General features: G+C 44.4%; 3 protein-coding genes and 1 long non-coding RNA gene across 5 annotated transcripts; 2 read left to right on the top strand and 2 right to left on the bottom strand.

The window, feature by feature from the left end:
* Positions 1–28,867: 28,867 nt before the first annotated feature.
* LOC128782083 (uncharacterized) lies at positions 28,868–31,324 on the bottom strand. Its single transcript, XR_008428644.1, has 5 exons — positions 31,082–31,324; positions 30,683–30,722; positions 30,411–30,564; positions 29,523–29,587; positions 28,868–29,007 (listed from the first exon to the last, which is right to left on the bottom strand). It is a non-coding gene; the product is annotated as an uncharacterized LOC128782083 (long non-coding RNA).
* Positions 31,325–34,513: 3,189 nt separating this feature from the next.
* ATG10 (autophagy related 10) lies at positions 34,514–94,299 on the top strand. Of its 2 annotated transcripts, none has more exons than XM_053932156.1 (8): positions 34,514–34,579; positions 36,562–36,687; positions 40,809–40,928; positions 72,352–72,478; positions 78,960–79,057; positions 92,160–92,257; positions 92,532–92,651; positions 93,027–94,299. In XM_053932156.1, exons 2-8 carry the CDS (start codon positions 36,574–36,576, stop codon positions 93,037–93,039), a joined length of 690 nt encoding a protein of 229 aa, XP_053788131.1. In that variant the 5' UTR covers positions 34,514–34,579; positions 36,562–36,573; the 3' UTR covers positions 93,040–94,299. The 2 variants fall into 2 exon arrangements, with proteins under 2 accessions (XP_053788131.1, XP_053788130.1); XM_053932155.1 differs by lacking the exon at positions 34,514–34,579 and adding an exon at positions 36,113–36,175.
* Positions 94,300–100,090: 5,791 nt separating this feature from the next.
* Positions 100,091–101,905, bottom strand: RPS23 (ribosomal protein S23). The gene is made up of 4 exons (XM_053931789.1): positions 101,806–101,905; positions 101,409–101,568; positions 100,460–100,580; positions 100,091–100,287 (listed from the first exon to the last, which is right to left on the bottom strand). The coding sequence occupies exons 1-4, from the start codon at positions 101,807–101,809 to the stop codon at positions 100,141–100,143; spliced, it is 432 nt and encodes a 143-aa protein (XP_053787764.1). The 5' UTR covers positions 101,810–101,905; the 3' UTR covers positions 100,091–100,140.
* A 9,953-nt stretch (positions 101,906–111,858) lies between these two features.
* Positions 111,859–128,205, top strand: LOC128781988 (V-type proton ATPase subunit S1-like protein). Its single transcript, XM_053932039.1, has 7 exons — positions 111,859–111,990; positions 117,948–117,988; positions 118,788–118,849; positions 120,947–121,194; positions 124,369–124,419; positions 125,733–125,976; positions 127,569–128,205. Exons 1-7 carry the CDS (start codon positions 111,902–111,904, stop codon positions 127,869–127,871), a joined length of 1,038 nt encoding a protein of 345 aa, XP_053788014.1. The 5' UTR covers positions 111,859–111,901; the 3' UTR covers positions 127,872–128,205.
* The last annotated feature ends 14,367 nt before the right edge of the window (positions 128,206–142,572 follow it).

The following is a 142,572-nucleotide window of genomic DNA, read 5'->3' as shown; positions in this document are numbered from 1 at the left end:
GTTACATAACGTGGAATGATCTGGAAAGGCATGTGTTCACTGAGAGCTTTGGTTTGAACTTGAAGTTTTAATTAATGTGTTTCATTAGTGCTTCAGTGTAAGAGGGCATAGTTTACAAGCCCATCCTGTACAACCAGTGCAGACCACTGGTTTCAGCAGAATTCTCCCACCAGAACAGCCCATGGAAGCAGCCTGTCCTCTGAGCTGCAGCCAACTTGTTTTTCTGTTCCTTAAACAGTCCTGCAGCACTTGCCAGGAAATGCAAGAAAATAAAATGACTCACTGAAACAGTAGTTGTTTCCATTGGAAATTATTAAAACAAATGGTAATGTTATCATATATTAACTTTAATATTAACATTCTGCAGCACGATTGTTTCTGACGGCGAGTGGCAGCATCTCAACAAGGACCGTTTTGTCTTAAAAATAATATTAATGTGAGCTGCTGCAAAGTGGTGAGGTTGCCTAATGCAGTAGTGCTGACACAAGACATGGAATGACAGCCTGTGGACCATGGAAAAAAAACACTGTCTGCTGAGCCAAGCTCACATCTTCAACCTGCACAGCAGCAAATCCTTGAGGTAATTGTGAGGCTCTTTGCTCACAGGCAGCATTAATTCCATATACCACCGCTGTTAATTGTGTTTGCGTTACAGATGCACAGGCAGGATTGTTGTTTTTTTTTTCTTTCCCCCCCCCCCCCCAAAATGTGAGGGGAGTGGCTCTGAAAGACAAAATTCTAGATAAGATTCCAAGGGCTGCAAGAGGGAATCTGCACGTAAGGGATCGCACCGGGCAGGCTAACAATGAAATTGTTACAGGTTTTTCCTCTGTCGCCACCCGAGCCCAAATTTCCCCTGCTTCCTTTGAGAACTGTGCGACACCTATTTCCTTGCACCGTTTGGTCTGCTCAGCAATGTCACAACGCTTCCCAGCGGCTGGAATACAAAACCTTGGGAGCAGCTCACGCACAGGGCAGCATCCCAAGGAGCGGAAGGACCTGCGTGTTTTTGCACCGGTGGAAATGCTTAATACCTGGAATTGCTGGGAGTGACGGGGCCAGATTTGTGGTGCCCCTCTGAGCTGTTGCTGTTTAACCAGGAGCTGGTGGCTCCTAACTAAACATAAACCCAGGTGTGCATAGACACCCCTCCTGACGTCAGGATTGCGTAATGAAACACACATAAAACCCAGCAAGGCTTGTAATTAGGGCTCCAGTGGGAGCATTTGCGTCTGACAGCCTGAAATATATGTGAAATTTCTGAATTATTTGCTTAAATTGTGCAGTTTCTGTAAACAATCCCAACAGCAAACCTATTAGCTGAAATATTCACACAGAGTAAACAAGAGGAGCACAAGTGTAGCCAAGTCAAATTCAGCTTTCTGTCTCAGTAAACACTTGTGGGAGCGTTTTTAGAAGCACATTTCTAGCCGTGCCTCGGTTTTCCAGAACTTCTAAGTACTGTTTTTTGCAGAATTGATAAAAGTAATTAATTAAAGTAAACATTAAAGTATGTAAAAGTGTATAAAAGTATATAAAAGAACAAAGAACAGCAGAAGGAAACTTCTACAAAAATGAGAAGACTCAAAGCAACGAAGTCAAGCACGAGTCTTGCCCTTTGTACCTGGACCCAAACTGTCAGGTTTTCAACCCCAGCCCCTTTTTGGCTGCTTTCTCCCCCAGAGATGCCCGCAGCAGAGAGGTGCACAAATACTCCTTGCGCAGGTTACCTGAGCTGGTCTGCTCCCGGGTGTGCCCGGAAACACATCCGAGGGAGCTGAGGGAGCCCCACAGCCTGAACTTCACCTCACCCCTGTACTGTGCGCGTCAGAAATTGGAATTACCGGGTAAATGTACGGCTGGAGCGTCGGGGAGGAGCTTTTCATCACCGGTTTGCCACTTTATGGCGGTGCGTGGGAGCGGTGGGTGGGAGGGCACGCGAAGGACACACCTTTTGGTGCCAAAAATCTCGATTTTCCCCGGCTCTGGCGTGTGTGTGTGAGGGAGGACACCTCCAATGGCAGGTTGCCTCCTAGTGCCACGCTCAGGAAATGACTGAGAGGCCAGAAACCACCAACACCAGGGCAGGTATTTATTTCATCGTGGTCCCACACCTCAGTGACATTTAATGCCTGCCTTTGTGCGCGGATCGTAATTTTCAAATGGAGAGTAAAATTATCTTAAGTCCACTTAAAGAAAAAAAATCCTAAAAAGGTGGTTTTTTTTTTTTTTTCTTTAATCCACCACAAAAAATGTTGTTTCTGGTTTCTGTGGTGGGTTAAACACCTGTTTTATGAAGTTTGTACCAGGGACAATCTGCATGTTTTTTCCTTACTTCAAAATCTAGTTTAGCTCAGTCAACCATCTGTTTTAGTTTTTGGTGCAACAAACCATTACCTCCTGCATCGCACATAGGATGAGAAAAGAAATATTTGTCCTAGTTCCTTTCCTTTTTCTCCCGAGGATGTCTTTTGGAACCACAACTCCTCCATCCTCGTCCCAGAGATGAGAATCCATGGTCTTTGCTTATCCTTGCTCTCTTGGCAGAAGCAAACCCTTTTTTTTTTTTTTTTTTTTTTTTTTTTTTAAATCTCCCACCCATTCCAAATCTTCCAGTGCGAGCAGTCGAGCGAATTTCACACCTCACACCACTGCAAAGGCATTTCGGGCACGCTGACAACGCCCTCCTCAGTGCATTTTTGGGGAGGAGCAGAAGGTACAAGGGTGTCGCGCGCGCCGCTGGGAGCAGCTCAAGGGAGCGTTTTTTTGCTCGTTCCATTTCCAGCGGGCACTCGAAGGAAACAGCGGAGGACGATGCCCGGGGTCTGCAGCAGCCCCGGGCAGGGGGTGGGGGGGCCTGGGGCAGGGCTGGGGGGGCTGTGAGGGGGTGGGCGCGGGTCAAAGGGGGCACGACCAAGGCTTCACCCACCCGAGACCTCCCGGGCGGCCACGGGAGCTGCCTCACCTGCAGCATCCTCACTTGGGGCATCCTCATCTGGAGCAGCCTCACCTGTGGAAGCCTCACCTGGAGCAGCCTCACCTGGAGCATCCTCACCTGGAGCAGCCTCACCTGGAGCATCCTCACCTGGAGCAGCCTCACCTGGAGCAGCCCCACCTGGAGCAGCCCCACCTGCAGCATCCTCACTTGGGGCATCCTCATCTGGAGCAGCCTCACCTGTGGAAGCCTCACCTGGAGCATCCTATCCCGGAGAAGCCTCACTTGTAGCATCCTCACCTGGAGCATCCTCACCTGCAGCAGCCTCACTTGGAGCATCCTATCCCAGAGCATCCTCACCTGGAGCATCCTCACCTGGAGCAGCCTCACTTGTAGCATCCTATCCTGGAGCATCCTCACCTGCAGCATCCTCACCTGGAGCATCCTCACTTGGAGCAGCCTCACCTGCAGCAGCCCCACCTGGAGCATCCTCACCTGCAGCATCCTCACCTGGAGCATCCTCACCTGGAGCATCCTCACCTGGAGCATCCCCACCTGGAGCATCCTCACCTGGAGCATCCTCACCTGGAGCATCCCCACCTGGAGCAGCCTCACCTGGAGCAGCCCCACCTGGAGCAGCCCCACCTGCAGCAGCCCCACTCCCAGGCGGGGCCGCTCTGCTGCGGCACCCCGGGAGCGGCGCCTCCTTCCCCGGGCAGGGCGAGGAGGAGGAGGAGGAGGCAGCCCCGAGGGGAAAGGCCAGCAGGAGGGCTCCGTGTGAAAAACCCTGACCGAGCCGACCTGCAGCAATCGCTGGGACAGCTCCTCGCCTTCTGGGCAGAGGCGCTTCCTCCAAAAACACAGCACCAGCAATAAAGTGCATTTTTACCAATATCTGTTGGCTCTGGGCAGACCCTGAGGAGGTCAAACCCCTCTGGCTGCGAAGCCTGACCCAACACAAGGAGCAAAGGGAGCCTCGAGTACCCGCAGGAATTCTTGTTTATCCTCGGAAGGTCAAAACCTACCCCAGTTTCTGTTTTCAGCTGAACGTGGGGAGGGAGCTGCTAAGGTTGAGCTCTTAAAAAAACCTGTAATAATAAAATTGTCTGGAAGAAGAGGTTTGACTCTCTCCTGCAGGATTCATTACTTCCCCAATAAATGCAACATGGCACTTCAACATGTTTGTATTGTGACTTCACTAGCTTTTGTTATGTATTTGAAATATAATAATATTCGATAATGGTTCATGGCAGAGTTATTTTTAAAATGTATAATAGTGACAGCATTCAGACATATTACAGACTTCATTTGAATGAGAAAAAGTTTATGATTCACTTGCCTTACAGAAATTGTATTTTACTGTCATTATCAAAATTACATTATTTAAGTACTGCACGATTTTCATACCAAATTATCTTTTCACAGGGAAAAAAAAAATCACTGTGGTAAATTACAGTGTATTAAAATTCTGAACACCATTTTCATATTACATTACAAACATTCTTTGTGCATTGTTTCTTCGCTGTAGATTCGCTCTTTCATCAGATATAACCCAACATGAGATGCACAAAACTGGACTGAATGGGGAAGAATATACAGGAGATGCTGGTGCTGGGCTATGCTATGCTAAATGTGAATGTAAATTATCTGTGTTCCATTATGCTTATCTTCCCGAGGATTTTTGGCTGATTTTCCAGGTCCAGGATATCACCAGTGGTTTTTATTTTTTTTTGGTACGCATGGATTAGGTTATTGTGTAAAGGGTTGGAATGGCTGAGAGAGTGAGACCAAAGAAATGCAGTAAAAAATCTGCTGGTTGTGGAGTTGTGAACAGTTTCCAGCAGAAACGTCTCTGCCCACTCTGCTCAGCCCCAGAGCCTGGGGAAGGGGGTTGGCTTGATTGCTTGAACTCGGGTAGCTCTTACTGCTCCAGGTCGGTGATTAACGAGGGAAACGAGGCTAATGGCAAGAGGAGGTGCTGGCAGCCCAGCATTTATTCTGTGGAACCGTGCAATATCAGATAAAAGCAGTACTCACGTCACACTGGCTGCAAAACCGGCGCTTTTTCAAACACGCCTGAACCTAACCAGGCTTTCTTGGTGTTTTCATCGCAGAAGACTGTGGCTGGAATGAATAGTAGGTTGTCACCCAACGGTTAACGCGACAGTCGTAATGAATGATTAATAAACTGATTAATTTAGAGATGACTCGGCAGCTGAACAAGCCGCCTCTGCCCTCCTCACACGGGACATCCCAGCCCCAGGAGGGAATTCCACCCCCCCACTCTGGTTTTGGTTTGTTTTTTTTTTTTTTTTGGTTCTGTGGCAAGCCCCACTCCTTAAATGCCGATTATTTGTCTAATCTGTTTCGCTGGAAAAGCTGCACCATCGGTCAGAGAAAGACCAGGTGAAATACCCGCGGGTTGATGTGGAAAAGACGCAGCCAAAAGGGGCAGCACAGGACTGGTGTGTGAGGCAGGGGCCTGAAATTGTGACCCCCCCCGTGAGAGCAGCGCAGGGAGGGCCGAGGTCCGCGCTGAATTTTGCGGGGCTTCACTCAGAAACAAACCCAAATCTGGTCCCACGCAGGGAATGCTGTACTGGAGCAGGCTGGATGGGCTCTCGGGCTGCCGAATACACTGAATTTCACAGCAGCAATTGCGTAGCTGCGCAAAGAGCAGAGCGTTCCTGGTCTCTCCCGTCGGTGGGGAAGCTCTGGAGTCGCTGGAGAGGCAGAGCCGCGCGTGCCACGAGCCAGCACAACACCGGTGTGGGGCAGGGCACGCCAGGCGTGGGCACGGAGCAGCAACGACCTCCCCCTGCATTTTTAATCCTAATGTACGTGGTGTCCGGGCGGGTACCGAGGAATGGGTGTGACTTGGTAGCAAGGGGAACGCGCAGGTAAACCTGCCAGGGCTGATCATTGAGCAGTCCTGAAAAAATGGCGAAATCCAGCGTTTAGACGGGGGGAGGGGAAAAAAAAAAGGTGGTTTGCCATCAGGGACAGGCCTAACAGGAAAAAATCACGTCCTCGCTAGGGAGGCCCACGTGTTCTCCGTGCTGGAGGAATTAACTCCATTTCTTCAGAACAGAGAGGGCAAGCACATAATGTTTGGGATGGGAATATATTTTGGATTATTCTATACACACTGCGTAGCGTCCACACACTCTTCCTTTTACCTGGTGTAATTTTCTTACTGTAAATACTAGAAATTAAATAAATTATATATATATATATATATATCCTCATCACCATTGAAAACCAACTTCACATCACCAGTCCTGTGAAACCACAGATAAAAACAGGACTCTTGTCCCAACAGCATGGGAGACATGTTATGTCTTGACTCTAAATAAAACCCAAGCTTTCATACAATTCTATAGGAAATACAATTTTTTTTGCATGCATAAAAGAGAATTTAACTTCTGGTAATTTAGGATGCATTCCAATCCAGCCATCCAGAAAGGCCAAATGATACATAATAAATGATTGTTGAGGAAGAGGTATCACGTTATCTGCCTTGTCCACAGCAAATTATAAACCTATTCTAAACCACAAACGCTGACTCCTTAATCAAAGAAAACTACTTCCAATAATTTAGCTGCAGGTTTTTATATATCTGCGAAGACGTACGTCAGTCGGAAAGATGATAAAATGTTTTTAGAAGATCAAATGTTATTTAAAAATTCATATTGCTTTATGCCTTGGAACTGTACTGCCAGGCCTTTTCATTTCCCTTCAGCGTGGCCATAGGCTCTTTGGTCTTTGCAGCCAGAAATAAAAACACGGAAATGTGGGTTTTTTTGGTTTTTTTGTTTTTTTTTTTTTTACCTGAACGATGACATCACGGGGGGCGTAGCAGCAGCCTCTGAATAGCCAAGGTGGCAGCGAGATCCTGCCTCCTTCATCCCAGCCAAGGCAAGGCTGGCTCGGGGAAAGGGGGCTCGGATTGGGTCCCTGGAAACAGGAGATAACGAGCCACAAGTAAGGGGATAATGGGGTGATCAGAAGACGTGGAGAACGTCAGGCTGAATATCATTAAAATCTCCCTGGCAGCGAGCGCTGTTGTGCCGGGGAATGACCTCGGCGGCTTCGACGGGAGCTCCGCCAGGGCAAGGTCTCAGGAGCAGCCCCGGTGCTGACCCCGAGCCCACGGGGCTCGGAGGGGGACATTCCCTCGCCCTTCAGAGGGGTCCGGGCCCGGCCCCGGGGCGAGCACCGCGGGCGAAAGACACAATTCCCAGGGATTTTCCCCCAGAACTGCTGTGAGCGGGTGTGAGGAGCCTCCCCAGCGCACGGCGCTCCGGAACGCCACGGGGCTCGGGAGGCACCTTCCGCCTGGGCCACACCCTGAAACAGCTGCAAAAAAACCTCCAGCTGTGGCTGGGCAGCCAGGTGGTTTCACCAGGGGTGCGGAACAAGGCCACACCCGGGTGCTCCTGCAGCCCGGGGATGGTGCAGGCGGCACCCAGAAATCCCTGATTTCTGTTTTCCTGACGTGGGCAGAAACTCAGGGGAGCTGCGAGCCAGGAAGCGCCAGGCACAGCATCACACACTTGGAGCAAGTGAGGAAACAGTATTTTTTTTTTTTTTTTTTTGGTGTTTTTTGGGTTTTTTTTTTTTGTTTTTTTGTTTTTTTTGTTTTTTTTTTTTTTTTTTTTGGTTGGTTGGGGTTTTATTTTGGGTTTTTTGGGGTTTTTTTGTGGGTTTTTTTTTTGTTTTGTTTTTTTTGTGTTTTTTTTTTTTTTCTGTTTTGTTTTGTTTTTTGTTGTTTTTTGTTGGGTTTTTTTGTGGGTTTTTTGGTTTTTTTTTTTTTTTGGGTTTTTTTTTTGTTTGGTTGTTTTTTTTTTTTTTTTTTTTTTTTTTTGTTTTGTTCTTTTTTTTTGTTTTTCCCCATGCACCTCGTGTGTAGTACCCTTGTTAAATAAACTGGATCACGGGGGGGGCTGACAGCCCCTGCGCCTGCTCTCTCCTGACAGACACAACCTGCAGGATTATGAACTTTAGCTGCTGCCTGGCTCCAGAAAGGCAGCAAGACTAAATATTTGTGGGAAGTGCCTCTGCACAAAGAATCTCACTCGTACGTTGCTGGGTAGGCACCAGTGATCAAATGCATTTTAATGCTGTAACTCAGTGAAGTGCCATAAATGCCAAATATTAAAAATCACATTTTCCCAACAGCAAACATGCTGCTTGTGTGAATCCCCTGCACATGGGTTTTGTTTTTTTTTTTTTTTTTTTCAGCACCTGGTCCAGCCCCCCAGCCTGTCCATCGTGTCTTATGCTCTGGCAGATGCTGATGTGAAAGTTTCTGTCTCCCAGTGAAGTTTCTGTCGCTCACTGGTTGAGCTGCTGGTGGGAGAGAGGAATTTTTATTCATTGCTACATGGACCGCAGTCAATGAGACGTAGAGGCCTGCAGCACTCATCTGAGGCTAATAAAACCAGATTAAATAAAGTTCCTGTGTTGTTTCTTTTTTTTTTTTTTAATGTAAATTTATTAAAACCTCAGGATCTGTGTGTGGGGAAAAATAACTAGACACCTCCTCATTTTTTAACCTGCAGCACTTGCTGGTCTGTTGGAGAGAGCTTATCCAGTTACTCCAGCACTTTGTGATTATATTAGTTTAACCCAACGCAGAATGACACAGTGAAAGGAGTTTCACAGCTCTTTTTTTGGCATTTGAGCTCCTGTGTTGTGATTCTCTACATCGTTTCCCCTGCATCCCTGAATGGTGTCCACCTCTTCTTGCAGCACTCTGATGTGTTGGTTCACTTTGGGTTTTGTTTCACTTTGGGTTTCCACAGCTCCAGCACAAAGTCTGCCCCCACCCTGTGTACTTCCTCGTGTAATTTTGAGTTTACTAATTGAATTTCAACCGGATTTTCAGGGTTTTTCCTCATTTCCAACAAAAGTTTGAATTATCACCCTGCCCTTGACCATGACCTCCACTTGCTGTTATCTTCAGAGGAGAGAAACTTCTTGTATTCTATTAACTAAGCCGTTGCTAAAAACTGCTGTTCGGTACTGGACTAGAGAAGAACCCCCCCGGTGTGAAGTCCCATTTGATAATCTGTTTCTAGTTGGATGACGTGACACCTGTGCTCTCCAAACGCAATTTTCAGGAGGCTGATTAGTGATTTCATGTTCCCCTGCCTTGCACACGAGAGCTCCGTGGCACAGTGGCACGAAACTCACTGAGGCCAAAGCTGTGCCACGTCCACAGCTCCCTCCTGATGCCTGTGACCCTGTCACAGAACAAAGTCAGCTTGGTTTTGACCATGACCTGCTCTTGACAAACTCATCTTGGCTGCTGCTTGCCTCTTTGTTGTCTTTTAGAAGACTACAAGTATTTTAATTAATTAATCCACGACTTTCTCACTTGATTTTGGTCTTCATGCTACGATGCCTTTGAAATGCCCAGTTGTATTGAATATATATATAATTTTTGTCCTGGCTTACCCTTTTTTTTTTTTTTTTTTTTTTTTTTTTTTTCCAGTTTGACCTAGTTTCCAACTTCCTGTACTCTCTTCTTGTGTTTTAAGCCATTGAAACATGCCTGATTTAGCTACATTCATTTCTAGCCTGCTTCTGCATTGGCAGAGTTCGTGGTTCTGCCTTTAATATAGTTTTTTAAAGGAGCTGTCAAATCTATTGGATATCTCAGACCTGTTCCCCAGAAAATCTTTCCATTTCTGTGTATTTATTGAACAACCACTTCCTGACGACCATTTGTTTTGTTTTGCTTCAAACTTCAAGCTGATTTTCCTCCTGTTTTCCTGCTTCCCTACCTCACCTCTGGAGCAGTTGAATTTCTGCTCCAGGGTTCCAGTGTTTTCACACAATTCCATCAGTTTACAAAAGCATCATTCACTTCAGCAGTGCACAAAAACTTTGATTTTTTCCCTGTTACTTTCACCCACCAGCTGATGACCCACCCAACTTCTTTCCCACCCAGGCCTTGGGACAATCCCTGCATCATCTTGACATTTAAGAAAACGCTCTCTGCTGCCCTCCCCACCCTTCCAGGGAAACTTATACCCTCACAAATTAATATTCCAGTCATGTAAATTACTTGAACAAGTGCCTGCTATGCCTATGAACTTGCAGTTTTGATCGTGCACCAGGACTTTCAGCCCTTCCTGTTGATTCACCCGCTTTTTGCTGCGCAAAACTTTAAGATACTGAGTAGGTGGCTTCATCTTCCTGCTTGTTCCTCCACTAACCACAAATATCGTAATGTTTGGTATTTATAAATAGCGTAAATATCCCCAGATATTCCACGTGTAGCTCTTTGGGCAGAACTTCCCCCGTGTCACTGTTCTGATGTGCCACAACTACTGCCAAGAGTGTGAAAAATCCTAAATTCTGGCATTGCCTTTTTTCCTTTCACATTTTTGAAGATGGACGTTGCTTTTTTTCTTTTTTTTTTCTTTTTTTTTTTTGGTTTTTTTTTTGGTAAATGCAAAAGGAAATAATGACAAAGACTCCTGCAAAATAGTGTGATGTTAGCAGAAGTCTTCAAGAACTCTACTGAAAAAACTAAACTAGAGGCGAAATTCAAAGGTGGTTTTCTAAATGCTTTTTAAAATAAACCCCAGTTTTGATGAAGTTATGCAAAATGTGAAATTTTCTGCTATTTAATAATATTAAAATTCCCTGGGTAATACTGAAGCTCCGGAGATACTTAGAGGAGCTATTAGGGAAAATTTGGCGGGATTTAGGAGAGTCTTTCAGCATCTTGTGAAAGCACATTTTCTACCAGATGTTTGTAAAGAAAGGGGAAAAAAAGCATATTTTGATTCCATTGAATATTCAGCTGCATGAGAATCTTTGTCTTCTGAAAGCCCCTTAAGCACTTTCTCTGTATCAAATATTAAGAGAAACTTTCATTAATTAATACCTTTTTTTTTTTTTTTTTTGCAGTAGATGACAGAGATTGGAACTTCCTCAGGAAATTTTCTGACGATCTGGAAGACAGGTTCTTATTTTCTGTTGGTTTTTTTTTTTTTTTTTTTTTTTTAGTTTTTCCAGAACATTACTAGCTGGAGAGTGGTGGAGCTCTCAACATCAGCAGAAGACGCTGTTTGTAACGCAGAGCCCTTCCCGTCACAAAATTACGTGGGAAAAAAAAAAAAAAAATCTAAAAATAATCTATTTTAACGCCACCGATAATCACCACCACTTAATAAAAGCGGAAGCACGTCGCATTCCTGTGGAGGGATTCGCTCTCTCTCTCTCTCTCTGCTCAGGCTCCAAACTCTCCGGGACGCTCGCACGCCTAATTGCTGCCGCCGGTTTTCCACACCTCCGGTTCATTCCACCTTCCCGAGGAAAACCCCAGCACCTGAGCGAGGCGATGTTCACCCCCAGCGGCCGAGCAGCCTGGGAGGCTGCAGCCGCCCCAACCTCCAGCAGACACGGCCGGGCGGGTGGGCGCCCCGGGGGTGCTCCGCTGAGCGGCACCAGCGCCGCTCCAGGTGTTTTGGTGGCCACCGCGGCCGCCCAGCTGTGCCGGAGCGGCGCGGCGGGCGGCTGGGCAGCCAGCGGTGGGCAGGGGATGCTCCGAGCGCCGGAGGGAGGGCTCGGGCGTGCTGCGGAGCAGCGCGGGGGGCTCCGCGGGCGCTGTGGAAATGCCTCGCTTCGCTCACTCGCCCCCTTCTGCCCCGTCCCTTCCTCCCGGGGCAGCGCCGGGGGGAGCGCGGCGGAGCGGCGCAGCAGCCAGCCGCGGTTTAATTAGCTCAGCTGAGGGTTAATTGCAGTCCAAGGCGCCGGGTGAAGCCGCAGGACCGAGGCCAGTGGGAGACAAGCCTCCCGCGGTGTGCCGGATCCAGCTGGGACAACAGGGAATTGCCTCCCCAGCGGCTGCCGTGGGGCTGTGCCGAGCGCGGGGCTGATAACTCAGAGATGTTTTTTGCCATCGCTGGGCTCACCCAGAGCCGAGGCCTCGTCCTGCCCCCTCGTGCAGCCGCGCTGGGAGGCTGGAGGGGACCCAAACTGACCCCAAGGGATGTCCCAGCCCGTTTGGCACCGTGCTGAGGGAGGGAGGTGGAGGGCAGAGGGAGGAAGGGGATGTCGGCAGCCGTGGTGTTTGTCATCCCAGTCACCGTCACAGGTGAGGGGCCCTGCCTTCTGGGAGGTGCTGAAGGAGAGGCAGGGAATGAATTCCTTCTCTTGCTTTGCCTGTGTGCGTGGCTTTTGCCTCCCTTGCCTTCCCTTGCCTTCTTTATTTCAACCCACGAGTTCTCTGTGTTTTACCCACCCTGTTCTTCCCCGCCAAGTCCCACTGGGAGTGTCCATGAGGGGCTTGGCTGCTGGCTGGGGTGACACCACGACTCACAGACACCAGTGTCACTTCTGAGCTGGTGGAAACCCAGAAACTGCAGCAAATCCACAGCCCAGCTCAGCCCACAGCCACTTGTCCACATCTTACCCACGGATGTGTCCCCAGAGGGAGCCAGCCTGCTGCTGTCCCAAAACAGCAGAATGACCCCTCCCAGCCAGCAAAGTGACAGCCAGCTTCATAAGACAGGGGTCTGCTGCACAGCTGGATCTTCTGGTGGACGTACAGAGGGCTAAATCCAGTGTCCCGGCCCGAGAAACCCAAAGGCACCAACAAAAAATGCACCCACAAATGTAATTTCAGAAGTGTGCCTCCACTGTGGGCATTCCCCAGCTGAGGAATGTCACCCCGCAGCCTGGAGCAGCTCATTAATTTGCACATTCTCCTCAGTACAAAACAAGCATAGGTGTATCATTCAGGGCTGGGATCTCCTGCTCTCCCCGGTGTTCCATCTGTTTCGGTAGCTGCTGGAATCAGATGTTTCCAATAAAAGTTCAAGGAGCCCTCAGTGAAGACGTGCAGTGATCTGCCCAGTGTCTGTCCGTATCTGACTTGTTTGTTCTAAGATTGAGGGAAGATTTGGAACCTAAGGTTTTATATCTCCCTCTGTACATGTTTGCTTTAGTTTATCTGCTCTGATTTCGAATGTTCTTGCCGCTCATAAAAAAGTCTGCTTTCTTTTGTAGCTTGGAAGCTGCTTGACCTCAGTTATCTGCTGTGGCAACGTGTTCTCTCATCTGAAGTCATGTGGTTTGATAAAATGTTTTCTTTCACTGGTGGTGAGTTTGTAAATACTGATGTTCCACTCTCCCTTTGTACGAAACAGTGGGAGCAGAAGCTGTCAATATTTTTTTTATTCTGCATCAAGCCATGAAATCAGCATTGGCATGGCGAGTCAGATCTGCAGAGAGATCCTTCTGCAGACACACTGCCCAAAATGCCCTGCCAGTGCATCAAACAAGATCATGAATTTTAGGGAAACAGTACCTTCAAAGTATTGATTTTTAGTTAGGATTAACTTTTAGAGGCTCAGGAGGAAAAAAAAACCCTCTAGGATATGGACCTGGAAAGGGCCCTATGCTTAGAAGTGAATGATTTCTTCTCATGACCTTCACGACCTTTGGAAATTATGGAGAGATCCTTGGAGTTTCTGAACCAAAACTCTTCCATATCTGAACTCCACGCAGTTTTTCCAAGTTTCGTGTTGTTTGTGCATGAGAAAACTTTGGACACAAGGTGGCAAATGCCTGAAGCTGCTTTGAGTGGAAAAAAGGAGAAGATGGCTGAAAAAGACAAGGAGCTGATTCTTGTGAGCTGCAACCTGAAGCAAGTTTTCTAAGCAGCAAGACCAAGCATGTTAATTCTCCTGAGGCTGTAGAAAAACTTGAAAAGATAAACATAATTCAGTCTTTTATAGGTCGCAGTAGCAAGGGTTTGGCTCAGAAAAAAAAAAAACCTCAAACAGAATATGCATATAGGTGTTTCATTGGAACTACAGGATTTAACAGGGACTCTGAATTAGGGTGATGGTGGATCTGAAGTAGGAAGTCTGAATTGGGGCAATCTGTTTGATGAACCTGGGTTAGAGGTATTGGCTCTGGGCACCACACGTGAAACCCCCCCCACACATGAACACTGAGTCAATCCTTCAGCACCTGGGGTTGAAGTCACTTACCCTTCAGAAGCAGAAGAGTTAATGTTCATGTGTGTGCCTGTGTGTCTAATCAAAGTGCTATCTTTTTTAGACGGCAAAAAAAATCAGGCATTAATTAGCAGGAAGTAGCGGAGTTGGGCCGAGAGCCGTGTGGAGAATACAGCTGAAGGAGCGGAGCGGGCCAACCTGGAAAAAAGCAGGAGGCAGAGCAGAGTCCACTGAGTGATGTAAAGCAACAGACTGGAATGGTGAACCATCCTGAGCAGGGAATTAAGCAGGGAATGGGACGGGCCAGCCAGCCAGGAGGCAGCAGGGGCTTACTGGACAGCTCTGCTTTTAATGAGCCTCTCGCAAAGCCACACTTGCAGGATGTCAATGGTGCTCCTGCTGCATCTATTTCACTTATGAGCAGATGGATTCTCTGCGGCAACGGCGGAGGCTGAAATACCCCAAAGGCACCACACTGCCCCCGCAGCCCCTGCACTCGATGGAGCCGTGTCACGACATGGTGGGACATGTCACGACAGGTCCTGAGGCGGTGATGGATACGGAGATGTTGCAGTTCCCGGCAAAGGTAGCTCTGCCGATGGCAGGGATGAGCCCACGTGCACCGAACGTGAGCTGAGGGGCAGCCTTGCTTGTAGCGGGAAAAAACAAGAGCGACGCGTCCAATTGCAACCCTCCGAAAAAATGAAATACCGCCCAACTTCCTAAAAAACCGGCGCTCCCAGGGAGGTCCTTCCTCCATCCCGGGAAAGAGACAAGCAGCTGTGCCAGCGGGAATTCTGGGAACCAGGCACTCTTTGAGGCAGAAACATGCCTCTGAGCATGTACCCAGGGGGAAGCGTTTTTGGAACCCAAAAGAGCGCCGCGTGTCCGAGGAGGGCCGGCGGAGCACGGGAGGCTGTGCCGGCCCCACCGCGACCGGACCCAGCTCAGCGGGGAGAGGCTGGGCCGGGCTCCCGGCTCCGGGGTGGCGGCAGGGCTGGGGCCGGCTCGCTGCTGCGGGGTCCCGGGCAGAGCCCCGCGGGGACCCTGCGAGCCCGGGCGGGACACGCACCGGGCACCGGCCCCGTCCCCGCGCCCGCCCGGCCGCCGGCAGGGGGCCAGGGGGACCCGGACCCCGCTTTCGGGACATCGCTGCCCCCCCCCGGCCCGTCCGGCATCCCCCGGGCCGAGCCCGAGCATCGCTCCCGCTCCCACTTCGCCTTGGCCGGGCACCGCCATCAGCCGGAGTGGGAGGAAGAAACATTAACTCCAGCAGCTGTTTCTTGACCCCGGCTGTCAGCCCTGCCCCAGAACGGGGCGCGCTCGGGTCCTGCTCTTGCTTTTTTTTTTTTTTTTTTTTTTTTTTTTTTTTCTTTATTGTTACCTCTAAAAATTTTTTTCTCCAAAAAAAAAAAAAAAAAAAAAAAAATTAAAAAATATTAAGAAATTAAAAAAAAAAAAAAAAAATATAGATATCTCCAGATTCGGAGAGCCCAGCCATGGCCACACACACACGCACGCACGCACACGAGCGGAGGCACGGCGAGGAGTTTTTCGGGTTCAGTGCGCGACGTTGCGCCCCCCCCCCCCAACAACAACACCCCCCCCTCCGCCCTCCCGCCCCCCCGCGCCCCCCTCTCCTCCCGCGGGGGCGCGCGCGGCTCCCGCACCGCCGTGCGCGCCCCCGCGGTCCCGCACCCGGCGCGGCCGCGCGGAGCCGGCGCTGGGCGCCCGCAGCTCCGGCAATTCCCCAGCATGGGCGGCTTGAAACTGCTGGGGCTGAATAGCATTTGCTGTTCCGTGCCCGCACCGCCTCCCGCCGCCGCCGCCCGGCGCCTGGCGCGGCTTCTGCTCCCGCCCGAGTTGTGCTGACACAGGCGCTGCCGCCGGCTGCGCCCCCGCCGGCGCTGCCCCCCGCGCCCCGCGACCCCCGCGGGGGTCCCGTCCCCCCAACCCCGCCCGGCCGTGCCCCGGGTGGGGGGACGTGCGGTGCCCGCGGCTCCCGGCGCCGCTTTGCCCCGTTGGTTGTTGTGGGGGGGGTGGGGGGGGGGTGGTTGGTTCAGTCTTTTTTATTTTATTTTATTTTTAAATTTTATTTTATTTTTAATTTTATTTTATTTTTAATTATTTAATTATTTTAATTTTTAATTTTTTTAATTTTTAATTTTTTTATTTTTATTTTTTATTTGTAATTTTTTTATTTAAATTTTTTTATTTTTAATTTTTATTTGTAATTTTTTAATTTTTAATTTTTTAATTTTTAATTTTTTATTTTTTAATTTTTATTTGTAATTTTTTATTTTCATGTTTTTATTTTTACTTTTTATTTTTAATTTTTATATTTCTATTTTTATTTTAATTTTTATATTTTTAATTTTTATTTCAATTTTTATATTTTAAATTTTTATTTTAATTTTTATTTTAATTTTTTATTTTTATTTTTTTATTTTTATTTTTTTATTTTATTTTTTTATTTTTAATTTTTTTTTAATTTGAATTTTTTCTTTAATTTGATTTTTTTTTTAAATTTAAATTTTTTTTTTTTTTTTTTGGGGGGGGGCGGCGGGGGGGGTTGTGTTTCAGCACACGTGCGGAAAGGGAGCGGCGTCGCTCGGGGTGGGGTTTCACTGGAGGCTTCCTGGCGAGGAAGAGAGGTGCCAAAAATGCCCGTGCTTGTCCCCCCCGCGGGAGGCGGGCAGGGCGGGCAGGTGTGCCCGCACCTGCAGCGCCGGGCCGGCCGGAGCCGCGCTCCCCGCGCCCCCCGCGCTCGCTCCTCGAAGTTGCTTCCGCGCCGCCCGAAAGGGGTTTGGGAGGTTTCGGGGGGGGGGCCGCCGGTTTGGGTGGTTTCCTGTTGGCTTCGTGTCCTCCGCGCCCTCGGAGGGCTCCGTGGAAGGAGCGTTTAACTCTTTGCGGGGCTCGGCACGCACGCCCCGCGGGCGCTGGACGGACAGCGGGACCCTCCGGCCACGGCCGGACGCAAACCCGGGGTCACGGCCGAGGGAGGAAGGGGAGGAAGAAAGGCAGGGTCGCCCCTCGCTGGGGTCCGCGGGGCGTTTGGGAGGCACGCAGGAAGGAATCCCAGCTCCCGCTGCCCGCGGCGGCCGCTCCGTCCTCCCGAGCAGGGAAAAAGCAGCTCTGAGGAGAGCCTCTGCCTGCAATGAGCCTGAAGTCAGAGAGCCTGAAGTGGGAACAGTTCAACTGCTAGAGAAGGAAGTCTCTGGGAAGACCAGTTGTAGCTGAAGGAAAATGTCAGTGAATTGTGAGCACACTGCAGAAGGTCTGCATGACATAGATGCCTGCAAGAGCAAGAGAAGAGCCCCAGAGGCCAAGGAGGTCATTCAACTTTATGTTCCCACAGCCTGACTCTGACTGGAGCTGTTGTCTCCCACCTTGCAGAGCCTATCCCAGCCACTTCACACAGCCTACAATTCCAGCAGAAAGGATACACACGGAAGCCACGTTATAAACACCTGCAGAGTAAGGACTTTGAGAAGCAGATGGCTGCCAAAGACATCCAGTTCATCTACAAAGAGGCTGGAAACCAACCCAGCCCCTACCTGCTCTAAGTGTTCCTTCAGAGACAAGATGCTCTGGCAAAATTCTGGCCACTCCTTCTGCCAAACCAAGCCTGAACCACCCTCTGCATTGTCTCCCCCACTTTTAATGTCCAATCTTGTGTGAGGAGATGGGCGCTGGGGCGAGGATGCCCTTGTGGGTGGGTGTGTGTGCGCGGCGGGGGACAGGGTGTGAGGAGGAGGAGGAGGAGGAGGAGGAGGAGGAGGAGGAGGAGGAGGAGGGCTCTGAGGGCTGGGGTGATCAGCCCCTCGCTCACTGCGGACAGCGGGAGACTCAGCCTGACCAACTTGGTGGGTGAAACAGTAGTTGTACGCCGTGTACCAGGAAAAAAAACAAAAAAAAAAAATCTTGAGCGCAGTTGTTGTGGATCGATCGAAGGATGTTTACCTTAAACTAGCAGGGATTATTCTTTTCCCTTCAAGGTAGAGTGGGAGAACCTCTGTGACTCCTCAGGTCCCTACAAACCTCCTTGTTTTGAGGTGGTCAGTCATATTTTGAGTTCCTCTGAGCTTGATTTGATTGCAGCTGGTGAAGAACTTGTGTCATGGGTTTTTAAAATAAAAAAAAAAACCCCATGACTGTACCAGTGAAAGCTCACTGATGTGTCTTGGAATGTCGAGCTGCCTGAGCACAAAGCAGGAATCTCTCACTGCCCTTACAAGAGAAATCTTCTAAACTTTCTGGAAGATACTGTGCTAGTGCATAAGTTGTGTTTCTTTTTTTTTTTTTCCTGTCTGTCCTTCTTCTTCTTTTTGTTGTTGTTGTCGTCTTTATGTTTAGTCCAACTGTGTTTTGGGGAAAAGTAGTTGGAATTCCAGTAATAATTTGCTGAACATTTGCCTCTTTGCCAGCTGTGGGTGCAGGTGAGACATCAGCAACCACACTGGAGGACAAGTGTCCAGATACAGAACCAAGCAATACATATTATATATAAATCTATATTGCATATAAATTATATTACATATGGCTGTAATGTATAATGTCAAATATTACATGTGTAAGTGCGTCCTGCAGGGTTGTTTAACGCAAGTTTAATAACAATGCCAGTGTAGAGAACATGTTGCACTGACCCTAAAGATAAATCCAGTGCAGCAGGAGTGTTTTCCTAAATCCAGTCAGAACTGTAACGTGTTCCACATCTTACACAAAGATTACTGTCATTTTAACTTCATTCTAAGTGCATCTTGTGCACGTTCTTAATCCAGATGCAGCGTTTGCCACTCATGAAGAGGGTGGTATCTGGGCAAAACTGTAATAATCAGAGTGTGTAAGCATGAGGCTCCTTTGCAGGACCCTTCAGCTGCTTCCACAGAAGTTGGTGATGGAGATCTCATGGGTACAGGATTAGTTTTCTAAAAATATTATGCTGCTACAAACAATAATAATAACAATAATAATAACAACAATAACAATAATAATAACACTAATAATAATAATAATAATAATAATAATAATAAATGAGAAGAGTAAGCACTTGGGAAAGCAAACCCTTTCATGGCCAATGCAGACGAAATTCACGTTTTTCTGAAGTTTTCATGGTAAGTTTTTTGCTCCTCCACAGTGCAGTTGATAACCATCTCTGTGATATTCCGTGCAGGAGCAATTTCACGTTGGTGCTGATGCCAGTTTTAACCCAAGAATGCCTTGCCTGCAGTTGGAATCTGGTCTGTGGTGTCTCCGTCGTGTTTTCACATGCTTAGCAGCAGAGTGCTAATGAAGGCATGGTGCAGAGAGGGTGTGCTGGTTTTATGGTTAGCTGAAACATAGATTTAGGTTTGAAAATGAAGGTGCTAAAAACTGGATAAATGAGGTCTGCATAAGCAGTTAAACAGCGCCTAATGGATTAAACTACAATAAATACTCGATGTGTACTTCTTTTTCTGCAAAAAGTCACATTGTGTTGTCCAATTATTAGAGAAATTTCTTAGGCTAGAAGGAACAATTGCTGATTTTTTTTTTTTTTTTTACCCCCATCATTTATGGTTATTATCTTTTGAATTACTTTGGGTTCGGGCAGCAGTTTATTTATTGGTACAGTGGCTACCAGTCTTCTTGTCATGAGTCATGACACAGTATTTCAGTTATTTAAGATTTTGTGGACAAAATCTTAAATCTTCCCTTCTTGCGGCAAAATTTACAATATTAGGAAATGACTTAAATAGTAGGCCAAACACCCATTCACACGTGGCTTAATTCCTCAGTAGGTGCAGTTCAGAACGCACAGGCATGTGAAACGTGGATTTAACATTTCAGTGGCTCTCCAAAACGTGAACATGGCCAGCAGAGGAGCTCGGTGTCAAACTCAACTTTGAATTTATACCCCACCAGTTGTGCAGACCCCAGCTGCAAAGCACATACTGACTGCGCAGTCCTGGAGCAGACAGTCCTTGTTACTGTAAGTGTAACCTTTTCAGTTGAAAGTGCCCCAAAATTAAGAGCTTTCTGCTTGCTGACGAGAAAGATTAAATCTGGAGCCACAGGGTTGAGTTTGGTAAGAGAAGAATAGGGATCTTGGCTAACAAACAAGTTTATTTTTGTGGGTTTCCTACAAAAATTCTCCCTACAGTTTCCAACGCCCAGGTCCTGTTTTGTGTGCCCTTTATGTTTTCTGTTTTGGGGGGAAAGGGGTTGCTGCAAGTTACACTTGAAAGTCTTGGTACCAGTGCCTTTGGGTGTAACACCGCCAGGCTTGCGTTAGTCTTTGAAAACATTCTAAAAATGTACCTTTGTAACCTGGAATAATGGGAGCACGGGAGCCTGCAGCCAGGGTGAGAGCAGCAGGTTGCTTGGCTGCGCAGCTGTATTTCCCTGTAAAGAAATTAACTGGGCAGGGTATAATGAGCACTGGCTGGTTCCTGCGAGTTGAGGGGGAAGGAGTGAAACCAGAGCAGAGCTCGTTGCTGCTGTGCTTTAAAGCAGGGTGTGAGAGGAATTTGGAGCAAGGAAAATGTTTGGGCAACCTTTTCCTTTTGTCTGAAGAAAGAAATAAAGAAGAGGGGAAAAAAAAAAAAAAAAAAAAGAATAAATCAGTGCATTTGAGATTTTTTTTTTTTTTTTTTTTTTTTTTTTTTTTGGTCCTTTTTAAAGGGGATAGTTAGAATGATCCTTTTCCTGCCAGGAAAACAATCCTCATGATGTGTTAGGAAGTTTTTCCTTGCACGTGGAGGAGGAGGAGGAGGAGAGCAATAAGACAGGGGCTTCCACCACGGCAACAAGCCCATTGTTTTTTTTTTTTTTGTTTGTTTTTTTGTTTTGTTTTTTTTTTTTGTTGTTTTGTTTTGGTTTTTTTTTGTTTGTTTGGGTTTTTTTGTTTTTGTTTTTGTTTTTTTGTTTTGTTTTGTTTTTGGTTTTTTTTTGGTTTTTTTTTGGTTTTTTTTTTTTTTTTTTTTTGGGGGGGGGGTGTTTTTTTTTTTTTCTTTTTTTGTGCCAGCACCAGAGAAGCGAGTCTCTGATGCTGGTAGATCCTGCAGCTGAAGCCTTGGGTTTACAGGAATCAGGAGGGGATAGCCAGTGGGGAAATCAGAGAGGCTGGGGAGGACAGAGAAACTCCCAAAAGTGACGCTGGAAACCCTCCCTCCATCCCTGTGAGGGAGCCCGGGTCCTGGCACCACGCTTGCCCACAGTGAAGGCTCCTCTGGCTGAGTGGGAGGCCTTCTTCTTAAAATCAATTTAATAATTCTATCTTTCCAGCCAGGGTTTAAATAAGAGCAGCAACAACAGATTAGAGACTGAGCAGAAGAGCATTAAAAAATACACGGCTGCTCATTAAAAGGGTTTAATCTAATCTGTGCCCTCAAAAAGGTGGGCAAACACAATGCAGATGAACCACTAATTACCACACCGGAATGCTGATGTCTAAAATTAACAAATTGAAGCTAAATTCTCTGTTCTGACACTTTTGGGTGCTAGACTTTGCAAATGTAATAGCATTGAACGCATTATTTTATGCACAGTATGTATAAAGTACTGACAGTTCTGCTAATACAAATGGTGCTCTTCAGAGAACCCCTTTTCTAGAGGGAAGGTCACCTAAAATCCTGGAAAATTTCCATTTTATGGCAACAAAGAAATAATAAGTATAATTTTAATCCCTTAACATTTTCCCTAAAATACTAAAGGGTACTTCTCCTCAACAGGAGAACCAAAATCAGAGTGAAGATTCCAGAGAAAAGTGCAGTCAAAATAAAACCAAAAAGAATTTTCAGCCTCCTCAGTATTCTTCAGGCATTTCAGTATTCTTTTTTTTTTTTTTAATGTCCTTGAAAACATATCCTAGGGCGATAAAGAATGCAAAATTTTGGGGGAGTTATTTTATTACACATAAACAAACAAAAAAAAAACCCCACAAACAAAAAAACGAAACAACCCCCCCAAAAAAAAACCAAAAACCCAAACCAAACCAACCCCCCCACAAAAAAAAAAAAAAAAAATCAAACAACAACAACAACAACAAATACCAGAAGAAAGAAAATGCTTAAAAACATGTTTATCTCAACCTCCAAATTCTTACCTTATCTGGAAAGTAGCTATTGCAACCTTTTAATGCAAGGTCAGCACAAAAACAAAGGCAGAGATAATGCAAAGGTTATGAGGCTGGTTTTGCTTTGTGTGGTGGATTGTGGGAGGACAGATGCATTTTTTTGGGTTTTTTTTTTTTTGGTTTTGTTTTTTTTCCCTTTTTTTTTTTTAATTTGATTAAAAACTGCTGCTTTCTTTAACTTTCCAAGCATGTTTTAATTGTATTGCAAGTATTATACTGACTCCTCATCGATAAAATTTAAGTAAATAATGAATTTCAGCTGCAACTGAAACTGACTGATACTAAGAGTGATTTTAGCATGGAGGAGTAACTTTGTGCGACCAGAATGACTCAAAGTCCAAACAAAATTGCGACACTGAAATGGGAAAGCCGCTGGGTGATAAAATATGCTTTTTTAGCAAGTGATGAACAATGCAGGCATTCCCCAGTGAAATAAAACTCAGGGAAATGAGTATAAATAAAAACCCAAACGAGCTCTGATTCGTACAAACTTGTCCCTGCACACACCTTCAGGAAATATTGCATACGCTGCGATCAAAAGGATCGTCTGCAGTTTCCATATGATACCATCACTTTGTGGCTGGCAGTGCATGCTACAGCTCATGGGTACAAACTTTGAAGAATATTAACAATATCCCGTCTAATGACCCTGTGTTTTTTTTGCGCTCCCTGCCTCGGCATGTCTGCTCAGGGAGAGAGTTTCTCCTTCCTCCTACCAACCTTCTCTCACTGAGGGGGTCTGTGACGTTGCTCACGCTGACAGAAGATGTAGCCTGGCACTGCAGTGCTGAGTGAACAAGCAAACGAGCAAAAAAAAAAAATTTAAAAAAAATTAAAAAAAAATAAAAAAAAAAGAAGAGCACAGAATGGCCAAGAATGAGGCATTTCTTCACACTGCCAAGCTTTTCTTGCTCATCCACCCCATTAGGCAGCGGGTCAGGACTGCAGGAGAAGAGCGCATGTAGGACAGAAAAGTCCTGTTTCTGGGGTTCCTTTTGAACATGGGTTTCTCAGGGTGAATCTGTCTGAGCCAGAGCACTCCAGTGTTTCCACCACTTCTTCATAAAGCTGCAGCTCAAGCAATGTCTAAAACACTGGGTAAGGTCTGGCCAGCTGTAACTGCTGGTGCTGTAGACTTTGTATTTAAAAGACTGCACACAAGCAGCACGGGACAAAAGGACCCAGGCTTGGAGGATGGATACATGCTCCAGAGGCAAGGCCAAGTGCCAGCAGAGTCATGAAGTTTATGTTAAGCATTTCACTGTAACCACATGCCCTGGAATGAATTACTGAGCTTCTTAAATGGTCATGCTAATGTTTTTACTTATGAGTTCTTACCTGTAGAGGTATGGTCTCATAATTACGGTAATTACAAGGCTTATGAGTCTCATCACTCAAATCACCTTGCTCCCTCAAGACATTCTCAAAATTGCTATCTGTCTGATTCCCACACACCGAAAAGGTAATTTTGGAGTAAGGTTTCCACAATGAAAAAATAGCTCGAATAGTCAGGGGGAAGAAATACTCAGCTCTGTTATTCAAACCCCTTCTTCACTTGCAGTTTTCCTTCCTGAGCTGACTGAACCTCTTGTGAGCAGGGAGGCAGCCAGGGGCTGGTGAGGAGCACGGTCGGTGTGGGGTGTTGCAGAGTGAGAACTGCAGCACCGAGTTTATTAACTGGTGCCTGAGTTAATGCCCAGCAAGAGATAGGAAGGAAGAAATATTTCTCCGTAGTGCCACTGCTGGTGTTTCCAATACTGAGAGCTGCACTGGCAGCGTGCTCAGGATTAAGGTGGCTGAATATTTCTGGGCTTTGGTTTTTTTTTCCCTTTAGAGCTGTAGAATCATGGAATCACAGGTTGGTTTGGGTTGGAGGGATCTTAAGCCCACCCAGTGTCACCCTTTGCCGTGGCAGGGACCCCTCCCACTGTCCCAGGCTGCTCCCAGCCCCAGTGTCCAACCTGTGTCCAATCCAGGGATCCAGGGGCAGCCCCAGCTGTGCCAGGGCCTGCCCACCCTGCCAGGGAACAATTCCTAATTCCCAATCTCCCATCCAGCCCTGCCCTGTGGCAGTGGGAGCCATTCCCTGTGTCCTGTCCCTCCAGATCCTCGCCCAAATTCTCTCTCCAGCACCCTTTTAGGTGCTGATATTAATTTATTGTGCCACTGGTTAGTGGTCCCCACTTGGATGCTGAGTGATTTCCTGTAACTTTTTGGATGCAGCCATCCAGCCAGGACCTTACCCATCCAAGAGTCCCTCCTTCAAACCTGTCTCTCCAATTCAGTGCCAAAGTCTGAGTCTACACAGAGCTCAGTAGTTCTGCTATGAAGACAGAAAATTATTTAGAATGCAAAAGAAATCTTGTATCCTACAGGGAATAGCTGTATGCTTAATTCTGAAAGTTCAGAATTGCCTTATGGCTAAATATGTGCATGTGTGAAATCTGGAATTTGTGGAGATGGTGGCTGTTAGCCCCCAAATACATAAGAGAAAAACAGGAGAAAATGTGAAAGAGGAACGTTTAGAAATGCACCCTTTCACAGTATAGCAAAGAGTTATTAAAAAAAAAAAATACTGTCTTTTGCAAGAATACTGAGTATACTTTGTATCTGAATTAAATTATTAAAGATATATGACTTCTGCTTTAAGACCCTAATTAATGCCTCTCTGGAAGGAAGGTGGAGGGGCATCCAGTGAAGAGAGAGGATGCTATAAATAGAAACCCCAACAAGAGGGCTGCTACTGGAATGCTCACGATACTGTGGAATCCAAACAAGCAGACAGAGTTCAATAAATGAAATGTAGGGTAACATGAGTTCCACACTCCGAGTGTTGTATCTCATTTATGTCTGACTTTACATCACGTACAGAACACTCACAGTTGATGTGATTTGTGGCAACGTGAGATTTATAAATGCCTCCCCTTTAGCCTTTTCTGGATTGAGCTGGAGTTGCTCCATTTCATGTCCTCTGGAAAGGAATACTGGTTGCTGAAGTAACATTGGCTCCTCAAAAGGAAGCAAGGGAATTGAGGGCAATGTGGGTCACTTTGGACCTTTCATCTCTAATAAAGTCAAACATGGTGAATCTCCAGGTGATTTTTGGTAGCAGGGTTCTTAAGAAAACACTCACAATTATAACAAACTTGTATTATCTCTGGTAAGCCTTTATTTGATTATATTACCAATAGTAACAAAACAGTAGGGACCTGAATCTAGACTTGTTAATGTTTTATTTACTGATATGGTGAATATGGTTACAAGCTTGAGCCCTTAAAACACCATTTCACAGCTTCCCATTCCCAACCACACTGCCATAACTCCTTCAGACACCAACATTGAGGCACCTGGGAAAAAGGTTTTGTGGTGAACATGTGGCGCTGGGTTAAAGGTTGTACTTGATGGTCTTAGAGGCTTGCCCAAACTCAAAGGTTAACATGAAAAAAAAAAAATTAGGGAAATTACCATTTCTTGCTAGAAATACCTTCCCTAAGCTCAATTAAAAATGTTTCCTTTTACTTACTTAATATCATGTCTCAAAATCCTTCAGTTACCGTGGTCTGATTATCTCATCATCCTGCCTTCCCTTCCCTTTTTGCTCTGAACAATACTGTACATTTTCATAATAATTATACTTTGATTTTCTATACACCCATGCTCTCACTTGAGCGCCTGAAAGGGCCTTAAGTACTACTGAATTGATCTCCCAAACACCTCTTCCATTGTCCTCCTCATCCTCATTCTGCAGGTAGGTGGAAATAGCAGCAAGGAGCCAGTGACCTGCGAAAGGCAGGGGCGGAGATGGAAGAAGGCGAGAGCTGAAAATGGGGTGACACCAGCCCCCACCGTTGTCCCCCGGCAATTCCCCAGTTGATGAAGCAGGATAGAGCAGCTCTTCCTCAGCTCCTGGAAAGCTGTCACCTCCCAGGGTGCTCTTGGCCACATCAGTGTGTAAACGTTTTCCTGGAAAAGGCGAGGTAATTCACCGGACAGACAACATTTGTAGGCGCTGCTGCAAACGTACACGGGTATGTATTTTTACATGAACGAAATACGCCTAGCCCTGAAGCCGCGTTGTTTGACTGAGCAGGTGAGGGGACAGGAAATGCTACCAAGAGTTGGGATAAAAGGGATTTAAGCAGAAAGTGACCTGGATTTGGGTTGTCTGTCGGGTCGGCAGACAAAAGAACCCATGGCTGGGGAAGCAGCGCTCGGGATCGCTGCTGCTGGGTGGGTGTCCTTTGAGCTGGTGCTCGGGGGCACATTCCGCTGGTCTTACATGCACAATAACCACCTCTCTGGCCTCTAAAAATCACCTACAAGCGTATGCGTCGTAAACCGGGGATCCACCGTTTCATTTTACACCTGGTCTTGGCTTCGTTTCTCGAACGTAGCTGGTTTCTGTGAAAACTCCTGGGAAGAGAAACCGTTCTCTTCAGCGCGATTTGGTCTGAGTCTTACTGGACTTACCCGGGCTGGTCATTCCTCAGGTGCTGCAGCCCCAGCGCCTGCCCGGATAGTGCAGAGTGATTGCTGGGCTGAATGAATTCTGGCACAGCCGCCCTGACTTCAGCGGAGCCGCACGGGCGGTGGGTTTGGCCCGTGGATCCCATTGTTATGGTAAGGAGCTGTCAGCGCCGAGGAGCTAGCGCTGATGAGCTGCTGAAGGTAAAGCGCGCTGCTTCGCGGTGTTATTAAATAAATCATTCAAATTTCGGCGACAGATTGCTCTCAGGCTCTTCTCCTGCTGACTTCCTTTGACTCCTGCTGTATTATTTACCCCGTGAAAGGCTGGGGCTGGGGATTGGAAGTGGTTTGGGTAACCCCCCACGCCCTGCCCTGCCTGAAATCGTCCCGCGTGGAATAGCCGTGCTGTACTCAAATACTTCAGTGAGCCCTTGTGCCAGGGGAAATTTGGTCAAGTGGGGCCAGTGCTTTTGGGAATCGTGGACCAAAAGTAAGAAATTCCGAGGTGGGGCGACAAAAGTATTGAAACTGCAAGAACCTAGTGTTGAAATTCTACTGACACGGTTTGGAGGGTTGGAGCCCAACAAATCCCTTTTTTTTTGCACACACTTCTGCAGTGGAAATTGTCAGCAGTTTCAGGGTCAGGAAAGTATTCCAGCAACATTCAAAGGATCATCTTGCTTGATATATGCAGTGATTATGCAGCATGCTGCAGGTTTCAAACTTTATCTGAATAAATGCACAGATGTTATGGGGAGAAGAACCACCAAACCCAAACAAAACCAGATTTGATAATAGCTCTAATTTAACTGCTGATATGACTTTTGGAGGTTCTGGTGAATTACTGGACTCTGTAATTCAAAAAAAGGAAAAAAAAAAAAAAGTCTTTGGCCTTGTCCAAATAATGATAAACAGAAGCATAAGTGCTATAAATAAATTTATTTATTTAACAGAATATTTGGTGAAGTCTAGCACAGACATGATGCTTTAACACATGCTAACCTCTTCATTTCAGGCAGCAGGTCTTTTCTGTGATGTAAAGAAAATTCTTATCATTAACAAATGGGAGAAAGGTATATTAAAAATGTAGAGTTAGAGGGCATGATCTTCTGTTGGTGAGGACACTGGGATTTTCTCCAGTGCCACAACTGTTGTATTCGGAGTGCTAGAGAGTAGTAAAACTATTAGAATTCCTCGGGGAGGGGAGGCCTGAAGGAGAACTGTATAATCCCTTGTTTTAGGGTACTTTGTTTCTGCACCCATTTAACTCACATTTTTAACAAGTGGCTTTGAAATGCTCACAGGGAGACCATCGCCAGGCTATGCACTTGTGCTTAAGAGACATTTAATAACTTTTTTTTTTTTCTCCAAGTAAACTTTTAAGTTTCTTACAGAAGCAGCTCCAATCTGCTATTCATAAACTCACACTAGTATTACCAGCTTGCCCTCTGACAGCACAAAGCAATTTAATTTCATCATTGCAGGCCCACGTCCACAGACCACTGGATGTTTTCCAGGGTACAGAAGCCCAGAGACACATCATAACCCCTTCACAACTCCCAAAGACCACCACAACCCATGATAATCCCCCCCCCCCGGAGCTCCACAAATCTCCCCAAATCCATATCTGCCCTATAGCCCCCTGAGATCCCCCAGAACTGCCCCAAATTCATGATAAGCCCTTATATCCCCACAGACTCCTCCTGAGCCCCCACATCCATGGTAAGTCCCCAGAACCCCTCCCAACTCCCCCAGAGCCCCCCGCTCCATTTTACCTCCCCATTAACCCTCCTGTCCCTCTGGAACCCCCAGAGCACCCCCAGACCTCTCTAGAGCCCCTTCAAATCTATAACACCCCAGAGCCCCCCAACTCCTGTGCACTCCCAAAACCCCAAGGAAACCCCCTACAGACCTACCCCAACCCCCAAGCCCCCATAACTCCTCAACAGCTTTCCCAGACCACCACAAATCCATTATAAACCCCATTACCTCCCCAGACCTCCCCAAAGACCCCCACAATCCCTCTACAGCCCCTACCAGACAGCCTAGAGTGCCCCAAATCTATGACACCCCAGAGCACCCCCAATCCCCTTGTGCCCCTCCAGCCCCCCTTAGACCCCCATAAGCCCGCAAAAACCACCCTACAGCTACCCCAAAATCACCACAGCCCCCCAGACCTCCCCCAACCCATGATAATCCTCCTAACAGCTCCCCCAAGCCTCTCTAACATCCCAGACCTCCCTTAAACCCATGATAATTCCCCTTTAGCCCCCTCAGACACCCCCAAACCTCCCCCAAGGCCCCTTGCACCCCTCCCCAGACCCCCCCAAACCCGGGACACCGCCCCCACAGTTTTCACCCAGCTGCCATCAGGAGGTGTTTTCACAGCTCTGGCGTGTCTCCAGGGTGCCAAAAGAACACTGCAGTAGTGCTGCTCCACTGCTAGGTATGTAACTGGCATTTCCTCCTGGGATCTGAGCAGTCAGAGAAGGATTTCACGGTCTCTAATAGGAGAAATTAGCTGTTACTAAAATAACAGGGAGTGATAACACTCCGTGGGTAACAACCTTACTGGGAAGGGCAGCAGCTGGAGCATGAGCTTAAGCTCCAGGGCTTGTCGCTTTGCTGTCGCAGGCAAAGGGAAAAACAGGGAAGAAAGGAAAATTAAACCAAATCTAACTCTTGGGACGATGCCTGTGGTGATCCTCAGAAATCCTGGGGTCAAACACACAGATCCCATACATCCCTGCTGTGCAGGGTGTTGTGTGCATGCAGTGCTGTGACATCAAGGACAAGTGTGAAGTCCAACCTGCTGGGACAAAACCTGTACTGCATGTACCATACATTAATTCCATAACAGAAATATAGAGAAACACTTTTAAACTTGTGTTACTTCTTGCTTGGCTTCTGGATAGTTTCTGTTGTCGAACTACTTTATTTTCCAAAAAAAAAAAAAAAAAAAAAAAAAACCCAAAACCAAAACAAAAACCAAAAAAAACCAAAAACCAACCCCTTTCACCTGTGTAGAATTTCCGTCCAGTCTTCACCTGGATCAGTCTCCTTAGGTAAAAGAATTCTTTAGACCTGTATCAGAAGAGTAATTTACTCTGGAGCTTAGCAATAGGCTTAATTTATGTTATTTGCATAAAAGTAATCCTAGTTCTAATCTTCCCACAAAAATATTTCACACACTGCACTTTGAACTTCTTTCTGACTTCTTTTTTAGCAAACCCGACACTGGCATTGTAGTTTGCTGGTGTAATAAAACAGGAGAGGAAGACTAACTTGCTTATTTATTAGAATTACATATATTTACTCTAGTTCTAAGTGTATCCTCTTACTGTAATTTCGTATAATAATGACCTCTGCTCCGCTGTCTGCAGATATTTTAATGCTGTTTTGACCAAGAAGTTGTGAGCTAATTAGAAAAAAAAATATTCTGCATCAAGCAGTCCTCCTCATTAGCTGCAACGCCCCCCAAATTCAATTTCCCTTCCCAGAAGCAACACTTTTAAGACCTTCAGCTGTTGCTACCTTTTGTATGAATACCGCCAGTATTTCCTAGATAGCCTGTCTCAAGTTGAGTTTGATATATATGGGGTTAAGAGGAGAAAAAAATAACAACAACAACAAAAATCAAAACCAAACAAAAACAAACAAAAAACAAGATAGGAACATGAATAACAGTAACTTGAAGAGAATACAAAACAAATGGAAAAAAAAACCTCTGAACTCTGAAAGACTTATTCAACTTTTATGTAAAATGAAAGAGGTAGGAAAAATTGCTAAAAACAGAAGGTGGCAACAACTGCTGCATTGTGACTGTACTTCCTTCAGTGCTGATTGGAAACATTTGCCACTGGAGTGGAATAAAAACCTTCATGAGAAATGAATGCTGTTTGTGTACCTCTCAGTTTATTTCCTTTTGAACTTTCAGCACAGTCACAGGGCCCAAGAGCTCAAACACTCGAAGGCGCAGAGTACGAGTTGACAAAATTCATCTCCATTCACCAGCCCAGCAGTTACCACAGTCTTCAACAGGTCACTTCATTCCTCCTTTTCTGCCAGCAAAAGGAAAAATAACACTACTTGTGTACCTCACAAAAGAAGAGCAGTATTACAGTGATTACTGAAAAATAGGGTTTGTTAACAATTTTGAAAAAGTAACTGTCCACTTACCGAGTTCCGTCAGGGAACAGGATTTTGACTACTGAGTCTCCTGAACAAACACAGCAGACAAAATGCAGAATATATTATTTTTAATTCTTATTGCATTGTTAGTACAGAAAATGAAGAAACTCTGTGTTATAGCGCATGTGAAATGGTTTGAGCATGCTGTCCAGCAGCCTCACAAGACATTCTCAGAAGCATTTTACTTTGGCTACAGCATTATTTCTGATTTGGAACACCTGGCAATATTCTTTTGTTACAAAACTTTGCAACACGGGTACTGCCAGGCACTGGCAGTAACAGATTATTATCTCTTTTTGTCCTAGCAACATCACTCAGTGTCAGAAATTAAGAGTAATCAAAGAGCAAAGTGTAAGAAGCAGCATTAGAATTACTGCGAAGAATTACTTTGTCAGGAGATGAAGCACACTGAGGAAGGTTCACGGGATGAAATGTAGATGGTGTTAATTCTGCCAGTCTGGGAGCTGTAATGTCACCTTTCCTCCTTTGGGGAGGGGAGCGCTGCATGAACTGCTCGACTGATCAAGGAGTTTGGGCTGGAGCCGCATTTCCTGGGACAAAAGAGCAGGATGAAGAGATGAAAAAGACCTTTCAGAGGTCATTCAGTCTGGCTGATAAAGGATTATTCTCCACGATCTTTATTTAGTTCAGTTCTAAAATTCACAATCAACTGAGTTCCTACAGCAACTGTAATTTACTCTGAAAATGTTTTCGTTTTGATATTTGATAAAAATTTGGTATTTGTCTCAATGATTTTGCTCATTCATCATTATCATCAGCAATGATAATGTATGAAAAACAGATCTAGTCTAAATGCATAGTAATATACTTAGAAGAAAATTAAATGGTCTAATGACTTTTTAATGCATTTAAGTACATAAACATCCCAGCAGCGACACAAGGAGCAGGGCTATTAATGCTCTTGCCTGGCAGAGATGAGATGGAAACCTGAGGCATTTTTTTTCAGGCAAAAGGAGGAAGAGAGAGGAGAGAACCCCCCACTTTGGGACTTCTCGTCCAGTAATTTCAGAGCCGCAGCAGATGCATTTCCCTTGATAAAGAGGCACACACTGCAATCTACTGCAGTGCCCTGGCAACGGGGCTGGAGATGACCAAGCTGATACCAGGTGCTGCAAGAAACAGAATTTCACTCTGCTCAGCCTTATTTTTTTCAGCCATGGCAACTCCTTTGCCAGCTTCGATGCAAAATCAGGGCCCTCTCGGCCACTTTTTATATGAGCCATGTCTCAAACCCAAAGATTCTTCCCTAAGATAATCCAGAGAGACAGTAACAAAGCTAAAATTAGGAATCAGGAGCTGTAGCTTCCAAGGAAATGCACATTACGTGACGTTTTTTTCATTACCACATGCATTTACTGTTAGCAAAAATGGCCCAGAGAGAACACTCCACAGTGAAAAATCCTCTCCCAAAACTCAGGGGTGGGTGACAACATGGTGTTTTACTCAACAAATTAAAAAAAAAAAAAAACCCAAAAGAAACAGTAAAGAATGATAGAAATAATTAATTCTGATGATTAAATAAGGGCTATAGCATCACAGCCTGTAATGGCATCACCCAAACTATGCAGCTGATTTTAAAAATGGTGTAAGCATTGAAGATACCAATCTATGAAGGCACCATAATCTGTTCAAATAATACAATTAATACACATAATACAATTAATAATTCTCCAGAATAACTTAGTGAAGTAAAACTTCGTTTATATATACACCTAATGTTGAAAACTGCAAACTTAGATGGAATATTTCATTGATCAGAAGTGGTGAAAATCATCTTTAAACGTGGACTCTGGTATTCATTTGAAGGACTTGGCTGCTAACAGGGATTTTAAGAACTGATTTTAAGAAAGACGCTTTACCTCAGGAATAGAAGAAAAAGAAAAAGAGAGAAAAAGAGAGAAAAAGAGAGAAAAAGAGAGAAAAAGAAAGAGAAAAAGAGGAAAAGAAGAAAAGAGGAAAAGAGGAAAAGAGGAGAAGAGGAGAAGAGAGAAAGAAAAAAGGAAAAGAAAAAGGAAAAGAAAAAGAAAAAGAAAAAGAAAAAGAAAAAGAAAAAGAAAAAGAAAAAAGAAAAAGAAAAAGAAAAAGAAAAAGAAAAAGAAAAAGAAAAAGAAAAAGGAAAGGAAAAAGAAAAAGCTTTTGCCCTCCCGAGCTCTCCACACCCAGTAAACTACAAGGAATTTAGGAAGTGCACAGCTGGGAAAATGACACATCACAGCACACCATTTGCATACAGAAGCTCTCCCAGAGTAGAGTGGTCTCCAGACTGGTGGGGTAGCTGTGGTTTGCTATACACACAACAGTCCTAGAACTATTTAAAGCAGTGGGTTATAGCTGAGTAGGTAAAACAAACATTTTATGTCTATCCTGTTGTAGTGCATTCTGCACATGCTGCCTTGGACCGCATAGCTGGGGCAGGCAAGACTTTACCACTGGAAGACGTATGGTTTAATAGACTCTTTAATTTAAAAATAATTCCAACAGCACTTGCGTAGCAGAGCAGCTTCCATGCTCCTCGCAAATTCTCAGACCTACAGGCAATTACAGAAACAGCGCAGCCGGGTAATGGAAGGAACACTGGAATGCGTGCTGGCACCTCCTGGAAATGGCCTGGGAAGTGCCCAGGTGATCCCCCCGCCGCCACCTTAACTCCACACCACCTCCTCGTCAAAAAAGCAACAACATTATGTATTAATGCAGCGGGGACAGGAAGGTGACTAGGCCTGCTGTTGCCGAGCGCTTGGTGAAAAAACAACCTGGGCTGGGCTGGGCTGAGAACCACGGAGGGCAAGGAGGAGGAGGATGGCAGCACGGAGGGCTCCTCCAGGGCTGGCCGGGCACCCGCACCTCTCACCGGGCTGGGGTGGGCGGCTGCAGCCCCCAGGGTCCCCCCAGGACCGTCACACCCTGCCGGCACCTCGGCCCCTCATCCCCTCTGCCACCACACGCCGCTTGTCGCCCTCAACCCTGCAGCCCCCTCAGCCTTCATCCCCCAGAGCTCCTCATTCCCTCAGCCCCCCTCGTTTCCTTCGTTCCTCTCGTTCCCTTTATCCCCTCCTCTGCCTTACGGCCCTCAGACCTTTCATTCCCTGCATCCCGCCTCGCCGCTCTCATCCCCCTCGCTCCTTCATTCCCCCACTCCCTCTCATCCCCCATTTCCTCATTCCTTCATCCCCCCATCCTTCTCATTCCCTCACGCCTTCATTCCCTCATCCCTCTTATCCCATTCTGTCACTCCCTCATCCCCTCACTCCTTCATTCCTTCACCCCTTCATCCCTCTCATTCCCTAACTCCTTCATCCCCTCACTCCTTCATTCCCTCGTTGCGTTCATTCCCTCATTCCTCTCATCCCCTCATTCCCTCACGCCCTCACTCCCACATCCCTCTCATCCCCCTCGCTCCTTCATTCCTTCATTCCCTCATTCCTCTCACTCCCTCATTCCCTTATCTCTCTCATCCTCTCATCCCCCTCATCCCTCTCACTCCCTCATTCCCTTCATTCCCTCATCCCTCTCACTCCCTCATTCCCTTCATTCCCTCATCCTCTCATCCCCCTCGCTCCTTCATTCCCTCATCCCTCTCACTCCCTCATTCCCTCATCTCCCTCATCTCTCTCATCCCCCTCGCTCCTTCATTCCCTCACTCCCTCATCCCCGCCATTCCCTCTCCCATTCCCCGTCCCCCATTCCCGCCCGGCGCGCATGCGCAGCCAGCCCCCAGCGCCCTCCCTCGCGCCCGGAGCGGCGGCGCCGCGCATGCGCAGCGGGGCGGGGCCGGCGCGCTCGCGGAGCGGCGGGAGGAGGAGGAGGAGGAGGAGGAGGAGGCGGAAAAAGAGGAGGAAAAGGGAAAAGGAGGAGGAGCGCACGGTACGTGAGGGGCGGCGAGCGGGGCTGGTCCCTCCCGCTCTCCCCGACCCTGTCCGCCGGGGCCGGGAAGACCGAGGAGAGGAGGAAAGGGAAAAATCTTTGCGGGGCTCGCCTGGCCTCCAAGCCAGAGCCGGCCAGGCCCGTGTCTGAGAGGGACGGGCCCGTCGGCTCGGGGCTCCTTCACGGAGTCTGGAGAAGGGAACGGCGAGAGGGGATCCCATCCATCCATCCATCCATCCAACATCTGCCAGGGCTGCCAGAGGCTGGGCCGGGCTCTGCTCGGTGCTGCCGGCGGCAGCGGGAGCAGCGCTGCCCATAAAATCAAGGGCAGCGAGTTGCAGGGCAGCAGGAGGAAGAAGTTGTGTGCGTGGAGGGGCAGAGCCCTGGAACAGCTGCCCAGGGAGGGCCTGGAGTGTCCCTGTGTGGAGCCATGCCAGCCCCAGCTGGACACGTTCCTGGGCAGCTCCAGAGGAGCCTTCCAGCCCCAGGGGTGTGGGATTCGGTGATTCTTCACAGTGATTCTTCACAATGCAAATTCTTCACGATTTACATTCCTTCGTCAGGGCTGGGGCACTTGGGGAATTGCAGAAACACCCGCACTGTCTGTTTCCTGCTTTTCCCCTTTCCTGGCATCCAGGAGGCACAGAGCCTTGGGTTAACTGCTGTTGGGAACAATGTGTTTCAAGTGCTAATAAATAATTTTTGTCGTGGGCAGACAGGATGATGATGTGACTCAGGGTCAGATAGTGAAAAATAATGAGCATTGTGGGAGATGCTGTGTCAATTGTATTTCTTGTTAAGGAGAGGTGTGATCTGGTTGTAATGGTTACAGGTTATTGTTGTCATAGCCACTGACAGGACAAGGGGCATGGCTTTAAAATTGGAAAGAGTAGGTTTGGAGTGGATAATGGGAAGGAATCCTTCCCTGGCAGGGTGGGCAGGCCCTGGCACAGCTGTGGCTGCCCCTGGATCCCTGGCAGTGCCCAAGGCCAGGCTGGACACTGGGGCTGGGAGCACCTGGGACAGTGGGAAGTGTCCCTGCCCGTGGAACAAGATGAGTTTTATGGTTCCTTCCATCCAAACCATTCTGTGATGCAGTGGTTTGTTTGCGGTGCTGCAGTGCTGCCTCATCTCCACAAACACATTAAACCAGCTCTGTTTGTGACACATCCTCACTGAAATGGGCAAGGGGAGAGGGGGGTCAAGTAAAAATGACCAAATTCTCTGAGAAAAAAATTCATCTTCAAAACCCTGTGAGAAAGCCCTTTGAGGGACAGGGAAGGTTTTGAAGCCATATTTTTGGGCCACAGAGAGCTGCACTGCACTTTTAAGGAAATACATGTTAAAAGTGCAGCTCTGGGCTGCCCAGTACAGGGAAGACACCACAATACTGGAACCAGTCCAGCAAAGAACCCCAGAGATGATTAAGGGTGATTGGTGTATGAGGCAAGGCTGAGAGAGCTGGGATGAATCAGCCTGGAGAAGAAGTGGGATCTTCTGAACGTCCATAAATACGTGGTGGGAGGGAATAAAGAAGATGGAGCCAGGCTTTCTTCAGCTGAGACAACACCAGAGGCAGCAAGCACAAACTGATAGGTAAATGCTTCCAGGTAAACAGAAGTAAAAATATTCCCTGCTATGGTAATTGAGCACCGAAACAGGTTCCCTGGAGAGGCTGTGGCACCTGCATCCTTGGAGATAACCAAAACCCAAATGTAAGCAATCCTGAGCCAGCTGCTGCTCAGGATTTGACGCTGCTGAGAGCAGGGGGAATGGACCAAAGGTCTCTTCCAGCCTCAGCTGCTCTGCAGGTCCATGATTCCGTGATGGAATTGAAGTCTTTGTGCTATTTAAAGCAATAAACCTATTGCTTTTTTTCCCCCCCTATGATTTGTTATTTTACTACTCAGGTGCTATGAATTAGTGAAACTTCTTGCTGTTCTTTCTGATCTGCCAGCACTAACCTTCGGTTTGCTCTGCAGGTGTCCTGTAGCATGGCAGGTGAAGAAGACTTCTTTCTGGGGGAGAAAAGATTCAAGCAGTGCTGTCAAGACTTTGTTAAACATTCGCAGCAGATAGGAGATGGCTGGGAGTGGAGAACTAGCAAGGTAAAACAATCAGAGTGTTGACTTTTAGAAACTCTTGGTGGGCTTTTTGGGCTGTTGACTACCACCACAAGCTGAAACATCCTTTAAACTGCACAAGTGTGTTGATGTGGGGGCTTAGGCCAGTGCAGGGGTTGAAGAGGGCTGTGGATCTCTGAATCTTGGCCAATGTATCAAAACCCTTTTTCAGCTGTGGGCAGGACCACACTATGAATGTGAAATTTAATCCCTCCTACTCTGGGCAACTTTGTGTGGTTTTATATCCAAGGTTCACTTTAACCCTTTAGGCTGAAACAGCACATAGCCTTTGTTCTAGATCCTTAGCTTAGTGTTTTCCTTCCAATACCTGTCCGTTGCATACAGCAGCCAGAAATATCTGCTGGTATTCATGATCAATCCTCATTATTTGCTGATTCTCCATAACTTTCAAACCTCTACAATAATAACTACATGTTGTTTCTAGGTCATTAATCAAAATTTTAAATAGCATAAGGCTAAGACTAGTCCCAAAGGACCCCATTAGAATCACTTCTTTTATGATGATTTCCCCATTTTTTAAGTTAGACTTTGAGATATGTGAATTAATAAATTTTCATCCTATAGCATGTGTAAGATTAGTGTGGGATTGCTATAATTTTTTTTTAATTTCCACTTGTGGAATCCACAGATAGCTTAGGGAATTCTGAGCATGTATTGTTCCAACTTCTATGTTTATCATCCGAACATGTCTTCTGAGATTACATTGACAAATTCTGTTTTCCTTAAGAAAAATGCTTTTACTATACATATTTTTTCATTTACTGAGTTCTGTATGACTTTTGTTATTTTGCTCAGGATAATGTCAAACTAATATGTGAATAGCTACACAATTATCCAGTATATGTATTATAGTGTATAAATATATATTGATACAGTATATAAAAATTTATTGTTATAGTATATGAAGATGGATTGATACATGATGGTTTTCTCCAACATGTACATTTTCATGTTCTCTTTTTTATGTATTCTTTCTATTGTGGAAAATCTGCTAATCTAGCTTTTTTTTTTTTTTTTTTAGAGTTTAATGGCTTCAGTGGTTTCCCATGTTTTCATGAATTTTTTTGAGAAAAGTCATGCTTTTTCCAATGTGTGTCACCATTTTCACATGTGTAGTTGTACATTAATATTTGTAACCCTTTCATCACAGACAATCAAAATTTCAGTAAGAGGGAGGACCTTGGACTTAGATTTGTCAAATTTATGAGTTTTTATAACAGTGCAAATATTAGCCAAGTGTTACAATGCACCCTTTCTTACAGAATACCATTTGAAACTTTAGATTTCAGTTCAAGGCTATATTTGTGAGGATTTATTCAACAAAGAAAGATGCTCTGAGCCTCTACTGGGAATTTAATACATGGGTCAAAGTCTGAACTTTCTGTGAAATAAGAAGCTTTGCTGGAAATAGCAGAATGAGATAGATTCTTGTTCTCATATAAAAAAATTCTAAGAGGGTTGTTTTCTTTTTTTAATGGGCCAAATTGGCGACTCTGTGATTTCAGTGTGTGATAAAAACCTGGCCATGGAGACCATCCATTTACAGCGTGGAGTTCTGGGAAGAAAGCTTTTCCTCAACAAGATGTCTCATTGTCTTTTTGCCTTTTTTTTTTTAAATTTAACTGGCATATGTGTTGTGGGTAGTTTGGGGCACTCTTAATTTTGCTGATGTAATGCACTTGGATCCCATTCCTCATTCCTGACTCACGTGAATAGACCCATTGATAGCAGTGAGACCACACAAGTGAACCAGGCTGGTAGAACTGTGTTCCTGTGTTGCTGTGTTTTCTGTGGAGATTAAATTTAGATGATGAAATACTCATTGTTCTCCTGGAGCTGGCTCTTGGTACATAAGCTCACATGGCCCAGGCAGAACCCTGTATTTATAGCTGTAAGTGAAATGTTCCAAATGATGTTATTTTTATAATGTGTTTTCTTGGTTTGGGTTTTTTTTTTTTTTTTTTTTTTCCCACCGGAAGAAAGCTGTAAAAAAGCCAAGAGCACCTCTACTGCAGGAGCTGGTGGAGCTGAACTTGGGTGCTGCTGTTAAGGATAAATGGTTAAATCTTGCTGTGGAGGTCGTGATTTAGCTGAAGTAAATGAGGCCCTTTATGTTTGTTTCATATTTAGTGAGCGTAATCCAGGTAATCATACCAGAAGCTGCATTAGTTCCCTTTGGCTTTTGGTACAGCTGCAGTAGGAAGGGACTCCCTTAGCGCATTAGTGGGATCAAGGTTCTGGCTACAGCTGTGATTTATAGGGGTATGGAAGAGTACAAAACACTACGGAGTGCAGCAGGAGGGATGCTGCTCCTTCCTGACTGCTCTGATACACAGCTACAGAGACTGCTGGCTCCATCCATCATCCACCCATCCACCCAGTTTTCTCGTGGCACTCACAGAGTGCAAGGGCTGTCAAGTTTGCGCTCTGCTGGGGGGAGGAACCGGTTCAGGGAGGAGGAGGCTCAGTCCAGCCCTGCCCTGGCACGGCTCGCTGCGCCTTGGGGCATTTCACCCTCTGTGGGTGGCTGCAGCCCTTCCTCTGCTGCTCTTAGTGGGACAAATACCTGTGCAGGTATCTTTCCTCCTGCTCTCACTGTTGGGAAGATGCACGAGGAGGCACTTGAGAGGAGCAAGGAGACGCTTGAGAGGGGTGTTGATGAGTGAAAGAAGTGGATTTTCTATCACCAGTTTAGGCTTAGCTTTTCTTTCGCCATTCTCTGCGCTCTGGGTTCCTCCCTGCGCAGGCTGCACTTAGCTCCGCAGCAAGGACTTGCAGGAAAGTTTGGTGGGTTCATGCTCTTAACGAGATTTGTTGAGAAAATAAGGCATACAGTAGGAGAAGTGAGCAGTGTAATTGCCTGTACTGTTATTCATGCTTAAAAATCAATGGAAAAAGTACATGTAGGGAGCATTATCCTTTTTTAAATGCGTGAAACTTGATCAGAACAAAGTAAACAAGGTGCTCATAGTAGATTTTGGAGGTGTGTTTGATCTAGGGTGTCTTTGGAAAGAGAGAACTAGCGTGTCAGTATAAAACCTGTGATGGTTTAAAGGTAAAAATAAATGGCATAAACTGTGTCAGCAAAGACAAATTAACCAAGGAGTTAAATCATAGTTAAGTTGCAGTCTTGTCAAGAAATTTAATGCTATGTTAATGAATTTTGTAGCGAGACTGTTTTGAATGGAATCCTTTCTCATCAGATGTTGTGCATATGCTCTCTGTTTGTCTAAAATAAAACGTAATGGAACAGCTAATAAACTGCCAATTTATTTGTTTCCTTTAAGAAATAAATCCTCGACGTGCAACTACTGTTCTTTGTGTTCTGTACATGCTTTATTCCTTTCAGAGTGTACCCGTTATTAAACGTTTTCTCTCCTCTTGCTCCTAATTAGGAAAAATAAAATGTGCAGGTAGACAGGCCAGTAATGCAGGAAAACTCCTGAACCTTTCTTCTGACAATCTGGGATTGTACAAGGAACAGCTGTGGGCTGTGTGGCCTGGGAAGCAAAATGATAAGATGTGAACTGGGAGAAGGCACAGCTTTGTCTTTTTTTTCTTACAGTTGACCTCAGAGGTGATCAAGAGGAGGAAACAAGCTGTGACTCTGCATACATAAATTCTGGAGTGGTTTTGTTTTGTTTTGTTTTCAGAACTATGTAAAGTTAGAGGGGGAAACAGCAAAACCAAACCAGCGTCGCAAGAGTTGGGAAGTTAATCCTGGCATGAATGCTTTGAAATAGGTCAAAATCGTTAATAGTTCCTCTTCTCTTCATCACCTTGGTGCACTGCCTTCCCGTTCTTTGGCACTTATCCTGATCCCCAGGGTGCAGTTGTCTTGTTCCATTAATAGCTATATTAAACTTTATTTTTTCCTGTTGAGGTCTTTGACTTTCTTCAACACCAAGAACTGGTGTAAACTATCTGTGAGAAGGTGCTGAGGAGCACTGCAGTCATCAGTGCCTATAAAAAGACTTGGAGCCTGTGCCTAAACACCATGCTCTGTTTATTTTCTAGAACAGTGAACGCATTTAGCATTTTGGTTACAGAAAATTTCTTTTTTCTTTCTCTTTTTCTGAACGCAGGACCCTGGTGATGGTTATCTTAGTAAGACACATTTCCAAGTAAGAAACAGACACATCCCACCAGACCTCAAGGAGAAAAACAATGATAACACTGAACAAATGTTATTTGCACAAGTAGAAGTAAGTACAGATTTTTGAACTTACGTGTTTACAAAATAAGTAATAAAATGAAAAACCATTGTGCTAGTAAGTCCTTCCAGCAAGCCTTCAGATCTGAAGTTACCAGTGGCTTTTAATTAATTGTCGTATAGTTATAGGAAAACTAATTAATACACCTCATTGAGATGTACAGCTGTATTGGTGATGAAAATTGGGAAGAAATGAAAAAGATTCCAACATCCTTTATGTAGGTGTTCTCCTCACAGAATAATATTTCTTAGCATTTTGATTCACTAACATTAAGGAAACTTTTTTTGGTGTGTGTATGTTTGGAAAAATCAAGATTTATTTATCCTAGAGGTAAATGTTAGTTAAAAGAATAAAGGAAACTTTGAGCTTAATACTTACTTGAAGTGATATTTATTCAATAAGACTTTTATACTCAGTGGCTACTTTTCTACTGTGAAACTGACTTAAAGACTGAGGAATTTTTTGAAACTGGTGGCGGGCAATGAGATGTTTCTGAAGGAGAATAAATGTGTTTCTTCAAGAAGATGAAAACTGTTCATTAAACAGTGCTTGGACTGATCTGAATAATTATTTGCTTGCTTGAGTCTTCATTAGACCTCCAAATTATTGACTAATCAGAATATAAATGACAGGGATTCCCTCCTTTGTTATGTTGTTACCATAAATAAGAAAATAGATCTTGGGTTATAACAGACTGAAAGCAACGTATCCTGTATGCTATAAGCTGTTGAATAGGTGGATGTGGTAAACTTTGCAGTTACATTTTTCTGTAATTCCTTTCCCTGATTGCTTTTTTTTTTCCCCCCACTGAGACTCTGGTACATTTAAGACATTTCTGGTCTGAAATGAGTATTCTTTTGGCCTGGTTTCTGAAGGAAATGGCTCTTAAAACAGCTGTGCTATTAGTCTGTGATACAGTCATTTCTACTGATTTTTGAGCTCACTCACAGGTTTCAGCTGCATTTTAAAGAGGGATAGATATCCAAGTCATTTAAGGAATAGATGAGGCACTCTTCAAGTTTTTCTTTAAATTATATTCTGGTATTTTGTAAAAAGAAGGTGGGTATCAATGCTTCAGGGGTTGTTATTTAATTGTCATTAACAACAGTGTTTGTATGCTTCAGTCCTGACTTGTAACAGCAGATTCCTGTTTATATTGAAAATTGCTTTTGATTATTGTGACCTTTTTTTTCCTTAAATAATGAATCAAGTCTTCATTACAGAGTGCATTTTAAAAGAACACCTCTAAAAAGCTACTGAGTCCTTCTTCTGGTGTCAGTTACAGAAAATAACCATAAAACAAGAAAGACTCCAGAGTCTCTAACATACTGAAATGTTAAATACACAGAAATATTATAATAAATAAAACACTGAAATAAGCTTCCAGGCCAAACTTTGTGTTTTATCAAGATACTGAAGTGAGTAGTCCTTGAGATATTTGGAAAGATTTCTTTGTTTTGAGCCACAGTAATGTGCATGTTGGTAGGACCCTCTGAGAGAAGGAGCCTTTGTGCCTGTCGTGTAGGAGCAGTAAGGATGAAGAGTGAAACAATAGAAAAGTCTCAGAAAACTATGGAGGTTATAAAACCATAAGAAAAATAATTAATTTCTTCTCCAAAATGTTCAATGCCTAATAGAGATGATGTAAAATTTACATTCTACATTGAGCTGAAGAGTAACCAGACTGTTAAAGTTATTTAATCTATCAAATAGGAAAATGAAATTTGCTTTGGATGTGTAGAGTAAAGCTGTGCATTTAACGCTAAGAAATATGAAAATGGTGACTGTAGAGAGGTTACATTTTCTTAGGCTGAGTAGTTCCTGTGTAAGATGCATGGTCTTTTTCACAGATATTGAGTGCTAGAGACCATTTCCACTCTAATAACAATCTGTTATTTAAATAGGTGTTAGGTTTTGGATTTTTTTTTTTAGTTTTAATATATGTTGTACCCATAAATCACATGGTGTTACAGAATTACTGCAATCTGTTTGAATAAGTTATTGAAATACATTCTGATGAAAAGCAAAAGTTGTGGTCTTGGTGGAAATTGGAAAGGATTCTTCTCCTATATCCATTCAATATTTACTCTTTTTTTTTTTTTTTTTAGAAAAGTAATACATTTTATTTTTATATATTTGGAGCTTAAAAAAGCTCTAAATAGGAAATAAAATTTATTGTGGAAAAAACCCCAGCCATTGACTGATAGTTGCATATTTCACAATTTTCAGTTCCAGAATTTTACTGTTATGCTCTTGATTTTTCTATATAATATCTCTGTTATTTGTATCTTACTGGAATATTTCCATCTGTCTGATCTGATCTCCTCCAAGGTGTGGTAGATACGATGCATGTGCATATAATAGTATAATTAACCAGAAACAGTAAGAAAGGAAAAATACGGAAATTAAGATCTGAGTAATCAACATTCATTGTTAGGAACAATCAGTGTTGGCACAAATAAAAAAACACTGTGGTGTGAAATATGCCAAGCCACAAGAGGCCAGAAGATTTTCCTCCCCTCATCCTGGAAATCCAATTCAAAGGTTAGAAATAACACATTAGTTTTGGCAGGCAAGGTGAAAATTTGGAGGAAAAACAGAAAACAGATTTTTTAAGTGAAGTTATTGATAGTGAGGATTTAATTCCTATGTAAGGGATTGAACCCAAGACACATCAGGGAGGATGTGATGTGGAGTAAATCATAAATATATCCTGTTGTAGTGGGGTACAGTTAGGATGTTTAAACTGCAGAGGGGCAAAATTATCATTGTTATACTCTTTTTTTAGTCTGTGAAGAGACACTGAAACCTAATGATATGATAAAGAAAATACACAAATAGCCTGAAGTAACTTTATCCAAATAGAAAATCAATTATCAGTTATCACAGTGTCATAAATGTGCTAATCTTGTGGGGTCTATTGGAAACTTGACCAATTTACTTGGAATTTGTTTCACCTCACTGATTAGCACGGACAGTTATTGTTTCCAACTTTCCATCTCATTGACTGGTCTGTAAATATCAGGAGCCTTCCTGGTAAAGGAGTGATGAATAATTTTGTATTCTGGTCTTTTCCACAGAGCAGTCTGTATTATGTGCTGGTTCCTTTTATACAAGTTGTGTTTTCATCTGAAAACCAAGAATAAAATTCTATGTGGGTTTCTTTCTGCTTATTTTGGGTATCTGCAATATAGAGCTTGTCACTTAAATCTTTGTTTCAGCCTGAGGAGGTAAAAAAGCATTTTTGGGTATAAATCAGTTGACCTATTTTAGGTGTCTCCTCTAAGAGAGGATGAGTCTAAAAGTGTGTGTTTTTCCTCAGGGGTGATCAAGGTTAAGCTACGTGGCTGTAGATGCCTGCGTGTTGTCATGCGAGCCCCCTACAACAAAAGGTGGCTCTGGGCTCCTTACAGCACAGGGAATTTGTGCCGGTGTCTTCACCGGAGCTGAGATTTCACTTTGATGGTGGAGCTCATACTTAGTTGAGAATCGTGTTTTGTGAAGTAGCAACTTCAAGACAGTTTAAGGAAGTTTGTCTTTTTTATACTTGGCAGTGTCTCAGTTGTCAAGCTGTTTATCTTAATGAGGTGTCTGGGGATCCTGTCTTAGGCAGACCCTATTTTTCCATTTTTCCATCCTCCTGGAAAAGGATTCACACTGCTCTTCTGGTATGCCACCCTCTGTTTTTTGTGGTTTTACTTCAATCACAATGTTTATTTCAACATTCTGATCGGTAAACAGAAACTACTAATGACATTACAACAGATGATAAACTGTAGGCCAAGTTCTGACCAGTGAGATGACATTCAGTCCCTTGGATATGAGCTGAAGAGTCATAAACCTTTTAGAGTCTCTTCCAAAAGAATAAAAATAGCCTGAGATGCAAAGAAAAGGACAGATAGGAACACACGGGCGCCATTTGAAAATTTTAAAGTTGCCATTTTGTTCTGGTTAAATTTTTATTGAATCAGTTGTTGTCTTTCTGAGCTGTTCTGACTTTATGCCAGCTGAGTGTCATCTGTACTTTTCCACAGACAGCATAAATCTTGTGTAACCATCATAAAGCGTTCTGGCTAATTCAACAGCAATCTTCAGTATGTATTTTTTCTTGATCCAAATCAAATCTGTCCTCCCAGGACATCTGTCAGGGTCTTTATCAGTGAACATGGGACTGTGTCTTCTTTTCTAGCAAGGACAGAACAGTTACATACATTATTGCATGAATTGTTGATAAGGTGAAAAATACTGTACAAGATTCAAAGTGAAGGTAGTTCTCCTGCCTCAAAAGAGCTTATACTCTGAACGAGTAAAATGGGAAAATCTGGATTCACTTTATGCATTCTCTTTGTTTGTTATTCAAATAGCCCAAGGGAAGCAATAACTTGGAGTAATAATTCTCAGTGTGTGGTTTGTCTCAGCTCCTCTGGGTATTGCAGAAGAAGTGAGTCAGCACGGAACCATTCCTGGAGCTGGAGCCACTGCCACTTTATAAAGGAGTGGGCAGGTTGGGAATGCTGAAGGTCTGTTCATACCTGATACTACTGCCTTTGGAAAACAAGCACTGAGCCCCAGCAAAAACTGATGAAGTTATGCATTTGCTGCATTGTGGGCTCCACCTTTGCTGGCAGCTGTTCATGGGTGTTGGTGAGGATCTGCCTGATGGGGGATGTGGGAATGAGTCTGGCATCTTTCTTAAACGTTGTAATTCCATAATTTGCTGTTCAGCTGTGCTTTTAAGTTTGTAGAAAATAGAAAATGACAATTTTTAGCAATTTTTAATAATTTTTTTCTCCAAACAAATCCAATATTTTTACAATTAAGAACAGCTCCTTTTATTTTTTTTTTTTCTGTGCAAAAATAAATAAGATGAACGCAGTGTAAACATTTGCATAACCACAGTATTTGTTGGATGGTTAAGTGAAAACCCAGCAAACAGTGCTTAAGGAAAAAATGTAAACACATTTAATAGAATCCAGCATTCACTGCAGGAAATAATGGAAGTACCTTAATAAAGAGGAAGAAAATCAAGTATTGCATACCCAAACCATCAGTTTGTAGTAAATGTGTTGGGCTCAAGAGCAGTGAAGTTGGTCATGTACCAGCACTGTTTTCAAATGTCACAGAAATGAAACCCAAATGGAGACCTGTAAAAAATAAATTAAGAAACGACTTATGCTGAAGAGTTCTAAAGCGTATTGCAAAAACACAGTGAAGATCCTCGTGATTTTGCTTAAAAATCTATTAATCTGAACAAGTGGAATTAGCCTTTATTAAACCACAGGAAAATATTCCAGTGTGGATTTTATTAACTGTTGTCTGCATGGAAAGGCTTGGCGAAATAACGGCATTGTTTGGAAATATCAAGGCTGGAAGGAACTTTGGTGTAAGACATTACCCCCCTTCCTCGAGCTGGAGAGCCCTCAGAAAAAGCAGAATTCCTCAGGACAGAAGCCACCTGAGTCCCAGTCCTGCTTTGGGGCTCCTCCTGTGATGGGATGCCTGAGTCTTCCAGGAGGAGGTTTAAATGCTTCTGCTCCTGTGAAGTTCTGGAGGCACGGGAGGTTTTTGTCTCCCACACACAGACCTTTTGTGCATCATTTTCTGCATGTCACGTTGGAATCCTGGCAAATCTTGTTAGCAGTAGTTACATTTAGTTTCCAACAGCTTTGATGACATGCTGTTGGCTTGACTGTCGTTGAGGGTGGTGGGACCCTCATCTGAATTCTCTATCTTGCACATTCTTTGATTGCTGTTCTGTTCTACCCACTAATAACTTTCCACAAATCTTAGGAAATATGTCAAAAGCAAGTATATAAACTAAATATGATGCATTTGGGAGAGCTGAAGGAGCACTTTGTATGACCCCCCCCCCCCAAAAGTGATTCATTTTCTGTTTAGATGTTAGCATGGAGTGATTTCAGCTTTTTATCTGCCATCTTGGTATTCAGAGCTGTCACTTAATATTAGAAAAAAATGCTACATCAGACACGGGAAAAGATGCTCCAATTAAGGTTTGGTAACTGAATGTGACAGTTTAGTTGGAGTCACCCTGGTTGAAGGCATGATGTCATTCCAGCACAATGTCTTTCTTCTACAGTAAATAAACCTTAATTTCCTGTGGAGCACACTCTGAGGCTGTGGGAAGTGAAGGTGATTTTCCCAGAATCTGAACTTTGAGAGAGTAGTAATGCCAGAGACAAAGCTATTTATAAGCTCGTCCTTTTGTCCTGGTGATCCTGAGTTCTGGATATTAAGAAGGGGTATTGTTGTTTTGTTTCCATTCAGTGCATTTTCTCATGATGTCTGGAAAGGTGTTTTGAAAAATCCTTAAGAGCATCTAGACAAGATCAAAATCAAAGTATTTACACTTTTTTAATTCTTCAAATTAAAATTTAATGAAGTAATTCTAGTTTAATTTAATGTCATAAAAGTACATTTTGCGGGGGTTTCTTTGTACAGTAAGTCATTATTATGAGATTGTAAAAAATAGTTTTTAAAAGTTGTGCCAGAGCAGCCTTGAACTGTGGCTGTCTTCACAAAGTAAATTGTGTTAATTTACCTTAGAACTGTGTGTAATTGCATATACAGCAGCAGTATCAGGCCACACAGTCACTCACCTACGTGGACTCTCTGCTTCCCCTTTCAACTTGCTGGGTTAATACGATTTTTTACAAGTCTTGGTGACTCTTCCATCAAATGTTTTGATGCTTGGCATGCCTTGATAGCTGGGCAAAACATCAAGAGGTCCCAGCTTCTGCAGTTTTATCAGTGGAAAGGCTTGTGAGAAACTAAAATCTCTTTTTCTGTTTCCAATTTAAAAAAATATTACTGCTGTGGTCTTAATAGGAGAGACAGTTTTGAAAGAAAAGACATTTTTCCTTTGTTACATTTTTCACCTCCTCTCTCTCCCTCTTTTTTTCTCCTCAAAAAATGTTCAAAATGCCATGAACGGAGGAGATCCTGAACTGATGGCTGTATCAACAGTGCTTATGTTGGCACATTTGGCCACACTTTGGCTTCCTTTTATTTAACACATTGAACTAAAGCATGTTGTAACACAGTACCACTGTGACATATCCTAAGCAACGCTGTGTGCCTGGGGATAACAGGAATGAAGACTTTGGGGGGGGGGATCTAAATTCCCCAACTTTTGTGCAGTTTTGATATCAAGACACTTTAGGATGCAGTGGAACGTGATTCACATTGGTCATAGTTGCTCAGAGTAGTTTAATCACTGAAACATACACAGTGCAGAAGGATTTTTTCCTCCAAGCACATGCATTGAGATGTGATGTTAAATATCACAGAAAGATTAATCTTAATACTCTCGCATTTCTGAAAGGAAATCTCCAGTATGTTTGTAACAACCTGACCATGCCAGGTGTAGGTGAATTTTGTAGATAAATACACATTTTCAAATACTTAACGACATGAATTCACAAATGAGAGACACAACACTGTAGTGTTTGTCAATACTGTTTTACCACGATAGAAACAAAATCACAATCTAGTCAATTGTTAGCATTTTACTTTTAATGGTGAACCTCAAAACACTTCATGTTTCCAGCCTTGCATATATGCCTGCTTTTGTTCCTCTTAAATTAAATTGTACTGGTTCAAAGTTATGCTCTGATTTTCTGGGGATGATGATGCTCATCTGTATGGGAACAATACTTTTGTTTTGGCCAAGTGCCTGTGCTTTTAGCAGTGTCATATGATTATCCTTCAGTGTGTTTGGATTGCTCGCCTGCAGCACACAGGTCGTGTTGGCTCAGAGAGAATATTGCAGATTTAGGGCCTCAGAGTGGCTTCCTGAGAACCAGGCTAAATGGCCAAACTTCCATATGTTGCTGCTTTGTGTAAAATTCATGGTTATTGTCCTTTTAGCTGTGAGGTCCAACTGTGAGTTTTGTTTCCTTCCCAACACCATCTCACTCTCATTGTCTCTCAACTCTCAAGATACATGAAAAAATGCTTTTCTCTCCTTTGTTACAAAGAATGGTTGTGATTTTCTGCTCTTGAAAAAGATGCAGTCTCATACTTTCTTTTCCCCCCTGCATGATAAGGTTTACTTTACCATAAATCTTTTTTGTTAGCCTTATTAATTAAGAAGCAGCCACTGCAGGTTTGTATTAATATTGTAAATAAAGCAATTTAGCTTTTTTCTTGAGGTCAGAACGTGGTGGTTCTTGAGAACATTGTAGAATTATATTGTGTAATCAGTGTGTGATTTTGAGGTCACGTCCTTTCTAGATATAACTAAAGAGCATTGAAGTTCACTGAAACTTAGGAACTTGTGCAGGAAAATGTGTTCTAGAGTTAGAAATTATTTTTCATGAATGATAAAAATATCTTACTTTTCCCCATACAGACCAACACACAGAGAGAAGATACTGCTTTTTTACCTTGTAGGAGTCAAGACTTAATATATATACTTTAAAAACACGTCTATATATAAAGTGTGTATATAACATAAGACTTTTTTTGTACTGCACTGGTACTCAACATGATGCTGCCAGTGCAGAGTGCTAAAATTCGGTACTAACGTGATTATGAATGTCCCAATTTCAAAATTTTTATTCCAGTATGTGTCAGGAATTAATTTGGTTCTGTCAACTTCTATGATACAGGTGTTTTCCTGAATGAGCAAGACAATAGATCTTTAATACAGACTAGGTTTTTTGTTTTTTTTTTTTTTTTCACTTGAATTAGTTTTGTTAATGTTGTGTAATCTTTCTGCCCTAGTTTGCCAGGGACTAGTTCAGGCAGCACTTGGACATGCTCACTGACTTTTTTAAATGAGACACTCACTTCTACTGAGTGCAAGATACTGAGAGCACATCCTGAGCACAGGGGACATTAATGCTTGGGAATGGAAAAATACACTTCTTGGCATAAATGGATGTAATTGGGAGTATTTCACTTAATGGGTGGCTTTCTTACGATGATCATGGTGGTAGCAATGAAAGTGAATTATTTGAGTTGACTCAAACATCTCTTACCACTGTTTTTCTCTGGATTCTGAGGAAGATATAATGTTGTACACTAAATAAGATTTAAGTTTGCTGTTTGAAGAGGAAAACAATAAAGTGTAAGAACTTGTTGAGATCATGAGATAGACATTTTTCTGGGATAAGTGATCAGTGAAGTTGTGGAAAGGCAGACATGTCTAGTATGGGAGAGAGAAAGCTGAGAGACAAAAGACTTGTGCTGTAGGTCGTACTTTATAACATAAGCTTTGTGTCCATCCAGTGATTTTTGTAATATGATCATTAGTGTTTCCATCTGTATTTTGTGGTTTTCCCTATTTGATAGCTTGCCAATAAAATCTCTTTCTCAGACAGCTGAACCTAGCTTGCAGACTGACAGGGCACAAAAAAAAAAAAAAACACAACCCACCTTCAAAGGAAAGCACATTAAAAAGCTTAGAAATCACCCGAAAGCGTTAACGGCTCTGTTGGCTGTTACACGATGGGATGCAGGAATTGCAATAATGTTCTCTTCCATCTGGTGCCTGCAAACTTGCTGTTTTCGGAGGCATTCACTGCTGTAGCAAACTGTTCACTTATTCATTCTTGTGTAGTTGCCCGTTATTCTTTGGAAAAGACTTGGGTTGAAAGCGGCTCGGTTCTTTGTTGCAGAAGTGCTCAGTGTCAAACATATTACAAGGAGATGTCAGTCCAAATGCAAATACCATCAACTCTCAAAGCCTCTCCGCATGTTGTGTGTGTTTGGAATGTGCTGTGAAGGTGTAGTCCCAGGAGCGAGGATCTTGACTGACAATACTCAAAGGAAAATCATGCAATATCTGTGCCAAAACGTCTATCTCGGGCTGAAATTTCAATTTCCGCTTTAAATTTCCTGGCTTGTGTTAGCTAACATTGCAGCCTTGGTTTTCCTTCTTTTCCTAGGATCTTGGTGGTTATTTTCTTTGTTGCATCTGGACTGGTTAATTTTCAGGAAGGTGAGATCGCAACTGAGTGGAAGGTGTCACTCTGAGAGGGAGGAATGGTTTAAGGAACTAAAGCAAGTGGAGACACATTTCTTATTGCCAGACCATGAGATAAAGGAATTCATATATAATTTCTGAGCACAAACCACTCAAGAATGTCCAACTCTTGGTCATCTGTGAACATCTGAAGTCACTATGTTCATATAGCAATAGTCTTTGGTGATGTGTTTGTAGCAAGATGGGTTAGCCATCACCTGTCATACATGATCCTATCCCAGAATTTAAATTAGTCTCTTCAGTCCTGAGGTGTTGAGCAGGTAGATTAACTTGTTAATAGTTTTCCTGGAAGCGTTACAGGAATTCCCAGCATTCTGCCTGTTTCAGTTGAATGTTGTGTAATGATGTACGTTTATGTAAATCTCGTGTTGATTTCAGAAATTGTGAGCAGTATTGGGCTGCGTTGAGATGACCTTGGAAACATTAACTTCAGTAATATGTAAATTTTCAGGTGCTGTACGATGTGCCTTGATCTTTTCCAGCTTTTTTTATTTTCTGGAGGGGTTTGGTGCTGCCTGTATTGTGTGTGGGACCTGGCACTGCTGTATTTCCACGTGCTGCAGGTGCAGTGTCTGAAATACCGGCCACCAGCTCTGCCCTTGAGGGCCTCAGGGCTTTTAGGATGAAAGCTTAGCTCTCACAGGCAGGTATGTGGGAGCCAGTGGTTGTGCCTGCTTTTGACTCAATTCCTTTGGAATTGCTCTGAAGGTTAAGATTAAGATTCTGTTTGTCACCACAGTGTACTCTTGAGGTTGTTTTGTGCTTTTGAGTATCTCTAAATTAAGATATTATCTGCTTGAGCTCAGGCAGCAGCAGTGCAGATGTGAGTAGATGGTCACGGTGACCTTCAAAACCAGTTATTTCTTCACCAACTAACTTGGAACTTTAGCCCTGAATATGATTTAATGATTCTGAATTAAGTGCCTAGCTTAAGCAAAATGAATTCCATCTTCCAGCTTCCTCAGTACTTCAGTTAGTGCTTGTGACACTTTTGTTTTCCCTCCTACGTACTCAGTGAAATCCATACTTTTGGGATGTTGGTAGGTAATACTGATCTTTTTGGAAGGGAGGTGTGTCAGAAGAATTAAACGTTGTTATCTGGGCCATACAGTTTCCAGCACTTGTGGAAGCTGAGGCAGGTGTCTGACCTGGACCTTGGCAGCAGTGGGTCCTTTGCCTCTCTTCAGCAGAAGCTTCTGAGCACAAATGCTTGGGAAAATCAGGCCACGAAGGCACTTAAAAAGAGCAATGCCAATCCGAATGAGAATCTCTGATTTTGAAGGTATTGCACAAGATTTAGAAGCTAAGGCAAAGTTAAGCTGTACAGGTTTACAAGAAAGAGCAAGACAAGAGCTAGAAAAGCTTCCTATATGAAATCCTGAAACCTAGTAGGATGCATGGAATATATTTAAACATCTCCTTTGCAGGATTCATGTCTTTCAGCAGAATCACAGCATGTGTTCTAATACATGTTTAATGTATGTTTAATTAGTCCAGTGTTTAAGATGCTGAAGTGTAGTTAAAAATTGAAGAGAATATTGAATCAAAATTTTGATCCCATGGTCTGGTATAAGCTAGAAGTATTTAGCACTCAGAAAAAAAAAATCACTACTGCTATTATTACTACTGTCCATTTAAATACAAATGTAAATGGCAGACTGTCTCATGGGTTTATAATTTCAAAAATATTTCTAATTGCTGCCCATTGTTAGATGCATAAATTCCATATTCCCTAAGTTTTGTCCTATATTTTAGAAGGATAGAAACACATTTGCTGTTTAACGTCAGATGTAGTTTTTGTGTAAAACATAACTGCACAAATTTGAATTCTGAGAAAAATGTTAAACCTTGGAAAGATGAGACTGCAAAAGGTCTGCTACACCACGGTTAGCAAGGTATAACACTTTCCTTTGGATTGTGTTAGAAAACCTGTTTTGATCTGTTTTTCTGTGATGTGTGCTTCACTCTCTGCCCTTGCTCCTTCTCAGAAATTCTTCTTTCTGTGGAGTGATGCTAACCCCATTTGAGCAAAGTAAAGGTTTTTAAAGATAATTAAGCTCCTGCAAGTTTTATGGAGGTAAGTGGCTGAGTGGAGGACAGGCCATGAAAGTTCTCTGCCTGAGGTAATTTACTGTGTGCCAGAGAATCCACACGACAAAGGCCTTTGTAAATGTCCCAGCTGGGGCAAGAGCCCTCTCCTTCTTCGGGCCTAGCACTTGATGCACATCTGAAGGATAGAAAAAATCAGCCAGACTAAACATTTCAAAGTAATTCCAGGTAATTCTGGGCTTACGGTATTTAGCAAGCAACTTGATAAGCAATTTCAAAATATTTTGTCATCTGAGTTTGAGGCAATACAAAATAATAAATATGAATTGATTAAAGAACTATGCTTGCATAAAAAAAGCAACTGCTTTTTTTGCTATTGATTTTTCCCCCTCTTTCCTCAAGTGCCTGTGCTTTAGGAAGACAGGGAGTGCATCTGATGGAATGTGAGTATTCCTGGCACAATATACAAAGTACATGGATATGAAAACATTGCATTCTTTGGGGGAGCCCAGCTTAACTGTAGCTGATACAACATTTGTCCCTGTGAATGGCAGATTTGAATGCCTATGAACAATAAGAATACCTTGGCAAGGTTTTTTTTTTTCTCCACTGTTAACCAGATCTGTGGTATTGGACTTTATTACCTGTGCCAGACTTTTTACCTCATCTACCAACTCTGCAGATTTTCTTTGTCTCTGCATAGAAAGTGCTGCCACAGTAGGGTCTCATTATAGAATTTTATTTGAAACCCATCTCTCGAAATATCTCTAAAAATAACTAGACTTTAGTGTCCTTTTTAAAAAACGTCTTTCTGAAAACTGCTGAGATAATACTGTGACAGAAATCTTGGTAAAAAAGAAGAAATAGAAAAATAACTTGAGTGGGGTGGTTGGGGATGTTTGTCAGTTAATGTACTTCATTACCTCCAAGTGTAATCTCTGTTCTGTTATACTTAGTTTTCTGGAAGGCGTTCTCACACTATTTCAATTAGCTGGTACTTTCAGATTTTGTCCATTGGTATTTTAGACTGTTTCTGAGAATTCACTTTTACCTGTTGTTTTTCAAAGGCAGCTGTGGTTCACAGACCTTGTTACCATGTGTAAACAGTTTGTAGCAGGTGTTCCATCATCTCTTTTTTCAGTCGTGTCTGGGAATCTTGCTGTGATGAGCCGTTCCCTTACATGTGTGAGGCCCTTCATAAAGGACAGCCCTCCTCAAAGATGTAAATAATATGTAATTAAAAAGCATAATCAATTTTCTGATATGTTAAAGAACATTTAATGGCCATGCTTGAGTAACACAACAAAGTGCTTAAGCAAATCAAATCAGAATCAAGTGCTTCAAAGTTTTTAAAATAATAATTATTAAGAACTGAACACTTGACAACTTTGAGCTGAACTTATTAATAATTTGTAGTCATAGAGGGAGGGAGTGAATGGATGAATAGAAAGAAGTGTGAAGAGTAGGAGGGAAGTCTGCTGATGCAATACTTTGATAAGGAAGAGGATGAGCCCATTCTAGTATTTGACAGGTTTTTTTTTTTTTTGGTAGCTTCATAATGCCAAAAATGAGATTGCAAATAGTTTAATTTTCAGCAGCAGGAGAGCAGAAGGGTGGGGTTTCCCTGCTTTTTATTTTTTTTCCTTTTTCCCTGTCTATCTTTTGAATTGTTTTTTACTTAAATTTTCCCCTACCAGTATAAAAAACCTGGATATTAAAAAAAATCTTTTCTCTGTAGGGTAGATACAGCTGTATTCAGTTGGTCCTGAATACAGGACTGTATTCCGTATTTTTCTTACTATTTTCTTAAATAATAAGAACAATTCAGAAAGCTTCTTCAACACTTCTTTCAAAAAATAGGTTAGGGATATTTGTTGTGGGACTGTAAGTCAGTTTGAGAGGATCTACAACTTTTTAATTTAAAAGAACAGTTGAAACAAGATTTGAGTAGGTCACTAATTGGATTTCAAGTCAGACTTGTAGAATTATTTTCCCCCACTAATCTATTGCAAGTGGCTTGTTGATAACTATGGCATTATTAAATTTAATTACTGTTCTGGTTATTCTTTCTAAAAATGGTGAGAGTCTTTGGTATGTAGCAGCTGATGGATTTCTCTCAGCAAAGAGAACAGTCTCTGTGTTTTTTAAGGAGCAAAACCTGAAACTCCTTCAGACTTGGTTTTAGCATGTAGTAAGAATTACAGAACACCTAGCCTGAGAAAACAGGCTCAAAAGGATAAATCATTAATTGATTCTGTTGAAAATAAACAGACGGACAACCTGAGTGTTTATGTTTCTTAATTTCCAAAGGGCATATTTTAATTTCTGGAAGAGGTTTAATGGTTTTGACCTTTCTTCAGTCAAATGTGTAGGATAGTCTGAGAGGCAGCCATTGTACCAAGATCATTAGGAAAAAATCCCCAACACTTAGGAATGGCACAAAAGTATAATTTAAGTTTTTTAGATTCAAGAATTTTCATAAAGAGAACCTGCTTTATATATGGAAAATAGGTCTGAAAAGATGCTGAGACAAATACCAGAAGGTTATTTAACCATGCATATAGCAGTAGTAAAGAAAGAGAAACAAGCCCAGGGAAAAGATTGCAGACAAAATTATATTTTACTCTGTTCACCAGGTAAATGGAAATAAATTCCTATTTCGAGTAAAGATTATTTCAGTTGAGGCAGGATGTCTGGTGAGGATGTGTCTGATGAGTAACTACTGTAGATAGTAGATGCTTCAATCAAGGGGGAAACAATTTTTGAAAGGAGATCATGAAGTAGAAAGTAAGAGATAACTTCTACCCTAGAATTTCTGTCAGGTGTCAGAAATCTGTGGGCTTTTGGGTTTGTTTTTTTTTTTTTTTTTTTTTTTTTTTTCTATTTCAAAATGCAAAAAGCTATATATTTATTCGTCTAGCATCAGTGGTAGTCAAAGTTCTCAAATCCTCAAAGAAGATTTAAGTAAAGGTTGAATATGGAAATAGGATGGAATGCAAGGTGATGTTACAGAAGGTAGTGGATGTATTGAAACATAATCTGTGATCTGGCAAAAGAACTGAGTGACTGGACAAAGACAATTCAGTGCTCCTAATTTGTGTAGAGTTTAGTAAAACTTTTTACCACAGAAAAACAAAGCTGTGTGATAATACCACAAAATTTCACCCTCAGACAAATCTCATTTTTTAAGTTGTGATTGCAGGACAGGGAGTCGGAGAGGGTTAATGAAATTTGCTGATGGCAGAATATCTGGAGGCATTGTCAACGCAGCAGAAGGTAAGAAGCTCCTGTGGAGAGAGCCAGAGGAGCTGGAGGTCTGGCACAACAGAGCCAGGATGAAATTTAGTGCTGCAAAGTATAAGGTCATGTGCTTGGGGAGTAGGGGTAAGGTAATGCTGCTTCAGGAGCTTGTGGCTCGTTAGTTGGAAGTGACTGAGGAGGAGAAATAAAATGGGTGTTTTAGTTGATCATAGGATTACTGTGAACTGCTCATGGGCATGAATGAAATAAAGAGAGGTTTAGGTTCTGTCTGGCTGTTGCTCTCAGATGAAATTGGTATTAATCAAGGATGTTGAGGACTCGTCTGTCATGTTGTGTGTTTAATTACAGCTACTCCCGCTGAAACAAAAAATAAAGAGAATTAGAATAGAATGGATTTTTTTTTATGTTGATTGGAAAAATCAGATTGGGAAAAGAGAAAAGACCAGAAGAATTCTTGTTTAGTGTTAAAAAAGAAAACCTGAAAGGTAATATTATTTATCTCTGTTAATATATTGGGCAAAAAAAGGTTTGAAATGCCAAGGAATGAAAGAAAGCTCCTTAAACTAAACTGTCATGTTGGCAGTTGCAAACTGAGCATGGATAAACATGCAGTAGAACCAGAGAAGTGGGATGCTGAAACAGCTTTCCAAAAGGAGCCATAGGATCCTGAAGTCAGCTAGTTTGCAGATAAAAATGTATAAATGCAGAAGAAGGCGTTCTGTGATGTTTGATACCTGCGGTAATGAGATACTGAACTTCATCACCTTGGAGGTCCCTTAGCCTCCTGTTCCACAGATCATTGCTCTTTTGTGTAATCTGTGGCTGCAGTGCGGGATGCACATTTAGAGTTAATGCCTTTGTTTATATGTAAAATCAGATCCTGCAAGGCTGCTTGGAGAGCAAGGAAATCAAAGCAGAGGTTGCACAAGAACGAATATTTTCCCTGTGTGAAACGGGACCCTCATCTTTACATAGATCTGTGAGAGAGATTTTCACTTTCGGCCTAGATGAAGGGTCCTGAAAGCCTGGGATCTGATTTTGAGAGTGTGTGATCCTCAAAATACCTCAGATTTTATTCTTTTAAAAAACTGTCTCCCAAGTTCTGTTTTCTTGTGAAGTTCAGCTAGGAGTTTCTTCTTTTATGTCCTGATGGATTAAAGAAGGAGAATGCTGCAAGGTTAGTAATTTATTTCACCTTGTAGCCAGGCTTTGTCTTGAAGCAGTGAAACACTCTGGTCTTTAAAAATGCCATCTTTAATGACACACAATTTTAGATTATTCATAGCTTTAGATTTTTACCTTTTTTTTTTTTTTTTTTTTTTTTTTGCTTAATTTTTTTTTACCTCTGTTGGAAAAAAACCATGCTATTTTTTTCCTGACAACATAATAATTTTCTTTCCTGGGTGGAATTTGTTTTCATTTTTCAGTCATTTGGTGTTGAAAAGGACCAGAACTGACAGACAGTCTTCTCCAAGGAGGATGCGTAACAGGAAGGCAGCAGGCAGGTAGAACTTGAGATAAGTTTGGGATTTTCTGGAGCTCTGCAGGAGTCCTGCCAACTGGAGGGGTCCATATGAGCACCTGGATTCTCTCAGGTGGTAGGAAAACACCCTGGCAGCTTCTGTACAGAGTGCCTTAGTTGAAGTTTTTACTGAAAAAAAAAAAAAAAAAGAAGCTAACCCTGATGACAGAATTATAATTTTATGTGATACAATCTAATATTAATATGCTCTTTTTAGGTTGATTTTGTCTGAGTGACTCAGTTCCCAGTTGTGATTGGCAGCCAATAGCAATGATATGAACACTGTCATGTTTCCTCATGGAGATGACAGGGCTTGGAGCAGACAGCATAATTGTTTGCTTTTCTGCACAGGTTCAGGTGGGATTGCACTGCTTTTGTTCAAAGGAACAAATTCATGGGACTAAAGAAGCCACTGTGTAAAATATCAGAGACAAAAGACTTATGTGGAGGGAAATGTAGATATAAAATAGAACGGGCATTAAGTAAATTGTGCTAGACATTGGCAGCTCAACAGATTCTAATCTTACACCTTAAAACCAAATTAAAATCTGTAATAACTTTTTTCACTTCCCAGCATGGCATATGCTTTTTCTTCAGGCTTATCTCCATAACTAAGAATTCAATATTACTATTTTTTTTTCTATTTTAGGTTAGCAAAGTTACATGTTTCTATCTAGCATCTGATCTTTCTCTTTGCCCATTCCCAATTTGGCTTGATTCTATGTCTATTACTTAATATCTGCAGTATCAACAATTCCTTTAATGCCTGTGTGATTAAGAGATAAACCAAAAAAACAGTTATTTTGAAAGCACCTAATATTAAAGGGATGAAAGACATAGAAGTTCTGTTGAACCATGGCAAAATGGAGCAAAGCAAATACATCATAGGTGGTCAGTCAGTTTTGGAAAGCTGTGTAACACACTCATCATCCTTCATAATTTTAAGGAAATATATGTATTTTTAGTTTTTCTTGTAAAATTCTTTTTGTGTGTATGTGTGTTTGTCTTTCCTCCAAAGACTATATAAAAAAGTTGGTATTTTCTTCTACAGAGGAAAATGTGGGAAAAGAATATATTCAGTTGTGTTTTAAGTATGCTTTTGGCACCTATTTCTGTGATTAATGCTTTTTTGAATAGAAGACAAAATTTTCAAAAGTGTTAACTTTCCTAGCGTTGAAATTACATTTTCAAGTTGAAGATACAAACAAATCTTGCATTTACTGTTGCTTCTCTAGTGTGCTGGGTTTACACTGGAAGTTATTTACTAGCATGGTAATACGATTAATTCTACAGACACAGTTGTAGTGTTTTCCTGGGTTACATCTGATAAAAGTCTTGCACCACCTGAAGAAATGAATAAATTTTGGTGTTTGCAGCTTTGGGTATTACTGCATTCTGTTCCTCAAGGTTGCTGGAAATGGAATTCTTTCTGATGTGAGGGTCTCCACGCTTGGAAAATATTGTCTGATAGTTCACAGAACTATTTGGCAGTGACTTTGTTTTTAAATAAGTGTCTAGCACAGAGAGTTGTTATTCTTCAAAAAGTGATTTGTTAGATTGTTTCAAAGCACGGTTTTTACGGTTGGTAAAGCTGTGAAGGTGCCAGGGTGTGCTCCAAGGTTGTCTGAGGCATGATAAAGTTGTCCTGTAATTAGAGGTTCTCCTCACCTGTGGTGAAGCATCCAGCATGTTTTTTACCATTTTCAATTGTAAAATTAAACAGTTACTAAAAGGACTTTCAAAATACAAAGGTATTTTACTACCGAATGATTACAGCCCGGTAATATTCGATTTAAATTTTGGAATGTTTGGATTTGAAAACAAAGATATCTAAAATATGTGTTGAGTGCCTTCCTGCCATCACTTGTTTTAAAGCTTGCTGATGTTCATAAACAGAACCAGTTTTGAAGTTATTTCTCTAAAATAGTGAGCTATGAAGTCACTAATTAGGGTGGGGTTTTTTTTCTTGTGTACTTTTAAAAGTTTTTTGTTTGTTTGTTTGTTTTTGTTTTTTGTTTTGTTTGAATTATTGGAAATACTCAACATGTTGGCAGTAGGGATCAGGATAACTAAATTATACTCTCTGTTCTGTTGTGATTTTGAAATGTTCGTTTGATCAAAGCTTTTTACTTTTCTGTCTCTGTTTTCACAGAGTAGCTCTTACTTGTAGGGGTTAGAAACAAACAGAATGAAATAACTTCGTAAAGTGATCTTGATATGGAATATTCACTGAGCTCTCTATTGTCACTTTGTATTGGAAAACCTTAAAATATTCAATGAAATTAAGGCAAGAACTTTACCTTGAATTAATCCATTTCTGCATTCCAATATTGGATTTCAATATGCATTGGATCCAATATGCATTTCCTTTCAACTATTCCTGTGTTAAACAATAAAAAAGTCTGTTTAGGACTTTGCCTTTCCTGTTGTGTCTTGGGCTTCTCGGGTTTATTGCTGAAAATTTTACCTAACTTCTTTTAAGAGTGGAGCTGTAGGATGAGCAAACACGGTGCAGCTTAAAAGTCATATCACTAAAGACTGTTTTTGAGGACAAAAAACCTCAGTACAGAGCTGTTTGATATTTATGTTACAGATGGTCAACTGTCCTTGGAAGTTGGAACAAACTTTGGGTCACATCAGAACTATGTGTAATCAGTATTTAGTGTAGTGCATTCCTCTTCCATCCTAAAATTGGTTGATAATAAAAACAAGACAAATGGGGTTAAATTTCAGTTTAGCTTAATGTCACATGTTTTAATGTACTGATATGAAATAAATGGATTCTCTGTGACTGTGAAGTGGGTTTTATTTTTCTCTTTTTTCAGAGTTATGACTGCAGTTTTAATGCATTCACTTTTCTTTTGCTTACTGCTGTGTGGATACAGTATGTGTGGTTGCAGTACAGGTGAAGGCATCAAGAGAATTTCTGAATAGAAAATCCATATTCTACAAACTCAGATTTTTTTCAAGGAACCTAGTATTCTAATTAGACAAATGAAGTAGTTCATCTAGGATCAGAATAATCCTATTGAAAATGTGACAAGGTTTTAAACTTTTCTGAAATTTTTTTTTTAGCAAGTTTAATAATCTGCTGCATTGCCCAGCAGAGCTGTATTTGTAAAATCTTTTCCCACTAATGCCCTCATGCTCACTGCCAGGATTATTAAACTGAATGTCCAGCTGATTCCGAGTGAGCCAGTTCAGATTTATCTGGCACACTTTAATTTGGAAATTCTGACATTTTCTATTTTAATATTTACCATCTCAGACCAGGAGGTTTTTGTCCTGTGAAAAGTGCTCATATTTAACTTCCGTATTGATTAAAGAAAAAGACAAATGTTAAGGCAGCGGATTTTGTCGTGGAGTGGAAACGGCGGCATTTGGGCGAATCTCAGCATTTCTGGTTCTCTGCTCTGGGTGTAAATCACGGCTGAGGCAATGAGCTCTGTGGAGTGTGTGTGGGATCCCTGGTGGCAGCAGGGAATGAGGGGCATTTGTCTTGTGATTTGTTGGCCCTGTCAATACTCGTGTGACAGGGGAGAGCAGAGCTGAGATCAGCTCGTGGGCAAGCTCAGCGTGGCAGGGCTGGTGTTATAAACTCCATCTCCTGCTCTATTGACTGTGCTGCCCAGCTTTGTATCATCAGCAGAATTTGTCAACAACCTCCTGCTTTTGTGCTCAGGTTGTGGAGGAATATTGTAACTAAGATTACTTTATAGCCCAGCTGTAGAGGTGCTTTGTTAGTCGACTGTCTCCTGGTCAATAATTCTCTTTTTAGCTTTTCACGTTATTCTCTCCCCTTTTCCACTTTCTTGTGTATTACATTTTGAATATAATCCCCATCTTCTCCGCTTTAAAGAACTGCTTCCCATTTGGCCTGATATCAAATATTTTACTGCATCCAGCCAGATTGCATCTCCTGCATTTCCTTGTCCACTAATTCAGTTATCTTATCAGGGGAAGGTATCAGGTTCCTTTGGCTTGCTCTTTCTTTGACAAAAACCAGTGTTAAGTTTTAATCCAATTTCCATAGCTCTGCTTGATGAATTATTCTTTCCTTCAGAAATTGTTCTAATCCCTTTTTGCCATTTGTAAGTACCACTTGAATTTTGGCAGTTCTTACTTTCTTCTTTAAACTTAGGCTTCAAGAAGTTGGGTTTTTATGCTTGCCATACCTCTTTTTTGTTCTCTGTAGGGGTTTTCTTTTCAGACTCTTCGTATAATTTCTGAGGTGATTATTCACTCAAATGTGCAGTTTTATCATTTATATTGTTTTCAGTAGTTCAGGGTGTAAGTTTTAGGAAGTTTTTGTGCCTCTGATTTAAATAAATTTAAGCTTCTTCCAAATTCCAGTTCTTCTCCATTTAAATTTTTCTGCTTTAACTCATGCTCTCCCTTATTTCTCAAATATTTTTAAAAACCTAAACATAGATTTAGAAGGCTTATCACGGGCAGTTTCTGAACAGATGCTGAGTTCAAGAGGACCCATGAAATGCTCGTTCTGTGGTTCTGTGGTCACCTGGACGTGGCAGGCCAGAACACATTTCCCTGTCCACCATACAAAGATCTGATATAAAATCCCGACCTCTGCTTCCTGAACTTGTAAAATTCCTGTCTGCTCCTAGAAAGCAGAGCACGCTCTTGATTTTCCATTCAAGACATTAAAATTTCAATAATCTCTACCAGTCTGATGGCAGATGAGATTCCCACCTGACTTGGTGTCTTGCAGTTGGTTATTTTTGAGATTAAGCAGGACCCAGCAGTCAAATAAACTTAATATCATATATGCACCTATCTTCATGTGTTTGTACTTGTACGTAATTGTAATCCTTGAGTCAGATTTATTTTATGTAAGCAGCTATCCTATAATCATCTTAGAACTTTGGTTATCCACATAAAAATATTATTGTTTGTTAATTCAGGAAATTTAGGTGAAGAAATAATACCAACATTGCATCCAAAACCACTGGAAACATAATTTTCCTGCAGTTTGTGTTTGTTTGTTTTTGTGTGGGGTTTTTTTTTTTTTGTTTGTTTGTTTGGTTTTTTTAAAAAAAAATTAAAAAAATATTTTATTGATATTTTGGTATTTCTTCATCTGTGCTTTTATTCTCTGTTTGGGTGTAACAGGCAAATGTCTCACAACACTTTTCCTGATTTAAAACTAACCGTGCCAGGATCCTTTAAATATGAGTGGCCATGGTGCCTTTTTATTGAGAGAGGTCAGTTTTGTGTGAGTGCCTGTCAGCATTTGGACTTGATGGTTTTAGAGGTCTTTGGCAGCCTAAATGATTCCATGATTCTACAAAATCCAAAGCAGAATCCTCTGGGAAAGAAGTCTGCTGTAAAAAAGAGTTCCACAAACCTGCACTCACCCTGTGCATGGGTGTGTAGACATTTGTAAAAACAAGCAAATTGGTATAAAAGTGCATCATTAGCCTTTTTTTTTTTCTGTAAATTGGGTGGAGTCCTCTGGAATTCAGCTTATGAAAGACCCTGGGAGCTGATTTTTGCAGTCATTAATTCCTGATCCACTCATGTGTTACTTCCAGACTCAATTAAGTCAGAAACTCTTCTTTTACCTAAAACATGATGGAACAGGGACTCCAGCAGTACTGTTTGAAATATCATATGGACACCAAGCCTTTTTTCTAAAATTACTCGTTCAGGGATTGCAGTTGAGTTGCAGAAACCTATAAACTGAAGTTAGGAAAAAAAAAAAATCAATTAACTTGTCTTTGATTTTGGTGCAACACTACAATTTGTAGCCTCTGCCTTATGAATTAAGCCATGGGATGGGATATTAAAAATATATTAACATATTTTTAATTGCTTTTTCTTCCCCAAATTCCCTGGTTTTGCACTTGGCTGAAGTTTAATATTTAGGGAAGCATGGTCCTGGTTGTCTCCAGTTGATTCCTTTACATTACCAGAGACAATTTAAGTAGTAAATATCTTGCTGTGGGACCCCGTTTGGGGTACAAGCAGCAGCACGCAGTACAATTAAAGGTTCTTGCAGCAAATGTTTAGGAAAATACTTTCCAAGAGATCTGCACATGATTAGAATTACTGAGTGCTCTCCTCTCTGGCTTCCTGTTTTGGAATTGAATGCCTTCAGGACACTTGGAATATCTCAGTTTTGAGAAGCAAGAGCAATTTAACCAAGTCTGTACTTCATTGTCTTAGCTATGATTTCAGTTAGTTGCAAACAGGGATAAATATATGGAATAACCCCTGAGATACCTTAATCAAATGGAAGGAATAAATTATAGAGCAGCTTTTGAGGGAAATGAGAGCAGATAAAGTGTCCCAACAGTCAGAGGCACATTCTGGCTCTTTCTCTGCACATGTGTACAATTAGTGGCTCTTTCCTTGCTTCTTGTTTCCCGTCCTGTGGGATAATGAGTTTGAACATTTTTTGGAACAACTTGCTAATTGCTTGAAGTATTTTATGTAGATTATTTATAAAGTTTGAAGGGAAATTTTGATATGGTTATTGAACAGTTTTTTACAGAACAGTTTCTTGAGGTCCCTCCACCTAGTTCTGAGAATTGAACTACAAGAATAATTCTTTGAGATTAGATTAATTTATTTGACAATTCAGCCTTTAAGCTGATTTTTTTTTTTTTGTTAGAATCCATGAGCTTGGCCAAGTGCAGTTTTGAACATCTGTACCATTTCTTGGTGTTTTTAACCCTTCTGCCACAGTGGTGGTGTCTGGTCACTGTGTTTGTGGGTGCTCTTGACCCCATGTTTCCCACCACATACAGCAGTGGAAATTCTTGGTTATTCTTAATTCTGAACTGGGCTTTCTTGTCAAAGAAAACACAGTTTGAATGGAGACTGTTAGAAGAGTCATTCCAGACAAAAAACATTGTCAATAATTCATGCAGATTTTCTACTTGGCTTTAAAGAATTGTAAAGCAAATTCGAAGTGGTTAAGATTGCATCTATATGTACCACATTTCTGGAAATTGAAAAGACCATGTAACACTCCATGGCAGTTTTCATTTGAGATCAGACTAACAAGGAAGTAATTCAGTACTTCTCTCCAGCCACTATGAATGTCTCCAATATACATTTGGTGTGTTTGTGATCAATGACATTTGATAACTTCGTGTTTGTTACTATTTGGAGTATTCTTACAGAGTATTTTGTTTGAAAATGAACTTAAGGGCCTTTGACCTGCCCCAGTCTGAGTTCAGAAGTTTGTATTTTCTTTGTGGAAGTGATTACAGAGTTGAAGGTAAATACATCTGTATTGTATAATTTATGAATATAATAAACATCTTTTCAGAGTGGGCAAAAAGCTGAACATACTTGACTTGGTAGGGTCTGCCCCTGTTCCATTTAAAAATGTAGTTTTTATACTTGGGTATTTCCAAATGCAAGCAGTCAATGGATCCTAATGTGCTATCATTTTTTTGTCTCAGTGTAGGAACAAATTCAGGTTTTCTTTTAGAGATTTTAGGAGTAACTTCACAACTATTTTGAGTAATTTTGTAATTATTTTTAGTAATAGCGAAAATTTTTGAATTCAGACTATTTTAAATGGGAAATAGATCATTATAATTTAGCATCATCTTCGTGTTTTCTTAATAAGAGAATAACACATGTGCTTTAGCCCTAACATATAGGTAATAGGATTGGATCTTTCACATCCAAATAAGCCAGCTGTAATTAAGCCACGTTGTTTATGATTATTGTTTCTAATGGTTGTGCTTATCTAATACAGTCTATGGCCAAGCATAGGTTAGCATCTCAAGTAACTCTCAAGATGTATCATTTTGTCAGATATTAACTTAATCAGATACCATTTCCTTTTTCAAGTGGTGAGCATCCAGCTGTTCTGTTTCTTGCAGTTAAGTCACTGTCCTGGTGTCACAGCTGTTCCCTTGGAGTGTCCTGGGTGGGCACCACTGCAGCCACTTCTAATTGCAACCCTTAATTTCAAATGTCTTGTTTTCACAGCGCCAGATTTTGTGATAATTTGAGCATTTCTGTCTGTAACTTTTCCACCAGAATTACTGTTAAACACTGTCTGTCAGTCTTGGCATCGTTTTCATACAGTTTCCCATCTGAGAAATTAATGAGGATTTGAGTTTGTCTTCTAAAAAGTAAAGGTTTGTAGGCATTTGCTGTCAGTCTCCCTGTTGAATTAAACGTGGCCAAAACTGGGTTGCTGCTGTGATTCACAAAGCAGAAATAATAATCCTTGTTCTAAAAAAATAAAGCTGACCTAAAATACAGCTGAACTGCTACTGTTGTCTTCTAGTTTAGCTTTCTTTTTTCTTTTTTTTTTTTGCCTGTTGTAAAGCACAGAGCCCAGTCCTGGAAGCACTTCAGTTCCAAAGAAGCAATAATCTTGTGGAATAGTACTTAACCTCAAAGTAGTAGCTTTCTCCAATTTGTGCAAATGGAAGATAATGACAAAAATTATGGGAAAATCCTCAAAAGGAGGCTCAGGGGGGACCCTGTGGCTCTGCACAGCTCCTGCCAGGAGGGGACAGCCGGGGGGGTCGGGCTCTGCTCCAGGGAACAGGGACAGGAGGAGAGGGAACGGCCTCAGGCTGGGCCAGGGCAGGCTCAGGGTGGGCAGCAGCAGGAATTTCCCCATGGAAAGGGGGCTCAGGCCTTGGAAGTGCCCAGGGAGGGTTGGAGTGCCCGTCCCTGGGGGTGTCCCAGGAATTCCTGGAGGTGGCACTCGGAGCTCTGGGCTGGGGACAAGGTGGGGATGGGGGCACAGCTGGGGCTCAGTGTCTGAGAGGGATTTTCCAGCCTCAGTGATCCTGGGATGCTGTGGTTGTTGCTGGAAGGCAGGTGGCAAAAATGAGTGGGTACGGGCACCACCATCTCCGACTGCTCCTTATCCCACCATACTTCCATGGAAAGAAAACTGCTGTGAATTCCTCAGTCTGAGGAATAACATTGGCACAGAACATTGGCAGGTGGGGCTGCTCCGATCCTCTGTAAGGTCTGTGTCTGTAGCTTCAGGGAGACCTTCCTTTCAGCAGTTGTAGGTCCTTTGGGATGGTCCATCTTCCCTCAGCAGATGAGCTGTGTCCCTCTGTCTCCTTGGATTTCTTTGCCTCATTTCCCAGATTTCCTGTCATTCCCACCAGAAGAGGTTTCCTGACACACCATGCTTTTCTGTTCCAGCCCTGTTCCAGCCCTTGTACTCTCTACTTTAAAACAAGAGAAAATGTTTCTTCTGTGGGAGGAGAAAAGCCACCAAATTCTGCATTTTATATGTGACAACTCAGGAAGAATGTGGAGTGATTTTGTAACAACTCCCCACCTTTATATGAAGACAAAATTCATAACTGTTCTGTTTTCACGGTCCATTGCTTCTTTTGCTTGAAAAGGCTTTGCTTTCACTTGCGATAGTGGTTTTGAAGCAATCAAAAGACAAATCTAATTTCCAGCTGTTAGAAATGATGGTTCATGCATGAGGAACTACTGCAGTTTTATGTGCCATGTCTTTTTGGGGTGGAAGTCTTGGTTTTGGTGTTTTGGTATGCCGTGAATAACAGAAGGGTTGGGGGCAGGGGGGAGCTTTTTGGGGGAAATACTTTGAAAAGGACTGGGTGCTTTGATAGTGTCATGGCCAGGGTGCTGAGTTCAGTCAGAAGATTTCCTTTTGGAAAATGAGATGTTTCAGAGATCCACTACCTGTTTACCTTGACTCCATTGGTGACATAGTGGCTTTTCAGGGCAGCTGCTCCTTGCAAAAGAAAGCTCCTTGCACACAGTATTCCATGCATCACCAAATGATTTAAGAGCCACTTTCCTTCTCTGTTATTGAGTATTTAACCAGGTCCTTCACTTGGATGACTAAACTGTAAGAAGTCCAAGACAGTGGGGAGGATTTTGTAGCTGCACACAGAAAATAAATCCATAAGATAACTTCGTTATGCTTCAGACCACTTTTGTTATCCTTGTGTTTCCCTCTTCTGTCACTAGTGATATCAGCACTAGAAAGCACCTGGAGGTGGTTGGATCCCACATGTGTTCTTCACTTAAGAGAGCAGTTTATCAATGTACATAAAAATGATGCAATTGGTGGTAAAGCGTTTTATACAACATCCATATTACACTGAAATTCTTCAGGGAGATGTCTGCATTTATACAGGCTGTGGTAGAGTGGGCTGCTTTTGATTAGAGCCCGTAAATTTGGGCACAGTGTCTACATTTAGTAGTGATGAAAACCAGTGACAATCAGTAAATGCACTCAGTGTCCCCCTCCCCGGGCAGGGTCACCTCGCTGACCGCTGTGACCTGTGACAAACAGGTCTCAGGGCTGTTCCAGGCTGGGGGATGAGCTGAGATCCTGCACAGGAGGGACCAAAACCTGCAGGAAAATGTCCTGCAGAGACTGGACCCGCAGGGGGCTGCAGCAAGAACTGGATCTGGAAGTTTGGATGCTTGGGAGAACAGCCAAGAGGGGAACGGAGATACGATCTCACTGCATGGCCACACCCTGCTCATCAGCCTGCTTTAAGTCTCCCTGATGAACACTGTCCTACCATTCAGTTTCTGTGCTCAAATCTCCCTGTTTGCCAGGGGAAAGGTATTGGAAGAGCTTCTCCTGAAAGTTCTTGTGTTTCGGTGGTGGCTCTGCACCTCTGAAGAGAGAGGAAGAGTGATACGTTTTCAACTTTAGAGGCTGAAATGAAATTAGATGTAAATGTATTCCAAGCAGTGAAGGCAAAATTGCTTACTAATCTGGGTTGCATCTCCTTTTTCCCCTCCTCACACTCAAAGCAGCATTACCAGTACCTCTGCCTGTGTCACCTCTTCCCAGTCCTGCTGTGTTCCTGCAGGAGCATCTCCCAGGAGCCTGGACAAGGCAGCAGGAAAGGAGATGTGGAACATGGGAACTGGGAGAAGGGCAACAGCATCTGGACATACAGGACGAATGTTTGTTTGCACCACTTCTCTTACCTTTTCCCCCAAAAGGGGGCCTGCTTCTTCATTTCTAAGGGGATTTAGGCTGAGCAAGAAAGTCTGTCTCACTGGGCCTCTGCAGGTGAGGTGGAGATAGGAAAATATTTAGTGTCAGTAGGGAAACCCATTTTTTTTTTGAGGTGATTCTGTCACCTTCCCAGTTTACCCTGTCTGCCTTGCCTTTCCTTCATGGTCTCCCTCCAAAGGTACCTTAACCCACACCTCCCTGCTGCCCTGCTGCCACCAAACTACCCAAAACCACAATTTCCTCTCTCCTGCTGTCAAATTAACTTGTTGCCACAGGTTTTAAACTTGCCTTCCTCATCAAGAGGAATAGAAATAGTACAAATATGTTATTCTGCCTTCAGAATGATGCCTGGCAATGTTTCTTACCTATTGATTTAAATAATTTAGCATTTTAAAAGGAACAAATCAACTTAATTTGTTTTGGGGATACTTAAAGGTTGAGGACAATTTTATATCAATTAAAATCAGTGGTAATTCATTTATGATGGAACTAATGTAATTAATTAGGTAGTTGCTGCTTATCTTCTTTCTAATACATACATTACTTTTAAACATCTGCTCAATAGTCCATTATGATAGCACAGGAGTGATTTTACCTGAGAGCAATAGAGGAGCAGATGCTTCCTGATGACAGCTTCCCAATTTGTTTAGGAAACAACCAGCCAGTCCTGGATTCACAGTTTTAACTTGAAGCATGGCAGGCGTGCAAGTAGATTTGAAAATCAGAAACAAAAACATTGAGAAACAAGTTTCTTCGTATCATTTTTAATGATTGCAGTTTGGTTAAAATGCCTTTTTTGGTTAGTGTTGTATATCAGATTTTTTAAGGCTGATGTTTGTGTTTTGTGCTTTTTTTTTTTTTTTTTTTGTGGTGTCTGTACACGTTAATGTTTTGCAGCAGTTACAAAGCCATCCAAATTTAAATTTGATTTCAGTGTTGTCTAGTACAGTAACTAAAATTCAGCATTAGCTCAAAAAGATGAAAATAGAAAATAGGAAAATAGGAAAAGGGAACTAGAGAAAGAGTTAAAATAGGCTATCATGACATATGTAAAAATAAAGTGTCAGTTTTGCTTTTTTAAAATAAGTTACACCTGTGTTTTATATTTATATAAATATTATAAATATATATATTTTTCAGTACTGGTTAAAGAGTGAAAATGAGGTCTTCTGGGCTGATGCAGAACTGTCTGAGGCTCCTTGGTTCTAGTGACCCATTTGTAGATTTTTAGATGTTTCAAAGATCACCTAAAATGACTGTACTCATTTTATTCATCTCATCAGCAAAGTTCATCTCATCAGCTACAGAGATACCATCAAAACTTGTAGGCTACAAAATGTACTTTCCCTGCAAAAATACTGTGGGCCGTACTTGCAGAGACTGTAAAGAGCACGATTGCACATCAATGATGTGTCTTTTTAAATCAGAAAATGTGAAATTGCTGTTTCCTGAGAGGAAGGGGGATTAGAGTAGCCCTGAGAAGGATTCAGCTGCTTGCCTTTGTGCGCAGATCTAAAATAGTCACAAATTAGTCATTTTACCATTATGTAGAGAGCGCAGTTTATGCAGACAGTCTTTTTTTCTAGAACAGTGGTATTTAACACAGAAACAGGTAGTCTTGCCGTTTCCAGAAGTATCTTTTAGGGCAGGGTAAGCTGGTGACTAAGCAGGAGGCAAGGCCGTGGTATCTGATGAAACATTAATGCCTGAGAAGCACCATGTAGGCTCAGTTCTGAGCACAGACTCTTTCTCTTCCCCACCCCTACACACATGAAAACCAGTCTGTAGCTGGGTTTGGTTTTTGTTGTTTTCCTTTCCCACAGGCTGCTGATGGTCTCTTTTGCTATTCTTACCGAAGCATTAATCAATTTTAAAGAAGGTTCAGTGTTATATAGAGAATAATTTTTTTTTTTCTTATTTCTTTTTTTTTTTTTTAAAGCTGTATTTTACATATAACCACTAATGATCTGTGTGGGGAGGAAAAGAATGTCCCTTCTTGGTCTGTCACTCATGTATGTGGGAACTGGGCATATCACACCTGTCTTTATCTGGCCTGTGACATCAGGAACAGCAATCAACACTGTCCTTCTGGCAGTGTTGACCGTAGGATCTCTTCACATACAGTTTTTAAAACTAGGTTAACCCAGACAGCATGTTTTCAAACATTCCCATTCAGTGCTTTAGGCAGTTGTTTCCCCATAAGCAAAAATCAACCATTTTCCTGCAGACATCTGGGATTTACCAGGAAACCTCTGCTCCGTGGCCATCTGTGATCCTCTCACTTCGTGTCCAGAAAATTCATGGGCAGCTCCTTGGTCTGCAGCTTCCCAAGGTCTGGGCTTTCATTTGTGGACTTCTGTCCCTCTGCCTCAGCAGCATCTGGGTGCCTAATACACTAAATCTGGGGAAAGTCACATCAGGGAAAAAAAACCTGAAAATATCTTGGGGGTCATTACTGTTAAAGTTTATCAGTTTTTATATTTTTGCACATATCCATTCATCCATTGCTGACTTGACTAAGGATGTGAGATAAAAATGCAAAATAGCTTTAAATTTCTGGTGTGTTGTATGAACATTGTGTTCAGAGGATGCTGGTTTTTCTTTTCTGCTCAGTCTTTCTCTGTTTTGCTTGGACAGATACCATAAGTCAATATTCAGGGTTGCTTGGCAATAGCCAAGTCATGAAATGCACACCCAACCTGTGGGGCATTATGGTTGCTTAGTTCATGCATGTAAATTTGGGGGTTTGAGCACTGAACAAGTCCACACCCAGAGTGTCTTCTTGGAAAGTTTGTTCTTATGTTTAATCTTAATGGCATTATTAATTTAATGGTTCCATTTTCAGAGACACTGAGTTATGACAGCTTTTAGAAAAGTCCAAACAACTGCATGCTTAGCACTGTTGGAATATTAATTTGAAATGTTGTGAAATTCGTGCTGCAGCTGTGGTATATCTCAATGCAATTAGTTTCATCTATTTTGATTTGTTTCAAATCTACCATAAACTTTAGTACTTTACACCTGGAATATACACTAATAGGAAAAAAAAAAAACCTTCTCAGTTTTATTATTACATTTTATGTTATTATAATTACATTACACGATGTATTTTATATTATTAACAAAAGCAACTCCTGGCAAAGAGCCTTTAAAGAAAGTAGATCAGAGGATTTTTGGTGGATACATTTGATTTGTCTTTTGGCAAGCAAAACTGGATTATTTAAGGATACACTTCTAAAATGGTCTATACTGAATGTAATGAGGACAGGTACAGCTGTAGTCCCCTTATTGTGCCAGTTACTGTGCCATGAAGATTTTAGAGAGAGCCTTGGTGCAGCTTGGAAAGATCTCAGTTCTGGAAAGGCTTGCAAATAGTTCACAGTTTGTGGAAGGAAGTCTGTAAGATGTCCTTGTAGCTTTCAGACTCCCCTGATTTTCTTGCTAGCACTGAAAAAATTCCCTTGGGAGTTTGCACGGGTAGTGCTGCGAAAAAGGGGTGGTTGCCATTATTTCTCTCCTGCGCGTTCACTTGAGTTCGTGGCAATTTCCCTGGGTACGAACGTTGACGTGTTGCTGGTGGCCACCTGTGTCGTTTCAGGAGCCCTCGGATGACCCTCAGGCCGCTGGGGCTTGCAGCACAGAAGAAGTGGTTCGCTATGAGTACCACGTCCTCTACTCCAGCAGCTACCAAGTGCCCGTGCTGTATTTCAGAGCCTGCTTTTTGGGTAAGGCCAGCATAGACTCTTGTCTGCTGGGCGCAGTAGATGTTGAAAATTTTGTGTTAAGTTGAGGAAGAGATGTAATAAGCAACTAAGAGGTGAGGCTGCTCACCAGAGAATTTTTCAATGCTCTGGACTCAGAGCTCCAGGACTGTGGAGGAGATGATATCATCTCAGCCTGAGGGAGGCTGATCTTTGGCTCCTGGCATCTTGCCTGTGGTTGACTGAAACTGCTGGTCATTTTTCTCGTTCTTTTCTTGAAATGACTAGTGTTGCAGGTTTAAACTGGGCTGGGCAATCAGTGGACATAACCACAGTGCTTGAGCCACAGTTTGAGCCACAAGGCTGGGGTCTAAACGTGTCTTTTAAAGTGTATGCTGTTTTCTGTTTAAATTTGCTGCTTAAGGGAAAATAAAGTAATACCGATAGAATATTGACTTTTTTTTTTGTATTGAAGCTGGCTCTTGAAACAATCTGATCCTGTCTCCTCCCTGGTATGTACATCTTGCTACCCACTGCTCTGTGGCTGTAACCACTGTGATTTCAGCCCCCATCCTGTCAGGGGAGGAAGGAGGAACACTCAGCCTCCCAGGGAGGCCACTGTTGGTGTCACTCATTTAATCAGCAGGCACGGAGTGATCACACTGCAGCACTGGCTGTGCTCATTCCTCGCTGCCCCAAGCCTGTGTACCTGTGCTCCAGTGGCACCTGGCTTGTGCCTGCAGTGGTGTGGCCAGCAGGACCAGCTTGTGGCACTTGTGGACAACGCTGAGTGGTGAGCATGGCTGTGTTGGGTTAAGGCTTGGACTAGATCATTTCAGAGCTCTTTTCCAACCTAAACGATCCCATGATCAGCATCTTCTGTGTTTTGAATAATATCTTAACTTTATCTAGATAAAGATGTCTGAATGTTGCCAGTGATATCTTTTCCTTTTTAATTAAAAAGTAGCTTAAGCTGCTTTGAATGTGTTTGGTAGATTTAATCACTCTCTGCCTTATATTGTTTAATGGTTTCTAATTTTGCAGTGTTAGCGTTTCAAAAAGCACTTCAGATTCAAAATTGAAGAACAAATTCTCGTAGGCTCCCTGGTGGAAAGATTTTAGTCTGAGGTGCAGTTTCAGGAATGGATAATTTGGGGTAAATTTTCAGAGTGGGACGTGGGGAACTGGGGACGTTGCTCTGCCTTTACCACCACCAAAACTCATTTGCACACATCCTGTTGCAAATTTATTTCCAGCATTATTACAGGCATTTACAAACGTGCAGTGTTTTGCCTTTGAACTTATTGTGCAGACAGGAACATGAAGGTAGTTTTGCTGTGAGAGACGGGTTAGCCTATTTGTGGTCCTGAAAAATGTCATCTTCTTGATTTTTGCTGAATTTATAGTGCAGTGTCTCTACAGAAGAGGACAGAGAATGGTGCAGGTAGAGGAAGTAGGACAGTATCTCTACTGTACTGTACTTCCATATAATTAGTATTCACCATAAGCAGTTAATCACCAGAGAAGAGCTCACAGAGACAAAACAAGTTGTTTAGCTTGTCAGCACCAGGGAATCGGAGGTGTTGAAACATGACTCCTTATAGCTGGAAGTGGATATTACAGGAGCCAGTGGATGATCTAATGCACAATCATGGTATTATGTGCCAACAGCTCCCCTTGCAGTACAGAACTGTAATTGCTCCTGCAAGTACAATTACCCTTTAAAACACTTCTTGGGAACCTTTCACAATGGAAAACAAGGGCTTTTTTTAGATGCTTCCGAAGGTCACCTGGGTTCTCTTCAGCACTTTACATTCTCTTTTAAATTATAACAATATCTGACTCTTGAAGGGAGCAGGATACTAAATGCTGGCAGTAAGTGTGTTTCCTACAGTGTTACCAGCTGGTATTCTCTGATTTTAATTATGGGCAGCTTACTTTTGAAAATGAAGAATTCTGTCTTCCCTGCACGTTGTGGGTCTGCCTGTGCTGTGCGGTCTGAAGGTCCCAAAGTGGGATTTTTAGAAATGTACGGTTGGCACGTGCTCACAATCACTTGAGATACTGATATCCTTTGTCTTGTCCTAAACCTGCTGTGAGGAAAACTCTGGGAAATGCCCTGAGTTTTTTTTTTTTCTTTTGAGGTAATAGTCCATGTAATGGGCTTCTCACTTTCTTTGTCACACAGTCAGCAATGCTGACTGCATTGCTCACCTGCATGAATCAAGGAACAATCTCCCCAAGACCTACCTCAGTTTCCCAGTCTGAATTCTTACCATTATTTGTAGACTCGGCAGCAGGAGAGGTTCCTCACACGTCTCCTGTGAGCTGTTCCTGGTTCCCCTGGGATCCTGCCCATACTGATCCCCATGCTAAATTAGAGCTGGCTTTGGGAGGTGGAGGTGAGCTGTAATCCTTCCAGTGGTTCCACAGCCCTGCCCCGTCTTGCCTTCCCCAGCACGGGGCACAGAGCTGGAATTCCGAGCTCTGCTTCCTCCCTGGCAGTGTCTGCAGTGCCCGTCACACCTGGGGAACAATGATTCTTCTGTTCAGCCCGGCCGAGGGCTTCTGCAGCATTCACCTTCCTCCCTTTGTATCACAGCAGCTGATGCCAGCCTGTCCAGATCTGCACTCCAACAGACGCTTTACAAACTTCTCTAGAATGTTGAAATTAATGAAATCCTGCCTTTCTCCCGCTGCATGTGAGTGCAGCTTCCATTTACTTGGTCTCTCAGCCCTTCCTAGGAAAAAGGCTCCCTGTGGAGTTGCTGGGAGGATTTTCCTGTGATCTCCAGCTTGGTTGTCATCCTCAGGAGCTTGTGCCAGTGAAAACATCCAGTTTTCACTCCTCTCTGCTAGAAGATCTGTAATTCAAGCATTACAGATCACTTCTTCTGCAGAAGGGAAGAAGTTGCATTGAATCCTTGCCCTTGCTGTCTAAATTGGATTAAATAACTTTCTTGAACTCGTCTTTAGACCATTTTTTTGTTGTTTGTGAGATGAAGTTTGCTACGTAAGGTGGTGTAAGGTAAGGTTTGAAATTTTGATTGCAACAGAACTAAAACATTTTGAGAGGCATCTAAACTTCTTTGTAGTCTCAGGGGATGGATTTACAGGGAAGATCTTGTTCTATGCAAGGACAAATACTTCAGTTGAAAATAGTGATTAAGCGTGATGAGACTGTCTGGAAAGGTGTTTGGGAACATTATAGGGTACAAGAAGATATTTTTAGGCAGTTTGTATATACATAAGAAACATTTTTCACTGCCTCATGATCCTTGCCACGTGGCATTTATTCCTAATTTCAGACCTGCTGAAGTCACAGTCAAGTGTCAGGAGCTCAGGGCAGAGGCTGATTTCTCCAAAATCAACCCTGTGCCTGCCATACCGTCCAGAAAGGGAGCCCTTCTTTCTTCCCCTGGCTTCTGAGACTACCAAATAGGTAGTTGAAGAAATGCATGAACCCCTGCTGATATCTGATGTCAGCAATTAGCCCTCTTGGAGACAGATGGTATAGGCAATTATCCTTCCCCTTCAATGCTGGCATCAGCCAGATGGGCTGAGCTAGGTCCAGTAAGCTTTCTTTAATCAGCAGAGTATTTTCCTCTTTTCCTACTCTTTAAGATGTCAAGGAGCTTCAGTCTTTTCCTGAACCATCCCCATCTGAAGCCAGGAATTCAGAACCATCTTGCCATACATTAAAGAACCCACAGTGAGGTATCAGCAGCACAGGTGAGCACAGGCAGCATTCAGGAATCGCCCTGTGTGTAGAGAAAATAATGGCTCGTCTCACACTTCTCCTTTTTCCTGCAAAGGCAGAGGAAGCAGCAGGAGAGATGGCTAAACACTGAAAAGAATGAGCAGGACTAATGGGAGTCAACAAGGACTGCACCCTCACTCCTCTAGAGAAGAGAAAAGGAATGAGGTTTTCAGTCTGACCTGCTCAAAATACTCTCTCAGCTCAGTGGCAGCTAAATCCCTGCCAATAAAAACCATGCTAATCAGTGGTTAGAGAGAGGGAGCTTCTGAGATAGGGCAACTTCCTCCAACCCTGAAGGCATGACTTTCTGTATTCACAACCACACTGGGCCTGACTGAAGTGCTTTCCAGAATACAGATTTACTTCCTGAGCTCAAAAACATGTAACCCACCGTGTCCTTTCTCAGAAACACAGCTGCTCTAAAGACCATATTCTGTAAGAACTGGTTTTATTGTGCCTTTGGACATAACTGAAATTGAATAATTTCTGTGACCATATATTCTCTTAAGCTGTATGAGGTTTTTTTTCCTCATTTGGTAGTGGTTTCTTAATATTGTGTCTTTATAAAATGCATCAGAATGAAGCCTCAAAACAATTTGTGCACAGTTTCACTCAAAGCGTCAAATAACCTTTCACTGAAAATTTTAGAAATTAAAAGCTTAATTAAAAGCTGAGTTAAAAACTTTTAATTGGGGATCTCTGAAATTACTAAAAGCCCTCACTACACATGAAGAAAATAGAATACAGCTACTTGGGAAGCCCGAAAATTTTCTCTGACAATAAATACGGAATTTTGTCTGCCTAAAGAATTTCTGCTCTTTGCAGAAATTAAGGTCCAGCCGAGAACTGCAGCTCCTGTGTGGCCTGACAGCCTCACCTTGCTGCTGTGAGAGGGCACTCAGTATTCTGCCTTCTAACTATTTCTTGTCTGTGTTGACATGACCGAGTTAACCCCAGCTGGGCTGTCAAGAAGCTTTTCTCAGGAAAGTTTGTTGTAGTCTGAACAGTGTGAATAATAAAACTATCCCAGCTGAACTTGGGATAAGCCCTGGGACACAGAGCAAGCTGTGTCCTTGTGGGTGGATGGTGACTAGATAAATGCATGGATGGGTGAATCTGGAGCCTTCACCTTCCTCTCAGGCCCCTTCTCTTGGCTTGGAGCTGCCGTTTCCTTCAGGTTCCGGCTGAACTTCCCAGTTCAGCTCCATCCCAGGGAAAAAAAGAGGCACAAAGGCAAGAGGCTGCTTGGCTCAGCAGGTGCCTCAGTGGGCCCTTGTTGCCAGCAGCAGCAATTACTGACTGCTCTGTCACAGCAGCTGGATGTTTGAGGTCTCGGTGGGTTGTAAGAATGTGCAACAGGGCTGCTAAACACGTGAGAGTGCTGGAAGAAGGGGGTAAGAGAGCCCAAAGAACACAGATCTGTGTTTAGAGCAAGTCTGGGAGCTCGTGAACACAATGAACTCGCCATGTGGTAAAGACAAAACTTGTTTTTAACTATAACATGGTTAATATTTCAGTTACTTCTGATCATTTCTAAAAATGGGATCAACAGAGTCAGAGTAATCCATTGCATGTGTATGTGAATCTGCTCAGTGTTGTTACAAAAACTCTCAGAGAAAGGTGTACAGAGCACAGTCTAGACTGGCAAATCAGATGTTGCACTAGAACATGTGTTATTGTAGATTTTACACTTGGCCTTTCTCTGCTGAGAACAAAATTGCAGGTATGCATGGCATTTCGTATCACCTGCACACAGGTGATCTGAGTGTAAATACATCCTTCTAAAATAAATTTATGCTGTTGTAGCAAATTTCTTTGTGAATGTTAGAATGTCCCCAGCACAGCTGTGGTATCTGTCATCACAAGACAGTGGATATGATGGTCTGACAAGTCTTACCTTCACGAGGATAGCATGGAAAAGCTGATTAATATGCTGTTACCCCCTCAGATACTTTATTTGCCCCATGATTCTGCTATATCGTGCTTATATAAGTTCAGAACTTCATGGGTTTTTAATAAATATATGCAGAAAATAAAACAGAGGCTGTATGCAGCTGGTTTGAACTTGTGTCTAAACATGGCATTCAGACATTAATTGTGTGAATAAATCTTTTTCATTTTGCAGACATACAAATGTCAGTACAATAAAACTGATTATCAGAGGTTGATGGTTTCTGACACCTGATAAATGCCAAGATGAAGCTACTTATTGAAAGTCTATCAAAATACTCTGCCATAAACAAATATTCATTAAAAATAGACATGCTTATTTTCTAAGTGGTTGACACTAATATCTTGGCATGATTCTAGAATCACGGCTAAAAACCTGATGCAGAAATGCTATATAAATGCAGCTCAAGAAAACATTGTGGACACAACAAAATGCAGTAAACTTCTATCTGCAGAATTTTGTTCCTCAGGTTTTCTTCAGTCTCTCACTATGAGTTGCATATATTTACAGTAGGTGATTCTTCATGTTATTTTGTGGTTTTAAATCCACCTTACCAAAGCTCTGCTTTACAAAACCAGTTACACTTCACACAGTGAAGTAGTTACTCTCAGAATCAGCACAGTGAGTAGTTACTCTCAGGGGACAGAGAAGAAAACCAGACAGGGAATTTAGGGTGGTTCTGTGTGCACCTTCAGGCAGGATTTGAACAGTTTTCAGTTTTAATTTTGCTGTTCTGTATTAAAGATACAACATGCCTAAGAGCTCTGGCTGAAGGTGGTTGTTTCTTCCCCCAGATGGAAGGCCTTTAACTCTGGATGAAATATGGGGAAGTGTTCATGCATCCTACCAGGCTCGTCTGCAGGAGGGACCCTGGGACACTATTACACAGCAGGTGAGAATCCTCTGGTCCTTCATGAAATTGGAGAATGAAATATATGCCTGGGCCCTCAGTGGCCTTATTCCTCTCTTGGACAGAAGGGAAAAAAATAAAACAATAAAAAAAAATATATATGTCTGTATCATGTTGTGCTGAACCATTTACCAGCAATAGTTTCAGTCCTGGAGTTTGAAGGATATATGTGTTCACCATTTAAGGCTTGCTTTGACAGTATTTCACATTTAAAATACTTCTCCAAACCCAGCCCTCAAAAATTCAGGCAGTTTCTGAGTAATTGTGAATTTGGGTAAATACAAAACCAGACTTGTTTATGTAAATAAAACATATCAGTGTAACATTTCACGGATTGTCTCATAATCAAATTACCAAAAAAGACTGTGTGTAATTTTCAGTTTTAAACAGACTTGCAGTCTTCAGGATTGAAGACGGGAAAATTGGTTTCCTATCCAAAAATAAGTTGGTGCTGTCTATTAGCCACGTGGCTCAGAGCAAAGCTGTTTTTTTTGGTGTCTTCCTTTTGCTCCAGGTCTCATGAGCAAATCTGACAAAGAATTGTGAGTTTTTTCCCCATCAGACCAAGATACCAATGTGTCCTCTCTCCCTCCCCTCCCCTTCCTTGATTTTTTTTTAATTTTAGCTCTTTCCAGGCACTCAGGTCTCCTGCCACAGCAGCATGACAAGGATGTGACCACTGGGTTCCTTCAGGTGCTCCCTTAATTCAAATAACACCGTTTAATTACAGGATGCCTGTTTGTAGATGGTGCTCAGCCATGGGAACATAAGCAGAATTCTTGGTTGTTTTTTTTTTTTTTTTTTCAGCCACAGACTATTATTTATCTTAAAACAGCTTCCTGAGAAGCCACCAAGCCATGGGTGTTCTGGTGATTGCTGTGCGTGTCTGAATTCCAGTTGTGAGCTGGCAGGTTCTTACAATACACACTTTTCACATGAAGCATTAATTACCTGGCTTGTCTGTGAATGAAGATGAGGAAAGTGGGTTTCGATGAGATAAATGTAATAATGCGACACTGCTGAGAATGAAGCATAAACGGGATGTTTGGAATGTGTGAAATCAGAGTTGTGGAAGCCAAAAGGAAAATCAGGTCACTCCCACACGGGGATTATTTTTGCTTCTTAAGGGACAGTAAAGTAAAAACTGTCCTGCCTCTAATAACTGGAGGTGTGTGTGGGATACACACACACAGATTCCTGCAGAAGCAGGAGTTTTGGGTGGCAGAATGTGTGTAGTGATGAATCTGATTTTGGGACACTCTCCAGAGGTTGTACGGCCAGCTGTGAGCGCACTGACAAACACAGGAAGAGCATTTTGGAGAAATTAGCTGAGCGAACAGCTGCAAAATGTGACTTTCTGTGAAATAAGGAGATTATGGAAGATAATGAAAACTAGCCTGCAAGACTCAGATCAAAGCAAGAGTCAGGTCTACAAGAAAAAAAACTGCTTTTCTCTGTCCAATGAATCAGGGTTCTGGACCGAAAAACGGAGTTTTGTCTTGCCTTGCTGCTTTTCTGCTGACCCATTTTGTTATGTGGGTTAGGCTTTGCCTGCAGGGACGCAGATCCTATAATGCAAGTCACTGGGCAAACTCATCAAATCAGGCTTGAGCACTCAGAACACATGAGCAGCAGAGTAAAAAAAAAAGGTTTAGGATTTTAATCCAGAAGAGATACAAATTTTAGATGCTACAAGCACTCCACCACTGGGAAGAAAAATTGAGCTTGCCAAGGGTCCATGCATGTTACTTCACTTTCAACTAGAGCTGATCTACACTGTGATTGGCAGACCAGGAAAATAAAGGTTTATTGACTTTTTAAGACTTTTTTTCCTGTGTATTTGATGAAATGAGCGTGCCAGACCTGTGCACGTTTCTGATCCAACTGTATTTTGGTGTATACTCCCTGTGGTAGAACACATCTATAATGAAATACATCTCAGGAACTGAGACAAGCTGCCAAGAGTGGAGATATTTGACATCTGCAAATTTTAGGTAAAATTTTGACTTTTATAGTTACTTTTGATTATGGTGGAAAGTTATGCTCATTTCCAGAGAAAGCATCTTGAAATATTTTTCCTGACTCGATTACTGCAAAAAGCAGAAGTCAACTAGTTACCTTCTCATAAATAAATTAACATGATAAGGTTGCATAGTATTTTATAATGATAATTGATAAATGGTGATGATTTAATTGCACTTCCTCTAGTAATAATCTTAAAATGCTCAAATGAAGTTCCTGTGATTGGCTTTCTTGTGAGTTAAATCTCCCTGGGGTTTTCAGTCATCCCTTCTCTACATCCGGCGATAACTTGCTTTAGCTGTTTTAAATAATACAAATCAATTAGAACACACAGCTGTTTAACAAAACTTCCAAATGTTGCTACAGGTCTCTGTGGGTATTTCCTGATGACTTATAATGATATCAATTTAGCACACCTGGTAAGATCTGTGTGAGCTGGAAGTGGCTTAATTCTGCAATGACAGGAAAATTAAGGAGTATTTATGGATTACCATTGCCTTCCAGAAATGTTGCCAACTGTGATTTTCAGGTTCTTTTTAGGAGGATTCAGAAGTGGAATTACAGATACTGCAGCCCCATCTCCTGAATTGTTTACTTGTAACTTGGTGGGTGCTTTTTTAGTGTTATTTATTTATATTGGTAATTTAAATACCATATAAACATATATTATACCTATGATGTATAATATTTATATTAGTTATTTATAAGATAGTATACACAAATGCATAGTGGTATTTCCTCAATAGCTCAAACTTATTGGGCCCTCTGTTTGTAATAAATACAGTAACTAGCAGGTGTAATGTCCCAGTTAAAAAGGCAGCAGCCCAAAAGTGCCATGGTCAAATGCTAAATAGTGAGGCAAATTGAGAGAATAAAACCTCACAAGAAAAGGAAAAAAAAAAGTTAAAAAAAAAAGAACCAACAGAGAGTGGAGAACAGAAATGAGACAAATGGGGAGAAATCTTCCCAAATATGAAGGTGAACATATTTTGTCACATGGTAGTGTGTGGTGTAAGAACCAAACCCAGATAACTAATACTGAGCTAATTTGTAGAGGCTGCACTTCACCTTTTATCATTTTGGAAACCTCTCTGAAGATGAGTGGAGGATGTGAAGCAGCAGAGAGTGACTCTGTGGTTATAGCCAGAACATCAGGCTGTGAGGCCTTGGTTGGGTCCTCTCTGTGGAGTTGGAAATGCAAGACTGAAAGGCTTTTGTTGTTAGGATGGGTGTGGGGTGGGCATTGTCAGGGCATGAATTTTCATCCTGCTGTGGCTGAGGGCTCCACACCTGTTTGGAAGTGCCTTCATCAAGGTCCAGGACAGGGGTGTAGCCTTCGCATCCAGGTATTTTCCACAGAGTGTGGAATGATGCTGGAGTGATGGATACAGTCACCTGCTAGGAGGTAAACTGAGGCCCATTCTCAAGCGCCTTCTGAAATTTAATAATAGTGGAATAAGGAACTGAAAAAAAAATTGGGTAAAGGCACTACTGAATCTTCATAATTTTTTTTTTCCCTGATGGATATTTATAAAAGTGTAGACAAAGCAGAAGGACTTTAACAGGGGGAGAGACAACACTCTGACAAATATGCTTCTAATACTGTGACAAAGCTGAGTATTAATGTAGTTAATTCTATGAACACAGGTGCCCAAGTTAGTTTTTGATTCTTCTGCTAATCTATGCCTTCCATTAATTTTTTCCTGTGTGGAAGCAAACTAGTAAGAGAATTTTGTAAGCTGATGAATGAAGCTGATCACAGTCAGTAGCTTCACCAACAATTTTGTTTTTAACAGAGTGATGCTGTCATAAAGCCTGACCTTCCCCGAGGAAACAAAGTCATAAACACAATCAAGTATTATGTGCTAAGGCTTAATCAATGCTTAGTGATGGTGGAATGTAAAACCAAACATCCAAGGATAGAAATCGAATTGCATTATTACAGGAGGCTCAGGGGTTGAAAAACTACCCCATAAAACAAGAGCAAAACTTGGTGAAATGAAGATCCTGCAGAAATACTCTTAAAAATTAATCTGTGAGTCGGGATTCCAAAGGGCTCTGGAAGCTGTGGAGCACCTGTGCCCATACATGACTCCCCTCCTTTTTAACCAGCGCTGTTCAGATGCAATTACCTCTGCTACCAAAGCTCTCCCGGGCGTGGGAGGGGACACAATTCATGTGTGACACCTTGGTTCTGGCTTTGCCAACAGTAAATCAGCATTTTCCTGGTTTAGCCATTTACTGTTGCTGCAGATAAGGTAACTCAGGCCATTCTGATACTGACTATATCCTACGTTTCTGAGTAGTGAGTGGTCAGGAATTTTGCATCTCTTTTTTCTCAACCATTCATTTCTCAGTTTCATCTGAACGAGGTGGTTTTCTTCTGTCATTTGATACTTAGCAGGTAGATTTAATACGTCCTTTCTGTCATATCAAAAGTATTCAACCAAACCTAAACTAGGGAAATCACAACAGAGAACTACACCTATTTCTGAGTTAATCCAGAGTTCTTTTTCAACCAGGAGTTAGGAATCTGGAGGACACATTCTTTATAGTACCTCAATAATCCTGTCCATTACATCACTTAATTTATAGCAGTGTTAACAGAAAAATCAATAAACATTATTTCTAAAATGTCAGGGATGTTAATAGTGTGATTTAAAAAAGGAGAAGGAGTCAAAACTCTGAACAGAACACATTGATATAGTGTTGTAGAGGCACATCTTGCTGAAAATGTGAAGGGAGGATTTAAATCATTACGGCTCAGTCATTTTGAAAAATGTGGTAAGGTATCTATTCTTAGATACACAAATCTTTCTTGCCATATTGTGGGATTTTGCTAAGTGGGGGAGGCTGTATACAGTATTTCTTAACAGAAGGTTGCTAGGATCGCTCTTAACGAATTTGAGTTGCATCAACAGTTGCTATGGATCCCCTGCTAATATTTTTGGAAAATTATTAGTACAACTTCCTGAGAAAAGGGAGTCTTACCAGTACAGACTGGAAAGCTATATGACAGGGGGAAGATACAAGGATGGCAAAGCTGGGTGGGTATTTATTTGTCACTGAAATCTTCTACGATGTGTTGAAACCAAGGGGTTTAAACCAAGCTGTAGTATTGTACAAGCTACCAAGGAGGTTTTATTTTAAAACTGGCCACTGATTAATAATGTTCAGCTGTCCTACAGTTTAGTCATGCTTTTCCCCATAAGACTTCATGGACAATAATCTAGTCCAACTAATTTAACAGAGGGAGAAGACCAAATAATGAACTAATACTACATGTAGAGTAAATGCAGAAGCTTAATGGATAAGCAGCTGACAGATGTGCAGCTGATGGCATCTGCCAGGACTTGTGCAAGGCATTGGACACCGTGTGACATGACATCCTTGTCTCAGAGCTGGAGAGCCATGGCTTTGGTGGATGAACCCCTGGGTGGGTGAGGGATGGGGCTGGGTGGTCACACTCGGGGGTTTGGGGTCAATGGGTCAGTGTCCAGGTGGAGACCAGGCACAAGTGGTGGCACCATGGGGGACCTCAAGGAGCTCAGCAGGGCCCAGGTCAGGGCAGTCCCAGGCACCAGCACAGGCTGGGCTGAGCAGAGGGAGCAGCCCTGGAGGAGCCCTGGGGGTGCTGTGGGCACAGCTGGGACCCCAAAGCCTGAGCTGGGCTGAGCCCAGAGCCCAAAGCCTGAGCTGGGCTGAGCCCAAAGCCTGAGCTGGGCTGAGCCCAGAGCCTGAGCTGGGCTGAGCCCAAATCCCTGTGCTGGGCTGAGCCCAGAGCCCAGAGCCTGAGCTGGGCTGAGCCCAGAGCCCAAAGGCTGAGCTGGGCTGAGCCCAAAGCCCAAAGCCTGAGCTGGGCTGAGCCCAGAGCCCAAAGGCTGAGCTGGGCTGAGCCCAGCGGGGGCAGCAGGGCAGGGGGGATTCTGCCCCTCTGCCCCTCAGCTCAGAGCCCACCTGCAGAGCTGCCCCAGCCCTGGGCCAGCACAGGGAGGAGCTGGAGCTGCTGCAGCCAGGCCAGAGGAGGCTCCAGGATGAGCAGAGGGATGCAGCAGCTCTGCTGGCAGGAAAGGCTGGCACGGCTGCCATTGCTCAGCCGGGCAGGAGAAGCTTTGGGCTGAGCTCAGCGTGGCCTTGCAGGGCCTGAAGGGGCTGCAGCAAAGATGGAGAGAGACAATTGCCAAGGGCTGCAGGGACAGCACACAGGGAATGGCTCCCACTGCCACAGGGCAGGGCTGGATGGGACATTGGCAGTCAGGAATTGTTCCCTGGCAGGGTGGGCAGGCCCTGGCACAGCTGGGGCTGCCCCTGGATCCCTGGCAGTGCCCAAGGCCAGGCTGGACCCTGGGGCTGGGAGCACCTGGGACAGTGGGAGGTGTCCCTGCCGTGGCTGGGGTGGCACTGGGTGGGCTCTAAATCCCTTCCAACCCAAATCATTCCAGGATTCAGTAATAATTTACATGCAGAGATGAAGGCAGTGTGAAGTTCCCTCATGGTTTCTTGGGCATAATTCAGGACAGACTTTCGAGTCCCAGTACTATTGTTACTTGATTTATTCTGAATTGAAGATTCCATAATAATTTCCATGCAGATTTGTGATTAATCGAACAAATTACAATGTAATAGTATTGATTCTCTTGATTATTTTCTACTTCTGTGGAAAAACCTGTTTCAGTGCTGTGCACTGCATTTACAGATAATTTATCTAGCAATGGTTCTGCTTCCAGAGATCTTCCCAAGCAGAGATTTGTGCAGTAAGTTGTAAGAGCACATTCCCTTCCTGGTGTGGCATTTCTCCTTGTGAGCTGAGGTGGGTTCTGTTCTGGGGATTGAAAAAAAAAAAAAAATGGGTAAAGGCACTACTGCTGGCCATTCACTACTGGAAAGAATCTGCCTACTGAACATTCCCCCCTTATGGAAAATTCCTGAATGACACAGCAGCATTGACTGCACAGTATGAAAGAAATGAGGATCATATATGGCACATTCAGATCCAGTTGAAAGGTCACTGGAGTGGCCACAAGGCATTGTAAACAGTATTTTTTTTTTTTTTTTTTACTTCATTAATTTAAAAAAGCATTTTAAGTGCCACCGAAATGGGAGTTAGGTATCTGTGCTAACAGAAAGCAGTTTATACCTAAGCACCTGCGCTCTGGAGTGGTGGCAGCAGATGGTGTCAGCAGTTCAAAAGCATTTAGACAAATTCATGAGGCCACTTGTCCATAAATGGATGCAAAATTACCTGGCAGGAGTGTGTCCTGCAGTGCCCGGGGCGCAGATCTGCTGGAGCAGTGCAGGGGGAGTGAACCACAGAGGGAGCCCAGGCTTGTGCTGTCTGTCCCACGTGCTGCTGGGGCATCCTCTGGAATCTCTGGCTTTATGGGATGAGCCCTTTCAGGCCACTTTTGTTAAATGCCAGCATGGGTTTGGAATTTTTTTGGTTTTTGGGGTTTTTTTTTTTTTTTCCCCCCTTACCATTTTTTAATCAGGGTAGGAAATCTGTCTCCAGTGTCTTTTCCATGCTTCCACAGCTTGTTGGATCATTCAGTTTTGCACCTTAGATGAATCTCATAACTTAAGAACAGATTTTAAATAGTAATTAATTAAGACTATATGCTACATAACTAAAATGGTGACAACTGAATTAATCTACTTTTGGCAAGCATGGAAGAAGAATCATCTGTTTATTTTCTTAGGAAAATGGCTGAGATGCCATTTCTTGACAATGTAACTATGGACCTGCCAATTTTTAAGTATAAAGTTTTCTTGAAAAATCCTAAATGCATAAGTTACGTGCTTGTGAGAAGCTTTAAAGCCTGAAATGAAGCTTGTTAAGCTTTAGAAACATGCCTGAGTGTCACCTACTGCTTTGATTCCTCCTGTTCTTGAAATTAATAATTTAAGCCTTATTATACATGTATAAAATGCATCATTATGGACCAGCAGTGTTGGCTATTCTTGATTACTGTTTTGCTTGTCCTGCATTACCTCTCCTGCCTTTCAGGGATCTTCTGTTAGCTATTTAATGAAATAATAATAAAAAAAAAAAAAAAAAAAGTTATAAAACGTAAAAATAATCACCACCTCTTCAAAACTGTAAATACCCTGTAATCAGGCAGAATTGGGGCATAAAATATGAATTTTACAGAGTCACAGAATGGTTTGGTTTGGAAGGCACCTTTGTTGGGATCCATGATGGATTTTGAAGGAGCAGATGCAAAGTGGTGGGCGTGGTTCATCTCAGAGAAATTCTGGCTGTGTTAAGTGCCCTTGTATTTCTGTGTTGTAGGAGCTGCCAGAGCATCTCTGCTTTTTCCTCAGGAATACGCAGCCATTTAATTGCCTTTTCAGCTTGGACTTGGTGTTTGATGCAAGAAGGACGGGATCCAGCTTAACTGGCCGCGTGGTGTTGGAAGTAGTGAAGGTGTTAATAAAAAAAAAAACATCACTGAGGTTGGTTGTGGGTCTCTGGGAGCTCTCTGGACAGGGACATTAAATCACGGGGACAACTGCAACTGCTGCCTGCAAAGAGCTGGGGTGTAAATCAAACCACTCTGCAGCCTCCTCCACGAAGACAGGCTCAGTAACCACAGAAATCTGCTTTTTGGGGGGCTAGTTTGCACTTCTTTGTCTCGTCAGGGTCCCTGCACACCCTGCTCCATCTGCCTTGATTGTCTGAGGAAAGCAGGAGAGCAGTGCCAGTGGCACTTGCCAGGTCATTCCTCAGCGCTGTCACAGGCGGGGCAGGTTGTTCCACCCTCAGCTCCTGCATTTGGTGGGGTTTCTGCGTTTTGTTGCAAAGCTGGGGAAACTTGCCTCAGTTGTGCCAGCAGGATGAGCTGGCTTCTGGCTGTGAATTGAAGTCGGTGACCAGAAATACAATTTATCTGTCCCAGGTCACAGAATCACAGACTGGTTTGGGCGGGGAGGGACCTGAAAGTTCAACCCATTCCACCCCCAGCCATGGCAGGGACACCTCCCACTGTCCCAGGCTGCTCCCAGTGTCCAACCTGGCCTTGGGCACTGCCAGGGATCCAGGGGCAGCCCCAGCTGTGCCAGGGCCTGCCCACCCTGCCAGGGAACAATTCCCAATTCCCAAAATCCAGCATAACCCCAAGTGAGTAGGAAGGAGAAGCCCCGTGCAATTACTGTGCTACCAACAGCTTTATTACTGTGATTTACACCTTCTGTCAGGGTTGTAAAAGTTCCCTGTGTCATTACAGTTCCTTAACGTTGAGCTTGCAACGTAGTGATTCCATAGTAATGGATTTTCCATTGCAGTAATTCCATTATTAGAGGAAAATCCCTTTGACCTCAAGTCGCACACGTTTGAAGTTCCATGTGTGCAGTTGCTGTTCTGGCTGTGGGACTCAGGGTCAGTCTGAAGAGAGAAATCTTCCTGCCTTCTTTCTGGATGTGTAGAGTTGGATTATATTAACAAGTAAATTATTATGGATGTGTATGAAAATGAGGAATTAAAAAAAATAAGAAGATCATGAATTAAAGAACATAAATTACTTGTATGATCCTGAGTGAAGAATTTTTACTTAAATGTTGCTTCATTACATTTCAGTAAATGTGGTCAGAAGTTGGATGGAAGGGAAAAACTCTTTATTAATTGCATCACTGTTTCCTTTTCCTAAACTGAAGAGATTATGGGGGGCATGTTTTATTAATTCTGCCTTCTTTTCCTGACCTGATGACTTCCTGGGAAAATGTCTGGAATCAATTGGCACTGGCTGTGGTGTTTGCTGGTAGGATCCTGCATGAACTTTTTGACACCCCTGTGTGAATTTATTTTTGCAAAGCAACATCATGCAAACCAGGTTGGGGAAGAGGCAGTTTCAGGCACAAATCCCCTGCACTATCATCAATGGAGAGACCATAAATGTTGTGATGGATGCTTGAAGGCAGTTTAATGTAGCACTGGAGAAAATAGAAGCCATTACCCCTGGAAGGGCTCCAGTTATGACAGAGAAAATAAATGGTGCTGTTACAAGAGATGTACTGACAACAAAATTCCTGCTGGCTGGGGAGGAGAGCAGCCGAGCACGGTACAGAAACCTACAGACAATTACCCCTTATCTGAAGTAATGTTTATTTTTTGTTTAAATCCGACATGGAGACTGCTAGATAAAATTACTTAATCCAATCTGACGGAAGTTTAGTCTTAATTATACTTGTGCTTGGGAACTGCCCAGTCTTTGCCACTGCTCAGATGAGTGCTGTGACATTTCCCTGCTCAGCCCCTGTGCGTGGAGGGCTGTACCTGCACAATGAGCAGAGCTGAGCTGCCAGAGCTCGCTCAGTCCCAGCCTGGGCTGGCATTCCTGAGCAAACCAGGTTCAGCACACAGGGAATGGCTCCCACTGCCACAGGGATATTGGGATATTGGGAATTGTTCCCTGGCAGGGTGACCAGGGCCAGGCTGGAGCACCTGGGGCAGTGGGAGGTGCCCCTGCACATGGCAGGGATGAGCTTTAAGGCCCCTCCCAACCCAAACCATTCCAGGACTCTGATTCGTTTTCAGTCTACCCCATGGAGCATTTCATGTCTTGCATCCATCTCTCTCTCCCAGTTTTTTTTAATGGGAGGAGTTGAGGCAGCAGCTACAGCAGCAGGCAGAGCATCCTCACACATCTTTCCTGCGTCACCTAGGAGAGAGGTCTTTCTACAGAAAATAAATGAAGCAGCATTTTGAGCTTCCAAATGCAGCAGAGCTGGTGCCTGCCTGTGAAAGTATTCCTTCCCCATCCCAGCAGGGTCAGGAGGGATATGCAGATGTGTGATGGATTCCAGCGTGTGGTGCTGAACAGGCACTGCTGTAAATCAGCCTCATAGCTGGATAGATCCAAAATCATAGACAGACCCAAGAAAATAATGCTGTTGATTTCAAATGAACTGCGTGTCAGGGTATTACTGCCCAGAAGAGTTGTGGGCAACCTGCAAATGGGTTCTTGCAGTACAACGCCAGCGAGTGCTTGTGGGAATTGACTTGAAACTCTCACACTGCCCTGGTGCATGACTGACTGGAAAAAGATTAATTGTAAACAAGAAGTGGGATGATTCTTACATACTGTTTGTACTGTTTGGGGTTTTTTCTTCATGAAGTCCCAGTAGGACTTTATATTTTTGCTGTAACCGAAATACAGTTACAGGCTGGCACAGGACCAGCCTAGATGAAGGGTAGAATTGCTGCCCTAATGTTTTGCTCAGGATATATTTCAGTGCACGTGGAGTGTCATCCTTCTGCCAGGTAAGTGCAGCAGGCAGTGAGCTAATGCTAATGAAGCTGATGCAGCACAAACTTTCGTTCATTTTCACCCTTCTGTTTGAGAAGGTCTTGGGGGTTCATCCCACCACAGACACCTCACCCTCTCTCAGGGCAGGCTGGGGGCCCGGCAGTGAGAGGCTCCGTAGCCCAGTGCCAATTCTGAAATCATCCAGGCCTTTGATAACTCCTGCATTTTTACTGGCAGCATCCCCATGCTTCCTCCTCAGAGCTGCTGTGTCAGTGGTTTAACCTTGAGTGCACATCAGAGCCTCACAGGATGCCACTGTGCACAGGATTTGGAAGGCAGCATTTGACTGAATCAGAGCTGATGCTCTCAGAGTGTTTCCCCTGATGCTCCACAAGCTTCTCATCCTCAGCCTTTTCCCTTTTTAAAGGCTGCTCCTTAATGGCTCTTGGCTCAGGATTTCTTTTGGTTTCTTGTGCTTCTGTGGTTTCCCTGGGAGTGCCTGACACATTCCTGTCTTTTGGGTAGCGTGGAATTCCTGCGTTTGGGAATGTTTTCAGTGTCACCCTGTTGTCATGTAAGAAGAGGAAGGACTAAAGAATGATGTGGAATGTAGAGGTTATAAACTGTTCCAAAAAATCAAGTCTGGCCTCCATGTGTCACTCACTGGTAGTTTGCTGAAGCAAGGAGCGCAGGGCAAAATCAAATACTGGGGGGTCAGGATGGTTGGGAATAACTTCAGGCTGAATATTCAGCTCTGGGAATTGTCTTCATGCCTTGTTAAGAGAGCTGAGTCACTTAAACCTGGGTTACTTCTCTCTTGTTTCTGGGAGTTTGTGAAGCTTTCTGAAATTTTTTGCACAATTTACTTTTTGGTGTTTTTTTTTTCTTTTTTTCTTTTTCTTTTTCTTTTTTTTTTTAATTTTTTTTATTTTTTAACTTTGTGTAATAATTCTGTAAATATTATTAGCTATATACTTTTTTTTTTTTTTTTTTTCTTTTTTTTTTTTTCTGTCTTTAAGGTATACCATTGGCACAATCCATGTATTTTCTGGAATTATTTTGACGCCTAACTTAATCTGGGCAGATAATGAAAAGGGGGTTTTAATTCAAAATACTACTCTTTCTCAAAGAAAAACTGCATCAATTCACTTTTGACAACAGCAGATGGTAGCATTCTTATGCAAGTTATCCGTTTGCAGTGTGAAACAAAGCTTTCGGAACACCCTTTTTTTCTATATTCTGAAGCTTCTGGGAGTTCTCTAAAGTTCTCTTAGACATGAAGGGATTGATCCTCATGAGGACATTTCCAGCATCAGAACCAAGTGGAAGTTGAAGCCACCTTGAGAGCACTTCCTTCTCCCTTCTTGCTGCCTCTCCAGACGGAGCCACGTGTATTTCCCAGCACCAGCCTGAGAAGACACCGGCGCTCAGGGTGGTTGAAGTCCTTGCTTTCCGGAGGGGAATGGGGTTTTTTTTTTGTGTTACATTTGTGGTTTACACGGTAGCTTTGCCTCTCCGCAGCCAGTTAATGCTGATACAGTAACTTGAGTTACTTTCACAAACCATTACATTTTAACTGAAACAGTGGCGTAGCCTGGTTGCTGATCTTACTTCCCTTTCAGCAGAGGAGAATGTATATTATTGATGTGTAATGTATTCAATGTACATTAATTTGATAGGAAGAGCAATGTGAGCTGAGATTCTCAAGTGAGAACTGTTGCTTCAGGGGCTGATTGCACCCTGCCTTGTCTTTTCCAGATGCACGTGATGAGTTTTCTGCTTTTCCCTCCCATGACAAAGCAAATTCTGTTCCCTCTTAGGAGCACCCCATCCTCGGGCAGCCTTTCTTTGTCCTGCACCCCTGCCGAACCAATGAATTCATCTCTGCTGTGCTGAGAGGCTCACAGCAGCACCACAGGTGAGGGGCACTGCTGGGCCTTGCAAGGCTTTCTGCAGTGCAGGTGAGGTCAGTCAGCTGCGGGGTGGAAATGGCCAAATCTACTTCCTTAGTGCCAGCAGAGCAGGGTTTCTGTATTGTCACCTCAGGCATGAAAATTAAAAAAAGTTTGTGATAGGAAAAATGAGGGAACAGCCCCACGTGAAGTTGTTTTGTGGTTGTTGAGTCTGTCTGCAATTCAGGAAAAGCTGGGATAATATGGTGCTTTTTTGTGGTTTTTTCCTTTTCCCCCTAGAAACACAAATTACATCACACTGTGGCTCAGTACTGTAGGCCCAGTTGTGGGCCTGAATCTGCCTTTGAGTTATGCAAAACTGGCACCTGAGCAGAGCACAGATGCTGCTGTGGCTGACAGGTAAGAGAAAAGGAAATTATGCTTTCCTCTCCCATCCTCCTGTTCCAAAGATCAGATGGATAAATGGCAGAACCATTACGTCCTCCTTTGAAGCTCTTGGTTCAGTTAATTTAGGACTCACCTTTCAGGGTTTTGCCCACCTGCCTGCCTCGTTGCCTCACTTGCTTTGCAATGAAAATTTGTGCAGAGGGAGAGGTGCTCAGCCCATTGCTGACAGCCTTCATGAGTCCAGAGGGTCCCCGAGCTCCTGGGTGTGGAGAAATGTTTTATATTGGCCCCCCCAGCACAGGGCTGGGGGTCTGGCATAACTGCTGCAAGGATTTTAATTTAACTCCTTTTTTTTTTTTTTTTTTGTGTTTGCTGTTGCCTCTCCAGAGCCATGAGCTGAAGGACTGGGAGTGGTTAGGTGTGATAAAGCTGCTGCAGACTTCCCTGGGGACGAAGTTGAAGGATCCTTCCAGGCTGGTCAGCCACGCCAGAGTGGAAATGGTTGCTCATGGCTCTTTCTCTGGCCAGAACTCGCCACTGATGATGGTGGGAATTGGCTGCAGCTGTGGGAGCACCTCCCCAGCAGCACCCAGGCCTGGCCTCCCCTGAAGTCACTCCTGCCTCCCTGTGCCTCTGCCCTTGCTGAGGCTGCACACAGATGCACAAGCCAGAGCCAGAGTTGCTGGATCCACTTACCCCTAGAAAATCTGCACCATCTGTGGGGCAGAAAATGCAGTATAAACACAGAGGAACGCTCGTGGGACGCGGCGTGAGCTTGTGGCAGCCAAGGGTGTGGGCTGAGGCTGCTTCACCTGGGAGCCACCTTCTCCACCAGAGCCTGGTGAGCGACCAGCCCGTGTTGCCCAGCGCACAGAACATCCTCATCCCGGGAATATCCCCCACACATCACACCCCAGGGAGCAAACGGGGTCGGGGCTGTCACAAACAGAGCCCTCGGAGCCTGCGCTGAGCGAGCAGGTCCAGCTCTGGAGCTCAGGTGCCTGGAGCAGCCGTGTGGGAATATCTGGCTCTGCCGTGCTCCGCTGCCCGCCAGGGAAGCTCTCCGTGCCCCCCAGGAGCTGCTGCTGTTCCCAGTTAGTGTTTCTCCTTGTAGCTGTGGTTGTTCACAGGTTTGCTCCCTACCCTGCACTGCTTCTGCGGCCTCCCCTGACAGCTGTTGGTTTTTGGGGAATTGCCTGGTGGTGCTGCCACTGAGAACCAGATTACGAGGAGCTTCCCTACAACCCATCCTGGCTTCTCTCCCAGTCCCATTTTATTTCCAGTGTAAAACAGAGTCTGAGCAGCTGACACTGGAACACAGATTTTACTCTGTGCATTCAGCAATTGTCACTTGCACGCAGAGTCTAGGGTGTGCCACGTCAGAGCTGGGAGTGTGAAATGCATCCCAGATTCTGTTTTTTCAGATTATGTTTTTAACTTCCACTACTTGCCATTGGTGGATATGGAATGCAGAGTGCAGTCCTTCAAATTCCATGGGTGCGGAATTTGTTTGCCAGACATTTGTAATTAATAATTAAAGCACATTGTTTATTTTGTTCTGTGTCATATCAACCTGGAAAGCCATCTTTCCCATGTAAGATTTACAAAATATGGCTCGCAGCTACATTGGTTTTTGTAACACTTTTGGTAACACGTGCTGGATAATTGCATCCACAGCCCATTTCTAAATTTAAGTGAGACTCAGGAGGAAGAATCAACAAATGGAGATAACAGCACGTTTAAGAGCTGTTAAATGTTCACCCCTGTTCTGTGATCTTCACTTCTGGTACCCTGGAACAGTAGAAGCACTCAATCTTCAAAATGTGGAATTTATGTGTAAAGGAAAATAAATATTTGTATTTTACATGGAACAAGTCTCAACACCCATTGCTTTCTACCTTAATTCACCATTTGCAAAGAAAGAGGAGGATTATTTGGCCAGGGCATTACACTGGGCTCAAACAGCGAGGGGACAGTGCAGTGTCTCATCAGTATCAGTGTGTCCCTGAAATTTGCCTGGAAAACCAAAATTCAGCTCAGTTAGTAGAAATACATGGAGGTTAGACAGAGGAACAAATACAGGCTAACATAAATATTTGGGAGATAAATAAGCCTGTTTGGATATCTCCTTTTTAATGGCTGGGGTGGGAGGTAGGCAACCAATTTCCTGTTTACATTTATGCCTGGATGACTTAGGATATCTTAACTGAATTTTTATGCATGAAAATTATATAATTAAAAAAAAATCAAGTGAATCGTGGCACTGTTTTGTAATTATATTTTATGTTGTGATTCACTATTTAGTGAAACTATTGAAGATCCTTAGACCTGAGCTTGGGTTTTTGTCTACATGCATTGTCTGAACTCCTGCGTCCTACCAAGGAGAAAATTTCCAGTTTAGATTTGTAAATTTGCTCAGTTGTTCATCTTTGCTAGTCTGGGAAGGCACGTCAGGGGAGGTTCTTTATTTCTGGGGAGCTCTTGTAACAGAGAACAGTCTCAAACCTGCCCTGGGTGGCCAGAATCATCAAGAGGAATTAATTTTATGTGTTCACCTAAGCCAAAGAAACGTGTTTTTCTAGGGGGTGCAGTTGGTAGCCACGTACATAATCCCTCATTTGTGTCAGCACGACCAGGTAAGAATTTAACGCCCTGCCAGGAGATTTGAGCTTGCCTGGCTTTGCTTACTAACAGGAGCATTCCTTTCCACGCAGGAAATGTGGAGCTACTTAATTACAGCTAAATACAGCCACGTAATCAGTATCAATTCTTGCTACAACTCCATGAATTTCAGCGAATCTTGCTCAATAACTTTTTTTCCCCCTCTTTCTTTGCTGTGGTGATGGTTTCATGAGTCTGTTTGGACATCTGTATTTATACTGCACACGTATAAATTCAGTTCCAGCACAAAGGAAGGACGATTGCTCTTCCCTCTGAATGGTGAAGTTACAATTATTCCCTCAGAAATACTCTCTTCTAGAGAACAGCGTGTGTATGGGTATTTATACCTATTTTTAACAACATGTAGGCTTTTAAAAGTGTTTCAAGGAATCTGCTGCATTTTTTAGCAATAAATTCTTACCACCTAGAATAAAAAAAAAAAAAAAAAAAAAAACCTGAAGCTGAGAGCTGCAAAAGGAACCCTGTATTGAGTGCTCAGGATTAGGAAGGTGTCACACAGGTTGTTATCTCTTGGATTTCATGAAAATCTTAAAAAACCCTGCACCACGAGGAAGCTTTCAGTTCCCCACTTGAGAGCTTGTTGTAGCTGTCACCTCCTGAAGACAAATTCACCTTAAAGGCAGAGGGGATTTCCGTGCTGTGTTTGAACAGAGAATGGATTTATGGAGCACCCTCTTAACACCTTCCTCAAGTGCCTTACAAAACAACATCTCCTGTAGTAGCACGGTTGTTCAGTCAGGTGTTGCTGGTGTCACATGGTTGGCCAGCTGCTTTAATAAGTGAAAATATTAATTACTTTTGGTGATGAGGTAGAAAACGTGGCCAGCTGGGGATTCGCCTCTGCTTTGGAGGATGTTTGGTTACATAATATATATTTTTTAGGCTCTAACGCTCCCTAGTAATGATTTGGTGATGCTTTGCTCAGCTCATTTTAATCTGAGTTATTCCTGCAGTGTCCAGGTAACACAAGCTATTCCTGGGCACTGGCACAACCACAGAATCACAGTTTGGCTGGAGTGGGAAAGGACTTAGAGCCCACCCAGTGCCACCCCAGCCACGGCAGGGACACCTCCCACTGTCCCAGGTGCTCCCAGCCTGGCCTTGGGCACTGCCAGGGATCCAGGGGCAGCCCCAGCTGTGCCAGGGCCTGCCCACCCTGCCAGGGAACAATTCCTGACTGCCAATGTCCCATCCAGCCCTGCCCTGTGGCAGTGGGAGCCATTCCCTGTGTGCTGTCCCTGCAGCCCTTGGCAATTGTCTCTCTCCATCTTTGCTGCAGCCCCTTCAGGCCCTGCAAGGCCACGCTGAGCTCAGCCCAAAGCTTCTCCTGCCCGGCTGAGCAATGGCAGCCGTGCCAGCCTTTCCTGCCAGCAGAGCTGCTGCATCCCTCTGCTCATCCTGGAGCCTCCTCTGGCCTGGCTGCAGCAGCTCCAGCTCCTCCCTGGGCTGGCCCAGGGCTGGGGCAGCTCTGCAGGTGGGCTCTGAGCTGAGGGGCAGAGGGGCAGAATCCCCCCTGCCCTGCTGCCCCCGCTGGGCTCAGCCCAGCTCAGGCTTTGGGCTCTGGGCTCAGCCCAGCTCAGCCTTTGGGCTCTGGGCTCAGCCCAGCTCAGGCTTTGGGCTCTGGGCTCAGCCCAGCTCAGGCTCTGGGCTCTGGGCTCAGCCCAGCTCAGGCTTTGGGCTCTGGGCTCAGCCCAGCTCAGGCTCTGGGCTCAGCCCAGCTCAGGCTTTGGGCTCAGCCCAGCTCAGGCTTTGGGCTCTGGGCTCAGCCCAGCTCAGGCTTTGGGCTCAGCCCACCTCAGGCTTTGGGCTCTGGGCTCAGCCCAGCTCAGGCTTTGGGCTCTGGGCTCAGCCCAGCTCAGGCTTTGGGCTCTGGGCTCAGCCCAGCTCAGGCCTTGGGCTCTGGGCTCAGCCCAGCTCAGCCTTTGGGCTCAGCCCAGCTCAGGCTTTGGGCTCTGGGCTCGGCCCAGCTCAGGCTTTGGGCTCTGGGCTCAGCCCAGCTCAGGCTTTGGGCTCTGGGCTCAGCCCAGCTCAGGCTTTGGGCTCTGGGCTCAGCCCAGCTCAGGCCTTGGGCTCTGGGCTCAGCCCAGCTCAGGCTTTGGGCTCTGGGCTCAGCCCAGCTCAGCCTTTGGGCTCTGGGCTCAGCCCAGCTCAGCCTTTGGGCTCAGCCCAGCTCAGGCTTTGGGCTCTGGGCTCGGCCCAGCTCAGGCTTTGGGCTCTGGGCTCAGCCCAGCTCAGGCTTTGGGCTCTGGGCTCAGCCCAGCTCAGGCTTTGGGCTCTGGGCTCAGCCCAGCTCAGGCTTTGGGCTCTGGGCTCAGCCCAGCTCAGGCTTTGGGCTCAGCCCAGCTCAGGCTTTGGGCTCTGGGCTCAGCCCAGCTCAGGCTTTGGGCTCTGGGCTCAGCCCAGCTCAGGCCTTGGGCTCTGGGCTCAGCCCAGCTCAGGCTTTGGGCTCTGGGCTCAGCCCAGCTCAGGCTTTGGGCTCTGGGCTCGGCCCAGCTCAGGCTTTGGGCTCGGCCCAGGACAGGCTTTGGGCTCAGCCCAGCTCAGGCTTTGGGCTCTGGGCTCAGCCCAGCTCAGGCTTTGGGCTCTGGGCTCGGCCCAGCTCAGGCTTTGGGCTCAGCCCAGCACAGGCTTTGGGCTCAGCCCAGCACAGGCTTTGGGCTCAGCCCAGCTCAGGCTTTGGGCTCTGGGCTCAGCCCAGCTCAGGCTTTGGGCTCTGGGCTCAGCCCAGCTCAGGCTTTGGGCTCTGGGCTCAGCCCAGCTCAGCCTTTGGGCTCAGCCCAGCTCAGGTTTTGGGCTCTGGGCTCAGCCCAGCCCAGCTCAGGCTCTGGGCTCAGCCCAGCACAGGCTCTGGGCTCTGGGCTCAGCCCAGCTCAGGCTTTGGGCTCTGGGCTCAGCCCAACACAGGCTTTGGGCTCTGGGCTCAGCCCAGCTCAGGCTTTGGGCTCTGGGCTCAGCCCAGCTCAGGCTTTGGGCTCTGGGCTCAGCCCAACACAGGCTCTGGGCTCTGGGCTCAGCCCAGCTCAGGCTTTGGGCTTTGGGCTCAGCCCAGCTCAGGCTTTGGGCTCTGGGCTCAGCCCAGCACAGGCTTTGGGCTCTGGGCTCAGCCCAGCACAGGCTCTGGGCTCTGGGCTCAGCCCAGCTCAGGCTTTGGGGTCCCAGCTGTGCCCACAGCAGCCCCAGGGCTGCTCCCTGTGCTCAGCCCAGCCCGGATCCAGCCCGGGGCTGCTCCCGTGCCTCTCTGGAGCCCCGGGTTTGCCCGAATTTGCCCGTTCCCTTAGTCACAAGCCACGCAGCTTCTCGGCTCGAGCATTTCCCTTTCCGCTGTCCTGCTCCCTGCTCCTGTCGCGACATCTGGTGGCGACAGGGCCTCACGACAGCACGGCTGAACGCTCCTCTGGAGTTTGGAGACGCAGAAGTTGGCGTGGGGACAGTCCCCTTCCCTCCCGCCTCCCCCAGGAGCTGGACTACACAAACCTCGGCGGAGATTCTGAACGTATTCTTAGATTCCTTTTCCACCGTGGTATAAATGACTGAATTCTCACATGAATTCCTGTTCCAATAAGTGAATTATTTGTATCAGAGCCTTTCCCTCACCACGCAGACCAACTGCGGTTCTAACGAGGCAATGGTTCACCCTGACTTCAGCCAAATAAACGTTTTGAGGTTTTACTGCATTAAGAAACTGTTGAACTGTGGATTTTTTAATCTGGCTAAGCAGGTGAAAATTCAAGTCAGTGCACAGCACTACTGTACTGCAACAGGTGTCTTCAAATTGGGCAGACTTGCCCCAAAATAAGCAGTTAATTTGTACTCAAAAAGGTGAAAACTCTCTGGGCCGGGCAGATGGTTCAATGACCCCTTCATGGCCCACACCTGGTGAGTTCTGTGCCGATGCTCACACCCGAGACCAGCACTGCCACAAACACCACTCCCACAGACCATTTTCCATGTGAGGAAGGCTCTTTTTCACAATTTTGCATTAAAATTCATGCAGTTCTTCACGGCCTCAGGGGACAGTTTGATTCCTGATTAGCAGTCCTAAAGGGAACAACATTAAGGTTTGGGGCTTTTCCTTTGGCCAGATGAAGGGAGAAATATTTTAATGGGAAGATTTCTGTGAGCATCCTCTGAATAAATTTGGGCTTTTCCTTTGGCCACATCTAGGGAGAAATCTGATGTTTTAATGGAAAGATTTCTGTGACTGCCCCATCTCCTGCAGCACCCCCTGAATAAATCTGGGCTTTTCCTTTGGCCACATCTAGGGAGAAATATTTTAATGGGAACATTTCGGTGACCGCCCCATCTCCTGCAGCACCCCCTGGGCTTTTCCTTTTGGCCAGATCTAGGGAGAAATATTTTAATGGGAACATTTCTGTGAGCACCCCCTGAATAAATTTGGGCTTTTCCTTTGGCCAGATCTAGGGAGAAATTTAATATTTTAATGGGAATATTTCTGTGACCGCCCCATCTCCTGCACCACCCCCTGAATAAATTTGGGCTTTTCCTTTTGGCCACATCTAGGGAGAAATTTGATATTTTAATGGAAAGATTTCTGTGACCGCCCCATCTCCTGCAGCACCCCTTGAATAAATTTGGGCTTTTCCTTTTGGCCACATCTAGGGAGAAATTTGATATTTCTGTGAGCACCCCCTGAATAAATCTGGACTTTTCCTTTAGCCACATCTACGGATAAATTTAATGTTTTAATGGGAACATTTCTGTGACTGCCCCATCTCCTGCAGCAGAGATGAGAATGAGAAGCAGAGAACTCCTTTAAAACCCGAGATTTTATTGGTGTTCCTGTCAGACCGGCGAGGATTTACGACCTGGGTCTCTCCTTCTTGCCCTTGTAGAGGGCCAGCAGGGACACGTTGGCCACCTTGACCACCTTGAAGCGCACGCCCGGGATGTCGCCCACGGCGTGGCCCTTGCGCCCAAACCCGGCCACCAGCACCTCGTCGTTCTCCTGGGACAGGACAGGCTGTGAGCACCAGAGCCAGCCCCAAACACCTGCCCCAGCACGGCCTGGGGAAGGCACAAAACCCCCGCCCCCTCCACGGGTTTACGACCCAACAGCGCAATGAATCCGCTTTTCACACCTCATTTCCCCTCCCCTCGCCACTGTTTCAGGCGGTTACCTCGATGAAGTTCAGGCAGCCGTCGTTGGGGACGAAAGCCGTGATCTTCTTGCCGTTCTTAATGAGCTGCACCCTGACACATTTCCTGATGGCAGAGTTGGGCTGCTTGGCTTCTACCCCCCTGCAAAGGGAAGCGACCAGCAAAGGAATCAGCGTGGCCAGGGCCGGGAGGGGCACTAATCGACGCAAAATTAACCTTTTTACCTCGTATTCAGCGTAAATGGTACCTGTATCCCAACACCCGTGAGCTGTTGAGAAGTACTGAATTAATAATTAATATACATTAATCTAGATTTATGCTTGAACCCGTAAAAATACCACTTCCTAAGCCTAACAGAAACTTAGATCATCCCCGGAATAATTCACTAAAACTCTAAACAAAAAAAAACAGCCCAAAACGATCGAAATCATAGACAGTGCCCCAAAACCACAGCTGTGGCAGCATCCCAATGAAATTAATAAATTACTGAAGAGGAGGAAAAAAAAGGAAGGATTTATGACACACACTATTTCCTTTCCATTTGCGCAAAAATAATCCAGATTATCACCTATACAATAAAAAAAAAAAAAACAACCTTGGCTTTTCCCTGATATTTAACTAAAATTCCCTATTTTTTCTTACTTTTAAAAGAAATTCATTTTCTCTAATTCTTGCCACAAATCCTGGATTTCCCGGTTTTTTTAAAAAAAAAAACCCCAAACGTTTCTCATTTTGCTGCAAGTTGAGCCAACCCCTCCCATCCTTTTTAAACTAATTTCCCCCCCCCCCCCCCCCCACTTCTGGAAAAAAAAAAACAAAAAAAAAACCAAAAACAAACAAACCACCAAAAAAAAAAACCAACAAAAAAACCCCAAAAAACCACCCGAATCCCTATTCTTCCCCATCCTCGGCGGGAGCTGCCTCCCGGCGGCTCTGGGCCGCCCATTCCAGCCCGGGAGGAGCACGCACACTTTCTCCAGGACGATGCCCTTGGCGTGCGAAGCTCCCCCGAAGGGGTTGGCCTTCAGCGCCGTGCCCAGGTGCGCCTTCTTGTACTGCTTGTCGTGCCACTTCTGGTCCCGGCGGTGGCTGCGCAGCTTCCGAGCGGTGCGGAGGCCTCGGCACTTCCCTGCAAGGCGAGACGGGGCCGGCGTGAGGAGGGGAAGGAGCCGTGAGGGGGAGGCGGCGTGAGGGCCATGCGGCGGGTAATGGCGGACGCGGCCTCACGGCCCGCGGCGCCGCTCCGCGCCGCAACCCAGCCGGCTGCGGGAGGGCGGGCAGCGCCTGCGGAGCGCCGCCGGGCGTGCCGCAAGCACAAGCCCCGGCCCCACCGCCGGCCGCGCTGCCGGCGCGGAGCGGCGCTCACCCATCTTCTCCGCGCGGCTGCCGAGCGAGAAAAGAGGGAGGAGGCTCCGCGCCCGCCGCCTATAGCCGCGCCCCGCAGGACCCGCGCGGGCTGCCCGCGCCGCGCCTGGCTCGAAAGCCGACCGGCACCGCGAGGGGCGGCCCGGCGAGGGGAGAGGCCGCGGGTTCGAGTCCCGGCGGGGCGGTGCAGGAAGGACCCCATCCCGCTGAGGGCCGCGGGCCTGTTCTGGCCTGGCGGAAAATTGGGAAATAAAGCCTTGGAAGCAGAGCTGGGCGAAGAAAAAAACGGGCATTGATTTATTAGCGCACCGCTTGTGCGGGCGGAGGGGCGTCTCCTGTCGCACGCGCGCCGGGGCGCTCGCTTTTGTGGAGCGTTGCGCCTTTGGTTGCGCTGAGCGCGTTTCTCCCTTTGTGAAAAACGCGTATTTTATGACTGGCTTTTCGCAGATGTTGCAATGAATATTACATGTGTAGCGTTGGAAAGTTGTGCTGTATTAATGCTCTCAAGTAGTGTGTTGAATGTATTTTTAGGTTGTAACACAATGTTAAAATAGGAACTATACTATGTAAGATACTTTTAAACTAGCTCAAGAAAGAGATGGGATAATCAAGGAATTCTTCGCACAAGGATAACAATTACAGAAACCCCTAAATTTTCCAGAGGAGAGGAATTTATGGCTTTCCTTATCAACAAAAATTAACTTCTTCCAGCCTGACTGAGACTCAAAGGCTCCTGGGAATTAACAGAAACTTTTTGACAAGTACCAGACGAAGTTCTTGTTTTAAATAAAATATATGCATAATCATGAAGTGTTTTGTATATGCAACAGGCTCTTGCTTTTAAGGTTATTCCTTTGTTCACAAGGCATGCTTGTCGTGGCTTAAGTGCCCGACAGCATCCGGACGTCAATAATTCTTTGCTTTTTATTGTCTTGTAATTGTCCTAACTCTGAATTTTTATTACTCTAATTGTATTACTATTTTTATAACCATTTTATTATTATTAAACTTTAAAAATTTAAAAAAAAACCAAGTGATTGGTGTTTTCCACACAAACCAAAACTGGCATCAACCTGTGAAAAACGCCAATCACTTGGTTTTTAAAATCTTAAAAGTTAATTAGAAATAAAATAGTTATAAAAATAGTAATGAAATTAGAGTAATAAGAATTTGGACAGTGAGGATTAGGACACTAGGAGACAATAAAAAGCAAAGAATTTCGGACGTCTGGATGTTTTTGGGCACTGAGCTGCCAAAAAAATGCCTTGTGAACAAAGGAACAACCCTTAAAAGCAACAGCCTGTTGCATGTTCATACATCTCATACATGGTGCATAAATTCCTTGTAAATTAAGAATTTTCCTGGTTTTTGTCAGCTTCTTCCCCTTAATCCTGGTGGTTCCATAAAGAGGAGAGAAGGTGGAAGGATGTTTGTCTTTTCTGATAAGGAGGCTGTAACTCTTCAGGTTTCCTGTCGCTGTTATCTCTGTGTGAAGAGTTTCTTGATTATCTCATCCCCTTTCTTGAGCTAGTAAAATATCTTACATCTCATAGTTTCTATTTTAACATTACGTTGTAACCTAAAACTTTATTTATTTAACACACCACTTAAAAAGGATCAACACAGTACTACAAAATAACCCTCCGTAACACATACAGTATTCAATTTAACATTTATTTGTTTAGTAACGCGTGTCGTGAAACACGCGTTTCTCACAGTTGGACTGACTGGTTTTGTGGCTCTGTGATTCTTACTTGCAGCTTTTTCACGGAACGATGGAGTGGTTTGGGTTGGGAGGGACCCTAAATCCCACCCGGTGCCACCCCCAGCCACGGCAGGGACAGCTCCCACTGCCCCAGGCTGCTCCCAGCCCTGTCCAGCCTGGCCTTGGGCGCTGCCCAGGGATCCAGGGGCATTGTGGCTTTAATTTCCGCCGTGCCCCTGAGCAGATCTGCAGGGGGTGAAGTCCTGTAGCAGAGACGAGCTTGTATTTCTCATTTCTGACAGCTGCTGCAGTCCACGCTGCACCCGTCCAAATCATGAGCGCTCCCTTCCCTTTCGGGGATGACTCTGGAGAGGCTCTAATTGGATGTAAAAACATAATTCTTAACACAGCCTGTGTGTGGCAAGCACATTTCTCTCTCTCTCTCAGGATTTTTTATTGAGGTGCACGGAGAGAAATGAAAGAGAAAACAATTTCTATTTCTGCTCCTTGTTTTTCTCTTGTGGAATGTGTTTGGAGAATTGCTTACCCTGAGTGAGTGCTTGGTTGGATCATGGTGGATTGTTTGGGCCTGATGGATCCACCTGTGTCTGGGCTCTGGAGAACAGGGGCACGAGTTGTGAGTTAGTTAGATATGATAGTTAGAGAAAGTAGCATGCAATATTTAGTATCCTCTTTCATATAGCATATTAATGTATTATAACATAATTATAATAAAGAAATCATTCAGCCTTCTGAAATGGAGTTAGACATCATCATTCTTCCCATCGGGTTCGCCGACATCTACAACAGCCTGTGCTCCACGGCTTAAGTGGAAAAATACACATTTTGTGTGCGTTTACGTAGGGCTGCGTTTACATTCAGCCTTTATATAGTAAATACTGAAAAAAAAAAAAATCTAAATATGGTAAAAAATCCAACCTCCCCCTGCAAAAGAAACCCCAAGCAATCCCGGGCAAAACCATAAACCCCATCAACACTCTGAGGAGAAAAACGTTACTGTTATAAAAGACAGCTCTTGGAGATGCAGTTCCAGTGTTGGAATGCAGCTGTCGTTTGGTAATTTCCATTTTGTCTCTGTGGAAATGCTGCAGCTTTGCTTTACAAAGTTAGGAATACTAGGAATGCTTAAAAGCTGACTAGGAAGACAGTTGGTGAATGTATCATGAATATACCATGGAAAAATGGTATTTATTGGTATTTGTTATTATTGTTATTGTTTATTATTCGTTAAAAGGTCAAGATCTGGGAAAGAGATGGTTTGCCATGGAGCTACTATGGGGTTTGCTCTTTCTTTTTAAACTACACCAGGATTTTGGGACACTTCTGTTAAGACAGATTTTCTTTGTTTCACCACATTCCTCAAAATTACTGCGCTTTTTTTTTTTTTTTTTTTGTTGCTGTTTTTTTTTTTTAATCCAATATGTCATGTTTTAACCCCAGATTGCAGCTAAACACCACACAGCCTCTCCCTCATTCCTCTCCCTCTCTCTCCTGGAAGGGAATTGTACCAAAAAATGGGCTCAGATGAAGAGCAGTTTAATAGCTGAAATAAAAAACAGTTAAAACCACGTGGCTGATTTGAGACAACAAATAAGAATAAAGTCAATATTGAGGCTAACGAGTGAGAGGTGTGCAGGCACAGGTGGCCCCAAGGTGTGTCCCTGGAGGGACAGGGGGTTGGAGCAAGGTGACCACTAGTGTCCAACCCAAACCAAGCTGACCACAGAGAGTCTGAGACTCCTTCCTTTCTGCAGAACTCCCCTCCTGGGCACAGCCCTCAGGGCACTCTGGGCAGCTTTGGGGAGCGCTGCCAGATAAGCAGATTTAATTCTAAAATTAAATGTCTCGCTTGGCCAAGCAGACAAATCCACCCAAAATCCCACCTCTTACCCTGAAACTCCCCGCCTAATCTGATCTCTGATGCCGGGCGTCCCGTGGTGCTGCACAGCCGGGGACAGCTGGGTTGTGGCACACGCTGGGATTTTTGTGGGGGGCAGGTTTTGGGGTGGTTTTCCACCCCCACCACCAGCCCTTCCCTGAAGGTGCAGGAAGGCCTGGAGTCCGCACGGGGAATTCCACAGGGATGGGATCCTTCGGGGATGTGGGACCCAAAAAGGTGATCCCAGAATCCCAGACTATTTTGGGATGGATGGAACCCCAAATCCCATCCTGCCATGGCAGGGACACCTCCCACTGTCCCAGGTGCTCCCAGCCCCAGTGTCCAGCCTGGCCTTGGGCACTGCCAGGGATCCAGGGGCAGCCCCAGCGGTGCCAGGGCCTGCCCACCCTGCCAGGGAAGCAGCAAAGGGTTGTAGAAGGATTAATTCTTGCATCCTATCCCAGAGGGATGCTTTTTGGCCTGGTTAGTTTCCCAGAGGGAGGGTGGTGTAGGAACTGAGACAAGATTTTTGTGTATTTTAAGGCCAGTCTTCCGCCCGTGCTTCCGTAGCAATGTCGGTGCACTGTGAATCAGAGCAGCAATGATGTCATTAGATTTAAAAGGTGATGTGTTCAGTGCTGATGCCTGTGAAGGGGCTGACACCTCGCGGCTTTGGTTAATTTAGGAAGCCTCGTGGTGACCTGAGATGGCGCCGGGAGGTAACTGCAAACAGCTGGAAATGATTGGTGCTCTGTGTGCCCTCGGAGACGATAAATTGTCCATCCTGGTGCCATGCAAACCCAGCCTCTGCACAGTTCCTGCAGCACTGCCGTCATCCCAGGGTCTCCACGAGTGTCCATCTGGTCACTCTGTGTGACGGGGGCTGGCTGGGCAGCGGTGACACACCGGGGGTGGCTGGGGTGCCACGTCTGGCCTGTCACTCTCACTTGCTTCACAGCCCTGACAGAACTGTGAGCCTTTGCACTGGCTTCAACTGAATGCAATTAACTTTCCTGCGAGGTAGATTAAAAAAAAAAAAAAAAAAAAAAAAAAAACCAAAAAACACCAAAACAAACAAAAAATAAAACCAACCAAAAAAAAAAACAAACCCAAACAAACCATTGTTTAGAGAACAGTAAGAGCTGCAGTGCCTCCTGCCTGGGGGTGGGAATGCCTGGGCTGCCTGGCTAGGAGATGGGGAGCAGACAAGTGGCACCTTGTCTGATCACCAGATTGCAGCTAAACACCACACAGCCTCATTCCTCTCCCTCTCCTGGAAGGGGATGGTACCAAAAATGGGTTCAGATAAAGAACAGTTTAATAGCTGAAATAAATAACAGTTAAAACCACATGTCTGATTTGAGACAACAAATAAGAATAAAGTCAATATTGAGGCTAATGAGTGAGAGGTGTGCAGGCACCAGAGGAGGAGTTCTGCATCAGGAGTAGCCACAACCAACAGCTCATCTCCAAATGGTGGGGGGAAAAAGATGATAAACAGCAGCTTGCTTGGAATACCGGGCACTTTTCAGCCTAGCACAGCCCATCTTGCAGGCTGCAAGCAACAGGGCAAGAGGGAACGGCCTCAGGCCGGGCCAGGGCAGGCTCAGGGTGGGCAGCAGCAGGAATTTCCCCATGGAAAGGGGGCTCAGGCCTTGGCACTGCCCAGGGAGGGTTGGAGTGCCCGTCCCTGGGGGTGTCCCAGGAATTCCTGGAGGTGGCACTCGGAGCTCTGGGCTGGGGACAAGGTGGGGATGGGGGCACAGCTGGGGCTCAGTGTCTGAGAGGGATTTTCCAGCCTCAGTGGTGCTGGGACTCTGGGATTCTGCTGACTTCCTACTGACTTTGCCCGGCAGGTGGTTCACTTGTGGCCACCAAAAGTTCAAGGACGAAGCTTCTTCTGGTAGATCTCAACATAAACCAGGCAAAATTGCAACAGCAATTCAAAATAAGGTATCACAGGAGCTCCCCTAATCACGCCCTTGTCAGGACTGCTGCATGCAAGGCTCTGCTCAGAATTTCTTACAGACCCCAGCAACTTGGAGATGCTGATTTTGTCATCATTCTTCACCAGAATGAGGATCTAATTTCTTTTCAGGTACCAAGTGTATTTCCTTATGCTTGAACCTCATAAAAATGCAGCATTTTTAAGAAATGTTGATTTGTTGTTACTATCAGCAAGAGTCAAGGGGCAAGGAAAGGCTTTTACTCTTGCTCTTCGCTTCACTGGTATTTCAGTTGATTGCTGATTAATGATTTACTATCAGTACCCCTAGAATTAATATACAGTGAGAGAGTCAGGATATTTTCACTGATTTATTTTGGCTTAACCCATGCCTGCAACACCCCCCCGCTCCATTTTTCCTGAGCAAATTTGCAATATTTTTTCTGAGGTGAAATGGTGGTCCAAGAAAACAGATATAAATTGATAAATGGAAACACGGGGGGTGGAAATGCAGCTAAAGGTGCATTCAGTTGTCACAAAGAATCATCTGGGGTTCAGCCTGTGCTGACTTTACCTGTGGCCTGCCGTGTATTGTTCATGCTACTTTGTCTGCCCTCAAAGGACACATTTTCTTTTATTATTTTGGCCCCTACTGGTTTGTATTTCAGAGTGTTTATTTCTTAGCTTTTACTCCCAAGTGGATGAGGAATGCTTGGGAAACGGACGCACGTGGATCAAATCTCAAGGCACCAACTGAAAGCCCCTCTGTGCCTCTCCCTCCATTTATTCAGGAGCCAGGAGTGCTGAGGCATCAGGCAGTGACATTAGTGACCTCACTAATTGTGTGTTTAGAAAAGTGTGTGACACTTCTGTCCCTTCCATGGGCTGCTAAAATTTTTTTTAACTGAGCCGTGTGTCTCTTCTGGTGTAATTGCTCTAACTTTAGCATCATGCATTGCTGATGCTTCTCAGAAAATTTAGGGGTTATCTTCAAGTGGTTTCTGCTTAATCCTACATTCCCTCATCTCATTTTTCAATCTGGGATTCTCACATAAGCATCTTTTCTCCTCCTTAAATTGGATAGAAGCCGCTCAACGGAGGACAAGCTGTTGGGGGATTTCTCAGATGAGCAGATACCCTCTGCATCCCAGAAGGAGAAATGAATTGAGATGGCAAATCCCTTTTAATGATTACAATGCCAAAGCCCCAGTCAGTCTCTAATGTCTGGAATGCCACAGGCAGGAGCTCCTAATCAGCAAGGTGAAGCCTCCCTGGTGGTGCCATCAGCAGCTAGCAGGACAGGACTGGGTGTCTGATGCCTGCAGGGTCGTGTATGGCTCTGTCCTGCCTGATATTTAAGGGTTTTGGAACTACATGACTTCCCAGGTCCCTTCCAGCCCAAACCATTCTATGGATCCGTGGTTCTTAGGGGTACCAGCGTGTCTGACCCGCAGATCTCTCGAGGACCACCCCGAGCCAACCCCCCGTAGTCGCAGCGATGTGTGGGGGCTTCGGTGTCTCGATCTGAAACACAGACACTGCAATTCTGTGGGCATTTCACAGCTGGCCTAGAGCTTCCTACTGCCACAGGGCAGGGATACAGGGAATCAGGAATTGTTCCTGGGGCTGCCCCTGGATCCCTGGCAGTGCCCAAGGCCAGGCTGGAGCACCTGGGGCAGTGGGAGGTGTCCCTGCCTGTGGCACTGGATGAGTTTTAGGATCCCTTCCAACCCAAACTGCTCAGTAATTTTAGAATTCAAAGTGCTGAAAGAATTGATCCAGACAGCTGGAATGCACTGCATTAGTGTTGAAGAAAGGAAACTGCTTCCGAATATTTGGCTCCCAAGCTTGTAGTATCTTGCTTTCATATCAGTTAAGTCATATTATCAGTTAAGTCATAATATCAGTTAAGATATTTAACATACATATATCTATCTCATCTTTGTAATATGTAGATGACGTAAGATATTATAAGATAATTATAGGACAGGATAAGACCTCAGAATACATGCAGTTCTTTCTGTGAACAGAAGGAGAAATTCCAGAGCTGCTTGTAAACATCACCCTCACCTCACTTTAAGGCTAGGGTTAATACAGATGAGAAGTGAACCTCAGTATGACTTTGATAGTAAAAGGGTTTTAAAATCATGGGGATCTGGGGAGTTAGAAGGAAAGTTAGGCTTAGTAGGCCCTGGGAAAATACCCTGGGAAAGTCTAGGCCTTGTGCTTGCTAGAGCTGCACCTGTGTAACCAGTATATAATAAATTATATAATTGTTAGATGCAATAATTGTTTAGTAATTAGATATAAGTACTATTTAATCGTAAGAATAATCATGAGAAACTGTGGTCAGGGGCTTGAGAAAGATCAGGAGAAACTCATGCTTGAATAAGGTCAATGTATACAGCAGAACAATATAAGTTTAATAATTAATATGCAAGTTCCATAAGGATAGAATATTAAGTATGTTCAGCGTGAGAGCCATGTGGGAGTCAGATTTGGGTCTGCACCCCCGATTCCCAGAGCTCTGCAATAAAAGCACCCGCACAGAATCACGTCCCGTGATTTAAGTGTGCTCCTGAACGCTGACAACTTCAGAGCCCCTCTGATGCTATTCCGTTTCCCCCTTAGCAAGCAGCTCTCACCCGGGCACAATCTCCCCAGACCGAGTGATCATTGATTCAGGAGCTGTCTGGGAGGTGCGGGGGGCACTTGGAGGGCGGCGTTAGTGGGGCTGGAGCGGGGATGGAGCGGGCAGGGATTGGGGATGGGGCAAGGGATGGAGCGGGGAAGGAGTGGGGATGGAGTGGGAATGGGGCAAGGAAAGAGCAGGGATTGGGCAAGGGATGGAGCGGGGAAGGAGTGGGGATGGAGCGGGAATGGGGCAAGGAAAGAGCGGGGATTGGGCAAGGGATGGAGCGGGGAAGGAGCAGGGATGAGGAAGGAGAAGGAGCGGGGAAGGAGCAGGGATGGAGCGGGGATGAGGCAGGAGAAGGAGCAGGGATGAAGCAGGGGATGGAGCGGGGATGGAGCGGGGATGGAGCGGGGAAGGGACCAGGGATGGCGTGGGGATGGAGCGGGGATGGAGCGGGGATGGAGCGGGGATGAGGCAGGAGAAGGAGCGGGGATGGAGTGGGGATGAAGCCAGGGATGGAGCGGGGATGAAATCAGGGATGGAGCAGGGATGGAGCGGGGATGAAATCAGGGATGGAGCAGGGATGGAGCGGGGATGAGGCAGGGATGGAGCGGGGATGGAACCAGGGATGGAGCGGGGATGGAGAGGGGATGGAACCAGGGATGGAACCAGGGATGGAGCGGGGATGAGGCAGGGGATGGAGCGGGGATGGAACCAGGGATGGAGCGGGGATGAGGCAGGGGATGGAGCGGGGATGGAACCAGGGATGGAGCGGGGATGAGGCAGGGGATGGAGCGGGGATGGAACCAGGGATGGAGTGGGAATGAGGCAGGAGAAGGAGCGGGGATGAGGCAGGGCATGGAGCCAGGATGGAGTGGGGATGAGGCAGGGATGGAGCGGGGATGAGGCAGGGATGGAGCGGGGATGGAACCAGGGATGAGGCAGGGATGGAACCAGGGATGGAGCGGGGATGGAACTGGGATGGAACCGGGATGGAGCGGGGATGAGGCAGGGATGAGGCAGGGATGGAGCGGGGATGAGGCTGGGGATGGAGCGGGGATGAGGCAGGGCATGGAGCTGGGATGGAGCCAGGATGGAGCGGGGATGAGGCAGGGGATGGAGCGGGGATGAGGCCGGGGATGAGGTAGGGGATGGAGCCAGGATGTAGTGGGGATGAGGCAGGGATGGAGCAGGGATGGAGCGGGGGTGGGGCAAGGAAGGAGTGGGGATGAGGCCGGGGATGGAGCGGGGATGGAACCAGGGATGAGGCCGGGATGGAACCAGGGATGGAGCGGGGATGGAGCGGGGATGGAACTGGGATGGAACCGGGATGGAGCGGGGATGAGGCAGGGATGGAACCAGGGATGGAGCGGGGATGGAGCGGGGATGGAACCGGGATGGAGCGGGGATGGAGCCGGGATGAGGCAGGGGATGGAGCCGGGGATGCAGCGGGGATGAGGCAGGGATGAGGCAGGGATGGAGCGGGGATGAGGCAGGGATGGAACCAGGGATGGAGCGGGGATGGAGCGGGGATGAGGCAGGGGATGGAGCGGGGATGGAGCCAGGATGGAGTGGGGATGAAGCCAGGGATGGAGCAGGGAAGAGGCAGGGATGGAGCGGGGATGGAACCAGGGATGAGGCAGGGATGGAACCAGGGATGGAGCAGGGATTGAGCAGGGATGGAACTGGGATGGAACCGGGATGAGGCAGGGATGGAACCAGGGATGGAGCGGGGATGGAGCGGGGATGGAGCCGGGATGAGACAGGGATGGAGCGGGGATGAGGCAGGGATGGAGCGGGGACGGAGCGGGGATGGAGCGGCGGCTCCGCCCGCAGCCGCCGCCCCCGCTGCTGTCCCGCCCCCGGAGCTCGGCGCTGCCGTGCCGGGCGTGGAGGGGCTCCGCGGCTCCCCATGGACGGGAACGCTGCCCTGCGGCTCCTGCTGCTGCTCGCCTGCGCCGGGCTCGGCGGCTCCGAGGAGAAAAGCCCCGCGGGGAACAGGTCGGTACCCGGGCGCGGTCGCGGAACGCTGGCGGAGCTGGGCGAGCGCAAGTTTTAAACGCTGTCGTTCGTGGCACGTTCAGAACGCGAGGACATGGCTGTGGTTTCCTTTGCATAAAACACCCCGGGCTAACGCAGAAATTAATTATTTTGAGGCAGTCGGTGCGTTAGAGATGTAACTTTGAAACAATTTTGTGAACGTTGTTTAAAATCGGGCGTTTTCTGTGCGTCCGCCCTAAGTTTAATTTTGCTTTATTGACTCCCATGCTGACTTTCCCTGGTCCCTGGGAAAAGGGAGTTATAAATAATATAACGGCAAGGGTGTGAAAACTCCTCCAAGAAACACAGGCACGAAAATGTTCTGCTTGTGTAGAATATTTGAAGCGTGCATTCAATATTGCAAGTGAGTATTAAACTTTAAAAATTACTGGAGATTTGGGTTTATTATTAGTAGTGCTGTTTCACACTCTGATGAAATACAGTGAGCCCAGATCATAGCAGGGGGAAGAGGGGGCTTTGTAGAGCCAAGCATTAAGAAAGTGAAAACAGCCTGAGCTGTGTGAGTTGAATGATGCCCTAAGTCACCGAAAACAAACACAAAACCACAGAACAAACATGCTGTTGAAGGTCGCAGCTGTCAGTAAAATCTGTTCATTTGAGGCAAGAAGGACATGTGGTGATTTGCTTAAGCTTGTATTAAGAGATCTGGTAGCCAGTTACTGATAAATACTACAATATGTTTTCATTAAATAGCTCGCTTGCTGCTCTCCCCTGCCAGTTCTCAGATTTCTTACTGCTCTCCTTACTAAAATTTCACTTCTTTGTCTTTCAATCAGACCAAAATCTGACAGATAACAAGGAGTGGAGCATTACCTGACCTTTATTGCAGTAAATATTAACAGTTGCAGTCATGATCTTGATGCCAGTGAATCAAATGGGAATTTTGCCTCCTTGGGAGTGGGATCGTACCTGCGCAGTGTTAATTTGCCAGAAGTTTTATGAGCTCAGTTTCTCTTTTTTTTTGTGTTAAAAATGGGAGCTTGAGTGCCATCTTGCTCTGATCCAGACCTTGTTGGACATCCATTACATTGCAAATCAGCCCCAGTAATCAGTGCTTCGTAAAATATTTATGGAAACCTGTCTCCCTGTGTCAAATCACACATTAAAAAAACAGAAGAGCCGGGGAGGGGGTTTGTAGATATTTCTTATTGATAGAACTTACACAGAGGCATGTAAAAGTCAGTGATGTTTTTTGTCAGGGTGTTTCTTAGAACATTAGATGCTCTTAGATGTTTCTCTTTCCTTGAATCTGGTCTCTCCAAACTTACACATTTTTAACAGTAATAACTTCACTGAAATTCCTTATGTTGAGTGTCCTTAGGACTACAAGCAGTGCATTGCCCCCAGGTGCTCCTCACCTTTCATAATTTTATTTTTAGTGCGTTTCAGAGGTCACATGTCATTTTCCAATTGGATGTCTCATAAATTAGCTGTGACCAGTTCAGCAGCCAGCGAGGAATTCTGCAGCTGGAGATTATCAGTCTTAGGGTGATGACCCTGCAGTAATGGAAGTACAGAAATACTGCTTCTCTAGATGTAGAGTGCCTTTTCCCATCTGTGCAGCTTATCAGAGCAGTGATATGAAGAGCAGAAGTGCGGACAAGGCATGAAAACTGCCTGTGGCCTCCACACTCAACCCCTGCTGAGTGCCAGGATTATTAATGTGGTTATTTGAGGGGGGAAAATGCTGTTTACATGGAGGTCCTCGAGAGCTGGAGTATTTATCAACCTTTGCAGACAAACAAGCCAGACTTGGTTATCTTACGTAGATGGATAATGTCATCTGGTAAGAGGAAATTTACACTTCTTTATACTTATAATCCTATTTAATTGGGTTTTACACAGTGATTAGTCATTCCAGTGCTCTGTATTAGGGCTAATCCAATTTCATGTGGGTTCTTAACATGCTTGGTGTGGTAAATTCAACATACAACATACGTGCCTGGGTGCATCTGAGAGAGCTGTTTACCAATGGGCAAGGGAAAATATGGCTCATCAAAACATACACCACTTGTGATCAAATGAATTTGAAATTTCTGAGTAAGAGGGGCTGATAAAAAAGTCTCTAACTCAATGTGCTAGAAATTATTTGCTGTGGAGAATGCTCCAGAGCTGGCTGGTTTCTTTTCTCTTATACATCCACTTACCATTTTTATAATCAAAAGGGGATACATATTTTTTAGCGTGTAGCTATTTTCCCTTTTCTCACTTTCAATACTTTGATTTCCATGAGGACGACAGGGCGCTGCTGCCTGTGGATTCCCCAGCTGGCCTTTTGGGTGGAAAAGCTGCTGTTCTGGCAGCAGGGCGGCCCCGGCATGGATCACACCCTGGTGACGCCTCAGGGCTGAGTGTCAGAGGCAGGTGACAGAGCTGGTAACGTCCACATCCACCCGTGCCCGCCCCGAAAAAGGGACAGCAGGATGGGATTGTCCCCGCGCGCCAGCGACAGCCCGGCTGTGCCACGGTGACATTGACACGGGGTGATGGATTTCCCTTCCTGCTGGCACTGCATGCCTTCTGCACTGCTAATTAACAGAGTAATTAGCAGGAGGGCCTGGCTGGTCTCGGGGTCTGTCTGTCTCTGTGTGTCGGGATGACCCCAAGACTGTAAAATTCCTCATTCCCCAGCCCGAGCAGCCAAAGGAGGAGTCTGAATGTGCAGGGTCGGCTTCTCAAGGTTGTTTATTTTCCCTGATCTAGAACATTCTCTCTCTGCCCTGCTGAGCTCTGTCCAGCAGCTCAGCCATGGCATTCTGTCTGCCCTCAGGGCAGTGTTCACATTTTATACCAAAAACTCCGTGTGCCATGGTTACAATAACGTGCCAATGTCTGTCATTGGTGTTGGACAGTGTGTCTGTGCCTTAAACCAACAGAAAAGTGTCACCAGCACAGCGAGACATGGAGGGCAAGGAGAAGGAGAGGAAGGCCAGGACATCCCCAAATCCCTCCATCTTGTCCCCTGAACCCCATTCTAAAAAGCCACAAAATTCTACTTTTCCACCCCGTGTTAGTTCAAATATCACACTACTCAAACCCTTGTGGCTTGTAATTCCTCATACAGAGTTGGCAGCTTTTTCCACGGGCTAAAATAGAAGCCACAGGTGTTTTTGACTTCGTGCCAAGGTCTCTGAGCCCCCTGCCAGGGTCTGGAGACAGCCAGAGGGATGTGCTGGGCTCCCACGGGCTGGAGGCAGCTCCCTCCCGGTGCCTGGCACGGGGCTGAGCGTGTTCACGGTGCCGTGGTGGCTCCCGGGTCACTCTCTGCTCTGCATTCCTCATGAAAACATGAATATTTCACCAGCCGTGCACATTCATCTCTGCTTGAGTGTCCTCATGCTGAAAGCAGAGATGTGACATCTCTCCCGGAGTGGCTGTGCCTTCACGGGGTGTGGAGGATTCATTTTTCTTAATGGGCAGTCGCAAAAACAGAATTAACCTTTCCTCTTCCATACACAGCATAAAAACCTGTCAGAGAATGGAATGAATTGCACCAGTTTTACACCATTCTTCTTCCAACCCCAGTGTTTTAGTCCAGGTACCACAGCGTGCTGATTTCCAAGCTGGAGTAAATGGCTATGAGTGCTTAATTATGCATATATGCATATAGAGTTTAATTATGCATATGGAGGGGAGCTGAAAGTATAACTAAGCATAACTAGATATATATATAGCTGCAACTAAGTATAACTAAAGTCGGTATAACTAAATAATGTACATTCATGTCTTTTTGGCATGTCCTGATTTTGTAGTTAGCATCATGAAAAAAAATGCCCCCCCCTCCCAAATTACCTTTTTCACCCTGAAGGCACGATCTGTCACGAAGAAAGACTGGAAGAGATTAAAAAGGCTGCATCAAACTACAAGACACATGTTCCTAAGTGTAGAACAGCCTGAGAGAGGGTTTTGCTTAAGCAAGGAAACAAGTTTTGGTCCATTGTAGCCGCATCTTTTGTTACCTGCTTGTCAAAATCTGAGTATTTCTACCCATCTCTGCTTGCTGTTGGCATGAGCAGCCTCAAGCCCCCTGAAGACCCCAGGCTAGCACTAACCCTGGCACCCAAAAAGCACTGGGAGAAAGAAGACCCACTCTGAAAGTGCTTCTTGAAGCCACTGGGGTTTCAGAGCAGCCACTGAGGACAAAGTTGGCCTCTCCAAATGTAAATAACACCATTGTAAAATGCAGGTGAACGCAGTGGGGAAAAAAACGATGATGTTTAGTTCAGAAGGTTGAATGGTTTCTTTATTATAACTATGCTATAATACATTAATTTACTATTTACAGGAGATACTAAAACTACAAACCTACTTTTCTAACTACCAAATGTAACTCACTCACAACTCGTGACCCTCTCTGAGAGCCCAGCCACAGGTGGGCTGGATTGGATTGGGTTGGATTGGATTGGATTGGATTGGCCACCAGCCCCAAACAATCCTCACCAGAATCCAACCAAGCAATCACCCCAGGTAAACAATTCTCCAAACACATTCCACATGGGAAAAACAAGGAGCGGGGATAGAAATTGTTTTCTCTTTCTTTCTCTCCGTATACTTCTATGAAAAATCTTAGAGAGGAGTGTGCTTACCGCATAACGCTGCTAGATAAACGTTGAGCAGAGCTGAACTTTCCTGATGTAAGTTCTTTCAGCCTGGCAGCGAGAGGGGTGGGCTTTAGGCTGTCCCATTTATCTGCCCTTGAGGATGCTGTGATGGAAATTAGGTTGGGATCACTCCTTCTGTGTGTCACACAGACCCCCCCCCTGCCCAGACCCCACCAGGGGAGGGTTCACTCTGCTCTCCAAGCACTCCCCAGGGGAGCCAAGCCCTGACTTTGCAATTCCAACAACCTCTGGTGGAATCTGCACGTCAACACTGAGAACTGCTCTAATTCCTAATATTTATACGCCAGCCTCGGCGTAAATAGTACCACAAATTTTTCCTGCTGTGGTGGTTTGGAAAGATGGTAATAAATGGGGCAAGGGAAGGAGATGGAAGTGTATTTCCATGTGCAGCGGAAGGTGAGGCAGGTCTGGAGGTCAGGGTGTGCGGGGTCTGTGGGCTGGTGCTCAGCTGGGAGAGTGGGAATTCTGATGGAAGTCTTGGGAAGGGGACAGAGGCCATCACAGGAGCACATCGATGCACTGAAAGGGGGATGCAGTCCCAGGGAAGCTGCTGCAATGTGGAAAGTGTTCAGGGACTCACGGAGAGGATTCTGGTCGTGAGTGAGTCCTGGTTTATTGGGCTTTGATCTTTAGGTGTTTGTTGGTGTTTGTGAATCCACTGGGCTTGAGTCTCTAGCCCGGGAAAGCTGATTGTGCTGACACCAGCTGAAGACTTACGCCTAAGAGGAAAATCAAATGCTGAAAAATACACGAGCCTGGTAGTTGTCACTTGAGATGTGCCTCACCTGAGCCCAGCCTTGCAGTGACTCCCATGGGATTTGTTATTGCCTGGAACCATCCAGGAGCTGTCTTCACGTGGTGTAAATCTGTGCCTAAGGCATGCCAAGCCCCCGCTTTTGCTCTAAATCCAACATGTTGCTTCTGATCCTCCCTTGGGAGGGTGGCCTGAGCTCTCCTTCATTCCCCTGCTTGTGCACTGGAACTGGCTCTGTTCCCAACCCAAAACTGACATCCCATGGGATGGGACAGCGTGGAAAGGACATGGGAGTGCCTGTCAGGGCTGGTCCAGCTGAGTCATCTCTGAAAATGAGACATTTTCAGCCAGGCTACAGCAGCTTCGGGATATTTTGCCCTGCTCTGTGGCCTTCACCAGCCAAGGACCTGAGTTTGGAATGTTTTGTGGAGTGAAGCAGCAACAGGAGCTCTCCCCACTGAACTTGCTGCAGACTTTGAATTCAGATGCTGCACAATAAACGTTTTTCTCGTCTCTCCTAGTTCACATGAATTTTCAGATCAAGATTCTCTCCAGAGAACTGGTAAGGCTTTCGGTGGGCTGCATCCCTGGATGCTGGTTCTGTCAGTGTGGCTGTAGAAGAGTTCTTTCCCAGATGTTGGAGGCTCTTCTGTCACATGTTTTGTTAAAGCATAACCCTCTTAAAAAATACCCTTTGAAGGATTTTCCTGTTAAAATAATAATTTACTGTCCAACTCCGTGATGCAGTGAGGATGTGGAAGGAAAAAGCCTTCACCTTTTTTTTTAACCATATGAAAACAGATTTAAGTGCTTGAAGGATGGAGCTGTGAGAGTGCCCATGAAATGATCTGTGCTTGTGAAACTTCACCCTCCTGGCGTGGAGGAGTTGGGATGTCAGGGCATTTGTCACAGCTTCCTCTCTCTGGCAGTGCAGGGAGAAAGCTCCCAGCACACTTCTGCCAGGAGATTCAGCACACACCCTTTGATGAATTTGCTGCACGAAGAAAAAAGCAGCTTTTAAGGTGTTTGAGATGAATAAATACAGATATAGACTGAATCCTGACATTTTGGGGCACTGGAGTTCCTCCCAGTGAGGGTGACGAGGTGTCCAATGAAAACAAGAGGAACTTTGGTGAACAAGAAAGGTAAATTAGAAAATACACGCAGCGAAGGCAGTACTTCCTGCAAGTCAAGTATTTTCCAAGGCAAAAGCAGTAATTCTGGCACACACATTTTGTGCAGAGGTAATTACTGTTTGCATAAGAATGTGCAACATTTTATAGATGTGTGTTTTTATAAATGTGTCTATAAATGGATGTTCATAATATGCTAATAATGAAATAACACTCCTTCATCTGCAGGTCAGCATTATAGTGGTCGTGTGAAGCCAAAGTTTAATGTCAATCAAGAGGCAATTAAACAGGTAATGCCTGGAGGACTGGATCTGTGAAGACTTTTCACAGCACATTTAGGTCTTTCAATTCATTTACATTGCTGAATTAAATTGGATTTACTTTGTTTACAAGAAACAGCCAACAGAAACATGTAAAACATTGTGGTACAGTTCTGCCTCACCACTTGTACAAATATTCTCTGCTTTTCTGAGGAATGCAGTGACACCTCAGGTGCTGTTGCTGGTGCTGGCTGGCCGTGGGTTTGGGACAAAATCCAAACAAAAATCCAATCCAAAATCCAACATATCCACGTTCTCTGCAGTGGGATTTCACTGCTCTGACCAGTCTTGTTCTCATATCAGCTGGTACTGAAGGAAGAGCTGAAGCAAAGCTTCAGATTTCAAAAACTGAGCATAAAAGGCTTCCTTACCAAAAGTGATGCATTCCAATGTTAGCAACATGTTGAATAAATCTCTCTCATATGGACTTCTGAGGAGACAGCCTTGTCATTTTTATAAATGCACTCATAGCCTCTCAGCACATTTCCTGACCATGATCTTACCTTGCTTTCAGCTTGTTGCTGTCAGTGCTTATTGAATTTAATCCTAAAACATCCTTGTGCCATATGTAAGGTCCAGTATCAAAAGGGATCTTTCAGGGTCTGAGCTGAGAGTTATGATTTGCTAATCTAAACAGCACACACATACACAGAAAAAAAAAAAAAAAATCTCTCTTTAAGCCAAGAAAAAACCTTGGGGCTTAACTGTGTCCCTTCTGGAGCGTGCTAAGATGCTGTTTATGACTGGGACTCAGGAAACCTTTCCTGTTTTGATGTGAACTTGCAATCATATGACATGGTAAAAACAGTCATGCAGATACTGTGTGCGTTACCCTGTTTGGATAGGACGGAGGTGGTGACTGGAAATCTGAGTGTGAAATTTGAGAATGGCAGTTAAATTCTTCAGCTCTTCCTGAGCCCTAAGTCAAATTGTCTTTTTTTGCTATTGCATTTGGCTTGTAAGGGATGGCAGTTTTCTGGTGTCTGCAGGGGACAACGGAAGCTGCAGTCCCTGGGTTTTAGCCCTGATTTTGCAAAAGCGGGGATCCCTACTCGGTCCACCCCGTTCTGCAGCAGTATTTCCCTGATTTAAAGCCACAGTGAGCCGAGCTGCCTGCAGGTAGGTGTGAACTCAGGCATCTCCCTCACCTGCACGGCTGCCCAGCGTGCTTCCAGCATGGTGGGCTGTGTCCCTGGCACAACCTGAGTCCTTTCCAGTGGGCGGAAGCAATTCTTAGACGTGCTCTAGAAAGTCTTCAGCTGAGGGGGGGGTGCGTGAAAAACACCAATCACTTGTTTTTTTTTTTTTTTTAATTTTAAAAGTTTATTAGTAATAAAATAGTTAAAAAATAGGAATGAAATTAGAGTAATAAAAATGTGGACAACGAGGATTAGGACACTAGGAGACAATAGAAATCAAAGAATTTCAGATGTCTGGGTGTTTTTGGGCACTGAGCTGCCAAAAACACGCCTTGTGAACAAAGGAACAACCCTTAAAAGCAACAGCCTGTTGCATGTTCATATATCTCATACATGGTGCATAAATTCTTTGCAAATTAAGATTTTTTTCTGTTTTTTCTCAACTTCTTCCCCTTGGTGGCATCTTCAGGGCTGGGTGAGGCAGGAAGAAGAAGTTAGTTTCTTCTAATTAGGGAGCCATAAATATTTTCCTCTGGAAGATTTAGGTGTCCTGTGGCTGCTATCTCGATGCAAGTACCTCATTCCTTCCTTCCCACGTGCATAGTTTCTGTTTTAACTACAAAAGCTCTATTGTAACTACAGAACTGCGTCTACCATACCATTAAAATGTTAATACAGCACTTCTAATCAATGTAAAATAATACATATAGTGCTCAATTTAATATTTGCGAAAAGCCAGCCACAAAATACGCATTTTTCACAGGGGGCACCTTCTGAGCTGGGGCTGGACGTCCTGTGAGGTGCCATCCCCGTGGTGGGAAGGGGAAACAGGGGAAATCCCTCTGCTTCCTCAGGCTAGGGCTGCCCTCAGAGGTAACTCCTAGAGCCACGTCTTGTGACAGAAATCTCTTGCGTGGTCCCTCCTCAGGCTGTCAGCTACAACTTGAGCAGGGGAGGACAGCGGGAAGGAGCACCCTGGAGCCACCCTGGGTTCCCCCACAGCCACTGGAGCCCCCTGAACGTCACCGTCAACGGCACCCCCTGCATCCTGTTCTGGGCCAAGAGGATCGTGATCAGGTTGGAGAACCACACCCAGCTGGATTTGACGGAGAGGACGTTTGGAGTCCATGCCACCGTGGACGTTGGGGACTCAAACTGCAGCGAGGACAGCGCCATGTAAGGGGAACTCTGCCCTGCTGGGGGCACTGGGGCCAGAAAACCACCTCTGGGGAGTGCATGTGGTGCCTTTAGAGAGGTTTTAGCTTTTATGGTTTTCAAATCCTGCGCTGCTTTAGGGTATAACTTTAAACTCCGTAGTCATAGCTGCTTTCTTCACGTTTTGGACAGACAAAAAAATCCCTCTGGGCCTGAAACTCAAGGACACCCGACAGCCTCAGGCCCCAAAAGTATAAACAAAAGTGAATTGAGGGGAGCAAACTGGGGGTGAATGACTTCATCACCTGGAGCTGGAATTGGAGGATGAATCCCTGAAATGCAAATGGACCAAACTTATAACTGTGGGAAAAACTCGTGAGCATTGTCCACCTTGGGTGCAGCCTCTGGGAGACTTCTGACTGCCCAAGATGCACCTTTTGAATGCCTTTAATAAACACCCACTCTATTCTTTTGACTTCGTTCTAGGCAGGCACTCCAAGGCATCAGGAGAGCAGCCCTTGCTTTTTCTGCAGGCTTTTTCTGACCATGTCCTGCCCTGCAGGCAGCAGGGCTTTTATACTTTAAGCCCAGCCTGTCCTGGACACTCCTATTCAGTTGTTGCAGTGGGGTAGTCCCTCCCGGGGGCAGCCAGCCTTGCTCTCAGTGCCCCTGGGGCTGAAGCTGTTGGTCAGTTTCGCCTCCAGCTGTTTTACACAGCTGCTTGTGGGGTTAGAGAGGGGGTCCTGTGCTGAATGTGGGGCTTAGGTGCTGCGCATGACTGATTTTCCCTTCATGGGGTGTGTGCCACTGATGCCTTTTTGGGGCTCCCCAAAAACAGAGGCCTGACAAAATGAAGGGAATTAAAAGTGGTTATATTTACTGAAGGGCCTTCAGGTAGATTTTGGGCAGGCAAAGCCCCCCCCCCACCCCCCAGGGGCTACACCCAAAAATGGATCACGGGTTTTCACAATTTATAGTAATTGCGAAATTGTTTTTATAATTGTTTTATAATTGTTTCTATAAGTTTGGTCCCTTTGCCCATTGGGGGTTAATCCTCCAATTACAGCTTCAGCTAATGAAGTCATTCACCCCAAGTTTCTCCTCACAACTCACTTTGGTTTGCATTTCTGGGCCCTGGGGCAGTGAGGTGTCCTTGATTGCCAGGCCTGGACAGGAATTGTTGTGTCTGCCCAAAATGGGACAGCAGCAGCTGACACTGAATGTGGAGCTGAGAGTTATACACTAAAGAGCTGCAGGACTACAAATATATGAAAATTATAAAAGCTAAAATCCTAGGGCATCACCAGCAGTGCTGCACAGGGTGCAGGTGTATATTTTTGGATGGTCACCCCAAATCCCAGGCTGGGATCCTTGAGGTGCTGGAGACAAAGAGTGGGCTCATCACAGGTTGGCCTGTGGCGCTGGAGTGTCTGAAAACCTGAGCTTTAGTTTCCGAGTCATTAATTTCTTCAGTATCAACAGCATTTAGCAGTTTTGCTTAGTGTTTCTCAACCTGAGTGAGAAGCATTCAGCAAAATTTTGCTTTTTATGCTTCTCACCCTGGGTGGGAGCTGAACACGAGCCCCACTGCATCCAAAATCCTCCAGTGCCTTGGCTGTTCTAGGAAGGCAGGTGGTATTTTTTGGCTTCTTTTGCCACGTGCCTGATTGCTTTTCCCCCCCACCAGGCAGTGTGCTCACACCAGATTCCACTCTGGGAGGCCTAAAAATCCTAATTGAACATCAGCACTGATTCTACCCCATAAAAGGAATTTACATTGACACACGCAGCAATAAAAATGACATGAGCAAACCCAGCAGTTTCACTTATCTCCTGCACAACATTTTACCTGTACGTTCTAAATGTGTTTTCACTCAAAAAATAGGTGTTACCTCTTTGTGATTGTGCAGCACAAGGTGCACAGATGTTTTAGTGAGGTCACCGGAAAGCTAAAAGTGAAATTGGAAAAGAACCCAGCATCACAATATTCAACAAGGCAGTTTGAATATTACATCATCAGCATGTGAGCTTATCCAGCACTCTTTTGACAGGCAGAGGAAGAGAATGGAATAAACTTATGTTAAAAATAAAAGAGTGATTACAAACATTCCTCCCTCTCTTATGGCCTACAATTTGAAAATAATCTTAGTGTGATTAGTAAATATTTTAACCTAACAGAAAATAAACTAAGGCAAAATTAAGTGTTTCAAAACACAGAGAAGGGTATCAGATATAATAATCCAAGCTGATTTTTTTTTGTTTTTTAGTTGAATGGCACATTTGCCTATGTCTAATCCTCAACTATCTCTGACTTCCCTTTTTAATAAAGCAAGGGATGGTCTGGATTCAGTGTCCTGTCTTAGAGGACCAGTGTTACCCAAGAAGTCTAGGTCACCTATGAAATTGTGGGGCTGGTTGTTTTTTTTCTTTGATTTTTTTTTTTTAAATATTGTTGGGTTTTGTTTTGGTTTGGTTTAGTTTTCTCAAGTATTCTTCAGCTTTAATTTTGGAGGCCTTTCAGAACCTGCATGCTTTCACTATGCTTTCTTTTTGTCTCACTTGAACAATCGGAATCTCCATGCAGGTTGTAAGGGGCAAAGCATCACTTTTAAGCGAGGAGAATATATTCAGCCTAATCATGTATTGCATTAATTAACCTGGTAGGGCCTTTCACTTTGTTGACCCTCAGGTGCCCAAGGCTGCTGCAGGTGAACAGCCTCACAGCCAGGGCATTTGTGAGGCTCCCAGGAAGGAATGTGGAAATCTGAGCTCTCACATCTGCTTTCTTTCATGCTCTGATATTTAAAAAGATGAGGACAAGGTGTCTGTTTACACTTTCTAATGACAGGCAGGGGTGGTGCTTGACTGAGATGTCCTGGCTGGAGGAGAACAGACATCCACTGAGCCTCATTGTCAGCTAAGGTGGGAAGCATTGGGATTGAGTTGTGTTGGAAGCTATACATGGATTTCTATTCTTTCAAGGTAATCTGGGCCTCATTCCAATTAACAGGTGAACAAGTGTATTTCACTGGAGGAAGACTTAATCCTTTCAGGTTTTTTTTCCCCACTGACTTTAAGGGTAGACTGAGCAAAAAATTCCATGTATAACTAAGCTTAATATTTTGTAGTACTTTTTTCTCTGAAGATCTCTGATTTTTTTTTTCCTAGCCTGATGTTACTTGCTTTTTGACCTAGGCTTTCCCTGAAGTTTGGTGACATTGGCAATCTAAAGGGACTTGTTATCAGGTAAGTTTATATAATAAAATCCTTACCAGATAATAACATGATAACATACATTTGTTATGCGGTTGCTTGGGGAATTAAAGAGAATTAATTTAAGCAAAAAATAATGTGAGAGAAACTCTTGTGTAACTGGAACACCTGCATTCAGCATGTCTGCCACCTGACTTGTTTTATTAAGGCATTTTTTTCCTTCTACGTTGAGTTTTCTACTCATGGAAAAGTTTGGGCCATCTCTTTTGTGTAGAATTGTCCCACGTCTGAGATTTTAGCTGAAACTCGATAATTCACTGTGGTCTGGGCACCAGACTGTGACCTACTTTATGTTTGCTTCTTGGTGATAGAAGAGAGCCGCGTTTCTTGCTAAGTGACTTTCCATACGCCGGGCGGTGTTGCATTCGTATTTTCCCCAGTAATTAGGCAAAATCCCCTCATATTCTTATTGCTTGGTGGGAGAAACCAGACTGCTTCAACTGCCACAGCAAACAACCTCAAACCACAGAACCCCCGAGTATCTGGGGCTGGAAGGGACCCGTGGAGATTGAAAGGCCCGAGGATGAGGAGGCGTGGTGTGCAGAGTCTGTTGCTGAAGTCCAGAACAACAGCTGTCCCCGCTCCTTCCGTGGTGGCAGCACCAGGGCTCTTTGTCTGTCTATTGCCCTGCTTCTCAGAGCCTAATATAGTCTGTTCCTTCTTAGGTGATGGCAACACATCAGGGGATGTGTTTCCCTCTTCCTCAGCTAGGGCATTTGCCTAGACTCTTCTACTGTGTTCAGTTTTTGATTTATATTCTTTTTTCCTCCTAAAAATACTCCCATGATCCTAAGGGGTTTCTATTTGCATGTTAGTCTCAGAGTGGCAGCGTGGAGGGGTGGGAGGCCAGTTATCTCCAGGTAGTTTAGAGAAAACAAACAGAGCAATTAGCTAATTAGCATTTCAATATCGGTACTTAGCTAGAGTTAGTAGTTTTCTTTTAGTGTTGCCATGCGAACTAGGAAGGCCCTGCCCACGTCTCTGGGGAACACCTGGAAACTGTTCATAACAGAGATGATCCGGTGCGATTCCCCTTGCACAGAAACCGGGGCTGGCATGGCTCCACACAGGGATGCTCCAGGCCCTCCCCGGGCAGCTGTTCCAGGGCTCTGCCACTCTCTGTGGAGAGCTGTCCCTCCCCTTCCCAGGCTCCAGGGAAGGCTCATTCTGGCACAAGCTGGTCGCGCCAACGAGCCTTTGCGGAGCCGTTCAGCGCGCGGACTCGACGCCTGCAATCCGCTGACTGATTTCCTTGCTCCCCTCTGCTCCGCCGCGGCGCTCCCCAGGCTGTTGTTAACCGCCAGCTACTACCAGCTGTCTGTGCAGAGCTGGTTCAGCCTGCACAGGCTGCAGCTGCTCTACAACCACTCCGTGCAGGCGACGTTCAACGCCACGGGGATCCACGCGCCCGCCACCCACTCCTTCCGCTGCGAGCGCGTCAGCAGCCTGCAGAGACACGACGCCCTGCTGGTGCCCAGCTCTGCCGACGACCTCTCCCAGCTCTGGGAGGTCACCTTCATCGACTTCCAGGTGATGCCATGGATTTCAGCCAGGTGGATCCCATGGATGGGTTGAGGGGAGGTTTTGCCCTTCTGTGCCGGGGAAGGGTGGTTGACTTCCATGCACAGTTTACACTTGTGCCTCACCTGTGATGTTCTTTGGGGCTACCTAAAAACAGAGGGGAGGCAAGGTTAAGAGAATAAAAAGCAGTTATATTTATTGAAGGGCTTTCAGGTAGATTTCAGGCAGGCAAAGCCCTCCCAGTGGCTACACCCAAAAATGGACAATGGGTTTTCACACTTTTATAAGTTTGGTCCATTTGCACATTGGGGGTTGATCTAACAATTACAGCTTCAGCTAATGAAGTCATTCACCCCAAGTTTCTCCCCCAGCTCACTTTTGTTTGTATTTCTGGGCCCTGAGGCAGTGAGGTGTCCTTGATTGCCAGGCCTGGACAGGAATTGTTGTGTCTGCCCAAAATGGGACAGCAGCAGCTGACACTGAATATGGAGCTTAGAGTTATACACTAAAGAACACATGAAAATTATAAAAGCTAAAATCCTAAGGCATCACATGGAGCACAAAATAGAAACTAAGATTTTTCCTGTCCAAGGCAGTTAAAGGCTGTTTTTGTAGTCTTTCTGCTTGTGTTCCCTCTAGTGGTGAGTGAATTTGATTTCTTGTCATTGCATCGTTTTGAGCTGGGCTCTCACACTCAGCACCAGTAACAGCACCACATGCCCAGCCATGGGATTCATCTCACTTCACTTTTGATGCCTAGGAATTTTAACCTTGTGCCCTGATTATAGTCACCCCAGCCTGCCTCTAAAGCCACTGGATAATTCCCCTGACCCATCTTAAGTCCTTATTTTAGGATGAGATTAATAATCTTCTGAAAGTGCCAATTCTTCTGCGTTTGACAATGAGGGAGCCTAAGATGGCAGGACTAGAGTGTCTTGCATTTAGATACCTGAGTCAGAGGGCACAAGGAACTGAAAAAGGAATGGAAAAAGCTTTTGTCACTGTGTGAAAAATGTCCACGGACTGGTTTAGTGGAGCAGACAGTCAATTCCCTGCATGCCAGAGTGCTAAAATCCACATTAGAACTGAAGCCACGAATAAAACTTGTTGGTGTTTTCCACAGCTGGGTGCAGCTTCCTCTAGTTTAGCTGGTTTGCTGCCACATGCTACCCCTGTGGAACTGGTGAGAAAAATCCTGTCCTAGGGCAGGCACTTGAGAATATTTCCTGCTTTGTCATGTTGCAGTTTGTGCAGTCTGAGGCAAAAACTCTGGAGACTGTCAGCAAGTGATGCTGGAGATGCACAGTTAACATGAAAGGTACCATGCTTGCAATTAAATATTTCTGAGCCACCAAGAGTGAGCATGGAGGGTTCTGTTTGAGGCATAGCTGCAAATCCTTTGGGCAGGAGAGTGGAGGGGATTAGAAGAGCTGGCACTTTCAGAAGACTGACCTGGATAAACTCTGAGCATTAGCTCCAGCTACCAGTGGGAGACACAAATTTGTGCAGGTGTTAAATCAGAAATTTTTACTGCCAGCAGGAGCAAGTTAATGCAACACCCAGTACTTTATTTAACACGATCCCTCTTGTTCTCTCTGTAGATTCAGGGTTTCAACATCCAAGAAGGACATTTTGCCTACGCCAGAGACTGTGCATCCTTCCTCTCCCCAGCAATCCTGATGGGGTTGGTGATGTCCCTGATTCTGCTGCTGGTCCTGGCCTATGCTCTGCACATGCTCATCCACCTGAAATCCCTCGACAGGCACTACGAGTGCAAAGCTTCTGCTGCCTATTTTGCACAGATGAAGGACAGTGACATGGGAGATGAGAAGGAGCCACTGAGAAACAGTGGGAACGAGTCCTACGAACTCAGGAACCAGCAGTTTGGTAAAATCTATATTTAGCAGCGTGTATGTGTCTCAGAGAAACAAGAGGTGTTTTCTTCTGCTGGCACTGTTGTGTGTAGTCTTTGCAGATTTTTGTTTTTACCAGCTGATGAAAGGAGAAATTTGTATAGCAAACAGATTGTTTAGCCAGTTATTCACTGATAATCATCTCAAAGATGCCTTGGGAAAGAAGGTGAGAAAAAAAAAAAAAATTCCATTGTGAGTTAGAGATATTCGTGTTGTGGGACTTTATTCCTGTAGCAAAAAGCCAAATTGCATAGCTCTTCATCCAGCTTACCAAGTCTTGAAGAGAGAATCTGTAATGGACACTTTGAAATTAAATAAAGGTTAAAAAAACCCCCAAACCAAACTCTTTGCTTATTCTTTCAGAAGGCAAGATTTCCCCCCATTTTATATTTGCTCTGTGTCCTGACAAAACAGCATCAGTTTCTTTCTCAGGATGTGTTTTCCTTTTATTTCCCAAATCAAACCTCTTCCTTTTTGTCCCCATAAACTCCTTTTCCTACTCTGGAATCTTCAGGGCCACTTCAGGTGTGTTTTTATGCACTGCACAGATGAGACAGTGGCTGCAGGACAGCAGCACCCTGGTGCTTTCCTGTGTCTAAGCTGGAGGTTTATCCCGAGGATCTGATGGGAAAACACCAGACATCTGCTCACAAAGGCTTACCCTCAACTCCCCGGCTCAGCTCCGTGCCAGGAGATGGATTATGAGCATTATGTTCTGTAATTCCAGGTAAATTTCTTTTCTACCAAATCCCATCAGTCTCCCTCGGGACTTGTACCTGAGTGGAGAATGCCAGATGGAAAATATATATATAAACAGGTGGAGGCTGCCAGCAGTGAAAAGGACGCTGCACTATGATTTTCACTGCTGCTTCTGAGAGTTTAGGATAATGCCATCCCACTCATCCTTTCTTCTGTTAGGGGCAAAATTTGGGAACTCCAAATTAGCCATAATTTGGCCCTGATTTCAAGCAAATAGGAACACAGTGATGTTCTTAGCACTGCAGTGCTTTTATGTGACAAATAATGGAAACCACAGCATGATAGAAAATCAATCAAAACCAGATCTGCAAGCAAATGGCTTTTTAAAATTTTAGATTACGGAATTAATTAGTTGTTTGAAGCTTTTGCAAATGGTGCTGCAGTGGTCTTTAGACACCTTGAGAGATGTCCACATGTGTTCTGTTTATTAGTACAGGTGACACACAGATTATATGTGGAGTCCTCGGAGATTAGTTCATCTAGGAAGGCACTTCAGAGGGGAAAAAAAATATATCTTTGACACATTATCAGGTGTAATAGACAGGCTTTTGAGGACTTGCCAAGGCTGCCCGTGGCCAGCTGCTGCCAAACTTTTATCTTTTCCATGAAGGGAGCAAGGAAAAGCATGAATGTCTGAGTGGGGCTGGCAGGAGAAGGTGAGAATTAAACCCTGCCCAGGCTGGTCCCCTGCCCTGCACACAGAGGTGGCTGATGCTGGGCAGAGCTCAGGCTGCCAGTGCCAAACAGGAGACGTTGTTGCATCCTGGGTTTGGGTTCAGATTAGGGGTTCTATCTGTGTTAGCTAGCCGAGTTCTGTGTACCCCCGTGCACCCCACGTGTTTCCCCCGCCGCGGTGGTCGTCTCCGGGTCCCTTACCACTGGAGCCCGCCCTGCCACTCCTGAGAATTCTCTGTTGGTCACCCCGTTCCTGCGACCCCATTCGCCCCGGAGCCCCGTGTCCTCCCCTGCCGTGTTCCCGTTGGTCGCCGTGGTCCATGTCACTGCCACAGTGCCTGTCCCTGAAAATAAACTTTAAGAGATTTAGAGATTTTAGAGGAGCTAAGATTTTAGTTAGGGATAAGCCTTACTAGAGTTAATTAAAATAAATGAGTATGCCTTGATGAAGTTTAAGAGTTAGTAGTTAACTAATAATTGATTGCTTGTTGACACGATGTTTAGTTAGCTGGGTTTATAATGGAGAATATAGAAACTGACAAATAGCTTTTAGGAACATAAGACAATTGTGGGCCTCCTCTGTTCTGAAACCAATTGAAGACAAGGAATGGGAGTTCTACCAAGGTTCATTTGTCATATTTGCATTGAAAAGGTAGAAAGGTCAGAATGAGGAAGACTTCATTTACTTCCTCATTTCGGGACCCCTCCCCATGAAAGGGACCACCCACCCATTTCAAGGAACAAACTGCGCATGCTTAATAGCTTTTGGAATGATTAGCATAGGAAGCGAGGAATGGGATGTACTAAATGATGAATATGTATTTGTGTTTTGGGTATTCAATTCTGGTGTGGATAAAAGGACTCTGTAATCACTGGAAAGGTGCAGTGTGTATTTGGGAGCTATCCCGCACGCTGCCTGGCGCCGCAATGAACATACACTTTCTAACTTTAAACTGTTAGAGAGTTTTTGTCCGTCACAGTTGGACATCAGTACTAGATCAATATCCATATTTCTTTTATAAATCATCCCCACTGGGCGAGGAGGGCTCCTGCCCTCCCTGTCCCACCCCCTATATCATCCCGTGCCATCCCGGTCCCAGCTCCATTTTCGCCCACGCGGAGTTGGGAGTGGTTTGTGGCCATTAAAGCCTTCCAGCCGCCACGCGGATGGATTTGGACAATTCCCTTGCCTCTTTATTTCCTCCTTTGCTCCAACAGCAAAGCGCAGCCAGCCCGCCCCGCTGCGTGGCAGGAGAAGCGCCCGGGAATCGCGACGAGCGCCGGCCCCGCCGAGAAGCAGAGGCGCCCAAACCGGGCACTCCGGAGCCGGGCGGGGCTGAGAAAAATAACACATTGTCACAAGATGTCCCCTGTGCTCTGGAGAGCCGGGCTGTCCTGCCTGGGGCTGAGAAAACAAAACCTGGCGCTGCTCAGAGGCAGCCTGACTGTCAAATTCGGTGTGAAAACCTCACCTGGCTGAGCTGGGCTTCCCAAGCCCCGGCAGGCACAGGGGAGCCTCTTCCTCCCACAGAGGTAATTTCTCCTCCTGGCTGGTGTCTGATGGTGCTGCCAGGATAGTTCTGACCTGATAATTCATTTCCTTGCAAGGTTTAAATGGGCAAATCAACACCGCTGCTGTGAGAAGGTTGTACAAGACGGAGATTGGGAATGAGGGAATTTCCCTCTGGTCCTGTCCCTCACTCCTCATCCCCTTTTCCAGCCCAGCTGTGTTCCCTTTGCTTTTCCTTGGTTTTCAGGGCAAATATCTGCTGGCTTAGTGCTCGAGATGCTCAGCACTGCAAATCTCTAGCATGTGCCAGGCCAGATTTTGTGATGCAGAATTTCAAGGCTTTTGTGTGTGTGTGTGTGTGTGTGTGTGTGTGTGTGTATGTGTGTGTCCCTCCCAGCCCCACCTGAACAAGAGACAATAATTAGTGCCTGAAAACTTAAAAGGAAAACTTCAGAAGCAAAAGACAATGTGGATAAAAATGAAAAAAAAAAAAAAAGAAAAAGAAAAAGAAAAAAAAAAATTCTTTCAGTTTATCAGCTTTCTCTAACCCATGGCACGACTGGGTTGTCCTGGGGAAAGGAGTACACACAGTAGTTATCTCTGCTGTGACGTTTCTGTGTTGCAGCTGGCAGTGCCAGGTAATTCTCCTCTGCCAGGTAGCTCCTGTGTCATCACAGTTCTACTCAAATGACAGAAGAATTTAGAAAGGATAAATACACTAATTGAATTAGACAGGAAATGCATTGTTGGTCACAGGACTGGAAGGATGAGCCATGTATTTGTAAAAAGTTAATGATGCTTTGGTGGAAAAAGGAAAAAAAATATCATCTTAATTGCAGTTTCTGTTTCCTGGTGCCACGTATAAAAGCAAGCAGCATGGCTGAAAAACACAAAAATGTGTATTCTTACATTCCCCTGTGAGCCAAACAATCCTTATCAAATGCACATTCTGGGACAACAGAGACATTCCACTGCCTTGGTCCTGAAACAGGAAAATTCAAGCTATAATTATTTGTGTTCTACAGAAATAAGATGCAGTGGCACTAACAGACTGGTTTATAAAATTTAAGCTTTTTTCCCACATGCATAATTCCATTTCTGCATGAGAACACCTCAGGCTTTCCGACGTACATGTGTTCACTCAAACAAAATCCTCACAGCATCTTTTCAAATCCGATTCAGTGTTCCAAATTCAGGGTCCCACTCACTTCCACTCAGAGCTGAAAGGAAAAGTCTCACTTCCTTTAACTCAAACAGGATAAATTTCACAGACTGTGATAATGCTGAATTGAGCAAATGAAAATATTTGTTCTTCATACATTTCACCTGCAGTAGTTGAAATGCTGTGTAATTACCCCTCGACCCAATATTTGGCAATTTCACATTGGTAGGAAACTGGATTTTCAGGAAGCACATCAAGCACTGTTGCTTGAACTGAAGTGGTAGATCAATTAAAAACGCACAAGGAATAATCAGAGCTGTTGTCACTGTAAAGGCAGGGAGACCAACCATGAGGCCACCAGCTGGCAAGTAACACTGAGCTCCAGGGAGCCAGGAGAAATAGATTTATTTCATTCCTTCAGCGTTTTTAAATGGTGGCATTTCCCTCTCATCCTTGAAACACCGATTTTTTTGCCACAGCAGCTTTGCTGTTTTCCTTTTGAATTAAGGATTTCCAAAGAGCTGTGTGCAACTTCTCATTTCAGGAACTTTCCCCAGGAGCTCAGAGGGCATTTTCAGGGTGTTCTTCACCATTATTGAACACCTCCTGAGGTGCTCTCCACCTCCAGTAAGCCTTTTGACATGGCATTTAACTGGTGTGTGATAGGCCTGAAATCTGAGTTAATGGTTCTTAGGTCACCCCTTAATTTGTTCACTGTAACAATGCAGTAAATCAATACAAAATTTGATGTTATAGGGCAAAACCTATACAAAATCAGGAGAAAGTGCTCAATTTTAAATATATATATTTGCGCTTTAAAAAAAATTATATATGTATATATTTATATTATACATATTTATCTTACATATAAATTTATATACATAAAGTATATATACATAAAGTATATATAAATAAATTATAGAAAATAAAGATATATTTTATATATCTTTATATTTATATATTTTAATATATATTTATATTTATAGGTATATTTATGCTTGTTTATATTTATATTTAATTTTTTTAAATTTTAATTTTAATTTTTTTAAATATTTTTTTCTCCTTCAAGCTGATAACTTATAATAAATCAGAAATTGCAACTTGCTTCTCCTCAGTCAGTAGTGTAAATTTACTCATGACTCACATTAAGAAAGAGTTTCAGCTCCTGAAAAATTTGGAGCAGCCTTCCTGAACACTTTGCAGCTACGTCTGAGTGCTTTTTCTGGGTGAGTTTTTAAGGTTGTGGTACATCAGCATGCTCTGTGTTGGCTGCCTCAGTATCTGAATTGGTTATTGCAAATAATTGCCTGTTTGTAGGTAACTGCTTGGGAATATGAAGGAAAATTCACTTGGGATGGAAGCTGGAAAAGGAAGTTTTCCAGCTAAATGAAGCAACGCTTTTTGTTTGGCCCCATGATGTCCCTTACACCATCGAGAGCCTCCCAGGTGTCCTGGAGCCAGTCTACAGCATTTTCTGCCATTTCTGCATGTCTGCAGTGGAAAGAATTTGTTATCAGTCCTCTCTCATAATAAAAAAAGAAACAAAAAAACCCAAAAAACAACAACAAAAAAAAAACCAAACAAACAAAAAAAAAAACCAAAAACAAAAACAAACAAACCAACCAACCAAAAAAACAAAAACAACCAAAACAAAAGAGCAACCATAAACCTCCAAACCCCACCCTGCCCAAACCAAAACCACACACACACACACAAAAACCGAATCCAAGTTTTTCTGCTCTGCACATGGTTTCTCGTTGCTTTCTTCAAGCCAAAGCTGGTCTTTCCAGTGGAAAGGAATTTGCAGCATTTTGTCTCATCAGCAATGAGCAGGTTTTTTACTCCCAGCTGCAGTTTTCTGTCACAAAATATCAGTCAAGGCTCTTCAAGAGACTGAAAAGCTCTGGTTCCAGTTGCACCAAAACTGCACAGATGTGGAGCCTGAGAGAAAGGGACAATTTTAACTTCGGTTCTTGAAAAACCCCACATTCAACCACTCTGCAAACACGGCCTGTGAAATGGAGTATGGGGTCATGACAAATCCTTCCCCTAATCAGCAAAATTAATTTAAACCCGTTCCCAAATGAGCACATCCTCAGTCTTAATGTTCTTCCTTTTCAGATCCGTCTCAATTGGCTAGAGGTACAGCACAAGAAAAAAATCTTACATCCCGTCTGTATCAGGGCTGTCGCCTTTGGTGCCACCTGGGAATTTTCAGGGGTTGAAATGGTTTGCATAAACTCAGTAACAGCGAAACTCATGGTCTGCCAAGGCCCCTTGGGATTGCTGTCCCCAAAATACGCCATGCAGCCCCTGGAATTTTGCACAACTCTGCAGGGAAAATCAAAAAGGTGCAGAATTACGCGTATAACCTTGCTGCAGAGTTGGGAAGATTAATGGGTCACCAGCAGAGGGGAAATTATAGTGTAAACCTCTCCAAAGGCAGGTTCTTCATGTCATTAAAGTGATCAGGGAATCTTCAGTTCTCCTGAAAATCTGCTTAGTGAATGACATAAATCCCTGGTAGCAATTTGTGTGGAAGTAGCTGGAGCATCATTCTCCAGTACTGCCTGAGTATGTTTGGTTCTGTTCCTCTGGCTAACTGCCAGGAAGACATTTCTAGGCCACGTTATAATATTTTCTTTTTGTTGTTCTTTGTCCTACAGAACTAATTTTAGGGGGAACTTTATGTGCGAGCCGTGCAGGATCTAGGCTTGACACTGTGACCTCACTAATTTCTCTTTTAATCCTTCCAAACTGTGAAGTGAGTTACAATTATTAGAGGTTTGTTGTGTTGGTTTTTTTTTGTTTTTTTTTTTTTTTTGGTTTTTTTTTGGTTTTTTTTTTTTTTTTTTTTTTTTTTTTTTTTGTTTTGTTTTGTTTGTTTTGTTTTGTTTTGTTTTTGTGGGGTTTTTTTTGTAGGTTTTTTTTTTGGTTTTTTTTTTTTGGTGGTCCTTCAAGAGGCCTGAATTATTCTAACAACGTCTGAATTAATCTGAATTAGTAAAATCTCATTGCCTCCAGGACACACTGGGAAGAACGGCTGGGCATTTTGAAGGAAATGCGGGGAATAATTGAAAGATGAATTATGGAGAATGAAAGCCCCATAAACAGAACCTACCCAGCCTTAGAGAGAAGCTTTGCTTGGTTGGGGTTAACTCCTTGGTGTGCTGAATTAGGCCCTCAGCTGGTGTGTAAACCCTTTTAGATGCTGTGTGTGCTGCTTTGCCTTATTTATTCCTACCACTTCTGGCCACGTTCTAAACACAGGAATCTGACTGAAATGTTGCTATTGGACGCAAAATAAGTATATAAATGCTTGGTAAGTTTAAACGTTAAAAAAGAGCATTTTATTCGAGTATCTGATATTTACAGAATTCTAGGGGTGACTGTGGATTGGAGGATGGAATTTCTACCTCTTTACCTACACTGGTCAAATCAACAGTTTATCAATTCTCTCTTCTTACAAAGAAGAATTCAAAACAATTGTTATTTACATGAACAGTGTGTGAGAACTCCAGTAGAAATATGTAAACAGATCAGAAGGTTGAAGAAGTTTTATGAGAACTTTAGGACTTTCAAAAGAACATTCCAGGGGTCCCTCCAGCGGGGAGAGGAGCCCCTGGCCCCGTGTTTGCTAGGAAAGCTTCATTTTTGTTCTCTCTGCCCATCTCACCCCTCTCTGTGCAGGCTCAGGCTGTGATGTCCCCTCCTGGCTGTCACTCAGGAAGATTGGTGTGAGTTTGTGGGCCCCACGCTGGGGAGCTCCCTGAGGGCTCCCCTGACTGGGGGAAACCCTCCTGGAGCAGTCCTTTGTCAGGAAAAGCAGATGCACAGGACTTTTTCGGTCTTCAGGTTCTTGTTTCATTTTTATCTTATCGTGACTTCAGCATGCTGTCTGCACTCAGACCTTGCATGCAGGAAAAACAGCACAAAAATGGCTAACAAACTCGTGTTGCAAGGCCTTTTGAGTCTAATCAAAAACTAAGCTCCCCAATTAAGAAGTGACACCTAAATTATTTCCCTTTCTAACCCAATAACTGACCCCTTAAGAGCCACAATGCGGATTTTTCTACCCAATTACAAGATATCACCCAAACCCAAGAAGAAGAAAGAAGAAGAAGAAAGAAGAAAGGAACTCGAGACAACACCCTGCACCCTCCATCTTGAACCCATCTATAACATACTAAAAATCCTAAAACCTTTATTTCTCATCCATGTGACACACTACACTACTCCCCACAATCTCTACAATCTATTTCACAATTTTGTGGTTTCTGGTTTACCTTGAGGCTTTGGAAGTTTTCTCCATGAATGAGGGTCAGAGTCAGTGCTCCCCTGGGAGTCAGAGCACCCCAGGGCAGACAGGGGAATATTCCCCCTGCCCTGGGTTCCAACAGATTGGCACCTGCCCTAATTAGCCCCTGGAGCATCCTGCCTGTGGCCTTGTCCCCTCCTGCCACACAGGGCTGGTGACACCCTTCCCTCTGCTGGTTTCTGCTTGTGCCCTTGTCACACCACTCCTTGATGCCTCAGGTTTCAGCTTTTCTATTTTTCACATTCTGTGCTGCCTTAGTGTGTGGGTCTGGGCTTTATATGAGGGGATGGAGAGCTCTGTGCACAGAGCAGGGAGACAAAACAATTCCTGCTCCAGCTGGGCACCAAGGACAAATGATCCAAAGCTCAGGCCCAGGAGCACAAACAGCGTGGGCTGGAGAGAGAAAAACAAGCAGGATGGGAGTGCCTGGGCTAAAGCTGGAATGGGACAATGAACTGCAAGGTGCAAATGGAGCAGAGCTGATCCCAGTGAGAGCCCCCGGGAGTGCTCGTGCATTTTGGGACCATTTTGGTTCCTCTTGGCTGCAGCCCTGGCTGGGCTCTGGTGCTGCCCAGGGTGGATCCATGGAGGAGATCCTTGGAATAAATCCCACTTCATTCTTTAGCTCCATCAAGTCTCTGTTCTAGGTCAGCCTTCACAAGGCATCATCCTGCCTGGCCTCCTCCGTGGCTGCTCACCAGTTACACACCGGTACCAGCTTTGGGGCACCACCCCACAGGACAGCAAGGAATTCTCCCCCCTCTTCCTCCTGCTCCGTCCCCTCTCCTTGTTTTCCTCCCAGCCTCTCTTGAACTCTGAGTGGTTTTATCCTTGACAAGCCTCCCCTCCCACAGATTTATTCCTTGGGGTCTGAGCTTCCCCTGCTCGCTCCTGGTGGCTGTCAGATGTGATTTCCCGTGGTCCTGCACACGGCTGATGTGAGGCAGAGGGGCAGCCACCAGCCTCAGGCACTTCTTCCTCTTCCAGGAGAGGGTCAGGTCACGGCTGGCTGTGATGAGCCTTGCCAGTCTGGGGAAGGCAATATATTTAATAAAGGAATGCAGATCTGTTGCCCTGATTTTTAGAATTGTTAAGTTTTCTTTTATAGTTCCTTTGAAAGTTTTAAAATTCTCATAAAACTTCTTTAGCCTTCTGATAATGTTTACATATTTCTACTGGAGTTTCTCGTGCACTGTTCATGTAAATAGTGATTGTTTTGCATTCTTCTTGATGGACTGTTGGTTTGACCAGTGTGCCTGGAGAGGTGGCAATTCCATCCTCCAATCCACGGTCACGGTTTGGAATTCTATAAATAGCAGATGTCAGAATAAAACTCTCTCTTTTTTCTCTTTTGAACTTACCAAGCTTCTGTGTGCTCATTTCGTGTCCAATAGTGACACAGATGCTTGGGGAAAGGCAGCTCTCCTACAGTCCCAACCTGACTACAATTAAAAGTGTGGGAAATGTTTTTTTTTTTTTTCCTTCTCACATTCTGAAAACCTCGTGGCAGATGATGGTGTCTTGCTGGAGAAGAGATTAAAGGAGGCTGTTGTGTGGTAGAAAGGGTCTGGGGTGTGTGAGTGGAAAATGCCCAATACCTAGGCAGGGCCAACCACATGAGGAGAATTTAAAAATACACCAGAAATATTTACCACGGAAATCCAAACAGGAAGAGGAAACATGAGAAATAAAATCTTTGAATTTTATTCAAAGATGACAAAACAGCCAGAGAAGAGGTATTTTCTCAGACAAACCCTTTACTCTAAGGAGATGGGGTCCCTTTGCAGGGCTGTATCTCTCAGACAAGTCAGCTGAATTTATTTGTGCCTTGCACAGGTGCAGTTCAGGATGGCACAAGGGGTGCAGAGGGATAGGGCTGCTCTGCCTGGCCTCACCTGCAGGAATGGTTTTGGCAATGCTGAGAGAGATGGGGAGGCTGTGAGATGGTCAAAAAGATCCAAATTTGTTGAGGGCTACCCATGCTTACATACTCTTTTAGGAAGGCTAGTAATGTTTTACTGCGATGATTGGGTTAATCATCACATAAGCAAGCTTACACATTTTACAACACCTCTTGCTTGCAGAAGTCTTGATGTAATTTTCTTTTTCCGGTAAGTCCTGGTTTAATCTTCAGCTTCGTCTTGATTTAACCCTCAAAGTTCTGTTCGCTCTTACCAAGGCATCCTGTTTATCAAAGCTCCACGGTCCAAAGGTCCATGGTCCATCCTCTGACTTGTGTGTCCCAATTAACTGGGATCCTCCAGCTGCAGGAGCTGGGATCCTCCAGCTGCCCTGGTGTCGATGTCTCGGGGTTCAGGCTGTCAGGGTGACCCCGAGATTGTAAAGTGTCCTTGTTCCCCTAGCCTGGCAGCCAAAGAAGGAGTCTGGAATGCGTTTTCAAGGTTGTTTATTTCTTCTTATCTGTAACATCCTGTCTCTGACCTGCTGAGCTCTGCCCAGCAAGGAGGCCATGGCAATCTGCTCTGCCCTCGGGGCGGTGTTTACATTTTATATCAAAAGTTATGTACAGTTTGTTTATAAAAATGTACCAATATCTAACATCTGTGTTGGACAGTGAATCTCTGCCTTAAACCAATAGAAAAGTGTCACCATCACACCAAGACATGGAGGGCAAGAAGAAGAAGAAGATGGCCAGGACATGCCCAAATCCCTTCAACTTGTACCCCCTTGAACCCCATTCCAAAAACCCCAAAATTCTACTTTTTCACCCTGTGTTAATTCCCCTACCACACTACTCAAACCCTCTTGGCTTGTAATTCCTCATACAGAGCTGGCAGTTTTTTCCACAGGGTAAAATGGAAGCCACAGGTGTTTTTGACTTTGTGCTAAGGTCTCTGAGCCCCCCTGCCAGGGTCTGGAGACAGCCAGGGCAGCCAGAGGGATGAACTGGACTCCCACACCCAGCCTGCTGCAGAGACATCTTCCCTGAGCTTTGCTTATGACCTGGAAACCTTGAGATCTGCCAAATTCACATCCCTTCAGGGCACAACATGAGAAAAGCATTATTTGTTACCAGAGCTGGATTCACAGACTACTCTGGAAACAACTGTTACTTTTGTGCTAGGAGTGACACAGGAGCAGACGAGGATGCAGCGTAAAAAGGAAGAAAAGAAGGCTTTAATGGAAAGGAAACTTTGGCTTAAATAATCTGATACGACACATTCTATTTGATTGGTTAATTAATAAAAACATTTGTCTCACACACCGTCCTTGAGAGGAACAGAAAAGCAAGGTGGAAAAACACCACTGGCAGACTATTTAGGCTAACAAGTTATCACATCCCTACAGCTCCCTAAAAATTCTCACAAGCCACTGTGAGAAACGATTGCCATTTCTCTCTCCCGGACCAGGCTGGCATCCACAAACAACCCCCTGCAGGATTCCTTTTCCAGCAGGTTTATGACATGTCAAAGGCAGCGCTGTTAGTGTTCAGGAGCACACTTAAATCACGGGACATGATTCTGTGCAGGTGCAGAGCTCTGGGAATCGGGGGTGCAGACCCAAATCTGACTCCCACATGGCTCTCGAGCCGAACATACTTTATATTCTATCCTTATAGAACTTGCATATTAATTATTAAACTTATATTGTTCTGTTGTATACATTGACCTTATTCAAGCATGAATTTCTCCCTGATCTCTCTCAAGCCCCTGACCACAGTTTCTCATGATTATTCTTACGATTAAGCAGCAATTGTATTTAATTACTAAACAATTATTGCATCTAACAATTATATAATTTATTATAAACTGGTTACACAGGTGCAGCTCTAGCAAGCACAAGGCCTAGACTTTCCCAGGGTATTTTCCCAGGGCCTACTAAGCCTAACTTTCCTTCTAACTCCCCATGATTTTAAAACCCTTTTACTATCAGCGCCTGTCAACTTGGACTCCTGAAACCCTTCCTGGAGTACCAGAGCTGCTGAGCAGTTCAGGAGTCCTCAGCTCTGGGCTGTGGGGCCAGGATGGATGACTCTGTTGTCCTGAGAGTTTTAAAGTTCTTCTAAAAGTTCCTATGCCTTCTGATATTTATGTATTTCAACTAATTTTTGTCACGCATGTTCATACAAACAATGATTGTTTTGCATTCTTCTTTGTGGGAGGAGAGAATTGATGGGCTGTTGGTTTGACCAGTGTGGTTGGAGAGATGGCAGTTTCACCCTCCAATCCACTGTCACTTCTAATATTGTATATATAGTAGAGTCAGAAAGTAAAGTTTACTTTTTTTAGGTTCCTTTTCTTTTGTTTTACATCTAGCCTGCTTGTGTGAGTTATTTCGTGTCATAGTGTGACAACTCTGTGTCACCTGCAGGTGCTGTGTGTGGGGACAGGGACAGCCAGGTGTCCTCCAGGGACGTGGGAGCAGGAGGGATGTCTTGGTTTGAAAAAGACAGGTGTCTGCTAAGGAAGGCAGGAACCTCCCTTGAAACAGAAAATGTAAACCCCCTCCCTCTGAATTATTGCTATTTTGAAATTAAGGGGCTCTCAAGACAAAGGTATGGGAGCAGGAATAACAGTTCTTTACTAGGAAAAAAATAAACATAAATTTAAATAAAATGCAGCAATACAAAACAGCACTGGCAGAGTCAGAGCAGGCCCTGGCAGGCTGTGGGTCAGGGTGGTGGCAGCAGTGCCATTCCATGGGGGCTCAGCCCTCCTGCAGTGCCAGCTGTGCTTCTGCTGGAGCAGGGATCCTGGACAAGGCTGGAGTTTTCCTCTGGAGCTCCAGGGCTGGGGTGGATGGGCCTGGGTTCCCTCTGGGAATGCAGTGGGGCAGAAAGCTGCTCCTCTGGGAATGCAGTGGGGCAGAAAGCTGCTCCTCTGGGAATGCAGTGGGGAAGAAAGCTGCTCCTCTGGGAACGCAGTGGGGCAGAAAGCTGCTCCTCTGGGAGTGCAGTGGGGCAGAAAGCTGCTCCTGTGGGAATGCAGTGGGGCAGAAAGCTGCTCCTCTGGGAATGCAGTGGGGCAGAAAGCTGCTCCTCTGGGAATGCAGTGGGCAAAGGCTGCTGTGGTGTCACAAAGCCTCAGATTGGATCCAGGTAGGAATGCTTGGCTCCTCCCCCTGGGCAGAGCATCTCCCCATGGGATGATGGAATTTTTCTCAGCCATGCAGGGATGCTCACTGGGCCTGAACAGAGGATAATTAATAATTAATGGCCCATGAACAGAAGATAATTAATAATTAATAACCCATTAACAGAAGATATCTCCTGGAGGGAGGATTGGTTTTGGAAGAGATAAAGAAAAAACTGCCCAATGAACAGCAGAGAACTGCCCCAGCTCTGACAGATGGGGATAGAACACACCTCCAGCAACATCTTGAATTTCCAACCTAAGACAAGGGAGAAGACAGACAGGATGGGAAGACAGACCTTGGGAGTGGCAAGTCCAGACCATTTATCCGGAGAGCGATCAAAAGGATCCCAGGAGATGTGGCTGCATTTTCCGTCTCAGAGCTGTGTGAAGGTGCCTCCCTCCTTCAGTTCCATGTCTGGCACCGACTCTGTTTTGCTCTGAGTGATGTTTTATGCAGAATTCTGCAAATTGCACCCCTGGTTGCTGGGAGGCAGGCAGTGTGTGATGGATTATCCCTGGCCCAATTAATGTAATTATATTTTGCAGCTGTGGACCAGCCTTTCCCTTGCTGACTCAAGGAGCTGGGATTCAGAATGTGCTGCATCACGGTCATCTGCCATATTTTGCATAAATCGTTTATTATAATAATAATAATAATAATAATAATAATAATAATAATAATAATAACAACATGACTTTTTCCAGGACTCCAGGGAAACTGAGGAGAGAAGGGCTGGTTAAGGTTTCCCTGACTGACCCTGCACCCAGCACCCAGCTCTGCAGAGTTAAGAAAACCTCAAAATGAAGCAGGCATCTCCCCTCAGGGTGCACTGATGGCAGCATCCCGCGTCAAAATGTCATTTGAATTTCTTTCTTGTTGTGAAACACCGTGGAGCACAGCAATTCCACAGAGGATTTATGGAAAATCGGGTGCACAGAAGCTCCTTCCAGAGGGTGGGTGCTAGCTTTGTCCACATCAAGAAACCAGGAACTCTGTCAAACTGCAGGCATCTGCCACATAACTTCAAACTTTTTCATTTTGGTCCAGAGAGAAAATAGAACAAAAAATTAATAAGATCTAAATGATTAAAGCAATTTTTATTTTGACCTCTTCAGGCAGCTGAGAATTCTCATCTACCTCTACATCAAGGCAAATAAAAAGCTGTGTGTTC

The sequence above is a fragment of the Vidua chalybeata genome, chromosome Z (genome assembly GCF_026979565.1).
Source record: "Vidua chalybeata isolate OUT-0048 chromosome Z, bVidCha1 merged haplotype, whole genome shotgun sequence".
NCBI classification, from domain to species: Eukaryota; Metazoa; Chordata; class Aves; order Passeriformes; family Viduidae; genus Vidua; species Vidua chalybeata.
This window is presented reverse-complemented; position numbering and strand designations above follow the sequence as displayed.

Coding starts and splice junctions, on each gene's coding strand:
- ATG10 (XM_053932156.1), top strand. CDS start 36,574: ATGGCAGGTGAAGAAGACTTCTTTCTGGGGGAGAAAAGATTCAAGCAG. Junction 36,688..40,808: donor GGGAGTGGAGAACTAGCAAG/GTAAAACAATCA, acceptor TTCTGAACGCAG/GACCCTGGTGATGGTTATCT. Junction 79,058..92,159: donor GGGACACTATTACACAGCAG/GTGAGAATCCTC, acceptor GTTCCCTCTTAG/GAGCACCCCATCCTCGGGCA.
- RPS23 (XM_053931789.1), bottom strand. Junction 100,581..101,408: donor GGCATCGTCCTGGAGAAAGT/GTGCGTGCTCCT, acceptor TTCCCTTTGCAG/GGGGGTAGAAGCCAAGCAGC. Junction 100,288..100,459: donor GCTGCCTGAACTTCATCGAG/GTAACCGCCTGA, acceptor GTCCTGTCCCAG/GAGAACGACGAGGTGCTGGT.
- LOC128781988 (XM_053932039.1), top strand. CDS start 111,902: ATGGACGGGAACGCTGCCCTGCGGCTCCTGCTGCTGCTCGCCTGCGCC. Junction 118,850..120,946: donor ATCAAGAGGCAATTAAACAG/GTAATGCCTGGA, acceptor GTCCCTCCTCAG/GCTGTCAGCTACAACTTGAG. Junction 121,195..124,368: donor TGCAGCGAGGACAGCGCCAT/GTAAGGGGAACT, acceptor TTTTTGACCTAG/GCTTTCCCTGAAGTTTGGTG.